The following is a 121,896-nucleotide window of genomic DNA, read 5'->3' as shown; positions in this document are numbered from 1 at the left end:
TGCACGTGTATGTCAAGACTTTGGGATAGGGCCCGCAACCTTCCTAACTTAGATGTACTCACAGAGCACAGGACTGATGTGAGGCAGGATAAACAGAGACACTAGAAAGAAGCAAGGTATTTTTAAATGAGAGGAAGATAATAAAGATTGGTTGCATTTTACGATCATGAAATGGTTATTACGTACAAATTTTACACCCTACCTGCGTGAAAGTGAACGTAATCCACTTTAATAATTGCACTTTACAAAAAATCCTGTTATATTTAGCATTACTTGTTTTCTTTAGAAAGCTTTATTCATTTTTCATGCCGGACAAATGGATTATCGAGACGCTTTTATTACACTACCGTTTACGACTTTAGGTACCAACTTTTGTGTTTGTTTCATGTTCTATGTAAGTGATATAATTCATATATTATTTTGTGTTTTGATAAACTTGTTCACTTGTCCGTACTGGCACCATTAATTCATCGATTAGATACATATTTATATATATATATATATATATATATATATATATATATATATATATATCCATTCACCTGTTTGTTTTCATCCATTATAAATATTGGATAATACCTTCGATATTGATACATACTTTATGTCCTTTGTGAACAATGCTGATTATCGATTTTTGCTACCTTTCATACGGAATATCTATTTGACATTCCCAATGACGACGATTCAATAAATATTCATCTTTCCCATTTGTGTGACGTGCTCACTATATATTAGTAAGTATATCTTAGCACTGCTTGTACCTGGTTTTTCATTTCACATTTCTTGCCTCGTTCGACGCCATATACATTTCTGCTGTGGAAGTGTCTGGAATTACGAGATATTGTGTCACAACAACGAGTCGTTATCTGCCATTTACACTAAATGTGCTCGCAGTTTTGTTGTAATTTATCGATTTCAAATATAGTTTTCTTCGTCTGTGTGATTTGATTTTGAACATTAATTTCTACGTTTTATGTATATTGATTATATGCCAATCATATTGATTTCCAAGAAAGACAATCTTCCGGCGGGTGGTTACATGTGTTAGTTTATAGCCTTCAGTGAAGAGAGTACACTGAATACAGACTTACAAAGCTTCCTGGTCAGACACCTATCAGACATGGCGGAAGAGGATAATATCACAATCAGCATCAGTGGTACAAAATTTGAGATCTCTAAAGACACCTGGAGTTGCATAGAAAGTAACTTACAAGAAAAGCATGGCACGAAGGAAACATCTCAACTCTACAAAGTTACTAAATCAGGGGACCTTTTCTTTGAAAGACATCCAAACTGTTTTCCTGTAGTGTTGGGATATTTTCAAAACAGAGGACTGCATATGCCTTCTTCTTTGTGTCCCTCGGAATTCAATGACGAGATGGAATTTTGGGGGATCACACCGGATAAGATGGAAAACTGTTGCTATAGTAGATACGTTGGTTTCTTTGACGACCAAAACGTTTTGAAAATATTGGATAACGATCAAACTGCCAGGAAAAATGAAAGAAAAGAAATAGAGGAAAGAACACGAGGGACAGGGTGGAAAGCTGTAGAGGCGAAAGTTTGGAGTGTTTTGGAAGAGCCGTCGTCAAATATCGGAGCAAAGGTATTCTTCTCCTGTAAACCACATATGTTTCGACACAAAAAAAGTGTTTTCTCTCTCACTATCGGTCAATTACTACATTGCCGGGTAAAAATACTTCTTCGATGAAATCGTAATTTACATCAGTAAACCTCAGGAAACATTATATCATTATGCACAATGTCCATCGCTGATGCCGGCGTGCCCATACAGATAGGGCATATATATCATATGTCTCCCTTGACACGGCCTAAGTTTAAACATCCAAGTGAGCATTCTTATCCTTGCTAGAGATATACCCGAGTGTGGTAAACCTCTAGTATTATTTTGGTGTAGTTTTCAGTATAATCTGACTTTGATTGGTATCCCACAGTGTCAAGTAGACTTCTGTCAACTATTGAAAACATGTAACAGCCTCCCACAAAACCCAAGAATTCGAGATAATGCACTCACTTCATTTTATTGCATTAAACGTTGTAACGGTTAACGTAGTAAAAATCTAAAGCTTAGTTTAATAAACTTCTTTTTTTTCAATTCAGCGTTGTAAATTGAATTAAAATACATCATACAGATGTTTCGTCCTTCTAGGACTCATCAGTGATGACTAGGGCCTAAAACTATGTATAGTATAATATGTTAGGGAAGTTTTATGGTCGTAAAATTCTCATTCAGAAATATTTATGTAATTTTGTTGATTTCAAGCTGTGCGAGTTTGATGCCCGTTAGTATGTCTGGTGATTCCGTTGTTTTTTTCTTACTCTCATTTGGAAATGTGATATTACTCACATAAATTGACCAAGATTTACGTGTCGGGTTTTGTCAATGAAGATGACGTACTGTTATCAGGATTCTCCGTTTAAATCTTTGTTTTGTTCATATTTTGCCATACTTTATTGAATTTGAATTTGGATTTGGATTATGTTGAAATGTATTTTCTTGATGTTTCAGTATAGAAAATTGATTAAACGATTCATATATATGATAATTATATATATAATTTGACAAGTCATCGAAATGTTTCTAAAATCCGTCACATAATATTTGTCATAAGGTTGAATTTAAATGCAGCATAGATGAGGATCAATGAAACTATGGTAAAATAGTACAAGGAGAATAAGTTCAGGTGTTCCGTATGAGTAAGCGTCTTCTGCTTCCTCAACGACACTCACCTTGTAAGTATTTTATAACCTTAGCAATTTATCTTGTGATGACCATCAAACTTCAGAAAAATAAAATAAATAGAACAAATAATTTTAAAAAGAAAAAAAATCCACCAATGTTCGTAAAATATTCTATTTTCTATCATAGTGTATTTAACATACAAAAGGAAAGGAATAGCCAGTGAAATTCAGTAGAATCATCTCATACATTGTGCCTAAGATCTTGAATTCAGGTCACGTGTCAAAATCAACAGTAAAGTAGCACAATACTCACATAATAAGGACAGTGACACAAATTGCAAGACATGTTTTCGTAATTCTTTTTTAATATGATTTTCTTGTGTTATATTAAAAAATCCTATTCGAAGATAATGTTGCTTTTAATATTTACATAGTGCGACGTATCGAGATACTGATTACTATTTAAATGTTAATGTCGATAGAAGTCAGTGTCTCCCAAGGGCTTCCATAGATGAAAGTTCATATCCAGGTGGCTGTCTCGCGCTCTCAATTACCATTAAAACTATGATATTGTTAATTTTAATTTGATTTGAAGTAATTTAATATATATATGTATGTTACTTTTGTCTCCTATGTATCATGAAACTTCGCTTAGGGACAACATCAATTGAACAACCTCGTCACTAAGACCATTTTTTTTTCAGTTCAATTTTTACCAGGTATATCTATTTGTTGTGAGACCATTTAGCTGTGTCAAGATGTGAACCTTGCCACACTGATACGATATGACATCGTGTTAAAAGAAGTATCATCAACACACTAGCTTTATAACAGTCAATATGAACAAAAGTGACCATCCCACATGGCCGTAACAGGCGAAGTCCAACTGTTTAGTTATCCTCGCTATTAAGACCGCCCAACATGGCCGTAAGAAAGGTCTGTCTGTTTGGGTATACAGTCTGTCCTATTCAGACCGCCCAACATGGCCGTAAGAAAGGTCTGTCTGTTTGGTTATACAGTCTGTCCTCACTATTCAGACCGCCCAACATGGCCGTAAGGCAGGTCTGTCTGTCTGGTTATACAGTCTGTCCTCACTATTCAGACCGCCCATCACAGCCGTTACAGAGGAAATCAGTCAGTTTGATAATACTCTCTGTTTAGAGCACTTTTCTATTTCAACAAATTAAGTCAAGTTTGCACAGTGCCTCAATAGTTTCATCGTACGTACCTACTGACCGTCTCTCCATCTGAAATTCATTTTAATTTCGCAATTTTTTGAAAAGAAACACATTTTGCGACATCATATGTTTTTATATATACAATGTATATAATATATATACAGAGAAACGTAGAAACATTCTGCTTTCTTTTCCGACACGTTTATTCTTGATGCTACGAACATTTATACTGCAAAATCATTACTTTTCGTGGGGAATTTATTTTCATTAATTAATAAGTCCACGAACTGCTAACATAAGCAGATTTATTGAGTCACATTTTCTCACGATTTCAGATACACGAAATAAAGACTATTTTGAAACGCAAGGAATTTAGAGTTCAGTTAAAACCTGATTTCATAGTATTTTGTAGTGTTAAAATAGTTGGTGCACTGAAAACGACAATAGTTTTTTTTTATTTTTCCAGAAAACATTTCTTATCTGAAAAACTGTTGAAAAATGTTCAAGATTGTTAATTTGTTGGCAAAATTCCATTGTTTCTGAAAGAGATTCTTTAAAGAATATCAAAGCCATCAAAACTTGTGTTATCTTTTTTTTATAACCAGTTTCATAATCGGTTAATCATAGACATTACACGACTGGAACATAGACAGGAGTAATACTTATTAAGAAGGAACATTTCTCTTTAACTTTGAAGGTGTAATTAGCATTGAATGTTATTATAGATTTTACGATGATCAAAGGTTCAGAAAATGATCAGACGCAAAGGAGCAACAACACGATATTGGAATATTGACTCTCAAAAGAGATAATTAGTAGCCTGCTCGTAACCTGTACATTACAAATACATTAAAAACTGATCACAAAAATTCCAGAAAAAAAATGAACTAAAAAATTAAAGAAAGTGATAATGATGTAACGACGCAAACCGGGTTCACTACGAGATGTTAGGGCATTGTAGATTTGCTATTTTTAATCGTGAAAAGTATAAATCGTCTTTGACACGTGCGTTGTTGCAATAAATTAAACGCCTTTGTATGAGAATTGTATATCACTACATACTGTTAGAAGCCCTTCATTTAATGCCTTCCCAAACCCACTGGTAGCCAATCATATCTGTCTTTTTAACCATTGATGACGTAGAAGCTTTGCCCACTTTTAAGTAAAGTAAATTTGGGCCCGGATGTACATGAAATAGCGTTAAATTTTTCACAGTGTGAATTATTTGTGAGAATTCATCACGTCTTTGTATGAGTGGCAAATATAATAGAGACAGATAAACCAGTTGACAGCGTGAAGAAGCTTCGGAGTTTCCCATCGACGGCAGAAACGGTGCAACATGAACTTCCCAGCGCGCGCTTATTTCAAAATAGGAGTTATCTGATGCATGAAAATACGAAACCTATTTAATTACGGGTCTACTTCACCTCCCCGTCTAGATTTCAACTTTTCTTTCGATCACTTTGGATTTTCCTTGGTCACCTCCTAGGCTTCAAAACTTAGGCCTCATTGACGATTCCAAAGAAGAACGAAACAGCTGTATGATGTAGCATCACTGACGAGTCCTACAAGGACGAAACAGCTGTATGATGCATTGTTTGGTTCTATTGTATCTAACTTTAATTATCAAAAGGTGTTATTCACTTGTGTGTCTTTTGTACAATCTTTATAATCCTTTATAGAATTTCTGGTAAAGGTAGGGTACAATACCACGTGACAGTGGACTGAAGGTTAGGACTTGATCGGGTGGATTGAGAAGTTAATCTTTCTTCTTTCATATTTCATGAGACTCTGAAATTACTGGCACATATTCAGGCTTCGATCAATACGATGCCGGATTAAGTCATACATTTCTATGGTAACGCGTTGTCGATTTCTGAGTATACCGGTGATTGGATCATGAACATGATCCAATCAAAACATGCGTTTTATCACCATCATCTAATAACATTTGATCATCCTATAGTGTTTTGAAATTTGCAGCGCGAATAGCATTACCATGATGGTCGCAAATTATGCACCGGATTTGTTTAGAAGACATCAGTCCTCCTCCCCCTCCCCCTGCTCCCCATGCCTGCAAGGTATGCGTCACATTAGTCGCCTCTTCAGACATACATAGAGATACTCTAACAATATTTTCTCCGTCTGCACGGGTACCAGTCACGTTATAGACATGAAAACCTTGTTTTGAGTCAAAACTCTTTACCACAAGTTACAAGAAAGGATGGCTATATTTAGTATATGTACTGATGAAACTAAATATTACAATGACATGTTATCGCACATGTTTTCACTTATATGAAGAACAGAATGTAGAAAGTTTGTGAATTTATGTATATATTGAATATTCCTTATAATATATTTATCCTACCATATATTCTAATATTCATTTTCATAAATAGCTATCCTATTTTGCATATTGTAATCCCAACAATTTAAAGTTTATAAAACAGACGAAGAGGAAAATCGGAAACATTACAGTATTTTTCACATTGCTGTTGTTTTTGTTCAGTCATTTACAGTGAACAAATATGTGTCATACTTTTTTTGGTTTTATTTTGCAGATCTACTTTTATGTCAGCGCGGCTTTTGTCATCGTCTCCATATCGGCTCTTGTGTCTGGAACACACAAGACGTTCAAACGATCTCTGAATCTGGAGGAGTGGCAGGAATTTTTCGGTGATGAATTCGACACGTACAAGGCATACTTTGATGGAAGTGACCTTTCCAACACGACAATGCCCCCGCTTCCAAAGACGGCAACACATCTTGATTTTCTGGTGTATATAGAATACATAACAGTCACGTTTTTCACAATTGAAATCGTCATGAGGATGGTCTTTTGCCCTTTCAAGAAGAAGTTTTTCATTTCTTTCCTGAACCTGGTGGATATATTTGCCCTACTCGTGATGTACTCGAAATATGTTGTCAATGCGATCAATCCCAAAGACAAATACCAAGCATCAGTATTTGATATTGTCCATTGCCTGCAAATCGTCCGAGTCTTTCGTCTCTTCCGGCTCGTCAAGAACTACATCGGATTCCGGGTGCTGTTGTATTCCGTTAAAGCTAGTGCCATTGAAGTGATGCTTATGTCAATGTTTCTGGTGGTCGCCATGCTTATGTTCGGTGCTTTTGCCTTCTTTTCGGGAGACACCGTTTTCGAAAGTATCCCGGATGCTTTCTGGTGGGCGATAGTAACCATGACTACGGTCGGTTATGGCGATGTTTATCCGACTATTGGACTGTCCAAACTTGTTGGAGCCGTCTGTGCTGTCACTGGAGTTTGCCTTCTTGCAGTCATTATCCCTATATTTGTAAATAACTTTCTCTTGTTCTATGCATATTCAAAAGTTTGGGGGTCATCCATTAATGAAAACGAAAATGAAAAGAAGAAAAGCACTTCCAGCGTTTCCCCAATCCAGGTCAAGGAGAAATCATCGTCATCACTGCCTTCAAAAAGTAAAAACACTGATGAGAATATTTGAAGGCAGCCAGGCCTTATTTATTTATCTATTTATTTATTTACAACTTTTTTTTTCTTTTTCTTTCTTTATTTTCTTTTATTTTCTTCAAATTCTCAAAAATATTATTGTGAAAATATTCCAGAATAATTCAAGCTGTGTCAATAAATAAATAAATAAATAAATAAATAAATAAATAAAAAGGAAAAATCATTGGCTGGCATCTTCAATAACAACACAACACATTTTTGGAGTTGACGCGTTTTACGCCATGTGCAGGAAAGTCTTATCAATCGGGAAAAAACTGGCTGTTTGACAACACTTGGCTGTGACATGGGATACGATGAAGACATGATTTGAACCTAGTTTGATAAGTAATGTTCCCTGGCAGAAGATTGAAGACAGACGATGACAAGAATTAAATCTTCAATAGCAGATTTGTCTTAAGTACGTATGAGTATATTTCCAGCACCTATATGGAATATATATTCCATATACTGTAAATACCTTTTTAAATTTTATTTACTATCATCAATATTAATGTATTGTGAGAGTTTTCGATGTATAAACATCAAAACATGATATTTTTTGGAAAATGAGTTCTTAATTGTTGCTCTAGACACATCAATTACCCTACATGATTACCTGCAATGGTTACCAACAGACAACTACAATGTCCCATTCTTTTCTTTGACATTTTCGCCCTCTCTTCCAATATCTATTTTAGTATATACAATATTTTGAAAGTCACTATGTACAATGTATATACTTCTCCACATTATGAAGTTTTAAAAATTATTTGTTTTGCATGGATTTCTTATTATCTAATGTCGCTGTTCCAGTAATATCACATTGTCTTTTAGTATATAAACCAATTTTTAAAAGGCGATTATATCAAGCAATTAGCTACATAAATTTGGATAACATCCATTCAATCAAGACAGTAATTTCAATTTTTATAAACTAGCCTTTTAACCAATCATTTAAGATTTTACATCAATACCGTTTTTCTTTGAAACAAAGTAACTACAAGTGTTGAATATTTAACGGAAATTGGCATAATATATTAAAAACACACAAATTAATAGATGATAATACAAACAATTGAAATTGGCGAGATCATAATTCTTATTTCTTTCCCCTGTCATATGTCCTTTGTATAAGTAACATATCCTTTTGCGTAAAATGCATTTTTATTTCAATAATTGTTCAGATAAAAGAAAAATTATTTGCTTGCAGCAAGTAGGGTTTTAACTTTGTTTCGTAACATTAACATTTTCAGTGTTGATTCTAAACAGTATGTTTTAATTCTTATCAAACCTTTTGCAAATAAAGTTTATGTTGAAGGTACCCGTGTTAAACATATCCTCATTCCATTTCCTTGCATTCAACTTTATGAATGTTTAATGAGAAAACAAATGACGTCAACAGTATCTATAATTGTTTGGTTCCGCTACATTTACTCGTGTTTTATTCGTGATGTTAACTAGGGTCATCTTTCAGTCTGTAAATTATTTATGAAGTATGATATATCGTACATATCAACGAAAATATAAACTATCTAATACATAGTTCTACATAGCATTGGTTTCATATAGCATGATTTATATTTCATTTTTCTTTAACACGTGGTCTATTTTATCGTATATAAACGCTTTCCGCGTCGGTGAAGCAGAATACGTTTACTCTCCCGGAACGTTTTATCTTCTCCTTGTACCTTTCCAAGAAATATTGTGTAAATCTTTCTTTTGTTTATATTTGGCAATAATTTTATTGTGTCGCCAGCAGAGCTGGCGGACACTTAGGGATCACTTTGTTCCGTCGTCACGCGTCGTCGGCGTCGTCCGTATGAAAGTTTCCCGAATTTTTTTCGGTAATGCTTTGAGTTATCAAAATGAAATTTGGCATATGGCTTTTTGTTGCAGGGGTACATATTAAGTTCGATTCCTGGCTGTCTGTGACTCTTCTTGGCTGAGTTATGCCCCTTTGAACTTAGACAATTCTCTGGGAATATTGTTTTCTTGACTTTCTTTGGTTATGCTTTGAGTTATAGAAATGACATTTGCTATATGCTATCTGTGACCCTTCTTGGCTGAGTTGTGCCCCTTTGAACTTGGACAATTTCTCAGGAATATTGCTTTGCGCAGTTTTCCCCTTATGCTTCAAGTTATAGAAATGAAATTTGGTATTACAACTTTATGGTTGTATGGTTGTTTCTGGGTGACCGTGACACTTTATGCAAGCGACATATATAGTTCCGAGGAAGTTTGGATTATGATTATGTTGATATGTTGGTATTATCGGGGCTACTAAACGTTAGGACTGTGCGGCCTTGACCGTGACCTTTGGCCTATATTAACTTGCCCATAACTATTGCACCATGGGAGATAGGGTTTTCATATTTGGCATGTGTGTTCCTTGTGTAAAGACCTTTGACCTTGCGTGGTTTGTATCCGATATCACTGTTTCGTATAACCGAAAAGAAATATAATCCTGTGGAATCGAAGCATTTGGAGATATTGTACAATTTTGACAAAATTGTACTGAGAAATATAATATTCTATTACTCGTCTATGTTCAAGATCTTAATTTCGATCTCAGATAAGATTGTATCTCAGAATTTCAACTCTGATCTGACATGAATAGACCTGAACACACAGATAACAGCAAATTATTGCATCAACATATCTTTGTTTATGTAAAATATTACTTTATCATTACATTCCTTTTTATATACATAATGATATATTATATTGTTTGGTCTTGAAATGCGTATAGTAGTCTGTTAGCATATCCTTGTGATAATGAAATATTTTTGTAATCATCATATATATTTGCATAAATGCATTTATGTCATCTTCACAATTACTTGTTATAGTGGTACTTGTCATTTAGATAAGTAAGGTATTCTACTGGTCGTTATGTCTATGTTATCATTGTATTTGTTTTCTTGAAAATCTACATGTTATCGTAAGAGTATGATATACGACATTTCAATTGAATTAGCTAAACTATTGTTATATATCATTTCTTTGTTATCACGATATGAGTCAGTTTGTTATTATACAAATGTTTTCGACACATGTTTACAAAACTAGCCTTCTATAAGTATGAACCATTTTTTTTTTCTTTTTTTTTGACATAAGTGTAATTTGACCTATCATTATGATATTACAACACATCACGTCATATAGATATTAATTTCACTTAAGAATGAGACAAAAATAAATATTTCGCCAATTCAAATTTTACACAAATACATACGAACGGGTAAAAGTATATTTGTCAATTGACAAACAGAATTTTATATTCGTTTCCATTTCATTAGTGATTTTTGAAACCCCTTGGAAAGCAAAAAATTCTAAGACTCGTTGCATATATTTGATATGAATGAAAACTCATAATTGTTCTGTATGTTTGATTTATTATTGCTTTGCGTCCTATTAACAGTCAGGTTCATTTAAGGACGTGCCAGCTTTGGTTGGTGGAGGAATGCCAGAGTTCCGCGCAGGTCTCGAACCCAATGCCCAGAGTTTCAGAGCTAGTATTGAAGACAATCAGACACCTTAATCACTTTGTCACCGCGGCCCCACCTGTATTTTACATTTTGTGTTTTATTGTAGTGTTTTATGTGACGTTCCTATAAAGTGAAATCTACGCAAATCTTTTTGTATTGTTTTTTAAATTTGCTTGAAATTCAACTACTTTTTAAGAATAAAACTGCAAATGGCCTGCACACTTTAAAATATTTTTATTTGTCCTGTGTTTTCATTTTTAAATAAAGTTGTTTTCATGATGTAACACTTATTTTGTTTATTTGTATATAGGTATACCAGAATATTGTAAACAACGTAAGGTAACGTCCATCAATAATGCCTGATTAGTTAGTTTTTTTTTATATGACAGCAAGTTCTATTGTTATTAGTTATTCAAATTCTTGAAAAATCCATAATTATCTGAAAACACAAGAGGTAAACGTATCATGTGCAGAAAAAAGCATCTTACTTCTATTCACTTGCGTGTGTTTTTGTACAATCTACGAGATTGCACGTGGTACACACTACTAGTTGACTTCAGATTATCACTGTAGATATTCTTCGGTCGCCTCCTGGGCTTCATAATTCATAAGGACGTGCCCTGGAAGGAAGAAACAGCTCTGCGATATAGTTTACTTAATTGTTTGGCTCCACTTATTTAACATCCCAAAATTGTATGAAAATGCAAGCAATTATCGACCTGCCGAAATCTACACCGCTGCTCTCGCTTACATGTACATTTCCTTTCTCGCGAGACTAAATTCAAATATTAAGAACTCGGATCCGGAGAATCCGTAATTAGATATTTTACATGGAATGTTTTTAGAAAAATAGATAGACAGTATTTAGTTTAGATATTATCGAAATTATTTCATTAAATACATGTACGAAATGTTCAGAATAACTGGGATATTATTTCATACATATAAACAGATAAAATGTACAAAATTATGGTGGGGACTGTTACACTTTTCATCGTTGTGTCTTTTGTAAAAACGATATTTAAAAAGGGAAAAATTTGAACCATTCATTTTAAAGAAAATAACAACTTTGACTTTCTGATTAGATTTCAGTTAAACGATAGAAGTGAATCGCTACGCAGGTGTGCAAGACAAGGATTAGACCATATTCGTAGTGGGTCTAATGACCACAGCACACTGTTACTGTCTGTCTTTATTGTCTTGTTTATACAAAGCATGGAAATATAACTGAAACGTAAATCCTAATCAATTATCTACGAATAAAGCAAAGAAGAAATTCGTATAAAACTGTTGTCGATGTTAATTGCATACATTTGCGTTCATTTGGGTTTAAACGACGTTTAAGGACATCTAGGTCAAATATCAGATCATTAGTAAAGGGCAAGAACATTGCTGTGTCGTAATACTGGAACTGGCGGATAATCCGAGAATCGAGAAGTGATGTTCCAGTTATCACTCGAGGCTTGGGCAAGCTCCTTCCAGTTTGACAACTGATTTATCTCACGCGTCTCAAACGTGCTGAAATGGTGATAAATCTGATGATTTCCATGGCAATTGTAACAGTTCTGCTGGTACATCAAGCGTGCATTATCGCGTTATCCAGCAGTAAATGTCTTTGGCGCCATAGCGTCAAAGAATGGAACGATTGGCCTTAAAAATTTATATCAAATGTCGGTGAAAATACCAAAACGGTGTTAATTATACATGTTCTTTTATCTTTTCATTTTTTGTAAATTCTCATGATACAATGCAAAAAGATTTTGTCATTTATTTATTAACAGTATAATGTCCCTGCAGAAATCTTCAAAATACACTTTGAATGCAATTTATTGTGTATATTGTTGCTAGCCATTAATACAACATAACCATTATTTGTCAGGATAGGCGTAAACTATATATAATATATATTCCATTAGCCTCTCTCCTCACATGACAAAGTGCGTGTGGGATTAAGTAGTTCTTCAGTGTTTTTGTTCCAATTATTTTATATCAGTAACACTATCTGAATTACAAATCATAAAACTTTTCACAGGAAATGCTCCCATTAGCAATGAAAAGATCGGGCGGAAACCCAATGACACGAAAACATTGCAAAAAAAGGTTTCAATCTTGCCGATTTTGGCCCCCACCCAACAACCTAAGAGGGTCTGACAGGATCAACATGTGTACACAATCGTTATAATCAACAAATCTCGCTCAAAATGTTTCTTTCTATATAAAGTAAGTAATTAGTTCCCTCCCTGCCAGGGGGAAAGCGAAACTTTGTGGTAATGAAATTCACAATTTTGATGTAGCACCTGAGCATTTCAACTCTGATCTGACATAAATAGACCTGAACACACAGATAACAGCAAATTATTACATCAACATATCTTTGTTTATGTAAAATATTACTTTATCATTACATTCCTTTTTATATACATATTGATATATTATATTGTTGCGTATAGTAGTCTGTTAGCATATCCTTGTGATAATGAAATATTTTTGTAATCATCATATATATTTGCATAAATGCATTTATGTCATCTTCACAATTACTTGTTATAGTGGTACTTGTCATTTAGACAAGTAATGTATTCTACTGGTCGTTATGTCTATGTTATAATTGTATTTGTTTTCTTGAAAATCTACATGTTATCGTAAGGGTATGATATACGACATTTTAATTGAATTAGCTAAACTATTGTTATATATCATTTCTTTGTTATCACGATATGAGTCAGTTTGTTATTATACAAATGTTTTCGACACATGTTTACAAAACTAGCCTTCTATAAGTATGAACCATTTTTTTTTTTTTTTTTACATAAGTGTAATTTGACCTATCATTATGATATTACAACACATCACGTCATATAAATATTAATTTCACTTAAGAATGAGACAAAAATAAATATTTCGCCAATTTAAATTTTACACAAATACATACGAACGGGTAAAAGTATATTTGTCAATTGATAAGCAGAATTTTATATTCGTTTCCATTTCATTAGTGATTTTTGAAACCCCTTGGAAAGCAAAAAATTCTAAGACTCGTTGCATATATTTGATATGAATGAAAACTCATAATTGTTCTGTATGTTTGATTTATTATTGCTTTGCGTCCTATTAACAGTCAGGTTCATTTAAGGACGTGCCAGCTTTGGTTGGTGGAGGAATGCAGCGTAGGTCTCGAACCCAATGCCCAGAGTTTCAGAGCTAGTAATGAAGACAATCAGACACCTTAATCACTTTGTCACCGCGGCCCCACCTGTATTTTACATTCTGTGTTTTATTGTAGTGTTTTATGTGACGTTCCTATAAAGTGAAATCTACACAAATCTTTTTGTATTGTTTTTTAAATTTGCTTGAAATTCAACTACTTTTTAAGAATAAAACTACAAATGGCCTGCACACTTTAAAATATTTTTATTTGTCCTGTGTTTTCATTTTTAAATAAAGTTGTTTTCATGATGTAACACTTATTTTGTTTATTTGTATATAGGTATACCAGAATATTGTAAACAACGTAAGGTAACGTCCATCAATAATGCCTGATTAGTTAGTTTTTTTATATATGACAGCAAGTTCTATTGTTATTAGTTATTCAAATTCTTGAAAAATCCATAATTATCTGAAAACACAAGAGGCAAACGTATCATGTGCAGAAAAAAGCGTCTTACTTCTATTCACTTGCGTGTGTTTTTGTACAATCTACGAGATTGCACGTGGTACACACTACTAGTTGACTTCAGATTATCACTGTAGATATTCTTCGGTCGCCTCCTGGGCTTCATAATTCATAAGGACGTGCCCTGGAAGGAAGAAACAGCTCTGCGATATAGTTTACTTAATTGTTTGGCTCCACTTATCTAACATCCCAAAATTGTATGAAAATGCAAGCAATTATCGACCTGCCGAAATCTACACCGCTGCTCTCGCTTACATGTACGTTTCCTTTCTCGCGAGACTAAATTCAAATATTAAGAACTCGGATCCGGAGAATCCGTAATTAGATATTTTACATGGAATGTTTTTAGAAAAATAGATAGACAGTATTTAGTTTAGATATTATCGAAATTATTTCATTAAATACATGTACGAAATGTTCAGAATAACTGGGATATTATTTCATACATATAAACAGATAAAATGTACAAAATTATGGTGGGGACTGTTACACTTTTCATCGTTGTGTCTTTTGTAAAAACGATATTTAAAAAGGGAAAAATTTGAACTATTCATTTTAAAGAAAATAACAACTTTGACTTTCTGATTAGATTTCAGTTAAACGATAGAAGTGAATCGCTACGCAGGTGCGCAAGACAAGGATTAGACCATATTCGTAGTGGGTCTAATGACCACAGCACACTGTTACTGTCTGTCTTTATTGTCTTGTTTATACAAAGCAAAGGAAATATGATTGAAACGTAAATCCTAATCAATTATCTACGAATAAAGCAGAGAAGCAATTCGTATAAAACTGTTGTCGATGTTAATTGCATACATTTGCGTTCATTTGGGTTTAAACGACGTTTAAGGACATCTAGGTCAAATATCAGATCATTAGTAAAGGGCAAGAACATTGCTGTGTCGTAATACTGGAACTGGCGGATAATCCGAGAATCGAGAAGTGATGTTCCAGTTATCACTCGAGGCTTGGGCAAGCTCCTTCCAGTTTGACAACTGATTTATCTCACGCGTCTCAAACGTGCTGAAATGGTGATCAATATGATGATTTCCATGGCAAATGTAACAGTTCTGCTGGTACATCAAGCGTGCATTATCGCGTTATCCAGCAGTAAATGTCGTTGGCGCCATAGCGTCAAAGAATGGAACGATTGGCCTTAAAAATTTATATCAAATGTCGGTGAAAATACCAAAACGGTGTTAATTATACATGTTCTTTTATCTTTTCATTTTTTGTAAATTCTCATGATACAATGCAAAAAGATTTTGTCATTTATTTATTAATAGTATAATGTCCCTGCAGAAATCTTCAAAATACACTTTGAATGCAATTTATTTGGTATATTGTTGCTAGACATTAATACAACATAACCATTATTTGTCAGGATAGGCGTAAACTATATATAATATATATTCCATTAGCCTCTCTCCTCACATGACAAAGTGCGTGTGGGATTAAGTAGTTCTTCAGTGTTTTTGTTCCAATTATTTTATATCAGTAACACTATCTGAATTACAAATCATAAAACTTTTCACAGGAAATGCTCCCATTAGCAATGAAAAGATCGGGCGGAAACCAAATGACACGAAAACATTGCAAAAAAAGTTTCAATCTTGCCGATTTTGGCCCCCACCCAACAACCTAAGAGGGTCTGACAGGATCAACATGTGTACACAATCGTTATAATCAACAAATCTCGCTCAAAATGTTTCTTTCTATATAAAGTAAGTAATTAGTTCCCTCCCTGCCAGGGGGAAAGCGAAACTTTGTGGTAATGAAATTCACAATTTTGATGTAGCACTTGAGCATCCTTCCATCCATGAAAAACACGGAAAACATTTGATGTTTTTACTTTTTTTCTCTCCATTGTTTTTTTCAATCTATGTTTTCAATTTTCTTTTTATTTATTTCTTTTCAATTTTTTGTTTTGAAATTTGAGTAAATTGGACACCTTCGGCCCCAATATAATTCAAAATTTTGGCAATTAAGGCTTACGCATGAGTTGATTGCAATCGGTTCATGGGTTTTCAAGAAGAAGTCGAGAATGTAAATTGTTTACGATGGATGACGTAATAGGTCAACATGAAACTTTGTCTCATATGACCATTAACATCGTTAAAAAAATAATAAATCTGCAATCATTTATTTCTTCTTTGGGGTTTCACATAAAGGGGTTTAAATACTGAACAGCATATATGTATGTCATTGTTCTTTAATAAAATATCGATATTATGGTTTTATGGTGTAACAGAGTGGATGCGTTGTACAATATTTCCATAAGTAATCGTTTTATAACACGAAAAGTTGTGACTTCAGAGTTGTACTGAATACCTAGATTATACAATACAGTGTAAGGTCGTCGATGCTGAAATTCCTTTTCCAACAAGACATTGTATATGTCTGTCAACTGTGACACGTAAATATCATATATTGGGGAAGCAGAGACGTTGCTATTTTTAAGTATAAAATTCAACATAGGAAAATGAAATCATAAAATTTATTATACAATATATCTATTGCTAACACAATGGGTTAGGTTTAAGTTATTGCAACTTATCAATGCCTTCTCCAAATACATTTGTTTTAATGACATTACAATACTTACAATACAATTATACAGTTATTGTTACAATATTTACATCAACATCAAGACCAACACGAAAGAAGTCGGTAAAGTAAAACACTTTATCTGTTTGGATTGTGTGGTGACTATAAAAATATTTTACATAAATCATGAAAATTAATCAAAGAAAATTATGTAAACATGTATAAGGGTATCAATAAATTATTTATAGTTCATTCTTGGAATTAGGTCACTGGCAAGATTTGCTCAATATTTACATCAAATATCGATATAACTTGAGATAATGCCTGGACAGAACGCAAAACCCACAAAATCCTGGTGGGGCGTGTCGACAAATACCATTTCACGCAACTTGTACAAGTGTGTACGTTGTATAGAAATTCTGAAGAAATCATTGCTAGCAGTTATGTCTTACTTACGATTGGGTAATTCATGGATATCCATACATAGTAAAAATAACCAACATAATCATTATATGTTACAAATTCTACAGTACATACACCTTAACGTTATATTTCATCATGTATCAATTATCTGATAGGAATTGAAAAATCAGGAGATGTAATTAAAATTACTTTAAGTCGTCATCAAATAAAATCCATCACTTCTATAAATACAATCTCATTGCGAAAATCATTTAATAATGCACATATCAACATTATAGAATACAAATGGATTTCATCACGTTTACAATTGGAAATCACTTGTCATGTTTCCTGATGGATTCGATTTGACCTCTCAAATGCTTGTAAAAGCTACTTATTGTTTCTATTGCTGCTTGGAAACAGAAATACACCATCAATCATTATTTGCCCGGATATATGTAGGAAATCTTTTGTAAGTCATTCCTACAGTTAGTTAATAATTAAAACACCCTTCTTTGTTAATACATATCCGCATTTAAATGTTTCATTATCTGATCTTTGCCCTTCATATACTGATATGAATGTTCTTTTCTGAGCTATAATGTATGATGTTTGAGATATCTACAACAATAATTGAATAGAAACAAGTTATATCATTTATATTTATATATACATGGGGGTTGGGGGGTTGGGGGGGGGGGTTGTTTCAAAATTCGGTTCTGAATTCGTATACCAATATTGCAGCCAATAGTTTATCAGACAGGATTAAAGCAATAGAAAATAGATAAACACATCCCAGCTGAGCGCTCCAAGAGGAATCGAGCCCAGATCTCCAGTGCGATAATCCACTGCTCTACCGACTGAGTCAAGAATCATGAGTATGTTTTTTTTTCTCTTATACCAGCCACACTTTCTGACCCGCGTCTGTTGCATAATGATATAAGTAATAGTATATATATATAAATACACGAAACAACTTTATAGCGTTGATATTTACATCCTGAAGCAAAATTACAAACAAAACAAATTAGTTTGTTGCATGAAACTTCGCTAATATTGCACAGGATAACAATCATTTTCTTGCTACGGACGTTTGTTTTGAAGGATACTGTCAAACATTTACAAAGGACACGATTGAATTGCACTTTTTATACAAATTTACAATTATATATTACAGTAGAACTAAATAATGAATCAAAATGCAACACACAGCTATTTTGTCCTTGTAGCATTCGTCTGGGATGTTAAAGATCTTGAAGCTGATGGTCGGTTTAAGTGGGTTAGGTGTGGTGGAAGAAAGCCGTAGTGAAAATATAGATTTACATGTGATTATTCTTCACCGTGCCACTTTCAGATTGAATACAATCATGGCATGCAGTTAACGTCAAACCTCGGGGCTTATAGCCTACCAGCAGTGTTTCTCCACTACCCTCTGTCTCTAAGACTGTACAAAAGACACAAAAATTTCCGAATGTTCAAATCATCATATAATTTCTTAGGAATTCTAGGTATTCTTGTATATTCTGAAGTGATCCACTATCATTTATATCGAAAATAGTTTACAATATTTCTTTTGTACACCATCTTTTCAACTTTTTAACCCATACGCTGGTTATATTGGTGCGGAAATGGTTCGTTGATTCTTGGAATTAAACAAAAATAAATAATAGATAAGCAATTAAAATCTGGAACGAACAATTGGCGTCGTATTGATGCAATTTAGCAATCAAACTAATTCATTTTATCTTACTTAACCATAAAAGTGTAAAACGCTCTCAAAAGATGTGTTACATTAGCAAAACTTTCAATAATTATCTCCCATCGGCAAAATTGTCTTTTATATTTAATATCAAACTCCGAAACAAAAAAAAGACTGAAGTCAATTTAAGTCTTTTGTAAAACTTTGTTATCACTAGATACTATTCACCCAAACTAATCCTCTCTATTTATTTATTTATTTATTTATTTGTTTTATTGTTTGTTTTTCATTCTGTTCTATTTTATTTTTACATTTTACCCACGAACATGGGTAAAAAATATTCACTGAAACTTTCACCTTGTCCTCATGAACACATATTTCGAAACACTTATCCAAAATCATACAACATCATGCCGGTGGACACAGATTCCCAATACTATTATCAACCCAAATCAATCATGCATCATTTACACTTACACTTTATCCTTAGGTATAGAATTAGGGTTGAGAATGTCGGCAATACCTCGGTCTTGACCCGAATTCAATACTTTCGGGTAGATGCTCCCTAAACGAGCCATCTACATAGGATTGATTCTGTAAAAAGACAAGCTTTGCTGGAAGAGATTCATTGCTGTCTACAAAATTTCATATTATTTTGTATGTACGTCAACATAAATAATCTAAAGATCCGTCTATAAGAGATGGGACAAATAACACAATGGGTTAGGTATAAGTTATTGCAACTTATCAATGCCTTCTCCAAATACATTTTTTGAAATACAATACAAATATACAGTTATTGTTACAATATTTATATCAACATCAAGACCAACACGAAAGAAGTCGGTACAGTGAAACACTTTATCTGTTTGGATTGTGTGGTGACTATAAAAATATTTTACATAAATCATGAAAATTAATCAAAGAAAATTATATAAACATGTATAAGGGTGTCAATAAATTATTTATAGTTCATTCTTGGAATTAGGTCACTGGCAAGATTTGCTCAATATTTACATCAAATATCGATATAACTTGAGATAATGCCTGGACAGAACGCAAAACCCACAAAATCCTGGTGGGGCGTGTCGACAAATACCATTTCACGCAACTTGTACAAGTGTGTACGTTGTATAGAAATTCTGAAGAAATCATTGCTAGCAGTTATGTCTTACTTACGATTGGGTAATTCATGGATATCCATACATAGTGAAAATAACCAACATAATCATTATATGTTACAAATTCTACAGTACATACACCTTAACGTTATATTTCATCATGTATCAATTATCTGATAGGAATTGAAAATCAGGAGATGTAATTAAAATTACTTTAAGTCGTCATCAAATCAAATCCATCACTCCTATAAATACAATCTCATTGCGAAAATCATTTAATAATGCACATATCAACATTATAGAATACAAATGGATTTCATCACGTTTACAATTGGAAATCACTTGTCATGTTTCCTGATGGAATCGATTTGACCTCTCAAATGCCTTTAAAAGCTAATTATTGTTTCTATTGCTGCTTGGTAACAGAAATACACCATCAATCAATATTTGCCCGGATATACGTGGGAAATCTTTTGTAAGTCATTCCTTCAGTTAGTTAATAATTAAAACACCCTTCTTTGTTAATACATATCCGCATTTAAATGTTTTATTATCTGACCTTTGCCCTTCATATACTGATATGAATGTTCTTTTCTGAGCTATAATGTATGATGTTTGAGATATCTACATCAATAATTTAATAGAAACAAGGCATATTATTTATATTTATATATACATGGGGGTGGGGGGGTTGTTGTTGTTTCAAAATTCGGTTCTGAATTCGTATACCAATGTTGCAGCCAATAGTTTATCAGACAGCCACGAATAGATAGGATTAAAGCAATAGAAAATAGATAAACACATTCCAGCTGAGCGCTCCAAGAGGAATCGAGCCCAGATATCCAGTGCGATAATCCACTGCTCTACCAACTGAGTCAAGAATCATGAGTATGTTTTTTACTCTTATACCAGCCACACTTTCTGACCCGCGTCTGTTGCATAATGATATAAGTAATAGTATATATATATAAATACACGAAACAACTTTATAGCGTTGATATTTACATCCTGAAGCAAAATTACAAACAAAACAAACTAGTTTGTTGCATGAAATTTCGCTAAAATTGCACAGGATAACAATCATTTTCTTGCTACGGACTTTTATTTTGAAGAATACTGTCAAACATTTACAAAAGACACGATTGAATTGCACTTTTTATACAAATTTACAATTATATATTACAGTAGAACTAAATAATGAATCAAAATGCAACACACAGCTATTTTGTCCTTGTAGCATTCGTCTGGGATGTTAAAGATCTTAAAGCTGATGGTCGGTTTAAGGGGGTTAGGTGTGGTGGAAGAAAGCCGTAGTTCCCGGAGAAAACCATCAACCTGTGTGCAGTACATGACAATTGTCCCAGGTGGGTCTTGAACCCGAGATCCAGAGGTGGAGGACATCAGATATAGACGGTCAGACTTCACAAGCACCCAACCACCGCTGCCCATGTTAGTGTTGAAATGATTAATAGCTGTATAACCAATATAGTGACCATTTAATATTATATTTTACTCTGGCCCGAAAAAGTCTTTAAAAATTGATATTTGTAGAAGTGCTTGGATTTCTCCTCTGTAAGACACTTACTGTAAATGATGCTATATTCGAGAGCTTCTAATTTCCAAGTCAGAATGAAATCGCGAAAAGAACAATATAAGAGAAGTGAATAATACATTTCCGAACATCCGCGATAAGCAGCTCTTAAGCTTGAAGCTTTTAAATAGTAACAAAATGAACCGAAGAAAAACCAAGGAAAAATAACTATACATTATTTCAACGTACATTAAATTATGTCATTTGTACCCAAGATATTGCGTTATATTAACGATAGTTATTTCTTTCAGAAGAACCTAATTTAGGATTAGATACAGAGCCAATAAATGATATAAATAATAATAGATTAAACTGCACTACACAACTGTTTTGGTCTCTTGGACTCGTCAGTGATGATGATGGCCTATTTTTCGAATCCAGGAAAGTGACGGAGGCAACTCCAGTGAAAATGTAGATGTACATGTGAATATTCTTCACCGTGCCACTTTCTGATTGAATACAAACATGGCATGCAGTTAACGTCAAACCTCGGGGTTAACAGTACACAGCAGTGTTTCTCCACTACCTTCTGTCTCTAAGACTGTACAAAAGACACATAAATCTCCTAATATTCAAATCATCAGATAATTTCTTAGGAATTTTAAGTATTCTTGTATATTCTGAAGTGATCCACTATCATTTATATAGAAAATGGTTTACAATATTTCTTTTGTACACCATCTTTTCAACTTTTTAACCCATACGCTGGTTGTATTGGTGCGGAAATGCTTCGTTGATTCTTGGAATTAAACAAAAATAAATAATAGATAAGCAATTAAAATCTGGAACGAACAATTGGCGTAGTATTGGTGCAATTTAACAATTAAACTAATTCATTTTATCTTACTTAACCATAAAAGTGTAAAACGCTCTCAAAAGATGTGTTACATTAGCAAAACTTTCAATAATTATCTCCCATCGGCAAAATTGTCTTTTATATTTAATATCAAACTCCGAAACAAAAAAAAAGACTGAAGTCAATTTAAGTCTTTTGTAAAACTTTGTTATCACTAGATACTATTCACCCGAACTTATCTTATTTATTTTAATTTTTTTTTCATTTTACCCACGAAAAAATGTAATATTCACTCAAACTTTCACCTCACCCCATGAACACATTTTTTCGAAACCCATATCCCACATCAGTTTACACCTGTAAATATGTATATATAAAACCACAACGAAATTCGGCATCATTCCGGTGTACACAAATTCCCCATACTATTATTAACCCAAATCAATCATGCATCTATTCCACATACACATTATCCTTAGGTATTGAATTTGGGTTCAGAATTAATCCATTATCATTTACATCGAAAGCTTCCAAAAGCTTGCAATTTTTTTCCTCACAGCACGTTTTGAACTAGTAAATCCATACGTTAGTATTAATAGTGCAAAAACGATTCGTTGCTACTTTGAATTGTGATAACAATGAACTAAATGATTGATAAGCTTTGTAATTATCCATTTTGACGAGTTAGTGGTGTTATATTGATGCAATTAAACAAGGAAACTCATCCATTTTATATCAATGATGTTATTGAAACGTCAGAGTCATGCAATGCTACTTATTATATCAGCACTTAGTTCATATTTAATTATTCTTTTCTCCTAGTGTATTTCTACCACATGACTTTTGGCATGAATGAAAATGATACAAATGAGATATTCCCATGACACAAAGGAGGTCGTGTCTGAATTACAACATTAATGAAGGCCCTTTCTAATGTTTCTTATCTCAATTAGGTTTTAAAAATGTACAGCAAACTAGGACTGTCGTCCGGGGGGTAAATACATACCCTACTCTCACACGTTATTAAAGGGGCATAGCTTTTCAAAAAAGATAGATACACTTTGGCTCAACCTGATATAGATAACACACATCTGCAAAGTATAAGTAATATAACCAGCAAATATTGAAATTAATTCAGTAGATTAGGAGTAGCCAGTGCACCATTGCGTCTACAGACGGACGGACAGATGGACAACCTCTGGGGTATGATAAACGCAAAATGAAACGACAGGAGTTCCATTATTCCTCATATGTAATGATAACGAATATAACGTTATTCTCATCTTGTCTAACCTGAATACATACGAATATGGGCAAACTGATGTTGACACCATCATTGTTTATATTCTGATATTATACAAAAGAAACAATGGCACTGACAATACATATGATCCAATATGAATGTGATAAATGAAATTTCCGAGCATCCTGAAACATACCTTCGTACAAACGAGTGAAATTAGCATGAAGATACATACTATTTTCTTATAGTGTTCATTTCGCATCACCTGAATGAGTGTGTCTGCATATTTATCAATGTAATAAAGTTATTCCATTCTGTACTGTAAAACAACCAGTGACGGTTTGGTTCTAATGTCTGTCTGTATACTTGTTTATAAATTGATGTGTTTGACTGACTTTACATAATACGGTACCATACTGTTTTAGCTATTAGAACACGAAAGGACTAAAAAGGCGATAAATCATTTTATCATAAAGTTGAACAATATAAACACACTACGTAAGACTTAGATTTCAGATTTCTTTAACAAAGAACGATCAATACTAAAACAGTTTAATACAGTCATCACGCACACTCATATCAAGCAATTAAAAATAATTTTATTGTTACCAATAAAAACAACCAACAATTAAATTAAAACAAGTGTCTCTATGACATACAAATCACAAATATCTTTTTACTTTCTCATTTTTGCGATTTCCGTATTTTTTGGTATTCTTTTATCATGGGAAGCATTTAATGATCAAATCTTAATAATTTATTTCGATACAGAAATATGTGTCGCATAACCGTTATTTACATACGAAACAGGATCTGCATCAACATCGTTGTTCGAGCTAATAAGTGTCTGATTAGAATCTTCTTCCGTTCCTTCGGGTTGAAATTCCATTCTCAGATATGTTCCGTCTTTCGACATGTCGCCAATATTGTCACTACTACAGCTACCACGCATTTCCATGTAGCCGTCCCCTAAAGATTCGGTTTTATCTGTGGGCAGATCAACAACATTTGAATATTTTAACATATCAGCCACTCTCAGTGATGCGTATGGATTGTCATCACATTTCTGTCGGTCTTGTGGGTCTCCATCACATTGATGATTGGTTTTAGGTGAGTTGTCATAATCTGATGTAAACGTTGACAGTGAACACGGTCCTAGCGAATCGTAAGGATTCGGTTCGGTGACAGTTGTCCTTGGAAACAATTCATTACTTCCTTCATTTGTGTCACCCGTCCAAGGTCTATTGTTTAGATGGTTATAAATCCTGTTGTCAAACTGGGCTGAACCATCGAGTCTTTCTTTGGACTTCCAACTGAAACAAGCAATATGTCAAACTCTTACCAATATACCTTGTTACATGTACAAGGTAAATTCAAAACTTCGAAATAAAACGTATGTTTCTATGTTTTCATTGCAATCGGACCAGAAAAAAGTTCGAATTAGCGAGAAATTCGACATGTTAAAGTTCGAAATAAGTATGGTAAAATTACTATAATTATATAGTAAAAAAATTCGGGACTTTTTAAAAGGTTCGAAATAGCGAGAAATTCGAAATATTGAAGTTCGAAATACCGAAGTTTGACTGTAATTGGAAACCGGGAATACGAGAAGGCCACAGGCGTTTTTTCTCTAAACGTATTCGTATCTGATCTGTTGTATCTGTCGCGTGAAAATATTATTTATTCGCATCGTATTTAAATGTTAAGATTATAATTTTCATGGACTAACCATACTATCTATATACTTATAATATATCCATTTACAAACTATAACAAATATAAATTCACAAAAGAAAGTAACGGAAATATGTATGTAGATCTCATGCTTTCATTATTATAACATATAGCATGGCTTTAAAGTAATGTACACGATATTATCAATGACCCGAATATGAATTATATGCAGATTTCTTTAACCTTGCATCATAATTAGTTGTATTCTTGAGGACAATAATATGATTGAAAGTTGAAAATGATTGCTTGCTTTACTAGTGATATCTTAACATTGTATACACTAATATTTTAAAATTACTAGTAGGCTACAGCTAAAAACATTTACATGTACTTCATTCAAAGTATCTGGTGCTGAAGGAAATCTATATTTTCTACTTACATAAACGTCATCGTTTATGCATGAAAGCCAATTTCCGTCGTCAAACTGAAAACTTATTATAATGATACTTTATAGGAGGCCTGGTCTACGGTTCAGGCCTGATAGAGTAAGACCTGTCGAACTTCAAGTTATCGGCTACCTTTGGTACAAAGAACAACACAAAAATACCAACATGCCAACAGAATAACAATCCAAACTCAATAAAGATAGGGCAAGATAAAAAGGAAGAATTACACGGATACTCCTAAAAAGTACAAGTAGAATAAGACCAGGTGATCCGCAAAAGTAAGCACCTTCTGCTTCATCGACAACACCAGCCATGTCAATCCTAGTAAGTAATGTCATGTTCTTAAATAAGAATAAGATATATAACAACGGAATCAATTAGCAAACTACGTAGCGTCAAACACGCCCACCATACCTCAATGAGATCAGTATGACAACCGCGAAACTTATAGATTTCAATGTAATTGATGCGAGTTTCAGGCATTTATTACGTATTCATTCAGTAACGTTTGTGGAGTAGAAAGAGCAGGTAAATTTCATTACATTTAATTATATATATTTTTTGAAATAAGACAACGACTCATCTGATCAAGATATTCCGTTTTTAGCAGCAGTTATGCCTCGAATTTTATCCTTCCGTCGAAGGAACACTCAATAACATAAAGAAAGAAATCAGATGAATTATAAATGGGGATATGCATGAAAAATATACCTCCTCCTGTAACCACCATTAGAGATGCAATATGAATTAATCACTTCCAGGTGAAAGGTAAAAATATTTTACATACGCATTCCAGTGATTACAAAGAATTGACTCAAAATAAAAGTATAAACATCATGGTATTTTATTACTTTTAATGTCTTGCTCTTACCTTCTCTTAACGATGATGACGATGACAACGATTATCAAGATGAAAACTAAAGTTAATGCCACTACAAGGCCGATTGTTAAGCCTGCAATAAATAAATAGATCAAAAGAATAAAAATAATAACATTATTCATAAAAGAAATCTGCTGTGTTTTGTTTTGGATAATCGGTCAGATTCGCTCTCGAATGTATAAACTTACTTAAAAATGTACATATATATTCTTATAGTTTGATTTATGAACTATCGTTTGATACTGTATAATCATATATGTATTTTTGTTTGGCTCAATTTTCATGGTTTTACAACAATTTGCATTTTCGTCAGCACTATATTTCCTGGGTAATCTTACTAGGCCCACTAATACAAAAATCGATGGATATCTTTAGGTGTACTTCATTTCACGGGAAAGTAAATTTGTGGATAAAGAGCATTTACGAATTCAACGAAAATAAAGGCCCACGAAAATTAATGATCTTAAGTTGTATAAAGTAAAACATACTACGTACTAATATTCATCACTCGTTAAAAATTTGAAAATTTCTGTATGGCGAGTGGTTCATTTTGATTCTCGTTGCTTCAAATATCACATTTATGTTGACTAGTTGCTCGTAGTTCGATCATACGTGTAAATATCAACAAGGAAGTAAAAAGGTGTCTCTCTATAGAATGTTCAGCATAGAAGGCTAGATTCAAAAGATTGCTAGTGAATTTTTAAAAAATGGCTAATTAGAAAGATCATGAAAGAAATATCAACTACAATTGACATTGTCCAGTGAATTTGGGTACTATTACTTTGTAGAAAATGTCAGCAGTTGGATTTGACAATTACTATACACGATATAAGATGAAGCTTCTGATTTAATATATATTGGAGTTACCTCCCATTGCGTCGCCCTGTCAACAAGAACTAGACCAGCGATGAACTTGATCTCATTTACATGTTTATTCAAATAAACGACCTTGACCTCTTTATTACAATTTGATTGATTTAATGTCATACCAATGAACCACAATATGCGAACTAAGGGTTACACACGTAGTCTTGACAGTGTGAATCCATCACGAGTTACATCCCCTTTTAATAAGATGAGTTACAACAGTAATTTTGTTATCTGATATATTAAGAATGATACTCGTTAACACATTGATATTCAGCATTAATGTATAATCGAAAATGGAATGATTTTAGAAAGACATACCTTGTGATAGTGTAGCTTGTCCGATTTGTTGGCCTAAAATACAAAAAAAAATAGTTTCTGTCTTTTTCAAAATATCCAACATAATTAGTAAAATCAGAAATACCAACAGTTTAGATGTTAGACATCGACATCACAGCTGTAATAATATTAAATAACCAAATAATATGCAATAATCACATATTTCACTGATATGGCTCAAGAACTAGAATTCTGTTCTTATGTATCACTATTTCAGTAATATTTTTTGTCACATTTTTGAGCAAGCACTTAAGATGCTGTTCATACTATGCAAGTACATAGGAATATTCCAGGTATTGATATAGCTAATTATCCCGATAGGTCTGCTGAAAAATATTCAGTGACAAAATGACTCATATCGCCTTGGCCTGGTTATACAACTAGCAAAGGCTAGGAAGATTTTAGAAAATTAAAAAGTATATAAAAAACAAATAGCAGTAAAGACGTAACAATTAAAGTCAAAAAATAAGATCGGGGTAATTTTGGTAAAAAGTGCGAAATAATTTCCCTTTATTTAAAAAAAAAGCGGACGAGCAAATACACAAAAATTATCATATATATGGCATGAATATATCATGAATAGATAATCATCAAATAAATATTGATTCTATATCCGGAAGTTTTTTAATTTCATCTACATATTATATTGCTGTTGTGTCAGCGTCATATGGTTTATATGTTATTGTAGATATGATTTTGATATCAGCAAATTACCTGTTTCACCTGTTGTTGTCATCGTCGACGTTGTTGTTGTCGTTGGTGTTGTTGTACTCGGTGTTGTCGTCGTTGTAGAAGTAGTTGGCGTCGTTGTCGTTCTTGTTGTTGTTGTTGTGGTAGGCGGTGTTGTTGTAGTCGTTGGTGTTGTCGTCGTTGTAGTAGTAGTTGGTGTTGTCGTCGTTGTCGTCGTTGGTGTTGTCGTTGTAGTCGTAGTTGGTGTTGTTGTTGTCGTTGTCGTCGTTGTAGTTGGTGTTGTTGTTGTCGTCGTTGGTGTTGTCGTGGTCGTCGTTGGTGTTGTCGTGGTCGTCGTTGGTGTTGTCGTTGTAGTAGTAGTTGGTGTTGTTGTAGTGGTGGTTGGTGTTGTCGTCGTTGTCGGAGTTGTAGTAGTGGTCGTTGGTGTTGTTGTAGTGGTGGTTGGTGTTGTCGTTGTCGTTGTTGGTGGTAGATAAGTCGTTGTTGATGTCGTTGTTGATCCCATAGCTGTCGAAATATTAAAAAAAACATAAAGAATATATATATATATATATTCTGCTACTGACAAATACAAAATATGCCTATAAGCTATCTTATACCACTCTTTTGCTTTGAGGCAAATTCACAGAAATATTTCAACAACTTAACTGATGAAATAATCTTTAAAAAGATGTTAAAAGTAAATCGTTACGTAAATAAACCCTCCTGACAAGGATTTCTCTATAGAATTTGATATGAATAAATTATTTTATCTCCTACTTACCGTACTGGCAGATGTACTGATATTTCACTTGAGCACTATTGCAATGGTCTTCCCGCCATTCCCCATCAGAAGTCCGAACATAAGCACAGTCCTCTGGACATAATTCGTTAGTGCCAAAACAATATACTGGATAACCAATGTCCCAGTTGTCGTAATTCCAACCTTCACCTTTGAAATAAAGCACATAAAATTATTATTCCAGTTGACCAAGGCGCAGAGAAAATAGAGTTCTTATCCAACTTATATCATTACTGACTATAATATAAATGAAAACATTTGTATTTATAAGTACATATTTGATTTCGCGTTAACGAAACTTCCCTGTAAACTCAATACCAATATGTTATTAAAGATGACTGAAGATTGAATGCACTTATTAGGAATATGTTTTAACATCAAAGCTTAAGTTTATTCTTATATTCCTCTATTTTGTCTTATATCATTATGTTATAAAAGATTTTTTTTTCAATATGGCAATTTATGAAGATTGAATGCACTTATTTTGCACGTTTAAACCTTACTATCTTTTCTATCCAGCACCAATAAAGTATAGAAAAAGTTAATACATTTTTCAAAATAACTGATAAATAAATCATTATTTTTAATGCTTAAAATCTAATGATTATAAAGTAGAAAACATTTTCCGGTGAAGTACCTGTCACCCATTTCCAAACTTGCTCAGCGTCCCTGTCAGTGAAACCTATCCACACCTGATAAGTGGTACTAGAAAAGGCAACAGTTGACATGATGAAATCATTTGTAGCCTGATCCAAAATTACAACAAGATGGCCGCCATTGCTGGAGGAACAAACTGCATTAGCTGTATCCCACGTGACTGCCGAATCCACATACCGGTAACACTGACCATTATATGTGTACATGGTACCAGACAAACCAGACGGACATCGATAGAGCTCGGACGAGTGGACTGGGACTGTAAGGGAAAAAACAGAAACATTACACAATAGGTTTTGTGCATGTGTTTCTCTTAATATTTATATTAACAAAACGATTACATGAAACAGATTTGTTTTCTATATTCAATGAGGCTCAAGAAAGAAGTCGATACAGGCAAGTTCAAAAGCAGAAAACCTAGAAGGGGAAACCAGATATAGATAAATACCTGTACATGTACAATTGTTTATCCTAAATATCATAATACAGATAATTAGCATTCAAAGTTTAAAATGGGAGATAATTTAAATAACTTGTATAACATATGGCGATGCATACTTTAACATTTCGTTATCATATGCTGTAAAACCTGGAGTTCAATTTTCTTACCTATTTTTCGATAAAAACTGCTTCGTGGATAATCTATTTTGGTGCATAAGTATAGCTCAGTAAATCTACTTATGCTAATTTTAATAGCTCACAAACATTCATGGTTTGTGTATCCTCGACATCCATGGCAATAAAGCTATGACTACGAAGATAAGTTTGTATACAGTATGCGGTGGATGTCTCGTTGGTAATAAAAAAAAGCAATATCATTGTATTAGAGGTCATTGGTAATAGAATCATCAGCAGAAACTAGGTCACGGAGTCACTCACCTGATTGTTATTCTGTGCTTTACATGAAAACTAGCATCGTGTGAATAGTTAATAAGTACCCGGCATATTGTGTCGGTTTTCATGATTTGTGTACGTAAATGGTCAGTATATGTTATCATTAAGTATCAGGAAATAAACTGTTGAAAGGGTTTAAGTAAAATTATGTTAAGAAAACAAAACATACAACAAAATGACTTGGGTACAGATAGCTGGTACACAATGGGTATATGGCAGAACCTGGTGGTAAAGTGTTTCTCCCATTTAGAAAGGTAATGAATTTTGAGACGAACATCAGGAATGTTATATCACATGAGCAATAGAGCATTCATTTGTAAATGTACAGGTCTGTGTATTCTCTAGATAGAGTTGAAGAACTAGTACTGTGAAGTTATATTCAGTTATAAGTGTATCTTCAAAATTAAATCATTTTCATTACATTAAGCTTTATCGCCCGTCTATGTACACGTGAATAATGATACTTCCCTGTAATATACAGGCCACTTGCAGTAAAGACTGGACAACAAATCACAGTAATGATTTTATCAAAATTAGCTTCATCATACATAAACTTACTCAATATGTTTAATTCTTTAAAATTTGTAATTCTGAAAATCTGAACTGATGTATATTTTTCCAAAAGTATGACGTTTAATAGTTTACACTCCAATATCTTGATAAGTTGGACACAAGAAATGATATGAAAATTGTCACATATACGTTCATTTCTGTCTATTACTAACAGTTCAGGGACTTTTTCCAATATAAATTTCTCACACGTAAAAGTACTGCCCATTCAACCGTAACACCGTGTCTGACCTAAATCTGTAGACTACAACACACCATAAAATCGTGACTTTCAACGAGATTTGAATGGTGCAATGTAAAATGCAAATTGTTGATATTTCTTGTTTGATCAAAGTGATGTAATCGTTTAGCATACAACAGTTGAAAGGGAAATGTGTTCTTGCCTTAGATTCAGACACAATTACTGTTTCATCATAATGTATGATATATGTAATCTGTCTTTAAATATGACTATGTACATTATGTATATGAAATATAACACCAGACATCCACATCTCAGTCATAAAATACTAGAACATGTGGCTGTATAACAATAAGGACATAGCTTTATGTCAATGACGATGTAAGATAATACTGTAAATAGCCAATAAACAGATTAAATCGTCTGATTTTATGGATGGTTTCCACACGTATCCTCCCATACTATCAGGAATATGTTATCTCCTAACCTGGATTTTATTCATAAGATACCATAAGAGACAATTACAAATAATCATTTTTTTAATAATCCCTTCACCATGACTATCAATAGTTTACTTCAAAATTGTCCATTGAAGACATGTATCACTGACGAGCCCTAGAAGAACGAAACAGTTGTAAGATGTACTTTTTCTTATTATTTAAGAAATGTTATCACTTGTCTTTTGTGCAATTTTTTTAAAATTCAAAATTAGGATTTCTTCTAAAGTTTATCATCAATTATCAAAATAATGCTGTCCTTTATGAAACAAAACTCAATTATACACATGATGTACAAAAGAAAATTAAAATCCACAAAATCTAAGAAATAGACAAAATTTAATCATAACTAGATATTAGTAATGTTGATTTTAAAGTAAAGACATTTTTATATGACGTATCCCAGATTATTCTGAAACTAATCAATAAGACATTGGATGTAAACAAAACGATTTTTAAACTGTCCAAGAAATTATTCTCATAATGTCTATCTCTTCATCCCTTGCCTTTTGTATGTAAGATATATTCTTCCTGGTACAATGATATACCTTAGAGGTGGGCGAATTAGAGAATCAGGATGTAGATATGTGTTAAAGATTTACGTGGACAATTTGAATATGGGAAGTAGCTGTGATGTGTATGTGGAATGCGTCAGGTAGATATCATAATCTATTTATATCAATGTGCAATATGTTGCTGTACATGATGAAAATTTCCATGTGATATTCATGTCGTTTTTCCTGCTTAATTCGTATGACTTCCAAACCCGTTTTACTAAATAAAAATTTACATACCTGTATATGTTCATTATTTTTGTCATGTTGTTGAATTAAATTGCGGAGGAGGGGACTTTTATAAAGTGTTATAATTTATGTCCAATCCTCTTACTTGGTGAAGAAGCAGGACAATGTTTAAAGTATCGGGAAATTATGACACTTACAACCCCCAAATCAGGATCGTATTTTTTGTTCTACGTTACAATGCTTTCCTGTCCTACACATGACAACAAATCCCCTTGTATTTCTAAATTTCCCTTTTAGTACAAATGTCAGAATTTTATACAATACTTTTTTCAAAGACACTCATTATTAGACATCGGACCATAAATTTTTAGAATCTAGCATGCAATGTGGGGAAATCGAAATGGACCGAAATTGATGTCATAAACATACATTATAATGTATACTCGCACACACCATTCAGTTAACTTCATATATTTTCAATGTAGCATTGAAGTTAAGTACAAATTGTTATTATTATCATTATCATTATTATTATTATTATTATTATTATTATTATTATTATTATTACAGTCTTAACGGCCCGTCAACACATAAAAGGTGATTAGGGTCATCAACCGGTAAAACACACAGCGATCAAAAAAGGACATAACATCACACAAACTAAAAGGTTATAGATAAATGCTAAAAAATTAAAAGGTTATATTATCACAAAAGATTAAAATTGTAAGTCATAGTCTATAATACAGACCGACATCTTTCAGATAATGTATTAATTTATAGACATAATGTCAATGCATTCCAATAAAAGATGTTTAACGGTGAATGGCTCATCACATCCTATGCACCGAGGATTATCTTCGCCTTTTAACATATACGAATGCGTAAGGTATGTATTGCAAAAGTGTATAAATTTAACCAGAAATTTCCATCAACAGGTAGATTTTTTAATCGTCTGAGTATGAAAGATTTTACATCGTCAGAAAAACAAGATTATCTAGTATATTATACATCAACAGGTAGTGGTACCAGGTATTTTAGAAAAATAGGAATTTAACGTCGTATATACAAATCTATATTTAGATACAACAATGTACTTTATATAACAATTATGATAGAACGTATATTTATGTCGAAATAGAACGAGTATGACAAGTCTAGTCACGCGTCCATTGTGCATGTAAAGTATATGGCTTAAACGTTTAAAGCTTATAAATGGGCGTAACCTGGCGATGAAGTGATGAGAACACTTGTCGATGTTAAAGGGGCTAATATGATTTCAGTTAAATCATTGTCATTGAAATGCTAGTCTATACATTATACTGATTTGTCTGTCTTTCGTCCTCGGTTTTCATAGTGAGCTATAATATTGATTAATAAAGAGGTTTATGGTTTTGGAGTGGGGGTGGGGATGGGGTTTAGTGGGTGGGGGGAGGGGGCATGAAATTAGCTGATTTCAAGTTTTATCAAACACACTGATAAACACACATTGTTTCGGTTGTACTTGAGACAACATTCTTGTCTATACTACTAGCTATCCTGAGTGATGTTTTCATAGACAAATATCTACACATGTTATCAATACATCTAGGTAATCGTTCAGTTTGATTAAAAATCAATTTGAAACAAACATTTTATATATTTATAATATTTGACAATTCATTTTAATTCAGTTTCTGCATATAGGCTGATCAGAATGGCCTGAAGCGTTTAAAAGCCCCGCCCCCTTTCGATTCCTATCTTATTTACAGAGGAAATAATGTTTATTTATCAGATAGAAGTTATATAATAGATGGAATAGTTAAGTAGTGTTTGATGTATAACGTGTCCGACACGATGAAAAGACAATCAAATAGATATACCAGTAATTGATCTTCCCAAAGGAAAATTTAGACCCACTCCAAACTTATTATACATGTATTTAAGTACTTTTTAGGCTTAATGTACTCAGTACATACAGCCTATTGCGACGGCCTTTCAGACAAAATTTACCGATCCTGGCCTTCTCATTGGCTGAAATATCGAAAAGAGTTAGAGCCCTCTAGCGGCAATTAACCTAGTCTGCAAAATACAATGAAAACTCTATCTCTAGTCTGGGTTTCAAATTGGATTTCTAATATACACTAGGATAAGCGAATATGTATGTAGTATTTTACGTAAAGATATTTACATATTTACAAGCGCCTTCGACAAGGGCGCGATGTTTTTTCTAGGTAAAGAAATTATAAAGCACTGCTGACATCTTCAAGTGAAACATATTGCACCTAGCATTTACAAAGATTGTTCAAAAGACATGCAATGGAGGCTGTTAATACTAATTTGGCAATAGATACAGTACAAATTATGATTTAAACTTTTTTTTTGTTCATATAGGATTTCTTAGTGATGCTAGGGACCTAAAGTTTGATACCAGGAAGTGACTGAAAAACACATGACCGAAAAGAATATCAAAATACAAATGGGAGAGTGCACCTGCCACATCATCCAATACATTTTATCATTTTCGTACATGTTTCAAAGGTACCAATATCCATTGTCACGAACATCAAGTGATGACATAACGCACTTGAATTTACCTAGATTTAAAATTCGGTTACCTTGATGAAGCGAAAAATGTTTACTCTCTAGAACACCTGGTCCTAGTCTACTTGTATTTAAACTGTCAAGCTTCACATAAATTTCTTTTGTTTTGTTCACAATTCGTCTCCTTGTCATTTAATATTTTGTTTACATGTCTACGTAAACGGTACTTTTTTAAGTAACATGAAGAACACAAAACAGTAAACATCTTAGCAGATTATTTGATGTCAGCAATACAATACTTATCTTATACAATTAAATTGACTTTGTGCAGTTTTCTTTTGAAAAAATGCATCTATTCTTCATTTTACACTGAAATTCAAACCTTCATTTCATCTTGATCTTATATTACCAACACCAATTAGGGCAGTATGATTACGTTGGAGTCCGATGGAGAAAACCCAGTAACGAACAGTCAAAATATGGAACGGATTTTTTTTCAAGTAAAAAAAAAACATGTATATGAAAAAGTAGTAAAAGATGGAGGAAGGGTTTTTTTTGTTTCAAATTTCTTTTCAAATCAATATTTCTCGGGGGAGAGGGATGGGGGATCGTCGTGGGGCGTGTTGGGTTGGGGGGATGGTAGAAGGTGGGTGTGTGAGGGGGGGGGGGGGGTTGAGTGAGGAGGGGTGGAGGAGGGGAGGGGATCTCGTCGTGGGCGAGTATGATGGTCATGGCCAGTACAGTATTGAAATAACAGATAATTTCACCTTTATTCACCCTCATAAATCTACATATATAAGCGTTCTATCTAAAACAATCACACAAATTACAGTGGTGGTCGACTGTTGACCCCATCGTTACGGAAGTAGTTCAAGGGTATCTGAATAAAGTGAAATTCTGTCAGGACTGTTTATTCTTGGGGACAAGAAATAATATGCTGGTACGATAATTGTGTTTCTTCCTTGGGGCACGGTGTCAGGATATCACAAAGAAGACTGGGATATACAATGGCCAATAGGTTACTTTGAGAGAGACATTTGAATGAATCAACATGAGCGATCATGCTTCGGTTGGCGTGCCTGGGTGAACCACTGACTTAAACAGTGTCACTGATGCATAAAAAGTCCTTGGATGAACAGATCTATAAATATCGCTGACTGATCCAAATTGTAACAATAATATTTACAACGAGATTTTAATTCTGTTACATGTTACAGACATGATAATCCTTCTTTCACAATGGATTTGCCCTTAAACAATGCATGGCGAGACTTAGAAAAGTACCCCGGAGGCGTGAGAGCAATGAACGCCGCGGGTACGCCACAGTATTACCTACAGGACCAGACGGCGACCTCTCCTGACACTCACAATGAATATTGTCGATCTTATACATGGAGGTATCGTTTGTACAATTTCATTAAAAAGGAGACAATCAAAATACAACGCCAAGTACCCAAAGAAAAATCAATGTTTCACAATATATTTTCATGTATGAAATTAAACTAATTTTAGAGCGATGAACTTCACATTATGTGGTGTCGTTAGCTTGAAGAACTTACCTGTGTATGTAAGTAACAACAAGACGTAAACAAACTTTGTCATCGTCCTGCTAGTGAACTGACCATCAACGAGAAGGGTTCTCCAGATCATCTTAAGACCGCTTCCAACATACAGTGTACGAAACAAGACGTCACCTGGGCCCCTGGTAATCCGTCATGCATGTAGTCTGTGTTGACACCAAAATAAAGTGTTATTTTTCGGCGATGTGTTTGTAAATATAATTGAAGTCACGTGGTTTAAATACCCAAGTGGGTTCACACTTACAGTGTACAATATACGATACATACGAGTTGTTTCCATTTGTACATACACAAGGATGCCCTTAACATATTCATATAATTAGTCTTATCTTTTATTTGTTTTTAACAGTTTGGTGCAATAATTTTGTTCCGATTTATATCTATTACTATCGTCGACTCGGAAGGTAGCGCGTGAGGGGGTTTACGGTTGGGTGATACAGTAGTAACCAGGGAAAACCCACATGGTTAGTCATACTGAACGGATCACATTTTATCAAAATTAGACAGGTGATTTCCGAGGGAAAAACTTGTCAAAATTGAAAATACACAGTGTGACATGTTTAAGATGTCATGACCAGACCCTCAAAGGTCATAGATGGTCAGCAATTTGACAAGTATGAATAATGATTTCCTTCAGGTGGTAAACATTGTTGTCAAGGCACTGAAAGGTTTATCAATGGAACATCATCTTATTACAGATATTTGATAGAAAAATAGCCCAGTTGTATACTATATGTTGTACAAGTCACTGTGACCTACATTATCAAATTTTTTTGTTTTCTTTCCTTTTTTTCAACTGAATTCTTCAGGTCTGATACCTATTTATCAGGAAAAAACACAACTTCCCATTCAATATTAATCTGGTAAGAATTTTTAAAATGAAATTTTTTATTTAAAATTTGACCCTCAAATTGTCTGCGAGCTCACATTTTTAATAGGATATTATCTGCATGTAATCTTGAAATATCTTTCTGCAATAAGTATCCTATCACTGACTAGCACAGCTTGGGAACTCTACTCCACGTCATTGGTGATTTCTACTTTCACTTTTCTTTCACTTTGAACAATCAAATAAAGCAATGCACTTTCAATATACCGGTGGAGTACTGCATGTAGTTGTTTCCAAAAGCCATTCAACGATACAATTTACTGACCACTGGCTTTATTTAAAACTTGCTTTATAGAACTAAATGGGGATTTCCGCATTTGTGTATTTGATTGTTTTGTTAATAAACCCTAAATGTTATTTATTTATTTATTTGATTTAACAAAATACATGCAATAAGTTATTGAACATTGTGATTTATGCTTATAGCTATATCCATACTTATGTCGCGTGATGCAAATTAGTTTTGGCATGAATAGAAAAGTTGCAAAATGGACTCTTTAAAAGTCACACAAGTCAACAGCACCTTTTGATATAAATTTAAAATTCCATATATTACAGCAAAATAATGAGTCAATTTGCATGATACAACTATTTCGTCCTTCTATGACTTGTCGGTGACGCTAATCCTAGGTTATTGAAACCTCGGAGGCGACTAACGGGAAAACCCTAAAATTGGTCGAAAGAAATGTCAATAACCGGAAGGAGAAAAGCTTTGAAAAGAAAGGTCAAGTTTTGTTATAAAAGAGTTTATGTGAAAATTGTCTCACCAACCGATCACCGGTCAATGTTATTCATTTAGGTTAAAGGTCACTAAGGTTCTGGACTACCGTTTTCGTCCCCGCCATTGTATGTGGGCATATAGTACAAGCGTTACCATGACGATTTGTCCTGTAGAGTCGCCTCCCGTTTAGTATCGATGTTATATATCAACAGATTCGGTGACTATCTGTTTTTGTTGAAAGAACTCAACAGACTCATATTTACCCCCATAGTATCAAAGTATTAATTTCTCTACACCTTCTTATGTTAAAGTGATCACATGTCAGGGATTAAAGATAACATTATACATGGAATCAGGACATTCATGTTCTACAAACATTTTCTAGATCTCTTACTGCACTTCAAAAAATCATATTTCTCCGCTGTCACATCAAGGTTTTTTTTGTGATTAAATTTCACCAAGATTTTTTTCTCTTATTAAAGTACCTGAATAGTTTTTTCTCTCATTTCATTACCTCATGTTTTTTTTTTTTTTTTATTGATTTAATTACACCAAGAATTTCTTCTCTAAATAAACCACCTGCATAGTTTTTTCTCTGATTACACTACCTCAAGGATTTTTTCTTATTTCTTTTCAAATATAAACTTGAACATGATAAAACAACTGACAAAGACATTTTTGACTCGTGCCCTCCCTGGGCTTCGAACTCGCGATCTACAGCACCAAATCACCTAGCCAAGAAATTCAACAACTACCTCAGGGGATAGTATGAAATTTATATGTAACTTTTCGTCTTTTGTTAAAATGTGATGATATGATATTTGGAAAAACATAATGAGAAAACATTTCATTTTCATTTGTTCGGCGAGTTTTAACTGCATACTTCAACCAAAACAATGAAAATTTTGAAAAATGTCTTAAATCCTTCATTTGACTATCTTCTAGTATAAAACTTTTCTTGGAACTTCATGCTTGGGTTAAACAAATATCAGGCAATGATATTTTCATGATTAAAAAACGAAGGAGATCGTTCTGCCTTAATCCTTGGACTTTCCACCTAAAACAGCTAGTTTTTTTCCGTGATCAAGAAACAAACAGAAATGTCATTTATTCATTTTCGGGTTCTAAGAATAAAAAAAAGTTTTTAAAAAAATCAGAAAAGTGGTGCACCGGGATTGAATACGTGAATTTGAAATCTGTTATTTGTGATGGTAATTCTTGCAAAATTTTTAATTGAAATTTACCATCCAATATTTCAAAAAATATTTTCTCAATATTTCTGAAGTTAAAAAATTGTAGTCCTTATGAGAAGACCCTTCTACCAGCATATAAATACAGCTGTAGAAAGCAAAATGTATAAAAACAAAAAAGTCCGGAATATCAAGATGGAATTCGTTTTATATTTGATTATGCCCAACTTCCGGTTATGAAATACAATAGCAATGTGCAAATGGGGGAGAAAAAATATAATGAGATTAACGGAAAAAAATGTATCGGTAAAATCTGAGCAGATGCTCGGGGTCCTGCTTTATCGACCATAATCTCTGTGTAAATATAGATCAAATTTAACTAATTATATGAAGTCAAGACAGAGATGTATGTGTTATATACGTCTCTGGTCAAGCAGGGACGTATACGTCCCTTGTCAAGATAATAATGTTTTTCATGAAACTGATTAAGAATACGAATAAGGCCTGTAACTTTGGTATCGCTACTTGTAACAATATATTCAAAGGGAGACAATCCGGAAGAAACTTCATGTAAAAATCAGCTTTGATTTTCAGCTACTTTGCTTTCGGACTCAGTCGTAGGATTCACGCGTTGAAATATGCTTCGTTTTTAAAGAAGACTAGTTTTAGCTCAAGCATTTTGGAACAAACAAATAAATATGTAACAAAAACGATATAAAATTACATGAAAACGCAACATCCCACCTCCGCAATTGAATTATCTGAACAATTTTTTTTTATCTCCACGGATCAAGACGCTCTTTTTCGGCTCTACCATAACAGTGGAGTGGAATACTATTAATTATGTAAGACTGATACAAAAATTTGTGAAAGCTTCTTGATACCAACTACCCTTTTATTTTCAAATATCAACAATTTTAACTCTTCCTTATGTCCTGCCCATCAGTCTCCTTAATTCATGTAGAACTGTCCTTCACTACCGCGATCAGAGACCTAGATCTCTGCCTCAACATGATATTCACAAACCTGAGATTTTGCAGTTCCAAATTTTATTACACCTACTTCTACAACTATTATCCATTCCATCTGTCAATCTGTCGTTCTTAGACCCCTCCTTCACGCCCTAGATAATAGATTATTTAAAAACTGACGATATGCCATGAAGAAACAAAAAGGAGATCCTAGAGGGATTTTGGCACCCACCATTGATTTATCATTTTATTTTATTTTTTTTTTTAAATTTGATATGTTTTTTTCCTCTTTTTCTCTTCTCTTCTCTATTTTTGCTCTTAATAGTACAAAAGTTGAACACACTAATCCAAGATGGTAACCTCTCAGTCATTTCGTTTTTCTGATCAGTTCAAAAATCAGATGGGCACAACTAGGGGCCAAGTGGAATGTACAGATGAAATTGGAGAGATCTATCCAGTACTTCTCATGAAATAGCAGTATCAAACTTCCCTGTCAAAATCCAAGATAGCCACCTCTCGACCATGTTGTTTTCTTCTGATCAGTCCCAAAATTAAAATATCACAACTAGGGACAAGGGCAATTAATCTACACAGAGACATATATAACACGTCTCAGATCTACATATGGATTAAGTGGAATATCCATTAATCACTTCTCATAAAATAGCAATAACAAACTTTCAAAAGTCAAAATAAACATGGCCGTCTGTCGGCCATTTTTATTTTCTTGATCAGTCCAGACACAGACACGAAAAGGGACCTAGGGAAAGCTACATATGAAATTAGATCTATCGAGTACTTCTAAAGAAATAAAAAATATTGTCTACAGACAAACTGCGGACCACAGACGTATGGTTATTTGAATAGCCCACCATCTGATGACGGTTGGCTAAAAACCAAACAAAGAAAAAACAAACAAAAACAACAACAAACAAACAAATATGTTAAATGTAGTTTTGAATGGATATTTATTAAATATAATCAATGTGCAATTCTTTGATGTTTTTCGAAAGTTAGTCCAAAGATATTTACTGTCATATATTTTGAAACATTTCATTTCTACTGTACTTGATTTGTAGTTGTTGCCAAAATCTTTTTCATTTTCTTGTTCACCACTTGTCCAAATAATTTGGTTAATCGACATGGTATTTTTGTTAGGAATCAGTTTCAGTAGAAACAGTATCTAACTCTATGCTAAAACCTACACACAGGGTTATACCCCAAATAAGATGGCTTATTGAAATCTGCCAACTGAGCCCTTAGAGGTGACGAGGAATGTCCTAGGGGTTTTTTGATGATTATTTCAACATCACGCATAAGATTTAAAATGATTATTTGAAAATCAGACAAATGAATATTTCGAAACGACACCAATTTAAAAAAATAGTATTAAAGGACTTGTTATCAAACCATTCAAGTTAAGAGCAAATATATAACATTATACATAAAATGGTAGGAATAACATTGTTTTTGCTGTTATCACAGATAAAATTGTGTTTCATTCACATTTACTCTAACTTTCTCACATATATTTACATAGGTCAACTTAAGTTTTAGCACGACAGCAAATTATAGCAATACATGAAAAAAACTGTACAATTGTATAGAACAGAATCTACCATATTACCATTCTATAAAATGAAGTGTATATCTGTACAAACAATGTAGATTTGACACAATTATTTATAAGGAAAACTTTAAGTCTTTATCTTTTTGTCTGGTTTTCTTCTAACTTATTTTTTCCAAGAATTTATCAAACTTAATTAAAATTAATTCTGTGCTTTCTTGATTAACTATGATTAAAATATTCACATCTTAATTTTTTTTTAAATCCCAGTTCACCTTGATGATATAGTCCAAAAAACAACATGTCAACAATATTTTAGTAAACTTTATGGTGAAGGTCCACACGATGGTCTGTTCTATCTATCAGTACATTGCCTATAAGTATTGTCTCTTGCTCAATCACCAACATGTTTATTAAGATCTTGTATTTTCTTCACTGTTCATTTCTTATCTTTCTTATTTTTTGCAGTTTTTTCTTTGGCATTCGACAGGTCATATCTATTTTCCTGTTTCTTTGCAGCGGCCTCGCGTTTCTTCACTGTGTTCATGACGCGTCGCTGTAGTTCATTCCTGGTCATGGGTCTAGCCTCATCATCACTTCCCTCACTTCCTTCACTGTCATATTCATCACTGTGAAAAACAATGGTGTTCAATGTAAGAAAAAAAAATGAAATGACCTTTAACCTTGACCAATGACCACCAAAATCTATCTTAGTGAACCAAATCTGTATATTGTAGACTAAGCTTTTTTTTTGCAAATGGTCAAGGTTGACCTTTAACCTTAAATCTTGAACAATGACCACCAAAATCTGAATAAGTGTATAACCTAGTATTGTGATGCTACAGTGTGAATATGAATCAAATCTGTTATGGTGTTCATGGCTATCTTCTGTATACACAAGATCATTATGGTCATATGTTCATACTGACCACAGACAAAATAAATCTCTATATACTACAAGTTTTGCACCCCACCCTTTATATAAGTTAGGTGTATAATTGGTGAAGCAGGAAAGAAATATTCAGCATCAAATTGCAAATTTTGGAAGTTTGGCTTTAATATGAATGAAAAATAGGGAAAAGGGAATGGGTCTGATTATCGACCCCAAAAATACCTTAAAAAGCCCTGAATTTGTTTGTGTGATATACTTACCCAACAGCAGGTGGTATAATAGGTAACTGGGATTGAGGTGGATTTGGTCCCTCTCCTAAGAAAGCTCCAACTGGGAGTTTCTTGTCAAGGTCCTAAAAAAATTTTATGACAAATGTAAACAGGAATGTCTTAAGTATGATAATTTGAAATTCCATCTGAAAATATAAAAGTGTATCAAATTTTTTAAACACATTGTATATGGGAGTTAATCAATGACAATGGAACCCAAAATTTTCAACAGATGTGTGATGTCGAGAAACAGAATATATCATTCCCCTATACATATAATATATTTCTTTTAAGGATAAAATACTGGTGATACGTGATTAAGCTTTATATTCTTTAAATTAATAAAAATAGTTCTGAAGGGTTTTATGTTAAGATGTTTTCAAGGATTGAACAAAATCATGAAAAATTGAAAACATGAAAATAAAATTAAAAAAAAAAAAAAAAAAAAAATCATTGCATGAATTCCTTTAAAAAAGATACATTTTTTCAAGTGTTTATTAAAATTACAAAAAAATTAACCTTTACAGAAAAAAAAATTCTGTAAAGAAACATATTTTGATGTATTTATATTTTTTGAAAATCTTCCTTTATTATGTCACAAAAAAGGAAAGATGATGGACACAGATCAATACCAATCTTTACCTTAGAGTTGACATATCCTTGTACAGCCAAGAGTTCGTTGGTACGCTGTTCAATAATTCCTAGGTATTGTATCATGTTGGAGTCTGTCACACCTGAGGCTGCTCCTAACATGTCATCGATAGCAGACTTGTCACAGTTGATCTTGCTAAATAAGGATGATATACCTGTACATAAAAAAAAAAACATATATATCACGTACATCAACCATGATGACAAAGGTTCATACACAATGATACTGAAATATTCAATCCTTCAAATTTCAATTTATTAACTTTTCTTTTTAATAATTCATATCTTTATTTCTTTTTATCTGGCGTAAATGCTTTCTTAACTGAAACATAATGTTCAGTTTATCATATAGTTTATACCTTATATTTACCAAAATAACCCTCCATTTTAAAAGACATTTTACTATTATTTTACAACTAGGAGTGTATTGATATGGCTGAAGCAGATCATTTATATAATGATACATCAAGAGTGAATCACAACATGTGCCATGATATATCACCTTTCATAGTTTTGACATTGATTTTGGGGCTCTGTTCTAAAACGGCAGTTATAGCAATGGGTTGATGGGTAAAAGACATGAAAAATCATACAATTTTTGTTACTGACTGAAACAGGGTCTTACAGTCACTTCATTTTCATAAGCACTTGCAAGGTCTCATGACTTGTGACTTCACTCTTACAAGTGTCCAAGTTTAAAAAAATGTGCAGGACCATTTCAAATTTTGCTACAATTTTTGATGATTAAGAATCCCTCAAAAAAAAAAAAAAAAAATGTGCAGGACCATTTCAAATTTTGCTACAATTTTTGATGATTAAGAATCCCTCAAAAAAAAAAAAAAAAATGTGCAGGACCATTTCAAATTTTGCTACAATTTTTGATGATTAAGAATCCCTCAAAAAAAAAAAAAGGGTGCAGGACCATTTCAAATTTAGCAACAGATTTTGATGATTAAGAATCCTGAAGAAATTTACATAAAATGCTCAAAATGTGGGATATTGCAATGTACAGGTATGTGTTTATTGAACCGTGAAATCATGAAGTCATACATTGTTTTTGTGTATTACGAAATACAGGTGTATCATTACTTCCCTACTTTTAATTTACCTGCTCGAAGTTGATCCAGAATCTTTGTGATTCCTTTATTCTTTCCATCAGCAGCATCACCATTAGCAGCAGCAGTGTTACTCTGCTCTTCCAGTTCCTTCAGTATTTTCTTCCTCTGATCTTCCAGTTCAATACCTTGCAGTTTGAATTTTTCTATTTCGTTATTTATCTAAAATGGAATGACATGAATATTAATTTTCTGAATCTTATCTTGTAATAAGCAAAGATGGCCGACACAAAAATATTAACACAAAGTACCGACTTATTGAATTTGAGAAGGATATAATTTTGCTATATTTGTTGTCAATAAAGTTTGTGTGAAATATTCATCAAACATTGCTACTGTGAATGAAAATCTCAGAAATCATCTGTTCTGCTCATATACATTGATATCAGTTCACAGATATGAAGCAAATTTAATATCTTTAAACTAGCCCAAACTGGGAAAACTACGAAATATTATAGCCGTGTGAAATCTAACAAGAATACAGTATTGTAGCACAATACAAAATCATAACAGATGCCATCTTGTCTTTGTAATGCCTCTAATCGAGGACCACTGGCGTATCAGTCTTATTCTCAACCAATCAATTTAATGAGACGATCTCCCTAGCTGAGCAGTATATTGCAGCCAGTATTTACAGTGTTACATATACTCATATACAATAATCATTATCCTCATCTTCTAGCAACATGGCACTTTTTTAATCTGCAATGCATTCACTGGACTTAACCACCAGTTTTATTGTTTGCACTTTGATAAGATAATTTTTGTCCCTATATTTGTGAACTCACATCTTCAATCTGCTCCTGTAGTGTTTCAATCTCATTGTTTTGCTCATTGACAAAATTAAAGAGGGCAAAGTTCCTATCCTCCACTTCGATGAATTTAGCAACCAACAGATCCAGATCAGTTTCATTGGTCATCTCTCTAATCCTCTCGAAAGCTGCCTCATAAGTTTCCACAGAATCTTCTTGACTTTCCTTCTTGCGGTCAGCTTCTATGGCCTCTGAGAAATGAGTGTATGACATATTTTTTTTATTTCTTCCACTTTCATATTCTTGTATTTAAATCTTACTTGGCTGACACTGTATCCATTACAACGTTTACAGTAAAATAAATAATTTTTGAATGGGTTTTAATTTCCTGATTTTATGAGTACAAAGTGTTCATAATATTATAAATGCCATTAGGACACTGTATAAGTAGATTTATTGAGCTATACATATTTATCCATAAAACCAGAAATCCACAAAACAGCAATTTTTATAAAAGGATCAGAAAAATAATTGAGCCCCACTGAAATATATGATTTTACAGCAACTAAAAGATATAATGTGTCTGATTTCATACCATTGAGAGACATTCAAATTCCAATTTTATCATGAAAGAAAGGAAAATTTAATCAGTGTCTACAACACAATATCCTAAATATGTCACATTTTTGGCAGCATGTTCTATTGTTCTATTTAAACAATACTCGAATTTATTTTTCACATATGAAATAAAAATTCACATTTTTTATTAAAATGTATCTTAAATAAGTTTTGCCCGAACAGTCCTGAAGAAGCCCATTGTTCGGGCGAAACCGGTAGACGTTTCACACTAATAAAAAATCAACTTATCCCGAACCTGTTGCGATTGACTTATATACTTAAATAAGTTTTTTTGCTGCATATTTAGGATTTTTTAATGAGTCATGTGGATGTTGTTTATCAACTAGTTCTTCTAACATCTTGTTATCATACCAGTGTAATGACGTTGAAAACAAGCTGGACTTGAAATAATTACTGTTATTATTTTTACCACCTTATATAAGTGGTGATAAAACTTTCTCTTAGTCTGGACCAGTATTTCAATGCTTTTTTACCAATGTAAGATTTTACTAGTCTCACCCTGGGGTTGAAATGGGGGATTCCCCTGTCAGAACAATAATATGACGTTATCTCAAAAATTAAATCAGACAGACAATGTGAATTGCTGCCATATATGAGTACCAGCCAATTGTGTTGTTAACACTCTGCAAGTTTGGTCTCTCCTGGCCCTTGATCCCCATGAAATCGCGGGAGTCAAAGATTCTATTAATCCTACCCTAGGGGTCGAGATCATTCCAAGGGGGTCAAAGTCAATTATGCAATTATGCGAAGCAATTCCTTCATTTCAGCATTGTGTTGCTGCATGTCCTTATCTGCTTTTTCCTTCAGCAGAATCATTTTTGCCTGAGCCTCGTCCCTACAAACAGAATGTTTAGAGTTCCTCACAATTTTGGGTGATGTCAGCTCTAATAGTTTGATCTCTTAATTTATTTTCATAAGTACAGTATCATACAACTTGAATGGATTATATTGGCCTAAATTTGGTTAGACTCGGTTACAGTTTACTGTAAATAGGGTTGATTATATGTCATTAATGTTAGGGGAAAATTTAAAAAAAAACTTTTTTGGGGGAGAAAATGGGTAGGATTTTCCATACATTATAGCACATTCCGAATATTTCAATTAAATTTTCAGGAAAAACTTTTTGTAAAAACCCCTCAATCTTTCCTCAAAGTGATCCCTGCCATGCTGAAAAGCTTACTAAAGCTGATTGAATTTAAATTACCTCTCAATAGATAAGAGTCCATTCTAGAAAAAAAAACAGATTTCAGAAGTTTCCTAAAGTTATTAAATCTCTTACAAAAACGACTATATTCACAAAACAGTATCAACTAATTACCTTGCATCATAGGCTTGTGTTGAGCTTTCAATAAGTTCTCCTTTTTCCCGTCTGGCCACTGTGAGCTCCTTATCAAGCTTTTTATACAGACCGTCAAACCTTGTTCTTTCGACACGTAAGCTTTCAATTTCCTCTCTGTATTTCGAATTTTCTGTCAGATAGGCGTTAAAAGTTTTTTTGGCCTGAAAAATAGTCATTGAAAAATATATATATCTTTTCATTATATCATTTAAAACTTGAATTCTAGATACAAGTTTACATGTTACATGCAAAGATAGTAAAGATATACTGCAGATCATTAAACTACAATTTTCTTAATAAGAGTTAATTGAAATTGTTATGTTTTTTACCGTATCAAGTCTGTTCTCCAATGTACGGATTGTTTTCTGTGTTTGAACTGTATGTTGCGAACTCATGTGTATTCCTCCCATATTTTTGTGCTGGTGATGTATTTTTCTATCCCATTCTTTGATTTTAGCATCTAATTCTACAGCTTTTCTCTTTTCATCGGCAATGTCTGAATCATAATCCTCTGAAATGGGAAATTAAGTATTTGAAGTACAATTGCATTTGAATTAAAAAGGGAACTCACTTAAATATACAGTCATATTTTTTTCCAACTTATATAACACAAAGACTCTGTTTAATTCAAAAAGTATTTCTCAGATCTTGGACGAACTTCACACCAAACATTTGAATTCACTTAAATTGAATACTCTGAACTTGAAATTTTCACAGTTCAGCTGAATTCAGATGATGAGGTTCAACTATACCTGACCTTTGTCAGATTGACAAGAATGGCTAATTATTCTATTTTCATTGCTGCAGTTAATGACCTTTCACCTCTACAAGAAGTATCTGATGGTGACAAGACACTGTCACATCATTAATTAATTCATTACCTTTAGCCTGAGCAAGAGTAACAAGTGTGTCTGTGTTGTCCTCATCCATGTTTTGGTTGTGGTGGCTCTCTGCCAGCCGAAGCTCTTTCATAAGTTCCTGTTTCTCACATTCTAAGTGACTGATTTCTCTCCTGAAATAAATTAATTTGCATATTGTAAAATCATTCATTATTTTGGGGGGATTTTATTTCATTGAATTTGTTGGTAACTCTAAATCCGAAAGTGGTTTATGTCCAAGCATTAAACATAAAGTTGACATGGAAAAGTATTATCACATTTCATGAGTAAGATTTAACCATAAAATCAAGTGTCAACGAAAATGTTTATTTTCAGAATACAGGGAAAATTAAAAGTGCCACAAAAATATGTGATTTTTACAACATATGTCAAAAGTATGCTGCCATATTTGAATACATTTTAATTTAATTTTCATTATCTGATTGCCTTTCAAGGTTACATTAGCTGATCGGATCATGTTACCAAAGTTCCTTAGACTCAAAGCAATAATTGCTGAATTTTACTATCACACCCTTGGACTCTAGATTTTACTAAGGGCTACCACCCATAGAACTTGATTTATACTTTATTTAAAACTGATTTGAAGGAGAGTGAACCATGCATGTATGGAGAGATGGGATTAATTTTGGAGTCATGGGATCAATTAGATATTTTTCAGGAACAGTCCAAATGATTAATTCCATCTTTTGTATGTTTTTGAATATTTTGCATTAACTTTCTTAATGTCTTAAACAATGACAAAGTCTGCATATACTTGTATATAAATGCTACGTTGTCCGATGTATACACTCTCCGAGCCATGATATAACAATTTAAATATGTATATGGAACTTTAGTCAACACGTCACATCATTAATTAGTTACAGTCATGGTGTCCTTCAGCATTTCCAATCCTATCAATGGCGTGACAATGATGAATATTAATTAAATCCAAAACAGGAAAACCAAACAACACTGTTTTCTTCACAACATTACAAATTTGCTTGCAGCTAGTATTCTTGTAGCCAACTTATTATACTTTTATCTGGTTTTCTTTGGCAGAGAGCCAACATGTAACTGCTTGCTATGCCTACATGTACATTGCATATATTGTATGTAATCCACATTAAACTTTTAAATTTCGAACAGTAAAAGTAGATAAAGAAATTTGATGACTTTGGAAGAAAACTGAATAGACTGCATATGTATAAAGCATCAATATGTACAAAGACAAAGACATAATAGATTATGTACAAAGAAGAAGAAGAAGAAGTAGAAGAAGAAAAAGAAACAAAACACTTACTTCTGTCTACGGATGAGGTTTTGGGATTCTTCTGTATATGCAGCTCTGTCTCCTTCCATGAGGCGAAACTGTCGCTGCAGTTTCTGCAGTTCCTGTTCAACCATAACCTCCAAATCCCCTTCGCTCATATCTGAATTTGCTGATCGTGGGCGCGGCATCTTGATTTTTGGTTGTGCTCTCTGTCTATACTGTATACCAGAAAAAAACACAAAAAACTTAAACATCCACAACGCAATTGTATGAAAATGTTTGAAAACTATTTCTGTAAGTAAGTATACATGTAAAAGGTATGTATGTCTTCTGATTATGGCTGAAGTATGAACGCAAGGTGATACATTTTTGACACAATGGGTATGTATGATGTACATTATACATGTACATTCACTATTCTCCTATAGATCTATATATATGTTTTATTAATAACCCAATACTGTTCAGAGGATGCATGGTCTCATACCAAGTACATACATTATTGTTTTAATCAGTACTAGTGGTGGTTTGTGTTGTATGTGTGACATTTGGCTACTACAAGTGTGTATGTACATGTAAGCTGTATGTGTGGTTAGTATCATATGTGTGGTATATTCAATACCAGTGTGCACTTGGGTTGTCTGTTGGTATGTGTGTGGTGAAAAATGAATTATCTGCTTTGTGTGTGAAGAACATAAAGTCAACAAATTTGCTGTAGTTTGAAGATTTATGATGTACAATGTATTGTTATGTGTTTGTGATGATAAAACTGAATAAAAAAATAAAATATAATAAAAAAAACTTAAACAACAACAGAATATGTATGTATAATCGTGTCAATATTTTGTGATGTATAATTTAAAATTCAATGTGATATCATGTACATCCGAACCTGAAGGAGATGTATCACAATATTTATCAATGCCGTGGACATGTTTGAGTTTTCTTATTTCTATGAATCAGGATAACAACATTTCCTTTAGAGCCAGTATCAGTTAAGGTTACGAGGGGTAGGAGTTAGGGTCTCTGTAAAATATTACGTATAGGCCTACCTAAGTGGGGTTGTGCCCAATCTATTGAACAGCTCTAGAGGACAGAAAAAAAATTGTGTGAATTGATAATGTGATCCATTAATTTCTTTAATTCAACAATTTACCTCCTATATGTTGGTTTACAGGATAATATACATGCAAACAATGGCGAATATAGTAAGAATAATAATATCGCAGTGTAGTGAGTTCGGCGATAGGACCTACTCACACACTGTCTTCTACCGAAATGACACACATAATTTCATTTGATTATAGATTAAAATATCTCGTTCAAGAAATATATATGCCAACACTGATATATACACATGCACTGTATGTAAACATCTTTTGATAGCTGTCCACGGGCATAAATTAATATATCGTGCCCGAGCGATAGTAAAACACAGATTATTGGTACCTGTTTACATACAAAACAAAATAATGTCAAGGAATGTTCCTGGCTCCTGTGTATCCTTCGTCAGACATAGCTGTGCAGATAATATGTAGAAAAAGTTAGTTCTGTTATATAATAAACCCTCTCATTGATATTATACTTACATGTGTATGTGAAAAAGAAGAGCCAGGAACCTTCTATACGTTGATATCCAACGGGAACCTGCTACTATGGCTGCCTTGTGTTGCTGTTGTCAAGGGAAACACAATCCGGAGACCTCGGTCAAGGGAGACTACTCGCTCCGTCAGTAAGTGCATTTGTAGCTCGTCATTTATTTTTACACATGTAAATAACACCATACCAACTTTTGAGAGTTATGGTAATGTCACGATGAGTGGGTACATATAGTAAGTGGCGTTGAAAGTTTAATTAATCAAATTATTTATTCATTTATCTAGCTTTAACGTGTAAGATGAAAATAGGATAAAAACGAAATACATATGTATGTGATAGTTTGAATGTTTTGTGCTGTTTTTTTTTCCGAATCCAGTTAGTGTGGTACAAATGCGCTGATGATCCCTGTGTTATGGCACAAGGAAAGTAGCGTGTTTGGAAGACTGAATATGTCTGAAGATAATTAGGATGTGATGTTCTGTGGTCTGTTATGATGATTATGATGATGCATAAATTATATATTCATCTTTTTTATGTAAATATTTTGCATAACGGACGGGCGTGAAAAGGTAAGGGGTCACCTGCCCTACCACATGGGTTTTCCCCGGGTTTCCTCCCACAATAAGACCCCTCGCGCGCTTACATCCGGGCCATCAAGAGTGATTAGTATAAGTTGAAGTAACTTGTTTCGCAATTGTTGTAAGATAAATAAAGTTTATAGTTATAGTGCGACGGACGCTGCTGGTGGTTCACGTGAGACAGGTAGACTTAGTAGCGATATGTACAGGTGTCCATATTTGCTTGGCTTTCGCCGACTTCCCGCCCACCCATTCAATCCAGCTGTTGGACCTTCTGTGGACTCGGATACCAACAGATACATTTGCGAGAGGAAAAATAAAAATTTCAGTGAGAGTTTTGAAATATGATTTTTTAGTTGTATATTTACTTGAAAAAAAATTGTATGTGTCTAATACCTAGGCGGACGACCTCCCAGTAAAGAGTTTAAGTTATTAATAGTGAACAATTTCTGTTCTTTTGAAAAGATCAAATTATAACATAATTGCATTTATACCTACATGCTGGTGTACGGTTTTGTATAAAATTCTGTAATCTTTTTCCTGCGTGTATACATGAAGGGATTATCATTGCATGTTTTGTAACATCTCTGGAACGAAGCTTTTGTTTTGGTACTCGCGGTGTTGTCACAAATGGAATAAAATTCTTTTCATCTGAAAATGGCATATCGTGTCCTTTATCAGTGACGAATTTATCTAAAGTTGCGGTTTTAAAAGGCATAAAATGTGCTTTCACTTGATGTTTTTTCTCTTGTAAATCCGGCTCGTGGTCGTTTGAATTGACTGATATTTTATGGTCACGAAGTCTGCTATCATGCTTGATATATGTGCGTTTAGGAGAGATGACAAATAAACTTGGGTTTTTTTTGGGTTTTTTTTCCTGAATCGAATTCTATAAGCATATCAACATAACACAACACTAGACAATCCGTTTTAAAGTACCTAACTCGCTACAACCGACATTCTAACATTATCAAGTGATGGGGTATTTACTATTTTTTCTGAATTATGGGGTTAGAGTGCCTTACCATCTAGATATTGACATTTCGATCACTTTGGGTCAGTCGCCTATGTTTAAAATTCAGGCCCTCAATATCATTGACGAGTCTTAGAAAGAAGAAACAACTGTATGGTGCAGTAATTAATTGTTTGGCTTCATTGTGTCTTATCTAAATTTGTATTAAAAGGTGCTATTCACTTCGAGGTTGAAAATAGTAGACGCTGATGGTGGACTGTTCCCCCAGCCCCACAACATTTGTGCCATTCTCTCTCCTCCATTGTTACTTTAATGAGCAAAAGGCGCGCCGAATTTAAAGAATTCGAGTCACAGAAGATTATCCTCCTTAGGAGAACCAGGCCGGTGACAATGAGGAGAGAAATTGTGGAACATTTTTTACAGTTTTGGGCAGGATAGCCTAGAATAATGTCAGCAGCATTTCATCTTCCAATAAAGTATAACAAAAAAATTATAAGTAGGAGGTGATTAAAAGTGCTTTCCTGTAATGAGAGGGAGTTTTCAATAATTTCTTTAAATGGACATGCAAGTATGCTTCCTCAAATTGTTTTCGGTTTCTTGATATTTTTCTGGGTTTTTTTTCAAACTTATTCTGTCTTCCTGTCCTTTCTCTTCGCTCTTCATGTCCATCTCTACATCCGACCTTATACGACCATTGAAATTATAAAAGTCACCGAGTCGTTGCCATAACTGACTTTTTTTTTCTTTTGCCAACTACGGTAAACAAAGAAAAACATCACACGAAAATAAGTTTTAAAATAGTTTAATACCAAAACATTTTACACAGGAGATTGCTTTAGCTTGACACAAGTTTTATCAATATATAACAATGAACGATGTTAGATCACCATAAACACATCTCGTAAAAGACATCTTTTTTTTTTACTTCAAAGATCTGAAATCCATATATCCTTATTTGAAAAACAACCGATATTGGTTGAAAACTCGCTGCAGTCGAACTTCGTTATCTCAACGTAGGGTAACACGAAAACACTATTTTTCGAAGTAATTCGTCGGTCCCACCCATACTTCAAATGCGAAGTTTTGTATAACACGAAATTTCCCCCACAGTCTCTCACACTTCGAGATAAGTGACCTAGAGAGGTCACTTATAAGTTGGAAAAACTCACTGACCAATTCTTTTGACATTCTAACATGACAATGAGATATGTTTGATTGGAAAAGAAAATAAATTCTAATAATATCGTCTTCTTTTCTCGCGAAAAATGACCATTATAAAAGATTTATGAGAAAGTGAAAATAAGATATAAAAATTCATATGTACATGTGATTTTAATTTGATAATCTTAGCGTAAGCTTATTTCATTTTGCAACAAAATTTTATATTATACAATATTCACCACTTATAATCAGAAAAAAATACTTGATGTGAATCGACTCCCTTTTAAAGTATACAAACCAGAGAGGATGGAAGTGGTGCAACAAGTAGGGAAAAGAGGATGCGATATAAGAATCTCAAAGATTGAATAAGATTCTTCTGTAAAATCAGATATTTTCACGAGGCCTTAATTTCGCGGATTTCAAAATTCGCGAAGAAAACGGAATCACAAAATCCTCTAGTATTCCTAATGCTATTAATTGAAACTGTTCATCATTTCGCGGACACATCAATTATCAATATCAACGAGTTCATGGAAAATGAAAAAAATAAAAGGTACAAATACAAGAAAATTCATGTTTTTACAGTATATACATCTAAGGATGTATAACAATTATAACAATAATATAAGGATTGTCAACCATATTCTTATCTTATTAAAACGTCCACAAATGTCAATTATTTTTTCCGACGGAAGCCATTAAGTTTTGAGGTAAATACAGCATTTTTGTAAAAAAAAAAAAAAAAAAAACACACACACACACACACAAAAACGAGAATCCGTCTGTTATAAACACGTTCCATCATTATCATCTTCATACATATATATACATAATTGCCATTTGTTTAAAAAATAAAGGCCCTATGTTTTGCGTAATATATGTTACATATACACCGGGAAATACACGTATCTGAACACAACAACAAAAATATGCCGTGAGAAGTTAAAGTTATGAAACAGCTCGTTTTTAATGAAAGCATTTAAAGGAAGTTATTTTTTTGAATGAATTATTTAAAAGTGGATATTGGCCTTGACATTGACTTGAAACACCCAGCTACGATGAATATTGCACGAACTTCCTTACTCCACTCATTAAAACTGTTTTTTATCAACTGACTGTCTTTGACAAGGCTGTTGGTGTCCCTTTAGTCCGAGTTATTCCGGAAGTGCTCAGATCGAAACGTAAGCGACTAAGCATACGCCAATTTTTGAACCCGTTTATTCTGAACGTTAAAATGCGCCTGGAGAGTCACGTGTTCATGTATCGATTTGAGTAAAATATATTAAAATTACTAGGCCACAATTCATGTATGATAAAAAAAAACAACGTAAAAACTATAACGATAAGTTCACGCAACTTACCATACTAGTTTTACACATTAAACCTATGCATACATGAATGCAAGTCAGACTCAGGAATTCATTCCACCAATAAACGATTTGTAAGTATGACTGACGTCATTTGCGATGTTCACCAATGCGTTCCTACTTCAGTGGTGAGGCTTTGTGATAGGTAGCTTGTACAGAATTCCATTCTTCGACTGTGGATGAAGTTGTAAAGGACGGAAAAAGCAATTCCGTCTTTGATTTGTTTCGCTTTCTATGCCCCCTCTTTCTTATGCATGTTTATGTAACTATGGAAACATACCCACTTTTCTTCCGTCATCGTTGTCGTTCCCATCCGTCCTGATACATAAGGTGTGTTCGTAGTTTTTGCCGATATGTCGCATTAATGATAAACTACACTGCTAACTGCTGGTATCAAAACATATAGACGATTTTTGCTTTCTAGGTAAATATTGCTGTAAATATTAGCACTGTTTTTGCTACATTACAACGAGGAAGCCACAATCAGTCTAGGTCTCGTTATTTAGGAACAACATATCATTCATTCCCCAACCACAAATAGAAATTATAACTTAACTAAGGTTATTATGGACAATATTTAAGCTGCGTTGATTCTTCATCGTGTTCTGTTGGTGAAGATGTTCCGTTTCGTAAACAAAGCGAGGTTCCAGCTGGGCTGTTATTGCAATTGTTTTCAGATGAATACACAGTGTCTTTGGATATCAAAACAGCAGTGGGAGCTACGGTACTTTGGGTTGTCGAATATCCGCTATCTGAAACCAAAATACAAAATAATTAGGTCCTTAAGACAAAAATCTAAATTTATAATGTGTTTGAATATTACATCAATTTACTTACGAGTCTTGAAAATGCACTTTTCCTATCTTGCTGTTTCTTGTTAGTATTAAATTTAACACATTTTCAACATGTTTAGTCTCTCCTACATATACGGAAGCTCAACTGTTAGAGTATCGAACTTGGTATAAAAACCCGAGGTGCGTGGTTCGATTCAATATGGGATCGATTGCGTTGCTAATGATGTTTCGAAATAGTGGCGCGGCTTAGAATGTACACGTTTTCAATATTCTTCTAGAATTTTCAGATATGTGAAATTTACGAAACTTAGGGCTAGTTGTGAATTTTCTTTCGATCACTTTGGATTTTTTCTCAGTCGCTTTCAAAGTTTAAAATTTTGAAATTTAGGCCTTTAACATCTCTGGAGATTACTTAACGGACGGAACAGTTTGATTCATAATTTGGTTCTACTGTTACGAACTCTAAATATCTATTAAAATGTCACTTTTGTCTTCTTTGTATTATCATCTCAACTCTCTGGTAGCTATGAAGCTTTAATTTGTCGAAACAAATATGGCTGACTAACGTACCCGCGGTATTCGTGTTCAACTTGTGACGTCACAGATCTGCGTGTACTCAAAACGGAGTCAACGCTCATTCCGTACAGGTGTGTTTTTCAAACAACGTTAAATATCTCGATGAATATTTATTTTTCAGAGTTCGTTCTTGTTGTAGCTATTTTATAATTTTAAAGGGATTTTAGATATATGAAAACACAATAGCAGTACACTATCACTTTAAAACACGAAGCCCTTACTTGCGTTCTGATATGCTTTCAATAACCAAGAGTTATGTTATAGTTAAAGACAAAAATACTTTTCAGGACCACATATTTTATTCTCCTTTTGCTTCTCAAAGTTAAACTATTCATTCCATGTATACATAATTGGAATTGTGGTTAAGATGGTATTATACTGTATCGTTAGAAACTGGTAACATATACCTTGTGCCTCTGGGATAAGTCTTGTGGCCACTGTTTTGCCCTTTAGGTCTAGCGGCTTTCTTTTGTGTGAAGTGTCATCACTACCGTTACAAGCCGCCTTGGGTGTCTTTGAAACATTGGTTTCACTGTGCTCCATATTAAAGAGCAGCGAGTTCTTTTGTATTATTGTAACCTTATCTGAAATGAAAATATACGTTTTAGTCGCGCCTACTTATAACATTGTATGGTGAACTTGGTAATATTTACAATAATTCTACTGTTTAGATAATACCTGAGTTGAAATTTATTAATGAATGAACATTTAGTAACAGTTTTGGTTAGATATAATTAATTAAAAATGAATATTATAATTTCCGTAGAGAAACTACATATTAGACGCTATTTATCCACAAAATAATACAGGAAAATATGATTATCACGTAATATGACATTTCTGTATATGATATTAATAGAATGAATATAATAAGGAAAAAAAATATATGTTCTAATAGAGTCTCGGGTTATCCAGGGGACGGAAACAGACATACGAAAAAATATACACTTACGGCATGAATATAGACAAGCATGTACATTTGCATGAATGTATATATGTTTGTTTTTGTTTTTGTTGAAAATCAAAATTATATTTATAAAGTTTTCTTTCTTCTGAAGTTCATATGCATGTACCATTATATACATACACAATCATATCTACAAAATTGATTTTAACGTGAACTGAAGCAGAAAAAAGTAGAATGAGAATTAGAATAGAAAAAATGTATTTATATATATATATATAAAAAAAATGAAAAACTTGTTTTTGTACTGAAAATCAATATAATAAAATTGTTCTTTTTTTCTATCGTTAGATTAAGATGGATTAATATTGTTTTCATTATCTTTGCAACTGTAATATCTATACTTTGTATTTTTCTCTATTGTCTCAAAGATTTCAACTTTTAGGACCCTATCATCTCTGACGAGTCCTAGAAGAACGAAACAGCGGTATGACGTAGCATCACTGACAAGTCCTAAAAGGACGAAACATCTGTATGATGTAGCATCACTGACGCGTCCTAGAAGGACGAAACATCTGTATGACGTAGCATCACTGACGAGTTCTAGAAGGACGAAACATCTGTATGACGTAGCATCGCTGACGAGTCCTAGAAGGACGAAACAGCTGTATGACGTAGCATCACTGACGAGTTCTAGAAGGACGAAACATCTGTCTATTTCATTGTTATGCTCTACTCTATCTAACTTAAGATTTATACCAATAGGTGGTACTCACTCTCGTGTCTTTTGAACAGTCTTTTCATGGCTTACTGTCACTTATTTTTGTATGGAGTGAAATAAAGTTACAAAAGTACTTACGACTTTTTTCTTTTTGAGAATCGTCGTTGTAATCAGATGTCTTTGGTTGTCGGTGATGTCGTCTACATTTGAAGACGATGAAAACAGCCACAACGATTACCAGTATGGCCAGTGATCCAACGATAATAGCAGCACTGAAAAAAAATCCAAAGATATTCTATAACAATAAGAAATCCATTTATCATATTTAGTCACATCAATTTCCACTACGTGTACATAGCATTATAGTTAAGCCATAAAATTCCAAACATCTTATACACTAGGTACGCTTCACACTGGTCATTTGTCTGATGAAAGAGACCGTGTAGTCATAGAAACGCCACACTCAAATATTCTACTGGTTGTGTTATAAGATGAAAGTGTCCGTGTAGTCATCGAAACGACACACTCGAATATTCTGCTGGTTGTGTTATAAGATGAAGGTGGCCGTGTAGTCATCGAAACGACACATCCGAATCTTCTACTTGTGTTGTAAGATGACGGTGACCATGTAGTCATCGAAACGACACACTCAAATCGCCTATTGTTTGTGTTATAAGAACTTCTATTCTATGGTATGAGAGTAATGCTATTTAGAATATTGCTACTGCACTATTAAGTCAAACTGGGTGCCCTGTATCGTGGAATAACCAACATCTGAGAGGGAAATTGCTTAAACCTCTGATGGAGCAGATATACTTGTAGAAGGAAACGCGATAAATGAATTCATGTTAATACTATTTTTATTCAAATGTACATATTATCTATTGAAAATAAATCATGATTTGGTTTACATGGCTTAACGTTCCACCAAAATTCATGAACTTTAAGGTACATGCAAGGTTAGTGTATTGAATGTGTGTGTTGTGAGGGGCTTTAATACGTTCGAACAAACCTCCTTGTGATAAATGAGACTGGATTTGATTTCATAATGCTACTACACTGTCGAAGGCCTCCAGCAGGACACCCCATCCGGTCATATTATATTGACAATACATTGTGTATACCACGGCACAGGACCCAAAGTGAGGCAGTGTCAGGGAGTATTAAGAAGTAAGATATTTAGAGAGGAAATGTTTTGGTTCCATGTTTATTCGCTTCTTACGATATTGCAATGGTGCAGCAGGTAATATTCTGATTCAGACTGAATGCGATTTCCATTACGTATTGTACAATTATATAGTTTAATGTCATTGTTTACAAATTAACAAAAAACATACCCATCTCCTCACCGCCCGACTGATATTTCTGATTTCATAAAAAAAATCTATACCGGTGCTGATGTTCTCTGTTACATGATATCAAGGAAAAGATAGTCACGTAGAACAGCGCAAAAAAAGCAAACGTAAATCGAGCGAGATAAATAGTTTACACATATACAGGGATACCTTGCACCCTTTGAAAAGTACATGATTAAACTTACTTGCGAGGAATGCATATAATACTCTCAACTTCCACTGGTTCTTCCTTTATAACTCTATCATCTGTGAAATCAATATTCAGTTGAATATTTAGTACACATCCACAAATATTTAGTACACACCCACAAATATTAATGCACATTCACCAATATGTAGTACACATCCACTAATATTTAGAACACATCCACTAATATTTAGTATACATCCGCTAATATTTAGTCACATTCACCAATATTTAGTACACATACACTAATATTTAATACTCCTCCACAAACATTTAGTACACATTCACCAATATGAAGTACACATCCACAAATATTTAGTACACATCCACAAATAAAATATTTAGTACACATCCACAAATACTTGTACACACCCACTAATATTTAGTACACATCCACTAATATTTAGTACACATCTACCAATATGTAGTACCCATCCACTAATATTTTGTACACACCCACTAATATTTAGTACACATCCACTAATATTTAATACACATCCACTAATATTTAGTACACATTCACCAATATGTAGTGCACATCCACAAATATTTAGTACACATCCACAAATATTTTGTACACACCCACTTGTACACATCCACTAATATTTAGTACTCCTCCACAAATATTTAGTACACATCCACTAATATTTAGTACTCCTCCACAAATATTTAGTACACATCCACTAATATTAGTGCACATCCACAAATGTTTAGTACACATCCACTAATATTTAGTACTCCTCCACAAATATTTAGTACACATCCACTAATATTTAGTACTCCTCCACAAATATTTAGTACACATCCACTAATATTAGTGCACATCCACAAATATTTAGTACACATCCACAAATATTTGTACACATCCACTAATATTTAGTACACATCCACTAATATTAGTGCACATCCACAAATATTTAGTACACATCCACTAATATTAGTGCACATCCACTAATATTTAGTACTCCTCCACTAATATTTAGTACTCCTCCACAAACATTTAGTACACATCCACTAATATTAGTGCACATCCACAAATATTTAGTACACATCCACTAATATTTAGTACTCATCTACCAATATTTAGTACACATCCACTAGTATTTAGTACTCCTCCACAAATATTTAGTACACATCCACTAATATTAGTGCACATCCACAAATATTTAGTACACATCCACTAATATTAGTGCACATCCACAAATATTTAGTACACATCCACTAATATTAGTGCACATCCACAAATATTTAGTCACATTCACCAATATTTAGTACACATCCACTAATATTAGTGCACATCCACAAATATTTAGTACACATCCACTAATATTTAGTACTCCTCCACAAATATTTAGTATACATCCACTAATAATAGTGCACATCCACAAATATTTAGTACACATCCACTAATATTTAGTACTCCTCCACAAATATTTAGTACTCAGTACTCCTCCACTAATATTTAGTACACATCCACTAATATTTAGTACACATCCACTAATATTAGTGCACATCCACCAATATTTAGTACTCCTCCACAAATATTTAGTACTTCTCCACAAATATTAAGTACACATCCACTAATATTAGTACACATCCACTATTATTTAGTACTCCTCCACAGATATTTAGTACACATCCACTAATATTAGTGCACATCCATAAATATTTAGTACACATTCACCAATATTTAGTACACATCCACTAATATTTAGTATTCCTCCACAAATATTTAGTACTCCTCCACAAATATTTAGTACACATCCACTAATATTAGTGCACATCCACTAATATTAAGTACACATCCACTAATATTAGTGCACATCCACAAATATTTAGTACACATCCACTAATATTAGTGCACATCCACAAATATTTAGTACACATCCACTAATATTTAGTACTCCTCCACAAATATTTAGTACACATCCACTAATATTTAGTACTCCTCCACAAATATTTAGTACACATCCACTAATATTAGTGCACATCCACAAATATTTAGTACACATCCACTAATATTTAGTACTCCTCCACAAATATTTAGTACACATCCACTAATATTAGTGCACATCCACAAATATTAAGTACACATCCACTAATATTAGTGCACATCCACTAATATTAAGTACACATCCACTAATATTAGTGCACATCCACTAATATTAAGTACACATCCACTAATATTAGTGCACATCCACAAATATTTAGTACACATCCACAAATATTAAGTACACATCCACTAATATTAGTACACATCCACTAATATTTAGTACACATCCACAAATATTTAGTAAGTACTCCTCCACAAATATTTAGTACACATCCACTAATATTTAGTACACATCCACTAATATTAGTGCACATCCACAAATATTTAGTCACATTCACCAATATTTAGTACACATCCACTAATATTAGTGCACATCCACAAATATTTAGTACACATCCACTAATATTTAGTACTCCTCCACAAATATTTAGTACACATCCACTAATATTAGTGCACATCCACAAATATTTAGTACACATCCACTAATATTTAGTACTCCTCCACAAATATTTAGTACTCCTCCACAAATATTTAGTACTCCTCCACAAATATTTAGTACACTCCTCCACTAATATTTAGTACACATCCACTAATATTTAGTACACATCCACTAATATTAGTGCACATCCACCAATATTTAGTACACATCCACAAATATTTAGTACACTCCACAAATATTAAGTACACATCCACTAATATTAGTACACATCCACTATTATTTAGTACTCCTCCACAGATATTTAGTACACATCCACTAATATTAGTGCACATCCATAAATATTTAGTCACATTCACCAATATTTAGTACACATCCACTAATATTTAGTATTCCTCCACAAATATTTAGTACTCCTCCACAAATATTTAGTACACATCCACTAATATTAGTGCACATCCACAAATACATAATATTAGTACACATCCACTAATATTTAGTACACATCTACCAATATGTAGTACACATCCACTAATATTTAGTACACATCCACAAATATTTAGTACACATCCACTAATATTTAGTACTCCTCCACAAATATTTAGTACGCATCCACTAATATTAGTGCACATCCACCAATATTTAGTACACATCCACTAGTACACATCCACTAATATTTAGTACACATCCACTAATATTAGTGCACATCCACCAATATTTAGTACACATCCACTAATATTTACTACACATCCACTAATATTAGTGCACATCCACAAATTTTTAGTACACATCCACTAATATTGAGTACTCCTCCACAAATATTTAGTACACATCCACTAATATTTAGTACTCCTCCACAAATATTTAGTACACATCCACTAGTACACATCCACTAATATTTAGTACACATCCACAAATATTTAGAACACATCCACAAATATTTAGTACATATCCACAAATATTTAGTACACATCCACAAATATTTAGTACATATCCACAAATATTTAGTACACATCCACAAATATTCAGTACACATCCACTATTATTTAGTACACATCCACTAATATTTAGTTCTCCTCCACAAATATTTAGTACTCCTCCACAAATATTTAGTACACATCCACAAATATTTAGTACACATCCACAAATATTTAGTACACATCCACTAATATTTAGTACTCCTCCACAAATATTTAGTACACATCCACTAATATTTAGTACTCCTCCACAAATATTTAGTACACATCCACTAATATTTAGTACTCCTCCACAAATATTTAGTACACATCCACTAATATTTAGTACTCCTCCACAAATATTTAGTACACATCCACTAATATTAGTGCACATCCACAAATATTTAGTCACATTCACCAATATTTAGTACACATCCACAAAAAGTTAGATTCTTTGTCTAAGATCTGATTTGATCGCTTTTCCTGGTACCTTATAGTTTATTTTTACCAACACTGTTATCAAAATTAAATAAAAGACACACAAGTGAAAAAAAACTTTCAAGAGAGAGAGAGAGAGAGAGAGAGAGAGAGAGAGAGAGAGAGAGAGAGAGAGAGAGAGAGAGAGAGAGACAGAGAGAGACAGAGACAGAGAGAGACAGAGAGAGAGAGAGAGAGAGAGAGAGAGAGAGACAGAGAGAGAGAGAGAGAGACAGACAGACAGACAGACAGAGAGAGACAGAGAGACAGAGAGACAGAGACAGAGACAGAGAGAGAGAGAGAGAGAGAGAGAGAGAGAGAGAGAGAGAGAGAGAGAGAGAGAGAGAGAGAGAGAGAGAGAGAGAGTATCAATATATCAACATAATAATAATCCGAACTCAAAGTCAATACATTTACAAATTTAGAATGAGATATATTAAAGCCAAAAATAACACCCCTTCATATTATACAAATGAAGGCACTTAATTTATGTTTTGCTTGCTTCTTATAAAAACTGGTTTGTTGCCATATTTTTAGACACGAATTTGACTCACATATCAATGTCGATGTCGCGTCCAGTTCATGTGTTACATCCCTGTCAGTGTGGTAAACAAAAAAAGAAAGAAAAAAAAACATGAGATACAAAAGTCGATTTTGGCGAAAGTAACACCAAAATATGCGTGTATGAATATTTGTTTACTTTGATATTTTTATAACAAAAACATTGCATCATACATTAAAATAACTATGTCATTACTTTTAACAAAAAATATTGCATTATTTATAACAAAAACTGTTTCTTTATTTATAACAAAAACGATTACATTAGTGTTGGTAATATTCGATCATAAAAGTCTTTATCAACGCCTTGTTAGTATCGTAATTTAAGCAGCCTCAATAATACTGTTATCTTAAACAGGAGCAACAAATGACATATCTTTACAGTGGCGCAGTGGTAACGCACTCGCCTTTCACCTCGCCGTCCAGGGTTCGATTCCTGGAACGGACGGGAAAAAGGTATGTGGTCGACCATGTTGGTTTGCCCCGGGTACTCCGGTTTCCTCCCACAATAAGACCCCTTACTTTTAACAAATCAAATGTTTCGCTGAATATAAGATGCGATACATAGGAAATCAAAGCAGAAGACGATTTGAAATTTAACTTTATGTATTGATTTCATTGTAGACTTCCGATAACTTATTGATTCAACATAACAATTGAAACAAAATTTTGGAGAGCACTGTTTACAATAGCATGCGATATGCAATATAATTCTGTTCCGTCCTACTGGGTCAAACATAATGTCCCTTAGATGACGGATCTTTTAGTATAACTCTTGAAATTTTCAACCCAGTAGGTTTCTACGTCGTACCTACCTTGTTTTGTTCACTTCTGAGACATGGGAACCTGATCCGAAATAGGGAGAAAATATCATTAGAAAAATCACGAATGGACAACAATAACGAAAAAATTGTTGTTAAGTAATTACATTTTAAATAAAGTTTCGCCTGAACAACAAGCATAAAAGTGGTAATTCCTTTTGTCATTTAAAATTGGTTATTACCGAAAAATGAATTTTAAAACTAATTGCTTTTGCGACCGCCACAAATTATTAACCATGGGTACGTTAGGATGAAGTATGGTAACGTGTTTTTCCCATGTCTGCGACCTCGCGTAATATCACATTGCCAAGATCTATCATACACGTATCAAGGCAAAAATAGTATAATGTATATTTATATTAGTATGTATTGACTAGATAAAATGGAATCATTTTAATTAAAAAATAGTTAAATATACTGTCATATGTCATTACCTAATTGAAATTGTTGCTGTGGGGGTTTCGATGTGTCTTGGTCGTCTGTATTCCTCCTGTTAACAGCACAACGATATTACAAGTACAGAAAACAATAAAAACATGAAAAAGTGAATTATTGTACATGGAGGAAGAATGATATCAGAAAAAAAAACAAAGTTATTGTAACCATTGCTGTTTACAAGAAAGGTGTACGGTCATAATTATAACACCAACAGGTCTAAACTGATTTCTATTGCTAATATTTCAAGTCAGATAATCTTTAACTGTTTCAGTGTAGTTGGGCATTATCCATGAAATAAAATGCATAATCAATAATGTTTGATAGATAATTAATTACGGGATATATAAAAATATGAGAGTTTCTTATGATTTTTTTTTCAATTGCCAATAATAGATATTTCTTTTGACAGACAATAGAAAAGAAAATTCAGTTGACTAGATTATGCAATTATTACATAAGATATTTATAGCATTATCCAATCTTAAGGATATACTTACATGTACACATGCTGACAAGGATAGCATCCTCGTTCCTTTTTTTCTGTCTGCGGTGGACAGGGTTGACACTCTAAAATAAAAAAAAAACAGATATACATTTTAATTTGAATTTGGCAGTAAAAAGTTGTAGTTTGGATAGCTGAGTTTGGCTCTTATGCTCTCTCTACGATAGATACAGATTATGGAATCACAAAATGTACCAAGGGTGTATAATGTAAAGCATGTGTAATGTTAAACAAGGCAGCATAACACTCAGATCACAGGATACTGAAAAAGGTTATAACCTGCTACAACAATTAAAATTCCATACCCAGCAAGAAGTAGTATGTATTTAAAACTTCATGCCCATCAAGAAGTAGTATGTATTTAAAACTTCATACCCATCAAGAAGTAGTATGTATTTAAAACTTCATGCCCATCAAGAAGTATTATGTATTTAAAACTTCATGTCCATCAAGAAGTAGTATGTATTTAAAACTTCATGCCCAGCGAGAAGTATAATGCATTTAAAACTTCATGCCCAGCGAGAAGTATAATGCATTTAAAACTTCATGCCCAGCGAGAAGTATAATGCATTTAAAACTTCATGCCCATCAAGAAGTAGTATGTATTTAAAACTTCATGTCCATCAAGAAGTAGTATGTATTTAAAACTTCATGCCCATCAAGAAGTAGTATGTATTTAAAACTTCATGTCCATCAAGAAGTAGTATGTATTTAAAACTTCATGCCCATCAAGAAGTATAATGCATTTAAAACTTCATGCCCATCAAGAAGTAGTATGTATTTAAAACTTCATGCCCATCAAGAAGTAGTATGCATTTAAAACTTCATGTCCATCAAGAAGTAGTATGCATTTAAAACTTAATACCCAGCAAGAAGTAGTATGCATTTAAAACTTCATGCCCATCAAGAAGTAGTATGTATTTAAAACTTCATGTCCATCAAGAAGTAGTATGTATTTAAAACTTCATGCCCATCAAGAAGTAGTATGTATTTAAAACTTCATGCCCATCAAGAAGTATAATGCATTTAAAACTTCATGCCCATCAAGAAGTAGTATGTATTTAAAACTTCATGCCCATCAAGAAGTAGTATGTATTTAAAACTTCATGCCCATCAAGAAGTAGTATGTATTTAAAACTTCATGCCCATCAAGAAGTATAATGCATTTAAAACTTCATGCCCATCAAGAAGTATAATGTATTTAAAACTTCATGCCCATCAAGAAGTAGTATGTATTTAAAACTTCATGCCCATCAAGAAGTAGTATGTATTTAAAACTTCATACCCAGCAAGAAGTAGTATGTATTTAAAACTTCATGCCCAGCAAGAAGTATAATGTATTTAAAACTCCATGCCCATCAAGAAGTAGTATGTATTTAAAACTTCATGCCCATCAAGAAGTAGTATGTATTTAAAACTTCATGCCCATCAAGAAGTAGTATGTATTTAAAACTTCATGTCCATGCATCAGAAGTAGTATGTATTTAAAACTTCATGCCCAGCAAGAAGTAGTATGCATTTAAAACTTCATGCCCATCAAGAAGTAGTATGTATTTAAAACTTCATGCCCAGCAAGAAGTAGTATGTATTTAAAACTTCATGCCCATCAAGAAGTAGTATGTATTTAAAACTTCATGTCCATCAAGAAGTAGTATGTATTTAAAACTTCATGTCCATCAAGAAGTAGTATGAATTTAAAACTTCATGTCCATCAAGAAGTATTATGAATTTAAAACTTCATGTCCATCAAGAAGTAGTATGTATTTAAAACTTCATGCCCATCAAGAAGTAGTATGTATTTAAAACTTCATGCCCATCAAGAAGTAGTATGTATTTAAAACTTCATGTCCATCAAGAAGTAGTATGTATTTAAAACTTCATGCCCATCAAGAAGTAGTATGTATTTAAAACTTCATGTCCAGCAAGAAGTAGTATGTATTTAAAACTTCATGTCCAGCAAGAAGTAGTATGTATTTAAAACTTCATGTCCATCAAGAAGTAGTATGTATTTAAAACTTCATGTCCATCAATAAGTAGTATGTATTTAAAACTTCATGCCCATCAAGAAGTAGTATGTATTTAAAACTTCATGCCCATCAAGAAGTAGTATGTATTTAAAACTTCATGCCCATCAAGAAGTAGTATGTATTTAAAACTTCATATCCAGCAAGAAGTATAATGTATTTAAAACTTAATACCCATCAAGAAGTAGTATGTATTTAAAACTTCATGTCCATCAAGAAGTAGTATGTATTTAAAACTTCATGTCCATCAAGAAGTAGTATGTATTTAAAACTTCATGCCCATCAAGAAGTAGTATGTATTTAAAACTTCATGTCCATCAAGAAGTAGTATGTATTTAAAACTTCATGTCCATCAAGAAGTAGTATGTATTTAAAACTTCATGCCCATCAAGAAGTAGTATGTATTTAAAACTTCATTTAAAACTTCATTTAAAACATGTATTTAAAACTTCATGTCCATCAAGAAGTAGTATGTATTTAAAACTTCATGCCCATCAAGAAGTAGTATGTATTTAAAACTTCATGCCCATCAAGAAGTAGTATGTATTTAAAACTTCATGTCCATCAAGAAGTAGTATGTATTTAAAACTTCATGCCCATCAAGAAGTAGTATGCATTTAGTAAAAAACTTCATGCCCATCAAGAAGTAGTATGTATTTAAAACTTCATGCCCATCAAGAAGTAGTATGTATTTAAAACTTCATGCCCATCAAGAAGTAGTATGTATTTAAAACTTCATGCCCATCAAGAAGTAGTATGTATTTAAAACTTCATGCCCATCAAGAAGTAGTATGTATTTAAAACTTCATGTCCATCAAGAAGTAGTATGCATTTAAAACTTCATGTCCATCAAGAAGTATTATGTATTTAAAACTCCATACCCATCAAGAAGTATTATGTATTTAAAACTTCATGCCCATCAAGAAGTAGTATGTATTTAAAACTTCATGCCCATCAAGAAGTAGTATGTATTTAAAACTTCATATCCAGCAAGAAGTATAATGTATTTAAAACTTCATGTCCATCAAGAAGTAGTATGTATTTAAAACTTCATGTCCATCAAGAAGTAGTATGTATTTAAAACTTCATGCCCATCAAGAAGTAGTATGTATTTAAAACTTCATGCCCATCAAGAAGTAGTATGTATTTAAAACTTCATGCCCATCAAGAAGTAGTATGTATTTAAAACTTCATGCCCATCAAGAAGTAGTATGTATTTAAAACTTCATGCCCATCAAGAAGTAGTATGTATTTAAAACTTCATGCCCATCAAGAAGTAGTATGCATTTAAAACTTCATGCCCATCAAGAAGTAGTATGTATTTAAAACTTCATGTCCATCAAGAAGTAGTATGTATTTAAAACTTCATGTATTTAAAACTTCATACCCATCAAGAAGTAGTATGTATTTAAAACTTCATGCCCATCAAGAAGTAGTATGTATTTAAAACTTAATACCCATCAAGAAGTAGTATGTATTTAAAACTCCATGCCCATCAAGAAGTAGTATGTATTTAAAACTTCATGCCCATCAAGAAGTAGTATGTATTTAAAACTTCATGCCCAGCAAGAAGTATAATGTATTTAAAACTCCATGCCCATCAAGAAGTAGTATGTATTTAAAACTTCATACCCATCAAGAAGTAGTATGTATTTAAAACTTCATGCCCATCAAGAAGTATAATGCATTTAAAACTTCATGTCCATCAAGAAGTAGTATGTATTTAAAACTTCATGCCCATCAAGAAGTAGTATGTATTTAAAACTTCATGCCCATCAAGAAGTAGTATGTATTTAAAACTCCATGCCCATCAAGAAGTATAATGTATTTAAAACTTCATACCCATCAAGAAGTAGTATGTATTTAAAACTTCATGTCCATCAAGAAGTAGTATGTATTTAAAACTTCATGTCCATCAAGAAGTAGTATGTATTTAAAACTTCATGCCCATCAAGAAGTAGTATGTATTTAAAACTTCATGCCCATCAAGAAGTAGTATGTATTTAAAACTTCATGCCCATCAAGAAGTATAATGCATTTAAAACTTCATGTCCATCAAGAAGTAGTATGTATTTAAAACTTCATGTCCATCAAGAAGTATAATGCATTTAAAACTTCATGTCCATCAAGAAGTAGTATGTATTTAAAACTTCATGTCCATCAAGAAGTAGTATGTATTTAAAACTTCATGTCCATCAAGAAGTAGTATGTATTTAAAACTTCATACCCATCAAGAAGTAGTATGTATTTAAAACTTCATACCCAGCAAGAAGTAGTATGTATCTAAAACTTCATGCCCAGGAAGAAGTAGTATGTATTTAAAACTTCATAGTATGTATTTAAAACTTCATGTCCATCAAGAAGTAGTATGCATTTAAAACTTAATACCCAGCAAGAAGTAGTATGCATTTAAAACTTCATGTCCATCAAGAAGTAGTATGTATTTAAAACTTCATATCCATCAAGAAGTAGTATGTATTTAAAACTTCATGTCCAATTAGTAATTTAAAACTTCATGTCCATCAAGAAGTAGTATGTATTTAAAACTTCATGTATTAGTAAAAAACTTCATGTCCATCAAGAAGTAGTATGTATTTAAAACTTCATGTCCATCAAGAAGTAGTATGTATTTAAAACTTCATGTCCATCAAGAAGTAGTATGTATTTAAAACTTCATACCCATCAAGAAGTATAATGCATTTAAAACTTCATGTCCATCAAGAAGTAGTATGTATTTAAAACTTCATGCCCATCAAGAAGTAGTATGTATTTAAAACTTCATGTCCATCAAGAAGTAGTATGTATTTAAAACTTCATACCCATCAAGAAGTAGTATGCATTTAAAACTTCATGCCCATCAAGAAGTAGTATGTATTTAAAACTTCATGCCCAAGAAGTAGTATGTATTTAAAACTTCATGCCCATCAAGAAGTAGTATGTATTTAAAACTTCATGCCCATCAAGAAGTAGTATGTATTTAAAACTTCATGCCCAGCAAGAAGTAGTATGTATTTAAAACTTCATGCCCATCAAGAAGTAGTATGTATTTAAAACTTCATGCCCATCAAGAAGTAGTATGTATTTAAAACTTCATGCCCATCAAGAAGTAGTATGTATTTAAAACTTCATACCCATCAAGAAGTAGTATGTATTTAAAACTTCATGCCCAGCAAGAAGTAGTATGTATTTAAAACTTCATACCCAGCAAGAAGTAGTATGTATTTAAAACTTCATGCCCATCAAGAAGTAGTATGTATTTAAAACTTCATGTCCATCAAGAAGTAGTATGTATTTAAAACTTCATACCCAGCAAGAAGTAGTATGTATTTAAAACTTCATGTCCATCAAGAAGTAGTATGTATTTAAAACTTCATGTCCATCAAGAAGTAGTATGTATTTAAAACTTCATGTCCATCAAGAAGTAGTATGTATTTAAAACTTCATACCCATCAAGAAGTAGTATGTATTTAAAACTTCATGTCCATCAAGAAGTAGTATGTATTTAAAACTTCATACCCATCAAGAAGTAGTATGTATTTAAAACTTCATACCCATCAAGAAGTAGTATGTATTTAAAACTTCATGTCCATCAAGAAGTAGTATGTATTTAAAACTTCATGCCCATCAAGAAGTAGTATGTATTTAAAACTTCATGTCCATCAAGAAGTAGTATGTATTTAAAACTTCATGCCCATCAAGAAGTAGTATGTATTTAAAACTTCATACCCATCAAGAAGTAGTATGCATTTAAAACTTCATGTCCATCAAGAAGTAGTATGCATTTAAAACTTCATACCCATCAAGAAGTATAATGCATTTAAAACTTCATGCCCATCAAGAAGTAGTATGCATTTAAAACTTCATGTCCATCTTCCCCATCAAGAAGTAGTATGTATTTAAAACTTCATAGTATGTATTTAAAACCATCAAGAAGTAGTATGTATTTAAAACTTCATGCCCATCAAGAAGTAGTATGCATTTAAAACTTCATGTCCATCAAGAAGTAGTATGCATTTAAAACTTCATACCCAGCAAGAAGTAGTATGTATTTAAAACTTCATACCCAGCAAGAAGTAGTATGTATTTAAAACTTCATACCCAGCAAGAAGTAGTATGTATTTAAAACTTCATGCCCATCAAGAAGTAGTATGTATTTAAAACTTCATGCCCATCAAGAAGTAGATTTAAAACTTCATATCCAGCAAGAAGTAGTATGTATTTAAAACTTCATACCCAGCAAGAAGTAGTATGTATTTAAAACTTCATGCCCATCAAGAAGTAGTATGTATTTAAAACTTTATACCCATCAAGAAGTAGTATGTATTTAAAACTTCATGCCCATCAAGAAGTAGATTTAAAACTTCATTTAAAACTTCATGCCCATCAAGAAGTAGTATGTATTTAAAACTTCATGCCCATCAAGAAGTAGTATGTATTTAAAACTTCATGCCCAGCAAGAAGTATAATGTATTTAAAACTCCATGCCCATCAAGAAGTAGTATGTATTTAAAACTTCATACCCATCAAGAAGTATTATGTATTTAAAACTTAATACCCATCAAGAAGTAGTATGTATTTAAAACTTCATGCCCATCAAGAAGTAGTATGTATTTAAAACTTCATATCCAGCAAGAAGTAGTATGTATTTAAAACTTCATACCCAGCAAGAAGTAGTATGTATTTAAAACTTCATGCCCATCAAGAAGTAGTATGTATTTAAAACTTAATGTCCATCAAGAAGGCGTATGTATTTAAAACTTCATACCCATCAAGAAGTAGTATGTATTTAAAACTTCATTCAAGAAGTAGTATGTATTTAAAACTTCATACCCATCAAGAAGTAGTATGTATTTAAAACTTCATACCCATCAAGAAGAATGTATTTAAAACTTCATGTCAAGAAGTGTATTTAAAACTTCATGCCCATCAAGAAGTAGTATGTATTTAAAACTTAATACCCATCAAGAAGTAGTATGTATTTAAAACTTAATACCCATCAAGAAGTAGTATGTATTTAAAACTTAATACCCATCAAGAAGTAGTATGTATTTAAAACTTCATACCCATCAAGAAGTAGTATGTATTTAAAACTTCATACCCATCAAGAAGTAGTATGTATTTAAAACTTCATGCCCATCAAGAAGTAGTATGTATTTAAAACTTCATGCCCATCAAGAAGTAGTATGTATTTAAAACTTCATGCCCATCAAGAAGTAGTATGTATTTAAAACTTCATACCCAGCAAGAAGTAGTATGTATTTAAAACTTCATGCCCATCAAGAAGTAGTATGTATTTAAAACTTCATGCCCATCAAGAAGTAGTATGTATTTAAAACTTCATACCCATCAAGAAGTAGTATGTATGTATTTAAAAAACTTCATACCCATCAAGAAGTAGTATGTATTTAAAACTTCATACCCATAAGAAGTAGAAGTGTATGTTAAAACTTCATGCCCATCAAGAAGTATTATACCCAGTAGTATGTATTTAAAACCCATCAAGAAGTAGTATGTATTTAAAACTTCATGCCCATCAAGAAGTAGTATGTATTTAAAACTTCATGCCCATCAAGAAGTAGTATGTATTTAAAACTTCATGCCCATCAAGAAGTATAATGTATTTAAAACTTAATACCCATCAAGAAGTAGTATGTATTTAAAACTTCATACCCATCAAGAAGTAGTATGTATTTAAAACTTCATACCCAGCAAGAAGTAGTATGTATTTAAAACTTCATGCCCATCAAGAAGTAGTATGTATTTAAAACTTCATGAAGTATATGTATTTAAAACTTCATACCCATCAAGAAGTAGTATGTATTTAAAACTTCATACCCATCAAGAAGTAGTATGTATTTAAAACTTCATACCCAGCAAGAAGTAGTATGTATTTAAAACTTCATGCCCATCAAGAAGTAGTATGTATTTAAAACTTCATATCCAGCAAGAAGTAGTATGTATTTAAAACTTCATACCCAGCAAGAAGTAGTATGTATTTAAAACTTCATGTCCATCAAGAAGTATAATGCATTTAAAACTTCATACCCATCAAGAAGTAGTATGTATTTAAAACTTCATACCCATCAAGAAGTAGTATGTATTTAAAACTTCATACCCATCAAGAAGTAGTATGTATTTAAAACTTCATACCCATCAAGAAGTAGTATGTATTTAAAACTTCATGCCCATCAAGAAGTATAATGTATTTAAAACTTAATACCCATCAAGAAGTAGTATGTATTTAAAACTTCATATGAAGTATATGTATTTAAAACTTCATACCCAGCAAGAAGTAGTATGTATTTAAAACTTCATACCCAGCAAGAAGTAGTATGTATTTAAAACTTCATGCCCATCAAGAAGTAGTATGTATTTAAAACTTCATACCCATCAAGAAGTAGTATGTATTTAAAACTTCATACCCAGCAAGAAGTAGTATGTATTTAAAACTTCATGCCCATCAAGAAGTAGTATGTATTTAAAACTTCATGCCCATCAAGAAGTAGTATGTATTTAAAACTTCATACCCATCAAGAAGTATAATGCATTTAAAACTTCATGCCCATCAAGAAGTAGTATGTATTTAAAACTTCATGCCCATCAAGAAGTAGTATGTATTTAAAACTTCATGCCCATCAAGAAGTAGTATGTATTTAAAACTCCATACCCATCAAGAAGTAGTATGTATTTAAAACTCCATACCCATCAAGAAGTATTATGTATTTAAAACTTCATGTCCATCAAGAAGTAGTATGTATTTAAAACTTCATACCCATCATAGTGCACTGTAGTATGTAGAAGTAGTATGTATTTAAAAGTAGTACTTTTAAAACTTCATGCCCATCAAGAAGTAGTATGTATTTAAAACTTCATGCCCATCAAGAAGTAGTATGTATTTAAAACTTCATGCCCATCAAGAAGTAAATTTCAAACTTCATGCCCATCAAGAAGTAGTATGTATTTAAAACTTCATGCCCATCAAGAAGTAGTATGTATTTAAAACTTCATGCCCATCAAGAAGTAGTATGTATTTAAAACTTCATGCCCATCAAGAAGTAGTATGTATTTAAAACTTCATGTCCATCAAGAAGTAGTATGTATTTAAAACTTCATGTCCATCAAGAAGTAGTATGTATTTAAAACTTCATGTCCATCAAGAAGTAGTATGTATTTAAAACTTCATGTCCATCAAGAAGTAGTATGCATTTAAAACTTCATGTCCATCAAGAAGTAGTATGTATTTAAAACTTCATGTCCATCAAGAAGTAGTATGTATTTAAAACTTCATGTCCATCAAGAAGTAGTATGCATTTTTTTTTGTTTTTATACCCAGCAAGAAGTAGTATGTATAAAACTTCATGTCCATCAAGAAGTAGTATGTATTTAAAACTTCATTTAAGAAGTAGTATGTATTTAAAACTTCATGTCCATCAAGAAGTAGTATGTATTTAAAACTTCATGTCCATCAAGAAGTAGTATGTATTTAAAACTTCATGTCCATCAAGAAGTAGTATGTATTTAAAACTTCCCATCAAGAAGTATATGCATTTAAATTTAAAACTTCATCCAAAGAAGTAGTATGTATTTAAAACTTCATGTCCATCAAGAAGTAGTATGTATTTAAAACTTCATACCCAGCAAGAAGTATAATGCATTTAAAACTTCATGCCCATCAAGAAGTATAATGCATTTAAAACTTCATGTCCATCAAGAAGTAGTATGCATTTAAAACTTCATACCCATCAAGAAGTAGTATGTATTTAAAACTTCATACCCAGCAAGAAGTAGTATGCATTTAAAACTTCATACCCAGCAAGAAGTAGTATGTATTTAAAACTTCATACCCAGCAAGAAGTAGTATGCATTTAAAACTTCATGTCCATCAAGAAGTAGTATGCATTTAAAACTTCATGTCCATCAAGAAGTAGTATGTATTTAAAACTTCATACCCATCAAGAAGTAGTATGTATTTAAAACTTCATACCCATCAAGAAGTAGTATGTATTTAAAACTTCATACCCAGCAAGAAGTAGTATGTATTTAAAACTTAATACCCAGCAAGAAGTAGTATGCATTTAAAACTTCATACCCAGCAAGAAGTAGTATGCATTTAAAACTTCATGTCCATCAAGAAGTAGTATGTATTTAAAACTTCATACCCATCAAGAAGTAGTATGTATTTAAAACTTCATACCCAGCAAGAAGTAGTATGTATTTACGACTGTTTATGTTCCTTTTCTTAAAAATCTGAAAAGCGAGTTAATGTGTACTATCCTAACCATGCTACTTTAACACTATCCTCTCAATTTCACGTGAATTTGAAATCTCCACAATAAAATCTGAGAATCGAAAAAACAATTAAATTTTGACTTTGATTTTGAAACGTTCTCAGCTGAATTTAGTGTTGTACTGTTCGCCTGATACACAATTTTCAGGGCTACTGTAACTTTGTATGTGTAAAATCTTGCTTGAATTTTCGTTTATTGATTAATTCAGTCCCAGGGTCGTCAATTTCTTTTTATCTTTAATGTGTCTCTGACGAAAAAAGATTAATCAATTGTTGTACGAACAGAAAATTATTTTCACTTTAATGTACAGATGTCATTAGTGATAGATATTGGAATAGGATAAAAATGAACGTGAAATTTCAAATTCGTGCATGTTTGTTTGAAATACTGTTAATTATGTCAGGAAACATTATAATTTTAAACAGTTCTATTAAATTATGAAAAAAAAGTTTTCAAAAAAACTTGAATAGTCTACAATATCTGGTAATAAATTGTACATGAATCACGCATACCTGGGGGGCAGGTCACTGGAGAACACGTTTGACTTAACGCCCCGGCTACCAAAACACACATCTGCAATAAATATTTAAAGCGGACAAGTTCTTATCACACTTAGAAGACAATATTTGTACAAGTTTAAGACATGTTGTAAAATACCTAGATAATTAGAACGGTGCATGTTGAATTCAACTATGGACAGATTCTGTTACACAGCTCAATAGTAACGGACCATGATATAAATTTGTCACCATTACCAGTAGGCATGTCCGTTAGATTGAGATTGAAAAAAAAAGTTTAAGTTTAACATTATATATCATTCTATTCTCAGGCCAGTGTTTAGACGTCAAGAGGTTTAAGGAGTTTTTCGTATCATCGTTATATGGCTGCCTGCTTCTCCGCTCGCCCTCCCCAATCGACCGGCAGCCTGTCCGCCAAGACGTTCGTCATTTTCCCACACAACTGCATCTATTTCTCACCTTTATCAACACTGAGTTCTTTACTTTATATCTAACCGAAACTTTTATTTCAGCCTCCATGATGGTCACTGCTCAAATAAGTAATCCAATATGTCTGTTGTATAATTGTACACTAAATCAGCTCTTAATGTAAAGTATGAGGTCACACTTTACATTTCCTTATCGGCAGGATATCCCGGATACCCTAACCATGCGCTGAAAACTTTCCAGTAACTCAGATCTGCGCAATAAAAATTTCCGCTTCAATAAATATCTCTATATAGTGTAAATAGATGATTTAAAAAAAAATGAAAATATCCATAATTCATCAAAAATTCATCATCTACGTTTGAAAAATATTACAGTTTTAGCAGTGACAAAATAAATAAACAATAAATGGAGAGTTAAAAAGCGGTGGAATTTGAAAGAATTTTTTTACTTTTAAGTTTTGACGGTACATTTATACCTTTCTATATTGACGGACACTCCCAACAAGGATGTAAAATACACACATAGTTATACAATCGATGCTACATGTGATCTTATTATTTTCTATTGAATAATTTATATAAAACTCCTTTTATACGTGAATGCCAACATGACAATAATCTGCAATTATACATTAGGATTAAATAACATAATGAATTTAGAAAAAAAACCAAATATTTCGGATGACAATAACTTAAATTCGTTCAGCTCTAAAAATTAATTTAACGTTGTTTTGATTTTTTTTAACAGTAAGGACAGCAAATTAATATAGATCTCGTTTGATGCGTTTTAATGCTCCTTTCGGGAGATGACGAAGATAAAAAAAGAGAGATTCTGAAGAAGACTACACAATTAATTGCCTCTAACAAAACTTGAGGATTCTGCAAAGACCAGAGTTTTTCCACAGGAGTATGCTGTAGCAGAGAGGAAGATTCGGTGTCCATAACTCACAAATCATAACCAAGGAAAGAAGGCTTTGTTAAAAACTAGTTCGAAATATTCATGGCGTACGAAAATCTGTAAATGGTATTTGCCTCTGTAGGAAGTCTGTGGAACTCTTTAAATAAAAAAAAATTAAAGATTACTCTTGGATTCATTACACAGTCAAATTATTTACCATAAAAACTCTAGCTCAAATTTCCCCATGGTGCATCGTGATTCTCTCAGTAAAACGCACCTTGTATTATGGAGCAATCCTCTCTGGGCGAGATAAGTGATGTTTGAATAAGATATCTGTCGATAAAAATGGTCTTATTTGTGGCGTTGTGGGCCTAATGAAATTTGGACTTACAGAGTTACCTACCGTGAACAGCTCGGCAAACATGGTCAACAAGAAACGATTGTGGTCCAGGTCTTATCACTTGCAAACTCATCTAGTCCTCAAACACCTGTACATTGAAACTTATCAGTCATCAGTCAAACATTTTTTCTACAAAACAGAAAATTCATACAAGTTGTATGACCATATTGACATAGTAATCTGTGCCGTTATCTGACCATTTTGTCTGTAGAATGAATATAATGTAATTTAATATTGCTTTGAGCAATTGTATTTTGATACGTCTAACGTCTATAGCAATATTAAATAAACGAACCACGATTGTTTAATACAGGTATTTGACACTATCCGACAGTAGTCATGGCAGACGTTTTTTCAGTGTCTTCCTTATCTTTCCACGGATCTTACCTGCATGATTTACCTGTTGCACTCTACTTTTATAAGTGCACCAAGTGAGAGTGAGTTCCACACAAGCGAGATATAGTAATAAAACCAATGGAAAGGACCGATAACAGATGAGACATTTTAATGAACGAAATTAGCGATCTTAACAGAGAAATCCAGGACTTGAAAATTAGCTGTAAACAGAACTCTATTATTGTGAAGGATATACGAGATACCGTTGATAAAGCTTTTAAGCTGGCCCTGCAAAAGACTGTGAAAGCTAGAAAAGAGGAGAGTGACAGTTTGACTGGTATTAAAGTTTACTACGTAGAATTATTTCGTTTCATTGGGTTACTTTCCTTTCAATTATGTATTAGGACCAATATATGGATTTTATACGTGCTTTATTGGATTTACCTGTAACCATACCTCAGTACATTTGATCTTTGTGTTACTCTGTGTAACACAATGACTAAACACAGTGTTTACTTGGGTTGACCGAAACTTTTATTTCATCGTATAGTGGTTTTCCATTAATTTTTATATCCATTACAAAAGATAGTTCAGTGACTACGCTGTGTACACATATCTACATACACAATTATTTGATGCTCATGGATATGAACTGTATATCATTAATATGAAAATTTTCACTTTTTTTCATCTACTTTGTAATCAACACTAAATCACACCATCAAACATCTATGTAATCCTTTATGAAGATACAGGTATAACACCAAAAATTACCATTAAACCCATTTTTTTACTCATTTTGTTAAAATCAGGACTACGCTGTGTAAAATCCACAAATTATTTGTTGTAATTTCTTTACAAGTAATCTTCACACCATCAAACATCTATGTAATCCTTTATTATATATCACATCTTATATATATCACATCTTACAGAGGCCATCTTTATTTCTGCTAATTCTTATGTGAATGTTTGCGATAACAGGAAAATTTTACTGTAACAGTTGTTGTACAAGTTCAAGGGAAGTACAATAAAACCGTAAGTTCAGCGGGAAGAGGAAGGAGACTTCCCTACCTGTTACATTTTAAGCCTAGCGAACAGGAATTTTACTTCAAAAAGTTTCCTTAAAATTCATAAAGATGATGGAACTATGATATAAAAACAAGACTATGTTTTGGAGGATGTTAAGAAATTCTATGAAAAAAACTATATAAAGAGAATAAAATTTTTAAATGACATTGGTCTTGAAATTTATTTTAACTTTAACATATACCCAAACTTACAGAGTCAGAGTCACATTCTCTAGAAGGATAGACCAGTCTCAAAAAAAGTAATTTCTTTGAAAATGTGAAGACGAAAAGTCCAGGATCTTATTGTTTCACTGTAGAGTAGTGAATGTGTAATTCGATCTCCAAATATGGCTCTTCAAATTAGGAGTCATCTCTACTTCAACACCATGGTGTAATTACTTACATACCAAAAAGTGATAAGTACAAACATTTCTTCAAAACTGGCGTCCAGTTTCTAAACTAAATATTACATATAGAACTGTTTCTGGAGTGATCTCAAACAAAATTAAAAACGTTTTGGATAAACTGATAAGTAATAATCGGACAGGATTCTTATCAGGAAGTTACGTTAGAGAGGATACACGTTAAGTCTATGATATTTTTGAAATTCACTGAAGAAAATAATATTCTCGGAGTGATTCTGATGGTAGATTTTGAAAAAGCATTAGAATCTGTGTCTTGGAAAATAGAAGTTTTTACGGCTTTGGCAACGATATTTCAACAGGGTTTAACATGTTATACATTAATGATATTGTGGCATCCTGTGTAGACGACATTTTCTGGCAGTTACTGGATCATAACTGTGTGCATATGTGTGTGTATTGTGTGAATCATCGTGAGAATGAAGTATATATTACTTTCTATGCTCTGTGTATACGTGTGTTTATGTATGTACGTGTGTGAGAGGGTTTATCTGTATGTGTGAATCGTAGTGAGAATGCAATATATATTGCTGCTCTTGTAACATGTATTATGTTCAAAATTATTTGAAAAGAATATAAATGAACAATTAAAAAAAATGTCATGGATATTTCCTAGCCTTGAGATATTTTGATCTTGACAAATGATCAGCTATGGTTGGCGCTCAGTTGAAAAATAAAAAGTTTGGAAAGATATGTATTACCCATCGTTTCTCTGACTGTCACTGATCTGTGACGATCCTGTATTCTTGCGCCTTACACGTATATTTACCGTCGTGAAATGGATCCGCACGCAGCTGAGGATGTCATTGTTGTATTGTATACAGTTTCTTTTACACATGTCTGTGTTTTTTGTAAGTGTACAGATTTCAACAATTTTTCTTGACATTTTTCTAACTTCTCTCACCATGATGTATTTCGTTGGTTTTTACAGTAAAATCACTGCATGTATGCAGAGCGAAATAACATAAATCAATCACCATACTTTAATAAAAGTTATGATCAATATTATTCACTAGTATTCATATGTAGATTAGATTTGTCATCTATCTATATATCATATGTGGATTTTGTAGAAGACTTTAGTTATATACATCAAAATAGTTTACAATCAAAAAAATATCTTTTAAAGCCAGTTATGACGCAAATAGTGTATATTTAAAAAATAGTTGGGGATATCGTGACTTAATAAAAGATCAAGTGGATTTTTGTAAATGACAGGATTTCGTACATTCATGTGTATCAAACTTTTCATGATTAATTTCCCTGTTGTATAGTGGGAGTTTGATATGTACTGAAGTGACCTTTCTCTTTAACGTCAATTAGAGTTACCTTGTTTCCCAAATATTAATAATGATATTGACAACTGACCCACTAAAAGTCACAAAATGGTTATTCATTTATATCTATGATGTATAAATGGAAAAAACGAAATATCTATCACAACCGTTTTTCATATTAGTAACTATCATCAATTTACTATCAAATTGGGCTGGCCCAGGAATACGACGATTTCCTTATCCAGTTGGCCTATCCTTCCTTTCTGTTTAATTAGTGCATTTATATTCAAGGAGTCATGACGACATCACATTTTGTGGATGTCCTGATTTATATAATGATGAGTATTTCATCAATTCTGCTGTTTTTTTATATTTTGTGTAAGAAATTTTAAAAAGACATGAGCCCCGTGGTATTCCCAAATAATAGTTTCAGTCTCAGAATTACAAAGTATATACAGAGGAGATCAAAATAAACGAGTTTTGAATAAAAAGGAATTTGTAATCAGAATATGATGATTTACTCTATACAGGATACCACTGAAATTTGTGTTTTTAGTGATAGCAAAGGGGAGTTTAAAGATATGGTGCCAAATGAAATTACATAGATTAAATAATTAATTCCAATTTGTCTGTCCTGTTGGTGCTATCTTGTTTTTAATTAAAATGTTATAAAAGTGTTCAGAACCTCTTGGTTTTCTTAAAAATTTGAAAGTTTATAGGAACGATAGTGCATGTAGGTTTTTCATTAAGAAAAACTGCATTCGGATTTGATTTCTTTACTGTAGAAAAAAACACTGATATTGGAGAAAATTTGTCTCTATTTGATACGCTTGAGTAAATTCATCGACAGTATAGAGTGTACACGAATGGTAATTTTTATCAGGTCATTTATAATCATCATTCCTTTTTCATACCAGTCCTTCGTAAAAATGATTTTCTATCAATAATGATTTTATTATTTTACCATATCGGGATTTTCAAATAAACTATACTCCGTGTTATACAGATTACATTGTCAGCATCGAATTCTTACACGCTTTTAAAACATCAACCCCGAACCAATTTCCATATTTAATTTGGCATAACTTGATATAATCAGTTCAATAGCTAGCCAACAAATCTATGTTTACATATTTTTTTCAAAATTACTTGCCATTTCGATGTACTGAGGAAAACTCTTCTAATACAACATAACTTAGCAACATTGACCAAACGTAAGCGAGTCTAGTCTCGGAAGTGGATGGGACTATCCCACACTTTACAAACACGAATTTCTCTTAAATATATCAAAATTTTCTTACCTGTTGTATCTTCCTCTTCTGATCAACAACATTGTGTATGTTATGTGAACAGATCACTTAAATAGAGACAAACTAATTATAGAATTTCTCAGAAGGTTATATGACGTAATCTAGAATTTCTTTGTATCTTTTTAATATTTACCTGTTCAATCGTTAGTAGACTCCGCTATCTGACCTAGTTTTGAATGCTTAGTCTGTATGTAAACTTCCTTGTCGACGCTTAAGCTTTAATAATCCATGCACATTTTAAACTGTTGCCCAACAGGATAGAAACACAGTCCATAAATATCGGCAATGCTTCCTGATTTACATAAGTTAGAAGTATGGTCAGTTTTATCAGTTGAGTGATATGTTAAAATACCAGAGTTCAGTTAAGAAGAAAATGTATCCGTACTGATTGCTGGGTTGAAATGAAAGATAAAATATAAAGTTGGATACATACATGTATGTTATTCAACTTTATAGGCGTTTTCTCTCATGGGAATCTAGAATTACTTCTGTGTGTTTTCACCGTTAGGGTATTCAAACAAATCCACCCGCATTACCAAGCTGACGAGAACTTCCCCTGTGTGGAATATGGCTGGTACGCATGCATATTCCTTAGTAGAACGACTTTTTTATCCAACCAATCGTCTGTGTCATTTGGTTAAACGTGTACATGACTGTCCCTAAACGAGACTGTTATTCCTCTGCCCACGCCAATCAAATATGCAGAACTAGGTTTTATACAATGTAAGTCTCGTAAGATCTCGCTATTTCACGGGTATCCGGGTGCAAATATTCGGATAAAAGTATATTCTAGTTCACCTGTTGAAATGACAGATGTGTGCTTTGCATTATCAGATTTCTTTATGCAAAATAATTGTTTGAAAAGTCCATATAGAATGTGGGTATTTTATATATACAACGAGACCTCAAAATATGAGTAAGTTACTCCATGGGATTTCTAGATCCGTTCAGTTTCAATATCATTCTTTGGTTTTTTTTTTATTTCATACTTGGATGTTGGATAATAGTCTAAACCGTTTCTTTCTTCGGATACAAATAATGCGTAAGACAGATTGATATGTGGACAACAAAGATCCAATCACAAGTTCCCTTAGATCTCCTACACCTACCAGGTAAAGAAAACCAGTCTGGACATCTTTATTTGTTTAACTTGATCTATTTACAAACTATGTCCATCTTTTCGCTAACTTGCTATTGTTTTTCATACCAGAAGGAATTTATCTAAGAGCTTATCAAAAACTTGTTGTTAAAACCTTGCGAAGTCCCTCAGTTTCACTTTCAGATATATCTATGATGTTTTGTTTTAAACAACAAGAGATGTATTGTACAAGTCATTAAATCGTATGAACGAGACGAAATGTCGTACATACAACATAAAATTGTTTACAAACGAGTTTGAATTTACCCGAGATTTCATTCCGTGATTCAAATATTTCTTTTGCGGCGGTTTAACACCCTAGCATCCAAAGGTTTTTTTTTTAATTTAAGGACCTTTTAGAATCAACTTCAGTAAAACAGTAAAACCTTTTCACGAAAGCACGCCTGATGGATGTTGTTATACTGAAACTCCCGGTCTGTCTAAGAGTTATCTCCCTTCTATCGGTATTTGACAGAGCCCCATATCTAAAGCCTGATTTTTGAATTAAGCATAATTACATTTCCATTTTTATTTATCTATTATTTTTTCCAAGTATTCCGTTTTATTGGTTTCCAATATGGCGGCCTCAGACAACACTTGTTTACACTTGCGTTGTAAGTTTTAACACTGACGAAATCATCCACTATTTCTTAACACTGGGCGTACTTGTTCCGTAAAACACACAAGTATGCAGTTATTGAGAGTATCCTCTCATTTAATATATCAGAACGCTGTAGGGAAAATGTGCAGGTACAGCTTTACGATACTAATTTTCTCGAGCTCAGCCCATAATGGAAACCACTCTTAAGGTTTTCGAAGATATGAAATCCGACAAATTATGGCTAAGATTTTTTTTTTAAATCACAGGTAGATTCATGAAAAAGTACAAGAAGAATAAGATCTAGCGTTCTTGAAGAGTAAACGTCACCCGTCATGTATATCCAAGTTAATAATATCACGTTTCTCAAATAAGAACCATGTTAACATCAACGAAACTGTAATGCTTCTATGGTGATTAAGTAATTTCAGGAACTTTTATTGTGATTATGTATATTCGTTATATAACGTCTACCAGTAAAGTTCATTACACGGTTTTTGAGCTACAAGGAGAGTCTTTACACTGAGGGAGAAATAAAGCCCAGCCGACAGGAAATGACTCCATGCATTTTCGATGGTTACACTCGCAACCACTCTCTGCACCCCTGTCTCGTGTCCTGGCAATTTTTAAGGTTCAGTGTGCGACACCTTGTGGGTTAGACAAGAAGACTAGTTTGATTCTTTGATGTACGTCAAATAAATCTCAACAGTATGTTGTAATGGCTTTGAAGTTTGGTGTCGCTCTTCGATTGGTCATTGTTTTTTCTCCTGAAGCACACCCTAGATCTATTTAACTGCTTCGATTGTGTCCTTAATTTTCCCACGAAATGATCTAGGATACAGAGAGTAAACGTAATTGTAACTCCTGGTGTATCTAGAATGGACATTCTACATTCTGTGTGTCATATTTTTTCAAGTTTTCGCTTTAAATTTTAACGCATTCTCTGACATATTACTTCACGATAAACTTAGGAATGTGAGTTGTGTGTGTTTTGCATGAAAGTCATTCAAATGTAATTTTCGCATGAATGATAATGTCATACAAGACAAGAATAAGCGATAAAAAGACGACATTGATAAAGGTTTGTTGTTTTACTGTAACAATGATCATGTTTTAGGATTGTTTTCACATAAAGTGTAATGTCTGTATGTGTAGTATTGTTGATTTATTGAATAAAATGTTGTTTACGATAAGCTTTTGAATGGGCATAAATACATTGTTGTATTGGTGACATTTCAGTATCGAGAAGATGATAACACAATAATGATCTGGCGATATGGACGGACGGCGAGACGGACGGACCGACCAGCAACCTTCCAACGTCATGTCGGTCTGGATGCTTCGTCATTGTTGAGGTTGGTTGCTTCCCCAATAAACAACATAGTGGAGGCCCGCCACATGCCATTCAGAGCAATAACTGTGAAGTATTTTACCCAAGGAAACATCCATCTCCGAACAGACCGGTCCGTATTCTCGGCTTCCTGAGTGATACACCACGTGTAGTGAGAGTCGAACCATGGACCTCTGAGAACTTCACCTGAAGTTACAGATGTCGTCTGATCTGTATCGCGAATCCATCACAGAAATACCGGTAACACGATAATGAATTGATGATATCGCAGTGCTATCTCACGAATTAATTTAGTGATATAATCATTTCATCAGTTTGGCGTCATCGATTTTCCAAAGGAATATTTTGGGATCTTCTTTAAAATCCTTTCATACTTTCAATGATTGCCCTTCAAAACACCCGTCGGGTCACTACACCTATGAATATTTCATTGATATTGCTACAATAACGGTTGACAACTTTATGTACAAAATAAATCTCCAACACGCTCATCATTAATGGGATTATATTCGTACAATGAATAGGTAACATATCTGTTTTATTTTCAATGAAGATAACAGGTGTCCCACTCCATACAAATCAATACTGATATTTTTACCAATAGAATGACGGAAATCAGCTCGCAAAAATATTTATAAAATCGCTGCAAAAAAAAAAAAAAAATTAGAAAAAAATTGATCCCTGTTAGTCTATATAACGGTTATAAACATTGATAAGTTCTTAAGCATTTTCAATCAATAAATTCTGCTTATAGGATTGAATTCAAACCTAACCCCTTGGCGTGGTTGGGAATATCTGGTTTAGATCACTCTTTGGTTAACGGCGGTGATCTTTATGGGATTAGTCACGTTGTCGTTGTAACGTGAAAAAAAAATTGTAGACATTGTGACCATTTGTAATCCTGGAGTTATAGATTCTAAAGTGCAGTTTATTGTTAAGCTAGTGTATCGTTAACACGCCTATTTAGGAATAATTTCTCTGAAATATTCAAGCTTGTGGCTGTCCGAGAATACATATCGTTAATAACACTATTATCAGTAAGCATCTCAGACACATCGTTTCATAGGAATCGTAACCATATGTAGCATAATCTTACACTAACACAATTTCCAAACTTTTAATTACAGTTACTGTCACGTGATTAGGTTCATAAGCGAGTAATTAAATTAATTAATTAATGGTCTTTAACTTAAAAGCAATATAATTGTTTTATTATCCTACTTACGGTAGTTGTAATATAACATATCATTACGTTACGGCTGACAGCCTTTGGTATATATGCATTATAATTGAATAATCATAAATTGTGTAACTAGATCTTTTCATCGAGGTATTAAAATACTTTTTTACGATCAAGGAGCCATTCTTACTTCCTAATGATAGATGGTGTACTTACATCTTTTCATCGAGGTGAATTTGTTTTTACGTTGCAGGAGCCGTCCTCTTTTACTAATTATAACTTACGTAGACACATCTTTTCATTGAGTTTTAAAGATATTTTGTTTACGTTCCAGAAACCATCTTTACTTACTAATTATAAAATTGTATAATTATATTAATTTTTTTCATCAAGGTTTAAAAATAATTTTTACGTTCCTGAAACCGTCCTCCAATAACCAAAATTGTTCAAACCTTTATTGTCACATCAACCTCTTATTTGTGTTATAAACACATTATTTGTAATTTAATGTAACATATACTAAATTTTCTGATTAATTTATGCCTCATTCACCTGATACTGGAATATAGTCCATTAAGATCAGAAAATGTAAACAATTTTTTGTTTTTTTTTTTTTTTTTTTTTTTTTTGTAAAATTCATTGGGAGCCTGAAGTTGGGTCCTATGCTTTAGGTCCATTTAACAAAAAAGTACAGAAACAGGTTGTTCTCTTTAACGTCAACGTTTCCATAAACGATAGGAAGGTTTTGTTCTAAGGCACGATGGCGAGTCCATTTTGACAATTTATTGAATCATGTATAAAAACAACAAATCATTTTATTGAATGTTTTAACACTATCCATCACCTACACTACGCTTTACATACTTTGACATATTGTTTCGTCATCATTTTTACTCTAGTTGTACAATACGTGATGTTTATTGTTTTCGCTTTGTTTCCTATGAAATCCGAAAGGAAACTGATTTTTATCTCTGAACTTAACACAAAAAAAACGTGATTTTCCTGTGTCGCTGCAACATAGGACGTTAAATAAAACTAACTTTGCTGAATGTTTTACGACAAAATAAAATAACTCCCCTATCAGCAAATAAGAGAGGCAATTTTTGTAAAATTTCGCATAACAATCAGCTTCTAAAAAGAAAAAGACATATGCTGCGTCAGCAAAGTGTGATTACAGAAACTTTGAAGGTCACTTTTAGCTTTGGTGATGAGAAAGAGCATACAATAAGGAAATGAAGTGATAATTTTCCAGGCTACAAATGACAACGTTACAATAATACTATCCACCGTTCACACATACAACACGAGCAGTGCTTAAAGAGTGTTATATACACTTGTATTACTCATATATTTAAAATAGAGATGTAACTCCGGTTTACTGAAGCAAATTAAAGTTATGTCTGGATTTCTTTCTAACTTTCTTTCCTTTAATAGCAGCGACAAAAGGTTTGCTCGAATGATTCTTTCGGTGAGAATGACGCATACCGAAACGTATGGCATACTTCCTCTAATTAACTCTATTGTGGTTTGTGAAAGTAAATGTGAGTTGTTTCTAGTTTCGCATTTTTTTCTGCAGAGAAAGATGTTTATGTGGTTAAAATCACATAAATCTGTTTAATATTTAAGAAACCATTTCAGTGTCGTCGATAGTATAATTGAATTGGTTGGCAGCTACACATTGAATAAACTAGACATCAGGACATAAAATCGATTTTAATCTGCAGATTCTAGTTCATAAAAGATGTAGAGCAACACTACTAATGCCGAATATGTTACTTTTTAATATATCGACAAGCAAACGATAGGGCGCTGTCACTGCTGCGGTTCTGATCACATGCATCTCTTAGCACTATCGTCATCAATCATTCTCCAATTTCTATAATTGAACAGTTTCATCTGCTTGAACGTGCGTCTGATGAAAACAAGGAATAACAAAGTATATCAACTGTTAGAAACATTTTCAACACTTCAGGTGATAATCAATACACTTCGGGTGATAAACAAATTACTTCCGGTGATAATCCAATCACTTCCGGTGATAATCCAATCACTTTCTGATACTAATCAAATCACTTCCGAAAAATAATCAGGTCACTTCCGGTATTAATCAAAGACAAAGTGCACAAAACGTCGTTATAGCGATCTAGCTCACATATGTCAAAAGGATGATATTTTGATTTTTGCCATGATTCATAAGCGATTTTTTAAAAAATATGATACCGACAGGGAAGACAACCCAATGCTTCTGTTGTAAAAGATGGATAAGTTTTCGTGATTTTTAATTGTCTCAACGATGTCCACAGTCAATGTTGGACTTACACGATGCTATGGTAGGTTCCCGCGTTTTCCTATTGAATCGTCAAGTAACAAATATTAACCAATGGTGGATCCCAGAGATCGCTCGGCCAATCGCGGACTTACATGATGTTGTGGTAGGTCCCGGCATTTTTTTCTCTCTTGTTACGGTTGTTGAGCAGAAACAGACATTACCGCGTTGCCATCGTTACAACGGAGATTGAATGTCTGCACGTCCTCGTGCGTGAACTCATTTCTAATCGATGCGTTTCTGTCTGTTAATAAGGAACACTTCCGCATGGAATCTGTGATAAGTTCGGTACCAAGTGATGACTTTCTCTCAGTTGACATAGTACACATCATCCGTAACAGTGTTCTACGGAATTCACGGTTCATTGAACAGTACAGGATAAAATTTACACCATTGTTTACCAACGCCAAAATATCCATGACGTCACCCAAAGGGATGTAGACGTCTTCAAAGAACTCCGCGCGGATGAGGCTGAGGACGATGAGGATGCCTTGTGGTAACTCTGTGAGGAGAAACAGAACCAACACTGCCAGAAGCATCACCGTTGTACGAGAAGTGTGTAATGGACGTTGAATGATAACCCCTAGCTTTGATAACCGTCGGCGTTTTATTCGCACTTGCATATCAAGTGTTCGTAATAATAAGGCACCATATACAAGCATGAGGAAACAAGGTATAAACTTAGCAACAACACTGTATAAAGACAGGTTCAAGAAAACCACTGGTTTCACATTAGGCGTTCCGAGCTTCAGATCCTCCAAAACGTACATTGACGAATTTTCCCGCCATATTTCTAAGTTTGTTGACATGTAGTTTGGAATCAAAAGCAAAACAGATCCTGTAATGATTCCAAATATCACAATTCGTGACTTAATCAAGCGTCTCATGCGAGCGAAATTTCCCGTCTCTGGAGACTGAATATGATGGTATCTAAATATAGCAAGGGAAACCCCTAACCAAATCGAGATTGTATGTGACGTCGCTGAGAAATTCACATGAAATAATAGATAAGTCATCCAGGCGATGCTGTTTTTATCCGGAGAAATAGAGTTTGATGGGTAGTCACAGTAGAAATGGATGGCAAACGGAACGTATGAAGCCATGGTCAGCAAATCAGACACTGCCATCCAAGTCAAAACGAGGTTGATCGGAGTTTGCATATGCTTCCGGGTCAGAACTGTGATGTTTATGAAATTTGTAGGAATTCCGAAGAAACAAACAATCAAACTTAAGTAGCCATGTATACCGCCATACCAGGAGCTGAATTGTTCCAAGGTACTTTTGGGATGAAATCCAGAACGTGTTTCATTTTCCATTAAAACTGTAATGTTCAACATGTCCGCCATTTTGATTTATAATACTCACAACCTTACACATAAAAATGTACGTATTCGTTAAACTGATCTATACTTATTTCTATAACTAGATATTTTGAGAATCGTTTCAACTAAAACCGATTAAAACCAATGAAAACGTCTCGTACTGCAAATAGCCTTTAATGAGCATTAACTTACTTCGTGAAACATCCTTAAATAAAGTGGTTTTAAAAAGGTCACCGTATTATTATACGGATTAAGAATGACTGGTCCTAAATGTAACTGGCGGATATATCTTCCTTTTAAAGCAGTACCTATATATCCTTGCAGACTGATTGCTCTACTCGATTCGAAACAGATGAAATGTCGAGCGAATTCTCCGCTGTTTTACTCTCGTTGTGTTAAAGCTATATTTACGCTGTCTACTATTAGGTGATCGATTTTCACCCTTTCTCTCTCTCTCTCTGATGGAACCAATTCGTGTCGACTCTGTCACGTGTTTGGTGGAATAATGTTTCCAGCCTTAATTGTGTAACCTGGGTATTATCACGTTAACTCTGGCCCCTGTGGTAAACAGTCGTGTTAACGGGCCTCGAGATCATCATCCGGAATTTGTGTACTGCTTCCCTTACTGATTTTATATTATCCCCGAGGAGTTCCGGAAACCTTACACTCCGACCTGGTACGGTATATTAGATAGTGACGTGCAGAATAGAAGTATTCGATACCAGTTCAGTTAATTATTTCATTAATACTGAATCCTTTTTGTAAGAATGCTTGAAGCAGATTGAATAAGTCCTGGTCAATATTGCTATCCTTCTATTTATCTAAAATAACTCCATCTTAGATATCAGTTCATTACATAGTCACAAGTTTAAACTTTTGGTGCTGAGGTCGTTCATCAAAACAAGACTTTGTGATTCCGTTCAGATTTTTGTGTGAATGATACACTATATATTCATCACGTAAAAGCCATTTTATCTCCGTGACTTCCTTCCCGTCCAACACTGATCTTATATTTGCAAAACGTTCGGCAATCGGGTTTTTGAGTTAGTCGTAACACGTACAATTTAATAACGCCAGTATATCTCTTGCCAAAGTCTAAAACTACCAAAATACATCATCTGAACTCACAAGTGAGAAACACAGGTGTCTTCTTTCAAGAGTGACAAAAACAAGTCAAATACGCTAAAATTTCGTGACTATTTTCCTGTCCTCGTATAGTCTAACAACACCACGCAGTACTCTATAATTGTATGAAACACTGATGTTTATACGAAGAACTGCCATTAAAGTCCTTTATCATGAAATTCAGCAACGTGCTTTTACACGTGAAAAAAACTGCCACGTGGATTGTGCACATGGATCAGACAACACGTTAGGATATAGCCTCCTGTGTTTGTTTTCACGTGCAAGTCCTCGCTGCTACAACACCTGACTGTCGCCCAATGAGCAATACGCTGTGCTGAGCCTACACGTGATTTGCTGTCACACAGCTCTCTCTCTCTCTACACTCGGTATAAGTAGGCCTATCACCGCTTCCCGTGAGTTAAGGCATTACTCTGAAACACAAAGCATTCATTGTAATTGAAAGAGACAGGTTCTAAACTTAAAATATTTTTGCCAAAAGAAAAGTGCATGATTTAGAGTTTGTTAATTACAATCCAACTATTAGAAACGGGAAATATCTTATATTTTTTAATTTTGTTTCTGAATGCTAATGGGCTTTGGTTGCCTAATAATTGAAATGGCTGCTTGTTATATGTAACAGATGAGTGTTTTTATCTCTGAACACTGGCAAATGAAAGTGAAAATTGGTTTTAAATTGCTGCCTTCGCACAATAAACAGTGTATAAGATTTACGGTACTTCAGACATCGTTTCCTCAGTATGTATTTCTATCAGTAACATACATAACAATTTAATCGATTTAAAGAAATTAAAACAATCTCACAGAAAGAGGTCTGAGATAAACCTCTCCTCTTTGCGCTGTCGTTTAGCTTTTGAAATTCTTACAGGTTCAGTCGTGAAACATAGATTCATATCGAGAAGAACGATTCTTTATATTTCAAACACCATAGAATGTTTTAAAAAGTTAAAGTCGTTTATTATCATTCAAAGAATGCTGACCCAACGTTGGTTCGTCAGATATTATTCAAAATACATTTCATTTTCCACATGATATTGTGTACACACTAAATAATACGGCAGCATTATTGTGGAAAATATCTACGACTGCGCATTGCTTTGTTGATTCTTTTCGCAACATTATCATAAATCCTGAAGCAATTCTTTTTCGGATGTCAGAAAACGAACTTTTCGTGTAATTTTCAAGTGAGTTACTTTTTCGTGACTCATTCATCTTTTAAATATCACGAAAACTGAGAAAAAAAACAAAAACAAATAACTCAACTTCCATCGTATGTCATAATGTGTGGTTACTAATTTAGAATTCTAGAATATCGTACTCACGTCAATAACACATTTTAAACCAAAGGAGTAGATGCACTTTGGCTCAAAATTGGCCTCAAAAAATCTTTTTTTTAATTGTTAGAAAATTCTTTAATCATGTACCCATTTGTGTTATTTAACAACTTATCAGTTGAAATGCAGATAAAAATAGGTTCATAACGCGTGTGATGACGTCACAAATTTCGCGGGAAAACGTCACGTTTACAAAAAGTCACGATTTTTTTCGATATTTTATGACTTTGAACGAAAAATTAACTACCTCCCCAAGGGTGTACCAATTTTATATTTATCAATGAGAACAATTTCCACATTATGTTTGCGATGCTCAAATATTTTTTTGGTACATGCCTGGGGAGGTATTTAAAATAACAAATATCTTCTGAATTTGTAACCACATTTCACGATTTTGGTGAGATTTTGACGTTGCCCAGCGTAACGTTAGCGTCGAGACCGACTACAAGATTGCGGAAGTAAATGGATGCTGAAATAAAAGACAAAAACATGAAAAATGACTTGACTTATGTTTGTTAATAAAATTAGATAATAATAATGAAAAAAAAATGTATTTTGAAAGATGACAAAAATATCCATGGTAACAACTCCTAGATTTTGCAATCTCCTAGGCCCGAGTCTAATGCGCTACATTGTACGTTAGTCTAAACTCGCACAGAAGATCTTGCAAGTTTCAGCCTACATTTGAAGTATGTATACGTAGAAGAGCTGTCAACACATCTGCACATCTTGTAGAAGTTGTCTACTTCTTTAACAGGTATGTAACAATATTATGTAGAAGACATCCATGTTGTGTATTCGCGACATTGTCGCGATTTGTTTACGTTTGTGCATATGAGCAGACGTCAGATCTGACTTCGAAAAAATAGTCATTGTAGATATTGCTAGTGTTTTGATAAGTATGCAGTAAGTAAAAATACAATAACAAGTATAAAAAATAAAATAAAACCTTTTCTTTTTTTGTTTGTAAACGGTATTTTCCATAATAACGTTGTCTGAGTCTGCGTCTAAAAATAGAATTTTGCAACCAAACAAAATGCAGGGATTTATCGTCAGAAAAAACATAATGGCAAAACTGTATTTGCTACAGTGTTGTTTTCAAAACATACACTAACATATAAAAATGAGAAAGTGTTCCTATATACGAGATATAAACTAAAGTGTCAATTCACACACCCATAATAAAATCAGTGTACATCCGAAGTGTGTTGGTTTTGATTTATATTACTAACAAAATCTCCTGTGTGACGTAATCAGCCGCTGTAGTGTAATGGTGAAGGTGCGATGCTCTGGAGATGTAGATTTGCCGTGTCGAGTTCAAATCGCGGGCACACACCAATATTATTTTTTATTCTTATTTTTTTTCTATAACTTTCACCTCAATTATTCTCGATTTTAATAGTTATATTCATCAATAATGTACTGATAGAATTAATAATTATAAATATTAGAATATTATCAGGACGTTATATCATGTTGCTACATGTATTTTTCCATATAAATATCCTTGCATTCTAATACAAACAATTATATTTGCATCGATAGTCTTGGTGTTACAAATATTTCTTTTGGAGATATTGTAACTCTTACATCGCGTTAGATGTCATTTTGCTGAATTGTTATCGACTTGGGGTAGTTTTTTTTCTATATATATTTTTTGCGTCGGACTTACTTTTGCTAGCATCAAATAATCAGCATATACGTGCAGAAACTAAAGTGTTAATTCTTATGGGCTAGGGTATAATTTCTCTCATTTATACTATTGTAAAATTAATACGATGAAAAATCTTACCATGTATATTTTCTTTTGAAGAATCCCAGTAACATAACGATCCTGAGGACCTGAATTCAAATATTTTCATGGATACATTTGATTCAGAAATTAAACGTAAGTCTTCTGCTTTGTAAGTTTCGTCAGCACAATGAATCGAACATTATTATATTGTGGCTATTTGATATTTTTGACCTAGCTTCATTTTTGGCTGCAGTTAGTTTATTGGCTTGTATATTTCGGAGAACTCTTGTTATAATGGCACATCCCTGAATAACTAAATGAAGTATATACATGTACATGCTTACATGTATATATAAACGTGTTTATATGCTCCAGATATACTGTATAGCCAGTATCAATGCTACATGTACTGTTACCAAAAACAAATTACGGGAAACATACGAAACACTGGCTTGATATATATTTTTTTTAAAACAGATTGACACTGGCATAATATACATTAGCTACTCTTTAAAATAAAGTTTTGTAAAAATCAGATTTTTCACCGAACTTAAGATTTAATAGATTATTTATTTTCATTATTTTCATTCTTTAAGGTTTACTAGTGATGTAATAGGAGACAGAGAGTAGCGAGAAAATGCCTGGAGATTCTTGAAGTTACATGTAAGTGTTTTAGGAAGTTCCTGAATTAATCTTATTTCTATGCTTCAAATTGTTAAGTAACAGAAATCTGAAATACTTGGAGGAGAATTCTCTCATTATCATGTTTATTTCCGTTTCAACTACAATATTTTATTTAAAAAAAGGTGACTGATATATGTATTGTAATAAAAACAGGTTTTTTTTCTATTATACATGTGTTTAATGTAATTGTCACTGTCCGTCTCCCTCCAATTGTTTGTCCAGTCTTTCCTTGTTGGCTATTTATGAAGAACAATGATAAACATTTTCGATTACTTCATATGAGTCCAGCTACCAGCTTCTAAAATAGCTATTATTTTATTATTTCATACAGTATATACTGTATAATAAAGCAATTATTGACTTCTAGTAAAGTAATACAAATATTTAACACCCAGTCAAAGCAATGCTCATATCTGACTCGAGTCCCTGTTAACACATCAATTTACATGTTTGATAAATCATTGTAATAACATTATGAAGATCACTATTGCATGATACACTGTATAAACAACAAGTGATGGATACAATGTTTCATATTTATTCAACATACAATAAGTAAATGCCCAGACGCCCTTTAGTTTCTGATGCTTTTACAACATATTTATAACTTATTTGTATTAATATATCATTAAAATGGTTAAAGGTAATTCCCAGTGAGAATTAGATACTTTCGATTTTATAAGTTGAACTGCATAAACCTGTCCATTTAGAAGATGTCGAAATTGAAAACAAAATTTATTTGATATAGTTACCATCATATGCATTTGAATACTGCATTTATTCACATTCAAAATGCATCTATTTACTATTTTTCAGATGGGTCGTTGAGGCTGTGAATGGACGGTTAAAAACCTGGAAATATTTGGATCGTGTGTTGCCAAACTCACAGATTCCATACATAGGCGATATTGTCAGGATTGTGTGTGCAATCTTCAACAAGTTCGGTACACCAATAAGCACGGGGGATGCAGAGCAAGATCAACTGCTAGGATCGAAAATGTTGCATTTGTCACGGAAGCAGAATTCTCTTTGGGAGAGAATTGAACGAGAAGGCCTTTTCAATCGACCTAGTAAGTGGCAGAAGATGGAGACCACAACTGATATCATATTTCCTGTTCTGACAGAAGAAGACCTGCGGAATTTGACACTGGGAGTGTATCAGCTCAAACTGGCACGGTCCTACACACAGGAACATATGAGCGAAACGGGAGGATATGAAGTATCTATCTGTAAAGTAGATGCTAATCTGATCAATGCCAAGATACAGAGCCGACATTTTTCCTCAAAACTTTACCAATTGTGGGTATCATTTGATGATTGTAATGTGCAAGGATGGTACTGTACATGCCGTGCTGGGGCGAGGGTGGTTGGGACTTGCTCCCATGTTGCATCCATCTTATGGTATATGGGATTTGCACGTCATTTAGACAAGTCCTTTGACTTTAGTAAGGACTGGACACAATATTTACAAGATGCCAGTTATACACCAGACCCAATCAGTATTGATGAGAGTGATGATGAAGGTAACACGGAGGAATAAAACAGCACAGCTTTACCGATGTAGCCATGTAAATTACATATAAATTTCGGAATCTCCAAAAATGTAATTACAAATGCACGATGGTCACTTGATCGACTGAGGAATTGACTTTAATCTCGAATGACAATGTATTTTGTTAGTGCATAATGTTTATTTGAAATAACTTTTAACTTTTGTAAGAATCATTAACTGTAACATGTTTGATTTCATATCCTTTTCAAATTAACCAAGAATATAAAGATAACCGTGTACGGAAGTATTGACAAATTGATGTACTGATTATTGCATGTACTGTTGCTATGGTGAAATATTTAGTTGCTATGGTAAGACATGGTTACTGTGGAATACCACCTATATGCTCTATTGTATCATCATATTTACATTTTTAAGATGTACCATAATCTAAACAGCCCTTGAGTATTATCATCAATTTTCTGTGTCCTTTATTGTATTTATTACAATCCGTTGCTATGGAGCAATGTGTTGCTAGGAAATCTTAAACATGTAATATATGATGGTTGATCACAAATATGATATGATTTTTAAATCATACCATTGATATGTAAAAATTGATTAAATATTTTCACCAAATAATAAAAAAAAACAGTGAAATATCACTAAAATGTGCAAATAGGCGGTAAAGAGTAGGTTGGTTTCCAGGCCCGTTGCTAGGCAACGCATTGTCAGAATTATTGAAAACTTGTTTTTTTATCAATGTCATATGTCCATGTTTGCATGATATAAAAATTAAGAAAATCTATGCTGGGGCCAAAATTGACCCTTAATGCATCTACTCCTTTAGAGACAGATACAGAAGAGCCAAACAATGAATTAAACTGCAGCTTACAGCTATTTCGTCCTTCTAGGACTCGGCAGTGATGATACATCATACAGCTGTTTCGTCCTTCTAGGACTCGTCAGTGATGCTACATCATACACCTGTTTCGTCCTTCTAGGACTCGTCAGTGATGCTACATCACACCGCTGTTTCGTCCTTCTAGGACTCGTCAGTGATGCTACATTATACAGCTGTTTCGTCCTTCTAGGACTCGTCAGTGATGCTACATCATACAGCTGTTTCGTCCTTCTAGGACTCGTCAGTGATGCTACATCATACAGCTGTTTCGTCCTTCTAGGACTCGTCAGTGATGCTACATTATACAGCTGTTTCGTCCTTCTAGGACTCGTCAGTGATGCTACATCACACAGCTGTTTCGTCCTTCTAGGACTCGTCAGTGATGCTACATCATACAGCTGTTTCGTTCTTCTAGGACTCGTCAGCGATGCTACATCACACAGCTGTTTCGTCCTTCTAGGACTCGTCAGTGATGCTACATCATACAGCTGTTTCGTCCTTCTAGGACTCGTCAGTGATGCTACATTATACAGCTGTTTCGTCCTTCTAGGACTCGTCAGTGATGCTACATCACACAGCTGTTTCGTCCTTCTAGGACTCGTCATTGATGCTACATCACACAGCTGTTTCGTCCTTCTAGGACTCGTCATTGATGCTACATCACATAGCTGTTTCGTCCTAGGACTCGTCATTGATGCTACATCACACAGCTTTTTCGTCCTTCTAGGACTCGTCAGTGATGCTAAGGGCCTAATGTTGAAGCCTAGGAGGCAACTGGGAAAATCCATAGTGATAGAAATAAAAGTCAAGGTCTAGATGGGGTGTGCACAAGCCCCATAACTCGTAAAATTCATCTGATTATTTTAGAAGAACCTTAAGTGCACGTGTAGAATTTAGACCGTATGAATTAAAACGTGACATGCATTTTCAATAACCTTGAGAGTAATCTACTAGCCGTATCTACCATCTACAATCTCGAAGATTCTACAAAAGACACACAGATGAATCACACATTTTAATACAAAATTAGATAACATACAGTCGACCCATACAAATTAATTAGACTGCATCAAACAGTCCTTCGAGGACTCGTTAGTGATACGAAAGGCCTAATTTTTAAATCTGACATGGCATAGATTTTGCTATACAAAACAATACTAAAATGAAGTGAAGCAAACCAAAGTAATTTTCTACTTATATATATTATTTTTAAACATTTGTGTTTAATAAGTTTCTGTAATCTTTGAACGATATCATCTCTGAAATGATACAGTGTCACATAAAACATTATGTATACTACTCAGTAACGTCGATACTGTACACGTTCATATTTAGGAGGTAATCTTATCTTTGCGGTTTTTTGTTCAAGTGTTATTGTGCTAAAGCATAGTGTGCTAATTCTGATTTTTGTACGTTGTTCGGTCAATTGCGCTACAATTTGATTTCGCAAATATAACATTAATTGGATTTTCTTTCTTGTTTTTTTTATAAACAAGTACCTGTACGCTAAAATTATCACCGGGGTATAATCACAAACACAATATGATGTCTCTCACTCACCTGGGTATAGTCACAAACACAATGTGATGTCTCTCACTCACCTGGGTATAGTTACAAACACAATGTGATGTATCTCACTCACCTGGGTATAGTCACAAACACAATCTGATGTCTCTCACTCACCTGGGTATAGTCACAAGCACAATCTGATGTCTCTCACTCACCTGGGTATATTCACAAACACAATCTGATGTCTCTCACTCACCTGGGTATAGTCACAAACACAATCTGATGTCTCTCACTCACCCCAGTATAGTCACAAACACAATCTTTCAGTACTTGATAGTGACGTCATGGTTGGTTGTCCGAATAATTACAAAACATATCAACATATATTAAACAGTGTTAAATCTACTGTTCCTTAGAAAGTGATATAAATAACTCGTGTTGAGTTTCAGGTGTGAATGGGAAGGTTTAAATAGTTTTCAAATGTGAATTACCCAGGTATACATCAAACCATGTATTACGTATTACTGACTAAAGAAACAGAACGTTTTCCCAGAATGTACAGAAGACAATCATTAAATAAACAGGACCTTTCAATACAAATATCATCAATCATAATCCTAGTTAATTAAAGATGATCATTATATACAATTAATGAACAGTATATGTTATAGCTTAGCAAGGCAGCTGGTCCAATTCTTTGTACAAAGTAAAACAGACGGCTAGTATTCACAAGTTCCATTATATGAAAAATAATGATGTGAGTCCTGCATAGAAAGAAATACATAATACTTAAGAGAATGAGGCTGTCAAGAGACGGTAATTATGTTACACATAAACTTACCACACCCTGAACAAGTCTTCGCACGAAGTCATGAATCCAATTAATCCGAAATGACAGTTGGGACGCTAGCATCGATCTTCTATGGAAAACATATCAGGACAATTTCCTATAGTCGATTTGTAGTCGCTCCCATGACCCATGAAAGAGTCGTCAGCTTAATATCATTTCTTCATTTCAGATTGTACATTGTGAGAATGGCATATCTATTATGTGTAGTACGAGATAAGTAGCAGTTATCACGGGCCTTTCCTCGTAAAAAGTGCTGTGCTTTATTCCAACATAGGATAAGTGATCTGGAGATAGCTTGCAAAGAGCTTACTTTCAAATTAACAACCCTAAGTCTTAGTTATTTATTAGGAATTATTCCATTTCTCCATTTCAGTATACGTACCCAGTAAGTTTTGTTCCGATCATAATTATTCAAACCGATAGATCGATGGAAGGCAAAAATGCATACATATATTGTCACCGCAGATATATGACGTGTAATCTATCTCTTGTCCAGAAAAACCGTTGTGTATATATCACACTTCATTCAGTAATTGAATATGTGCGAGAAAAATACAAACATCCATCATGAAGGAAGACAATTTTGTCTGTATCCGACATTCATGATTTACTGACAAAATCTCCACTTCTAAGGATACATTGACCATCTGAAGAATGGTGTTGAATGTCGCAATCGAAATCAGCCAGATGCTGATTGAAGACAGACAATTATCTTCAAACTTCCATGATGGCGTTTGTGCTCTTTCTCGATTTTAAGTGTAAAAAAGTAAGTAAAAAGATAAGGAAATGAGTTTCGATGATATAAATGATTCCTATTTTATGTTGCTTACTATCTGATTAAAGTGTATGGTTTTAATCAAATTGGTCTAGCTCAGGAGCTCAGATGCTCTGCAGATTCGTCAAAAATATTCACTGATGTAATGGAATTCCTAGCAAAACTACACTGGAGGAGTGTTGGCAAACTTATTATAATAATTAGCAACAATTCGATTCAGTCAATCATATCGGGTGTAAAAGATGGCATTTAAACTTATAGAATATTTTGGTGTTAATCATCAAAGATTTGATGTATGTTTGAATTACTTAATTCTAAAATATGTCCATCGATGCCTAAAAATAAACACAAATTGCAGATCTTTACCAGTAACCGCCCATTAAGGCTATACGCTTGACTGTTGATATTCATGTGCTTTTAATTTAGCGTTAGTATTATCAGTTTATAAACATTAATTAACGTTAACATTAATTATCAGTGATATAATTACAGATATGGGTCATATTTCTTTATTTTTGAGGGGGAAAGGGGGATATATAGCAGAAATAATTATTTTATCAATTACATTCAGATTAAACATTCAGGAAATTTTTTTTTTCTGTTCGACTCTACTGTAGGGGGATGGCAAAGATATACTACTGGACAGGTCATTGTTTTAACTGGAAATGTCATAAAATGAAACAAAAAGATGCAAAATATCATTACAACGTAGTGGACGGATAAATCCACATTTAGGTCTCAATTATTTAGATTTGTTATCATATAATGAAACTATAACTCAATTAATATCGTTATCATTTTTTTTCAATAACAAAATTTGTTGTATGTGATGCAATTGTGTGACAGAGAGAATTTTTCTGTCTATTTCTTACCCTTACAATCACATCTACACGTGTCATTTATCCAGTGGTAAACTCAATAGATTCAATAGTAATGAAACACGTTCTACACAATCGTTAAATTGGAAGTAAAGGCTAACGGTTTGTTCTAAGAAGACTTTGTAAACATAACCAATTTTTGACCATCTGTTGGGATTTTAAGCTCTAGTATCTTTAGATATCTTGGTAAAATGCATATGGCAAGAATAAAATCTGCACAGACGATTTCTAATATTTGTTCTGACCAATATAGATCCGGCATGGTCACCTCCAAGGTCTCAATAATTTTTGCTCTTACCATCATTGAAAAGTCCTAAGAGGACGAACATCTGTACGATGCAGTTTAATTCATTATTTGATTCTACTTTTTCAAAATTCAAATTTTCAATAAAATTTATTATTCACATTTAAGTATTTTCAATGTTTCCTATTCAACTGCATAACATGAATTAATTTCATTTATTTATTATTTTGGCTTTGAGTATCTTTCCATTTCTATGGATTATTAATTTATTCTATATAAGTGAATTGTTAGTCTTGAAAACATGCTGAAAGTTTAAGAAAAACCAAACCATCAGCCTCATGACCCTGAAGGTGTGCGTTTGTCCTCAAGTAAAATGTTTCACTTAAGTAAATGATAAATATACCGCAATATTATTTCTTAAGGGTTAACCGACAACTACGGCAGGCAGTGACAGATTTAGAAATCAGAAGTATTTGATGAAACATACTTTTATCCTTTATAAAAAAATCTGTCTTTCAAAAGCCTTTGTCATCTAAAAATCTACGGCACTGTTCAAATTTTAAGAAGCCCAAATATCATCCACAAGTTAACGATCGTATCTAGTTGATAAATCATAAACGGTACCGTAATATTGAAATCATGTCTGAGAAAGGAAGTTTCGTTTTCATTTTAACCAACCAGTTTTTAAGAAAGGCAGTAGAAGGAGTTTTGTTAAAGTCGTTCCAGTAATTTAAGGCTAGTATCTAGCCATAGGGTTTATTTCATTGTTTGAATGTTACATCATTCCACGTGCTATCGATGTATCATCCTAAAGAAAAAAGAGATTGAAATATTTCCGGAATAATCATCTGGGTTTTCTTTTTTTATTTATGTTATTTTGTTATAGCCTTTATCGGTAGAATGCATAATTTGTAATTATGGACATGGGGATAGTCAAAATTTTTAAATCACATGGTCATTGATTTTCTCGCTTGATGTATTTTTTCTGTCTAAGAAAACGTCGATTACAGAAGTAAATCCACAATTAAAATGGCGCACGCAAAGAAGCACTCTGTAATAAAGAACTAATTGTGAAATCGAAAAATTATTATCATGGAGAAACAGTTTTTATCAATAAACACAACTCCCATGGAGATGATGATGAATATTTTTTTTCAGTTATTATGACTTATGAGTGCTTTATAAAGGCCGCTAACACAGATTCTTGTTTTGCTGAATTTGACGTTAGACACGTGAGATATAATATCGTTTTTAATGGAGTCAGTTTTTGGTCCTATAAATCAACAGGATATATCTATTTTTTAAATCGTGCTTCTAAATAAAAAAAATAGATGATATAGATATGTTGTCTGATGAAAGATGAAAAGAGAAATCCGAGGATCGAAATCACCGATATCAGCAAACTAGACTTATGACTGCGTAAACCTTCAGCAAGGGGTGGTCGTGGTGATACAATAGAAACGGAGACCATAATCACGCAATGTAAAACTGATTTTTTAAAGCAATTTCGTTATTGATGTACATCCAGAAATATTACATGAAGTCATAAGGTCATTTGTTCCGTTACAGATATCAACGAATTCTCTCACTTGTCCGTTCGCATCGCACCACAACATCAAATTCTGACCCTCCCATGGTCAATACACAATCTATATAGGGTCATAAATCAAAGCTATTTACAGAAATGGAAGTGAGTGATGATTTGTGACATGGACCCCAGACTAATAATGTCAAAAAACACCCATATTCCGACCCTGTTGGTGTTTATATCGGCTTCAAGTGATTGCAATCGTTATATGCTAGAGAAATTGATGTTTTGGTTGCCAAAGTAAACTGGAAAAAATTATCTTGTTTACATGTCTCCCTAGACGAAATGTTATCTCGCAGTACTTATGAGAAAAAGACCCACCAATTGATGTACAAAGGGGTTGTACAAAACAATGAATAACGTCTTTCGCTGACAATTACATATACCATGTAACATAGACATTCTGTTGAAATACCAATCGCCATTCCGCGATGTTAAAGGCGTTAGATATTGAAATCTAGGAGGCGACCAAGAAATTAGAATTGTCCAAAAATAAAAAAAATACAGACACTTTTCTAAGTTTTTTTTACATAAAGGTATTGATTGATTCTTATTGTCATTTTTATCGTAAATAAACAACAAAAAATAACCGCTTCGGATTTAAAGTATATAACAAACACTGATAATCAACACATGATAATAACTATGGTCTGGTCTGGAACTGGATACTATCAAAATTCATTCCTTTTATACCACAGCAGATGAAAATATTCAACTCGATATTGTTGATTTGCTGGTTGTTTCAATATTTTATATTTCATTGCCGTAAATAATAAAGCAATTTTAGCGTTTTATTTCGGTCGATTATTAACCCAAGAAAAGTTTCAGCTTTAGACGTAGGTTCATAAAATGATAATTTACATTGTAAAAGACCTTAGTTTTCCTTAGACATCCAACACTATAAACCAGTATAAATATTCTTATTTGCTATTTCATTTGATGAAATGCCTATATGTTCCTTATGTATAGATGATAACTAACGTTCATCAATTTGTAACAGGTAAAATTATCTTCAATAGTATCTGCAACAATATTTTGATTTAGTTGATCGATGGCAGTCAGGAATTGCATGACGTTTACCCTTCCGGAACACCTGGATCTATAATCATTGTACTTTCAAATAGGTGTTTGTGTAAATCTTTCTTCTGTTCATACTTTGCTCTCGTTTCATTGACTTTGTGTTTTAAGATTCTTTTGATAGGTCGGTAATTTCTTACAGGATACGTCGGGACTTGAATTTATCTGCAAGATTGATAACTATTTATTCCCTTGTTTTATGTTACAGTTCTCCTCCAAAAAAACTGTAACTAAAGACAACTTTCCATGCTTTATTTATAACCGTTCTTTAAAATTACATTTGCACTATGTTGATAAAATGTTTCATCGGGCCAACTGGTATGACATTTTGTAATTTTCAAATTACATTACACATTTTTTTTATCGGTCCATATCCACTTGGTCAATGCTGAGGTCGAGATTTACCAAAATATCTCAAAACTTGTCTTTTTGACAAATGTAAAGGTATAGATGAAGACAGTGTAGTTTACGAGAGAGGTATTAAAAAACAATAACGTTGAATTGGAAAGCTGTCCGTGTTCATGTCTACACATTCGTTATTAAGGGTTATCAGCTGCAGAAAGCGACAGCCGTATAGAAACCTTGAAAGATATTATCTAACCTTTTTATATTGAATTCACACTCAAATAGGGTTCGTTTCCATGTTGGACCGGGTAAATCTCACGTACTACATTCCGAGATGACCTAAAAAAAAAACTTGAAGCAGCTATCATTGTCTCTCAGTGAATGTACTACTGATAAGAGGGATATTTTATGGTAGGTCCTTACGGATTATCCTGGATCACACAAACACTGTAAAACACTACCATTAAAACATATGGGTGGGCGTTATTTGAGAGAAATATATTGCAAAATAACCGACCAAAACAAAGACCACTGACTGAGCTAAAATAATAGAACAAAGGCCAAGCTATGTTATTGCAATGAAACAATCTTAAGAACAATAAAAGCGATCAGAACACAGATGTCAAAGGTCATCACCACCATGAACTGGGTCATATCCCAATTTCGGTCACTATAGAAATGCAATCATGTCAGTGTCATCACCATGGGAACATATTAGTTCTACCTCATATTTTGAAATATATTAACACGGAAAGATAATATAGGCGACAGTAAAAAATGAATTAAGTTCCAATAGATATTAAAAAAGTCAGTTATCAGGTTCGTTATAAATATTCCACAGAATTATGAATCGCCTGGCAAGAAGATAAAAAACACGAAAATTTTTTTTTTGCAAAAGTTCCTTAAAATATATTGGAGGCAATTGTTTATTTAAACAAAAATAACAAGAAAATATCGGGATTTAGCTTAAAAAAATCATCAAATCAAAATTGAGGAAACGAGGTCAAAATATGGACTAAAATTGCTTACAAGAAGATGATTAAAGTACTATGAGGATAAAGCCATGCGTTCCGGAAAGCTTTGTGATTATTCACTCCAAATCAGCACTGTCGAGTTCTCAAATGTAAACAGTGTTTATATCAACGGAATCACCAGTTAAACGAAAGAGTTATGGAGCTGACAATGATCATGTATAATGCAAGAAAACTATAGGGTAGGGACAGACATACATACAATGCTCCCTCGAAATGGAAACGAGCTTTCAGGATAATTATCCAATATTTTCCCTCTTGTGGTGTCGTGAAAAAGAATTCCAGCTGGGGCAATGATATATGTTTACAACTTAATTATTTTCCAGCTGTTGTTAAGAATGAATTACGATACCTGCCAGAAAAAGTTAAGTTTCCTGTAGAGATGATTCTGGTACTTTTAAATTTTGACACTTAACTTGTTGGTTTTCAGAAATGGTTATGTCCTACAGAACGAGAGAAATATTGTACAAAAGACACGTAAAAACACCTTTCAATACAATTTAGGAATTACATGTCTGAATATAAAGTAGAGTTAAATAATGAATGAAACAGCATCATACACCTGTTTCGTCCTTCTAGGACTCGTCAGTAATGCTACATCATACACATGTTTCGTCCTGCTAGGACTCGTCAGTAATGCTACATCATACACATGTTTCATCCTGCTAGGACTCGTCAGTAATGCTACATCATACAACTGTTTCGTCCTTCTAGGACTCGTCAGTATTGCTACATCATACAACTGTTTCGTCCTTCTAGGACTCGTCAGTATTGCTACATCATACAACTGTTTCGTCCTTCTAGGACTCGTCAGTATTGCTACATCATACAGCTGTTTCGTCCTTCTAGGACTCGTCAATGATGCTACATCATACAACTGTTTCGTCCTTCTAGGACTCGTCAGTAATGCTACATCATACACTTGTTTCGTCATTCTAAGACTCGTCAGTGATGCTACATCATACATCTGTTTCGTCCTTCTAGGATTCGTCAGAGATGCCATAGGACTAAATTTTGAAGCCTAAAAGGCGAATGACGAAGCTCCAAATGGCGGGAAATCAATGTCAATGAGTAGTTTGAGAGGTTAACTGGCTCCGACATTCAATACGGTTCTTAAATTTCATCATTTAACTGCTACAACACAAGGTAAAATGCGTGTGTTTATTCTGAACCGTGCCATGCATGATGTGGCAATATTAGGCGACTAAAAGTCCACCAGCAGTGTCTGAAGGAAAGTCAATCAAATCTAACTATTGACGAATGCTGTTCGTTGGTTCGGACTGATTGTCCGGTGGTCTGTATAATGTGTCATGTTGCTATTTATTATATTTCATCGTAATAACATTATAAAAGTCAGAGAGCACAGCCGTCATGTAATCTCATTTATTACAATGATTTGGAACCCCAAACCTCTGTAGAAGAATGGTCAGTCTTTCTGTGTATGTTTACATTCCTTTTGTTTCTGTGGCTTCATTACATCTACAACTTGAATAGTTAGTGACTAAGTATAATTCTATAATTTTGTTTCAATGTTTATTCTTGCAAAGTTGATAACTATTTACAATTACCCGTACTACGACACGGTCAATGGAGATACTGCTCTGTTATTTTCACCGGACGATTGGCTGGGTAACGTCAGATGTCTTTCCATGGTACCTATATTTCTCATATACCGAGAAACAAATATGATTCCTACTTCCAGGTTATGTAAATTCATAAACGACTCGTTCTAAATACATAATTAGCCTACTTTGCCACCAACATTGATATTACGTCATTGTGCCATTTATATGAGTGTACCTCTAAACTTATAATGAAACAACCTCGACGTTGAACATTGATTTATTGATACAATGTGTCTTCTGTCTCGTCAAAGTAGGTTATGGCGGAAATGAAGAGTTATAAATGAACCAAAGACGTGTGCCTGTGATTTCCGCCAGATATTGGTCGGCGCCGGAAGTAGTTATGGGTAATTATGATATTCGGTCAAACACTTGTGAATAATTTGTAACCCTCAGCATTGATTTGTCAGATCTTCGTAAAGTCATTTCCGGTCTCATACTACAGCACCAACAGCTAATGGAATTATAATTGAGAGTGACTTTCACAATTTGAAATAAAGAACAGCTTCCGGTTTGTATTTGGTCTCTTGAGCATGCGTGAGCATTTGCAAGGCTCTTAGTCATCATTGATTTCACCTGAATATTTCACAAATACGTTACGTTTGAACTCTCGCTGCCAGATTGACGGCAGAATCAATATACCAAATAGATTTGCTTGTTTGTTATGTAACGTTTCAAATGGTAATATATAGCGACAGATACAAATTTAAACAGGCACCGGAAACACAAAATTAATGTCACATTATAAAATGCTATTGGTTCTTGTGTCAAAATGATTTTTTTTCTCTTTTTACCTTGATAAAATGTCAAAACGACTTAATTCCTCACCTGCCAATGCTCTTATTATTTGTAATGATAAAACACCATTAAACTACAAAATTTCCGATCTCAGAAATAAGCATTTTCTCAAAATAAGACTGTAGTTTCTTATTAAATAAACCTGCTTTTCAATTAAAGGAAATTGAAATTCGTGTCCATTACTTTAAAAAAGTATACCTCTCTACAGCGACTCTTAACGAAATATAAAACCGTTTATAGAAACCTGATAGGATTTTGTAAAAAAAAATGTCTAGTTCCCATAAATAGTAACTCTTGTTGAATGGGTTCATTGACTTTAAGATGACATACTAATATTTACAGGGTTTGCAACGTCATCATTAGCCTGGCTCTTCCCGGCACAATTGTACACCAGAGAGATTATTTCAGTATCAGGACCGAATTCCCCTCCTCCACTCTTGTCTTACTTCTATCGTTATTCTATTTCTGTTATCTAATTAACTCGACATTTCTCGAAGATTGTGAATGTCTTTAACTTTAACTGAGATATATGGGCGATCAGATAAATACCACAGGGCGGAAGCAATTCTCGAAAAATGTAACTAATTGAACTTCCGGTCACCTTGTCGCAACCGGAAATTAAGGTATGTGTGGGATGTAGATGAATACCTATTAATTGAGATCTGTTTAGTGCTTCCTCTGTGGCATAAATATCGGATTTTTGTATCTCCGCGATGAAGTATGATGTTTTATCGTAAATTGTTCAACGCCCACGGTATTCCGTGTATGGGAAAATTGCTTACGTTTTTTGGAGGATTCCATTTTAAGCTTAGTACCGTCCTTGTTCTTAATTTTAATTAAGTCATTACCGGGCTTTATCGATTAAAGACAGTGTCCTTTTTCCAATAAATGATATATTCTTGAGTCATGAACTTTTTCAGTCATGCAAATCTTTTTCAACCTCGAAATCATGCAGAAATTAAACGTATTTATATCATTATTAATTACCTACATCCCAGCATAGACACTTGTATCGAGCTACTGTGGGGGACCATCAGGTCTGTAATCACTGATGATGTCGTATAGAGGGGGACACTGTGAGGAACATCAGGTCTGAAATCACTGGTGATGTCGTATATAGGGGGACACTGTGGAGAATCATAAGGTCTGAAATCACAGGTGATGTCGTATAGAGGGGGACACTGTGGGGGAAATACCAGGTCTGAAATATCTGGTGATGTCGTATATAGGGGGACACCGTGGGGGAAACACCAGGTCTGAAATCTCTGGTGATGTTGTATATAGGGGGACACTGTGAGGAACATCAGGTCTGAAATCACTGGTGATGTCGAATAGAGGGGGACACTGTGGGGGACATCAGGTCTGAAATCACTAGTGATGTCGTATAGAGGGGGACACTGTAAAGGGGGACACTGTGAGGAACATCAGGTCTGAAATATCTGGTGATGTCGAATAGAGGGGGACACTGTGAGGAACATCAGGTCTGAAATATCTGGTGATGTCGAATAGAGGGGGACACTGTGGGGGACATCAGGTCTGAAATCACTGGTGATGTATATAGGGGGACACTGTGGGGGACATCAGGTCTGAAATCACTGGTGATGTCGTATACAGGGGGATACTGTGGGGGAACACCAGGTCGGAAATATCTGGTGATGTCGTATATAGGGGGACACTGTGGGGGACATCAGGTCTGAAATCACTGGTGATGTCGTATATAGGGGGACACTGGGGGGGACCATCAGGTCTGAAATCACTGGTGATGTCGTATATAGGGGGACACTGTGGGTTAACATCAGGTCTGAAATCACAGGTGATGTCGTATATAGGGGGACTCTGTGGGGGAACACCAGGTCGGAAATCACTGGTGATGTCGTATATAGGGGGACACTGTGGGGGAATATCAGGTCTGAAATCATTGATGATATGGTATATAGGGGGAAACTTTTGGGGAATATCAGGTCTGAAATCACTGGTGATGTCGTATATAGGGGGACACTGTGGGGGAACACCAAGTCTGAAATCATTGATGATATGGTATATAGGGGGACACTATTGGGGAATATCAGGTCTGAAATCACAGGTGATGTCGTATATAGGGGGACACTGTGGGTTAACATCAGGTCTGAAATCACTGGTGATGTATATAGGGGGACACTGTGGGGGACATCAGGTCTGAAATCACTGGTGATGTCGTATAGAGGGGGACACTGTGAGGAACATCAGGTCTGAAATCACTGGTGATGTCGAATAGAGGGGGACACTGTGGGGGACATCAGGTCTGAAATCACTGGTGATGTATATAGGGGGACACTGTGGGGAAACATCAGGTCTGAAATCACTGGTGATGTCGTGTAGAGGGGGACACTGTGGGGGACATCAGGTCTGAAATCACTGGTGATGTCGTATATAGGGGGACACTGTGGGGGACCATCAGGTCTGAAATCACTGGTGATGTCGTATATAGGGGGACACTGTGGGGGACCATCAGGTCTGAAATCACTGGTGATGTCGTATATAGGGGGACACTGTGGGTTAACATCAGGTCTGAAATAACAGGTGATGTCGTATATAGGGGGACACTGTGGGGAAACATCAGGTCTGAAATCACTTGCGTTGTTGTATATAGGGGGACACTGTGAGGAACATCAGGTCTGAAATCACTTGTGATGTCGTATATAGGGGGACACTTTTGGGGAATATCAGGTCTGAAATCACTGGTGATGTCGTATATAGGGGGACACTGTGGGGGAATATCAGGTCTGAAATCACAGGTGATGTCGTATATAGGGGGACACTGTGGGGGAACACCAGGTCTGAAATCACTGGTGATGTATATAGGGGGACACTGTGGGGGAATATCAGGTCTGAAATCACAGGTGATGTCGTATATAGGGGGACACTGTGTGGGAACACCAGGTCTGAAATCACTGGTGATGTCGTATATAGGGGGACACTGTGGGGAAACATCAGGTCTGAAATCACTTGTATTGTTGTATATAGGGGGACACTGTGGGGAAACATCAGGTCTGAAATCACTGATGATATGGTATATAGGGGGACACTGTGGGGGACCATCAGGTCTGAAATCACTGATGATGTCGTATATAGGGGGACACTGTGAGGGACCATCAGGTCTGAAATCACTGATGATATGGTATATAGGGGGACACTGTTGGGGAATATCAAGTCTGAAATCTCTGGTGATGTCGTATATATGGGGAACACTGTGTGGAAACATCAGTTATGTAACCACTCGTGGTGCTGTATATACCGGAACAGTGTCGGGAACTAGCAACACAGTGAACGTCGTCACGGTTAGGTTTTGGTATAAGTCAATGAAACAGAAGCATATAATTAAGACCCTGATATTTCTTTAGCCATAAATGAAAAATATCCCTTTGAACTATAACACCAGACATATAATTGATCTGTAATGGGCCGCGTAGGAAGAGTCTTTATTGCGTCTGGTCATCTTCATCACGGGCTCTCCAACTCTGGGTCACGGGTTCGAGACTAACGTGGGGTCGTTGTTAACACTGCACGTAATTTTGAGGGTTTTTCTTTGGGAACTCCGGCTTTCTTCCACCACCCAAACCTGTCACGTCTGCTGTTAATAGGACGTAAAGCAGCAAAAACTACGCCATCAGGATAACACCTTGTCCTGAGTTATGAACAATCCATTAAAATGTCAGATTTCTTTTGGTTCTTCAAAACTGGTGTCATTTCTATTGTTTCATATTTTGTCATGAAGTCATTTGATGAAAAAAAAACAGATATACACCTTCATGAAACGGACGTAAAACAAGCCCTGGGATTTGTATCTAGGAGACTAATTGGTAGCGTGGGCGACTGTTGTAAACACAGACTGGTCCCTAATTGGTCATTATGTACGGAAAAAACAATATTCACATTCAGAACGAAGCGTAGCAAATGTATGTTGAAGGACATATTTTATTCAGTGAACAATTCTGTTTACATGGAATATTGATCGATTGATTTTGTTAACATTGTTTAAAAATCTCTTTTGTTTTCCTACTTGTATTAAATTACAGTTTTTGCTGAAATATCCTTTTATTGAGAAAGAAAGAACGAAAGAAAGAAAGGAAAAGAAAGAAAGGGAAAGGAAAACGAAAGAAAGAAAGCAAAAGAAAGAAAGAAAAGAAAGAAAGAAAGGGAAAGGGAAAAGAAAGAAACAAAGAAATATGGAAGGAATCTTTGGTTTCGTGAGTTAAAAAAGGACGAAATCCTTGTAATACAATTATGTTTCTTAGCGGATTCATTGATCAATAGCTTATTATCTTGTTTTAGGGGTCTACACACATTCTGCAGTCAAGGAATCCTTTACAAGCCAGTCGCGTCTGTGTCAAACCTTGGCCTGACCACGACTAGAGATTGAGTAGGTGGTAACGACATGTGGAGTTTATTTATGGTCGCTTAGTGTATTGTAACGACACATGCCACACAATGCAATGTCACTAAACCAATTAGTGTCTTACAGTATGCTGCGAAATACCACGGCTATAGTAAAACACCTTCGTTGTCTCGGGGTCTCTAGGGTCTGAGAGCACTTGCAGTAATTCCTCGAAATGTATCGGACTCTGTATTTATAGAGTCGGACTATGAATCCGGAATTTTCATATTTAAAATTTTTGCCTCTCGATATGATTTGGTGATTCAAACATGTCATGTGGTTTCATAAAATGTCCAAGCGTGAAAGGTGAAGTGGACAAAGTAAACATGGTTTGTGATTCGCCACATACATGTATTGTTAGTGTTTGGCCCGTCTGTAATGTTTGTTCGGTAATTAGTCAAGTAAGATCAAACAACACCAGCAAAAACAGAAAACGATCACAAAAACTGAAGTACATCAAAGGGAATGTTGAGTAAACACGCGTCATCAATTCATGTGTTCTTTGTGTATTCGTCAGCACTTTCTGTAGTTTTATTCGTGAATCCGTCCGTCATAAGTTGTTAGTTCATGTTTTGTGGAACATTACAGGAGAATCGGTCACTGTTGTTTTTCACCTATTTTCTACAGTATAAATGCTTTTTTTCAACTTGAAAACTTCCAAAGGAAAATCATACAAATGAATTTATAGCTAATGGAATATTTGATAGGACTGTCATCATTATTCAAAATACACGCACAGTGGTAAATCAATATAACGCACGTGTTCATTATTCAGGTAACTTTTCACCTTAATTAAAAGAGATGTCATACTTTGTATGGAAAAATGGGTTCTGTCGGACAGAGTGAAATGTACTCTGTCGTAATTCAGAGTGTATATTTCATTTCTAGTCATGGTCATGAAATTAAAAAAATATATATATCGTTTATTTTCACGGACGAACGGGCTGCACGATGTATAGCATGGCTACCGTATGCATGTATATTTGCTTGTGTCCGTTCGAATATATCTTGTCAGTAGGAATCTTTAATATGATGCGCAACAGATTTTAATGAGACTTCAAACAACAGCTCTTTACATCAGGTTAATGGTTTTACTAAAATTTTAGAGGTCAAAGGTTACGCATGAATGTGTGATAAATTACCGTTTATGTAACATTCTCGAAGAAATAATGAAATATATAAAAAAAATGTCAAACTGATTTAATTAAGATTTCCATGTAATTGGTCCTGTTATCACTAAGCTGTTCTGTCATCCCACGATTTCAATTCATCTATGCATATGTCAGTAGTGTGATAAAAAAAACTGTAACTTTTTCAGTGGCTGTCTCCCTCAGAAATCTAGGATGTTCTGATATGGATAATGACGTCACGTCATACACAAATGGCTCAACAAAGTGACTGCCTCCGTATGAAATTAAACCCTGTCAAAACGTAACTTCTCGGAGTTATGTGTTTTCATTTCATGTGTTTTTATGAAGCTCGTCTTAAAGTTTTTATTCTCCCTAAAATAAAATCTTCTAAGACTCGTTTCTTAAAATCTGAATATTTGAAATGAAAAACCTATTAAGATCATATTCTAAATTACATATTACTCTAACCATGCAATTCAGAATTAACATATTAACAATAAGAAATGCATTAATTTCCATGCTTTAAATTTATTGCTTTAAACAATTTCTGCAAAATAAATGACCGTTACCAAAGGATGCCCCTCGGCGCTTTTGTTTCATACCACACGAGTTTCATCATATTTCCAATACAGAAAGGTCACTGACTTAATCGTTTAATACAATTGATGCCAATAAGAGTCTGACAAACGAATTAACAGCATTGCAACAATTTAGTATTCCTTTCGGAAACAGGAAACCACAGAAGTTAAACATCTTCTAGTTGGAAGTCAATGTCGTGTCATGACTACCTAAGATTGATGTAACGTCTTTTTTCTATATGTAAGCCGACCTGAGGGGATTGTCCGTTCGCATCATTCAACGATGTAAAAGGGGACGAGATTTTCAACTTATTGATCAAAATTGATTTACAAACCTTTATCATATATCAGTGACATTTTCTTAAGAATAAATACACCGCTCTATGATACATCTTACAGCTAATTTAAGGATTTTATTTCTTCATACAAATGTGATATACATTGGTTTTGTATATACATTATTGAGGGTGAAGTTGACAGCGTTTTCGGTTCACGCACAAATCACCGCACAGCGTACAAATAACTAGTTCGTCTTACGAGCTACCAAATGTGGCGACTGCAAATTAGTTCTTTAACCGTAGTGGTCTAATTGGTGTTGACTTGGCCGACTCGTATGGTAAGTAATGGTATATATTTAGAGTCGAGCCAATTTACAGATAATCGTATGGAGTAATTCATTTTGTAGGCCTTGGTTTGATTAGAAATGCGATGTACAGACCGCTATTCTTTCTATAAATACGGCACGCTACAGAACACATCCATTACAGTCAACTGTGAACACGTAACCGTGATGATCGTAAGACTTTTTCTTTGTTACTCTGCAGATAAAATAATTATAAAATTATCATTCATCGCTCTAGTATATTGCTGTAAATAGCACTCGCAAATATGAAATATGATCTCTCAGAAAAATTAGACACATGACAAAACCGCCACCCACACCGAGTCCATAACGGACTACACAGCAAGTTTGATTTCACTAGTACGAGCAATCTCTGTATGTTCCATATCTAACACATTTAAAACGAATTTATCTTTTTATTCTAAATTTTTTAAAAAAAACTTTTAAATGTAATAAGAAAGTTATTCAAAATCTAGTGAGTAAAAGAGATATTCTTGGGTATTTCCCTTTAAGAAAACTTTGCATGTGACGCCTGAGTTTTGTAACACAGCACAATGCCATCAGCCTGTTGACATGTGGAATAAGACTGATGAAAGAGATGTTGCTATGGAGACGTTTTCTATTTAGAATAAACGCCCGATCCTGCGTTCAGAACAAAGAAAGCTGTGAATAATGCATTAATTTTCACCTTGTTTCGGCTGAAATTGAGTAACAGCGCGCAATTCAAATAAATGTCTGTAAACAGCCGCAAAACCTACAAACAAATAACTAACAATTTCTTGCCTCATAATTTTAGACGTCAAGAAAATTTTGGAAGTTGTCAATATTTCCCCGCAGGAATTAATCAGATGGAGTAGAGAATTATGTTCTCGTGAAGTTGTTGTAACAGAATTATCTCAATTTCATTTGAAGTTTCCAATAAAAGGTTTTCATGTAGTGCTTTTAAACTATCTCAACGGAAGTCGTTAACAAATTACTTTAAATATTAATGTTAAAAGACGAAAGACGCGCTGTCTTTTCGTTAAACTAATATAAGTTAAACGGCGTGTGAAAATCATCATTTCCATCATACAACACTGTGTATAAGGAACGCTCTGTGCGTAAAGTCAAACTGTGCAAGCTCCGTGGGATACTGTATTTGAGCCATCGGCATTCTAGATTTACTGACCTGTTTGCAGACAGATTTGTGGTACACAATACCGTTGTAATCAACACCGATAACATTTGTCCAACAACTCGTTCTAGTTTTATGTTACTGCAACTGGCTGAAGAATATGGGGACATCCTTGTCAATAGAGGTTTCTTACACGGGTGTCGATGTTAATATGAAATTTAATAACCGAATTTTATAAATAATTTATTTCATGCACACAAGTGTAAGATTCTGTTTATCATATTTTTTATATGTAAGCGAAAGCTCTCGAATTAATTTCTCTGGAATGCCAATTTGTTTCTATGCGGAGAATACGATTTGAGGTAGTGAGAGAATGACGCGCAAAGCCTTTCACTATGACTTTTCATAATGTATTACTAAAAATAATACTGACAGTTATATTAATGAAAACATATATCAGAATCAACAACACCATATATGTAGCACTGTTTCTGTGTGTGTCTGTAAGTTATAGACATAGACGCTGATACAGCTCTGAACTATAAGATAGTTAACTTGGCCGGGAATGCTTGGTTTCGGTGTATGTGAGTGATCTACTTGCATTTTACGTTAAGTGGATTCCAATATCATAATAGATCGGGGTCGATATAGATGGTATAGGATTTTTGGCGTTCCGGAAGGAGTTTTCATGCGCTGTCTTTTTCACGCTGTCCTAGTATCTAGTTCAAATCATCATTTTCTTCTAGCGATAAATGTCGAGAAAGTTTGTTCGTCAAATAAATTATAAGGACAGCGTTAAAGATTGTGGTGGCACCTCTTTCTTTGCTTGGTGATGACGTTTTGTCTCTTAGAAACGTAATTATAAAGTAGAGTTTGAATTTATCTTCAGGCCGGTATCCCTGTTTACCTTCACAATGAAATGTGTAAATGTAACACTATACATGTAACTGACAGCGCTCTAAATGATTTGTCCTGGTAACAATACATTTATCACGTAACTGGCACGTTGGTTCATTTCATACACTGTGTCATAAATATCGTAAGTCACGTGTAATGATTCTATTGTGACGTCGTAATCAGTGTTCACGTAATGATGACGTCAAACGACTCTCTCGGTTGTGAAAAACGTGCTGTCCTCGTCGAAAAAAAATCTTCTTGGGGAAAATTATTAAGAGTTCTCACTTAATTATTGGTTTTATTATTAAAAGAATCTTACACTCGCGTCAGTGTATTACATCGATGCTCATGCCAGACATTTTATTTGACTTATGAAGAAAATGGTGATAATTTTTTGGTTTTCTTTTATTATCTACAAAGTCAAATTAAGAAAATATAAATCAATATGCCGTTCAATAAGAAAAGCTATCATCTAAAATATTTTGTGTGTAAATCGCACACATCCACACAAGGGGAAATAACAGTATCAGTAATATACATTATGATTTCGTCTTTTGGAAATGCAGAGTTATCTTCTCTTGCGAGCGTATGTATTGAATTTACCTAATAAATGAGGGGCAATTTACTTCGTTTTCTCACAAAATGACATAATTATATCACATTTAATGATAATGACAATCAATACCAGCAAACAAGAGCAGATAACTCTGTATTAAGAAAAGACGGAATCAAAGCAATGGACGTTTACTTATTTTTGATATTAATTTATTAATTTTCATTCCATAAAAAAACATGCGAATAATACATGGCAAAGTATACTTAGGAATTGGAATTGGAAGCAAGTTAAACAACTTATATAAATCCTTTTATTTTTAAACATCCTTGTTGAAACTATGACATAATATATATATATATATATATATATATATATATATATATATATATATATATATAACTATATGTTGTAATACCTTACAATATGATAAAGCATGATAGATAATATAAGAGTGTTCATAGTATACAAATTAATTATAACCTCCTCGTCAAATATATTATATGTACATTCTGTATAAGGTCTGCAGATACATTTTTACAACTATAACTATCTATATGTTTCTAATCATGTATGATTTTTATGTCTATTTAAAAGCACGTGATCTTTCCGCTAGCAATAAAGATGATTTATAATGATTTAAACAGAAGAGTTCATGTACACAACCATTTTATTCCCATTTAAATACGCCGCTGGCCTGTTATAAAAACAAAAGGTAGGTTAAAAAAGCACACACACACCAAAACGACTCGCGCACAAATCGTTTGTGTGTGAGTTAATGTGTAAGGACGTTTACGACAGCGTTACATTAACGCTTGTCAAAGAATATTTGCATATAGATAGATCTTGTCCACTTCGCGGCCGTGACCTCAGCTCTTGACCATCAACTAGTGGACAAGTGACTGCCCTGAATTTTTCTTATGTAAAAAAAAATGACACATGCTTACTCTCAAGTTACATCTTGATGTCAGTTTACGTTGAATGACCGCGTTACGTAATTAGATCACAATGACAGCGTCATCGTTTCATATCACGTTCATGGTTTATAGGGTGTCACTCTACAAAGCACGCCATCGCCTTTCTCTACATGCTTAAAGTAATAAAAATAACGTATGTAAGAATAAAAAAAACATTGTCGAAGTTTTTTAAAGATCATAACACTAGCATTGTTTGTCCTTGATACAAGTAGTTATGTATCCGTATTTTGAAATGCACGTATTTCAAGGTGCGGGGGTTGAGACCAGACTGGTAAGTCTAAACATGCCTTCATTTACATATATATATATATATTCAACTTTGCAGTTTAAGTATCGTATTCATTTGTATAAATATATGTATATATAACGTTGGTGTGTCATTGAGGCAGTTTATGGAGACGATGAGTTGAGATAATGAGTTCTCGGACACTGATCAGTTTCCGCTCTTAGTACGTATCGTTCAAAAGTGCAAGAAGCAATCCAAGATGGCGGCAACCTTGTTTGAGACAAGTCTCGCACCCGTCGCCCCGGGCGAGACAGGCTGTGTGACAGGGGCTGACACTTAGGCCTCGTGTTCTTCTGTTGAGAGCCGTTAGAGATCGAGGACAAAGAGTAGGCATATATGAATACACTACATATATACACATCTAGTTAATACTCCACACACGATCCGCGGACATGCTTGCACCGTTTTGCATTTTGTGTCACTTCAGTTTGTTTCCTTGGGGGGCCTGTGAAAGGAATCTCATCACAGAAAGCGATTTTATGGAAAAGGAAACAAATAACAGTTAAATAACTGAAGTGAAAAAACAAACTTGATTTTAAATGAAAATGCAATTAACGGATTAATTCACCGGAAGTGCTGCACTAAACTCTCATTTTAGACTAAACAAGTTTCGCGGATCTCGACCACTTTCGATTTTCAGAAGTTTCCTTTGTTCTGTCAACAGTGAATAAGACAAATCAGTCGCTTTGTCATTATTTTTTATGTGTGTGTGTTTTAACATAAAGGATGACGTTTTAGAAATCGCGATATTTAAAGAAAACAGGCTCACCAACACGACGCGGGGAATAAAAAATGTAACATTGATCATGATGAATTTACCAGGTATAACGAATAGAGTGTTGACCGTCTGATGCTCGTGCAGAGAGCGTGATGGGAGGTTCGGTGATTGGAATTTTATTTTACATTTTGTCTTATTTGTGCGTAACCATATATGGACATGCACGGTTATGGGAGCCTCCTGCAAGGTCTACAATGTGGAGAAGAGGTTTTTCTACCCCTGTTAACACTAATGACAACGAACTTAATTGTGGGGGATACGAGGTAAGGTATATCATCTAAAGTGGAAATTATATACGGTACAGGTCTGTATTAGGTTTAATAGGTACTCTCGGCACATGTAATAATATGATAGAAACACATGAGACGTGCTATTGATTGTTTGAGACACTAGATATGTGTTCTAGACTGTTGGAGATATCAGAGGTTCGTATCGGACTGCTAGAGTCATAAGGAACATTTTCAGGTATGTTGCAGACACCAGCGGCGTGTATCGGAATATTCGAAACACCATAGACATATACCGGACTGTTAGAGACACCATAGACGTGTATCGGACTGTTAGAGACACCAAAGGTATATACCGGACTCTTAGAGGCACAAGAAACGTGCATCGGGCTTTAATAGACACCATGGACGTTAGAGAGACTGTGTATGTTAAAACACTTGAGACATGTCCCGAACTGTAAAAGACACCAAACACATGTTTAGGACTGTTAGAGAGACCAGAGATATGTTTAGGACTGTTAGAGACACCGGAGACATATTAAGGACCGACAGAGACACCAGAGACAT

At 33.8% G+C, this 121,896-nt stretch overlaps 9 protein-coding genes across 9 annotated transcripts in view; 3 read left to right on the top strand and 6 right to left on the bottom strand.

The window, feature by feature from the left end:
• Positions 1-1,120: 1,120 nt before the first annotated feature.
• LOC132551238 (potassium voltage-gated channel protein egl-36-like) lies at positions 1,121-7,369 on the top strand. The gene is made up of 2 exons (XM_060215352.1): positions 1,121-1,606; positions 6,446-7,369. The coding sequence occupies exons 1-2, from the start codon at positions 1,121-1,123 to the stop codon at positions 7,367-7,369; spliced, it is 1,410 nt and encodes a 469-aa protein (XP_060071335.1).
• Positions 7,370-24,691: 17,322 nt separating this feature from the next.
• On the bottom strand, positions 24,692-27,808 carry LOC132551237 (uncharacterized). Its single transcript, XM_060215351.1, has 3 exons — positions 27,802-27,808; positions 26,926-27,007; positions 24,692-25,247 (listed from the first exon to the last, which is right to left on the bottom strand). The coding sequence occupies exons 1-3, from the start codon at positions 27,806-27,808 to the stop codon at positions 24,692-24,694; spliced, it is 645 nt and encodes a 214-aa protein (XP_060071334.1).
• Positions 27,809-28,859: 1,051 nt separating this feature from the next.
• On the bottom strand, positions 28,860-31,003 carry LOC132551236 (GATA zinc finger domain-containing protein 14-like). Its single transcript, XM_060215350.1, has 4 exons — positions 30,970-31,003; positions 30,249-30,527; positions 29,599-29,761; positions 28,860-29,337 (listed from the first exon to the last, which is right to left on the bottom strand). Exons 1-4 carry the CDS (start codon positions 31,001-31,003, stop codon positions 28,860-28,862), a joined length of 954 nt encoding a protein of 317 aa, XP_060071333.1.
• An 11,742-nt stretch (positions 31,004-42,745) lies between these two features.
• LOC132551235 (coiled-coil domain-containing protein 63-like) lies at positions 42,746-52,052 on the bottom strand. Its single transcript, XM_060215348.1, has 11 exons — positions 51,989-52,052; positions 50,430-50,617; positions 49,130-49,260; positions 48,578-48,759; positions 48,228-48,409; positions 47,656-47,744; positions 46,307-46,521; positions 45,512-45,680; positions 44,395-44,558; positions 43,744-43,835; positions 42,746-43,220 (listed from the first exon to the last, which is right to left on the bottom strand). The coding sequence occupies exons 2-11, from the start codon at positions 50,585-50,587 to the stop codon at positions 43,031-43,033; spliced, it is 1,572 nt and encodes a 523-aa protein (XP_060071331.1). The 5' UTR covers positions 50,588-50,617; positions 51,989-52,052; the 3' UTR covers positions 42,746-43,030.
• A 2,283-nt stretch (positions 52,053-54,335) lies between these two features.
• Positions 54,336-66,975, bottom strand: LOC132551215 (uncharacterized). Its single transcript, XM_060215329.1, has 8 exons — positions 66,854-66,975; positions 66,353-66,408; positions 65,913-65,943; positions 65,091-65,131; positions 60,613-60,673; positions 59,211-59,344; positions 57,855-58,031; positions 54,336-56,829 (listed from the first exon to the last, which is right to left on the bottom strand). The coding sequence occupies exons 1-8, from the start codon at positions 66,949-66,951 to the stop codon at positions 56,642-56,644; spliced, it is 786 nt and encodes a 261-aa protein (XP_060071312.1). The 5' UTR covers positions 66,952-66,975; the 3' UTR covers positions 54,336-56,641.
• A 23,581-nt stretch (positions 66,976-90,556) lies between these two features.
• On the bottom strand, positions 90,557-91,768 carry LOC132551234 (G-protein coupled receptor dmsr-1-like). The gene has a single exon (XM_060215347.1). The coding sequence runs from the start codon at positions 91,766-91,768 to the stop codon at positions 90,557-90,559; it is 1,212 nt and encodes a 403-aa protein (XP_060071330.1).
• A 4,845-nt stretch (positions 91,769-96,613) lies between these two features.
• LOC132551220 (uncharacterized) lies at positions 96,614-98,552 on the top strand. Its single transcript, XM_060215334.1, has 2 exons — positions 96,614-96,619; positions 97,457-98,552. Exon 2 carries the CDS (start codon positions 97,638-97,640, stop codon positions 98,178-98,180), a length of 543 nt encoding a protein of 180 aa, XP_060071317.1. The 5' UTR covers positions 96,614-96,619; positions 97,457-97,637; the 3' UTR covers positions 98,181-98,552.
• A 12,743-nt stretch (positions 98,553-111,295) lies between these two features.
• On the bottom strand, positions 111,296-112,994 carry LOC132551233 (uncharacterized). Its single transcript, XM_060215346.1, has 3 exons — positions 112,365-112,994; positions 112,096-112,281; positions 111,296-111,805 (listed from the first exon to the last, which is right to left on the bottom strand). Exons 1-3 carry the CDS (start codon positions 112,992-112,994, stop codon positions 111,296-111,298), a joined length of 1,326 nt encoding a protein of 441 aa, XP_060071329.1.
• An 8,200-nt stretch (positions 112,995-121,194) lies between these two features.
• Positions 121,195-121,896, top strand: part of LOC132551242 (uncharacterized) — a 12,926-nt gene continuing 12,224 nt past the window's right edge. Inside the window, exon 1 of the mRNA XM_060215356.1 lies at positions 121,195-121,365. Coding sequence (XP_060071339.1) covers positions 121,195-121,365 — 171 coding nt within the window. The remainder of the gene's footprint in view (positions 121,366-121,896) is intronic.

This window comes from Ylistrum balloti, unplaced genomic scaffold (genome assembly GCF_031769215.1).
Source record: "Ylistrum balloti isolate Yb309-2 unplaced genomic scaffold, AGI_CSIRO_Ybal_v1 Utg370186, whole genome shotgun sequence".
Lineage (NCBI taxonomy): Eukaryota > Metazoa > Mollusca > Bivalvia > Pectinida > Pectinidae > Ylistrum > Ylistrum balloti.
The sequence above is the reverse complement of the archived record's forward strand: the minus strand, read 5'-3'. Positions and strand labels throughout refer to the sequence as shown.

Coding starts and splice junctions, on each gene's coding strand:
- LOC132551238 (XM_060215352.1), top strand. CDS start 1,121: ATGGCGGAAGAGGATAATATCACAATCAGCATCAGTGGTACAAAATTT. Junction 1,607..6,445: donor CGTCAAATATCGGAGCAAAG/GTATTCTTCTCC, acceptor TTTATTTTGCAG/ATCTACTTTTATGTCAGCGC.
- LOC132551237 (XM_060215351.1), bottom strand. Junction 25,248..26,925: donor GTCATCATCGTTAAGAGAAG/GTAAGAGCAAGA, acceptor TGCTTGTTTCAG/TTGGAAGTCCAAAGAAAGAC.
- LOC132551236 (XM_060215350.1), bottom strand. CDS start 31,003: ATGGATGTCGAGGATACACAAACCATGAATGTTT. Junction 30,528..30,969: donor TACACAAACCATGAATGTTT/GTGAGCTATTAA, acceptor TTTCCCTTACAG/TCCCAGTCCACTCGTCCGAG. Junction 29,338..29,598: donor AAATATCAGTACATCTGCCA/GTACGGTAAGTA, acceptor ATATTTCGACAG/CTATGGGATCAACAACGACA.
- LOC132551235 (XM_060215348.1), bottom strand. CDS start 50,587: ATGCCGCGCCCACGATCAGCAAATTCAGATATGAGCGAAGGGGATTTG. Junction 46,522..47,655: donor TGAAATGAAGGAATTGCTTC/GCATAATTGCAT, acceptor CTCATTTCTCAG/AGGCCATAGAAGCTGACCGC. Junction 43,221..43,743: donor ATTATACCACCTGCTGTTGG/GTAAGTATATCA, acceptor TGTTTTTCACAG/TGATGAATATGACAGTGAAG.
- LOC132551215 (XM_060215329.1), bottom strand. CDS start 66,951: ATGTATATCTGTTTTTTTTTTATTTTAGAGTGTCAACCCTGTCCACCG. Junction 60,674..65,090: donor CGCGACATCGACATTGATAT/GTGAGTCAAATT, acceptor TTGATTTCACAG/ATGATAGAGTTATAAAGGAA. Junction 56,830..57,854: donor ACTTATCCCAGAGGCACAAG/GTATATGTTACC, acceptor TTTTGGTTTCAG/ATAGCGGATATTCGACAACC.
- LOC132551234 (XM_060215347.1), bottom strand. CDS start 91,768: ATGGCGGACATGTTGAACATTACAGTTTTAATGGAAAATGAAACACGT.
- LOC132551220 (XM_060215334.1), top strand. CDS start 97,638: ATGTTGCATTTGTCACGGAAGCAGAATTCTCTTTGGGAGAGAATTGAA.
- LOC132551233 (XM_060215346.1), bottom strand. CDS start 112,994: ATGTTTCCACACAGTGTTCCCCATATATACGACATCACCAGAGATTTC. Junction 112,282..112,364: donor CCCTATATACAACAACGCAA/GTGATTTCAGAC, acceptor GTTAACCCACAG/TGTCCCCCTATATACGACAT. Junction 111,806..112,095: donor CCCTCTACACGACATCACCA/GTGATTTCAGAC, acceptor ATTCCCCAATAG/TGTCCCCCTATATACCATAT.